At 43.1% G+C, this 144,179-nt stretch overlaps 1 protein-coding gene and 2 long non-coding RNA genes across 5 annotated transcripts; 2 read left to right on the top strand and 1 right to left on the bottom strand.

Moving 5' to 3' along the window:
* Positions 1-19,778: 19,778 nt before the first annotated feature.
* On the top strand, positions 19,779-29,326 carry LOC133368437 (uncharacterized). The gene is made up of 4 exons (XR_009758640.1): positions 19,779-19,949; positions 24,920-25,005; positions 26,464-26,565; positions 28,178-29,326. It is a non-coding gene; the product is annotated as an uncharacterized LOC133368437 (long non-coding RNA).
* A 6,167-nt stretch (positions 29,327-35,493) lies between these two features.
* Positions 35,494-59,314, bottom strand: LOC133368429 (NXPE family member 3-like). 2 transcript variants are annotated; one of them, XM_061592677.1, is made up of 6 exons: positions 59,168-59,256; positions 49,517-49,626; positions 46,578-47,308; positions 39,325-39,398; positions 39,015-39,227; positions 35,494-38,640 (listed from the first exon to the last, which is right to left on the bottom strand). In XM_061592677.1, exons 3-6 carry the CDS (start codon positions 47,306-47,308, stop codon positions 38,105-38,107), a joined length of 1,554 nt encoding a protein of 517 aa, XP_061448661.1. In that variant the 5' UTR covers positions 49,517-49,626; positions 59,168-59,256; the 3' UTR covers positions 35,494-38,104. The 2 variants fall into 2 exon arrangements, with proteins under 2 accessions (XP_061448661.1, XP_061448651.1); XM_061592667.1 differs by lacking the exon at positions 49,517-49,626 and having other exon boundaries at positions 59,168-59,314.
* Positions 59,315-59,425: 111 nt separating this feature from the next.
* Positions 59,426-139,017, top strand: LOC133368425 (uncharacterized). 2 transcript variants are annotated; one of them, XR_009758638.1, is made up of 5 exons: positions 59,426-59,929; positions 74,839-75,043; positions 108,310-108,367; positions 135,961-136,111; positions 136,200-139,017. It is a non-coding gene; the product is annotated as an uncharacterized LOC133368425 (long non-coding RNA). The 2 variants fall into 2 exon arrangements; XR_009758639.1 differs by lacking the exon at positions 108,310-108,367.
* The last annotated feature ends 5,162 nt before the right edge of the window (positions 139,018-144,179 follow it).

Raw genomic sequence — 144,179 nt, 5'->3', positions numbered from 1 at the left:
GTCATAAATCTGCCAGGTCTAGGAGGAGGGGAGCTGATAAGGGCCAGGCTTGTCCGAAGCATACTTGCCGAGTCAGGAGTCCAGAAGTGAGGTCAGTAGAGGTCCGGGATCAAGTGCCAAGGGGTCAGTCCGAAAGAGGGTGCCAGGAAACTAGGAACACACAAGCCACGCCTGACGTTGCAGTCAGCAACAAGCTGCAGCCAAGGTGTGCCTTATAAAGAGCAAGGTTGACAGCAGGTGTGAGTCCTCAGCGTTTGGGCCTTAAGGAGACAGGCCTGCCTCTCTTCTGCCTGACCTTCTGCTGTCTACGTTCTGCAGGTGAGGGGGGAGTATCCTGTTCACTGTCTGTGTCTGGCTGCAGGGACTCTGCTGTCCCTGGGGTGCTCTGCAGCTGAGGGGCAGAAGGAGCTGGATTCTCAGGAGGCTCCTCCGTGTCTCCTGCTGCTCCTGGGTCTGCTGCTGTTACTCCCGAGTCGTCCTCATCTGAGGAGTCCTCTGACGGGGCCATGACACTGCACTCCAGTAATGTCTCTTGCTTGTTTGGATAGAGGAGAGTGAGGTGTATGTGAGTGTGTGTAGAAACTAGCCTCTTGTACAAAGGCTACAATACATTTACATTTGTTTCTCTGCCACTTTTGCCTCTGGCCCTACCTGCCACTGGAATGTGGGCCCTGGAAGGTTGCCCCAAAGGAAATGTGACCCTCAGTCAAAAAAGGTTTCCACCCCTGCTATCCATGTTATGTAGAAGCAAACACCACTAAATTCGTAGGGCTTACTTCAAGTAAGTATCCCCTAGACTGTGGGATCAATAATTTTATCAGGATATTAGCATATTAGTTTCCCTTTCCCCACTATGCCAAGGGGAAAAAAATCAAAACTTACCTGCCCTCTTGTTTGACTTTTGACTACATACTTACGCAAATTGTGTTAGCCCCTTTGCAGAGACCATGATGAGCTGCATTCAACATGACTCTTTCTCTCTCAAATGATGGCCCCATCTGCTCTACCTCAGCTTATACATCTATATTTTGCCCTTTCTCTTTCTAATAGCTTTCAGGTAGTAGACACACAGCTAACGTTACACTCAGCTAACTTCAACACTGGTATTCATGCATTTCTATTGTTCAGTAATGTTTCAGAAACATGTCTATAACAGAGTTTAAAATGATTCTTTAACACTTCTTTTTTGCTCACTGAACCTATAATTAGTTGCCATTAGCTCTCAGCACCATACGATTGTATAGCTTTGGAAGCAGTTTTCCTGTCAAAGGAATGAAAGTCAAACATATGTATGACCTTGACCTTATTTAATGCATGTGCTCAGTCATTCTGAACAAGTACTGCCTCTTGTGACCAGCTGCAAAAAGGAAGAGAGTTATTCAATCACATTACCATGCCTCTTGAGTGAGGGTGCCAAAATGAGAACTGAATTTGTCCTAGTGTGTGATTTCTCCTCCCACCCCACTTCCCTGTCAAAAACATCCAGGTTTCAAAGGTTGTGTACAAACACACACATACTGTTTAAGGAGACAATTGAATCTCCCTGTAGCACAGGGATACGGTATTGGATCCAGCCTGCAGGCTGGCTCCTTATCCCATTCCCCACACTTGCAGGCCAAGTTTGACAGATGGGCAGGGTCAACCTGATCACACACCTAAACAAGATGTGCTGATAATCATGGGGGACTGGAATGCAAAAGAAGGGAACAGAGAAGAGCTAGGAATTGTGGGGAAATGAGGCTTAGGAGATAGAAATGAAGCAGGAGAAAGACTTATTGAATTATGTAAAGCCAATAATTTGTTTCTTGCAAATGCATTTTTTGAGCAACCGAAAAGACAACTGTACACGTGGACATCACCAAATGGTCAGTACAGGAACCAAATTGATTATATAACATTGACATTGTGACATTGAGATGCAAAATAATGAAGGAAAGAGGATGGGTGTCTTTTTAAGACAAGGTCTTCAACTCTGAGATTCTTTCCTGGACATTTTGTTATTTGTTATTTAGTTTAATTTTTGTAAATTGTATTGCTTTCATCGATGTATTTTATACTTGTGTTCATTTTTCTTTGTAAGCCGCCTTGAGGGCCTTTGGCCAAAAGGCGGGGTATAGATAAATTTGATGATGATGATGATAGGTAGCAGAAAATGGAGAAGTTCCATTCTTTCTGCAAAAACAAGACCAGGAGCAGACTGCGGTACAGATCATGGTCATTTTGAAAATCAGAGTAAAGCTAAAGAACAACAACAAAGCAATCATAATGCCAAAATACAATTTAAATAACATCCCAGAAGAATATAAAGATCAAATAAAGAACATATTTGAGGCTTTCAACTTAGTTGACAGAGAACCAGAAGAACTATGGAGTGAAGTCAGAGACATTATCAGGGAAGAATGCAAAAAGACAATACCTCTAGTTAAAAGGACAGAAAGACCTCAATGGATGACTGAAACAAGGAAAGCAAAAGCAAAAAGCAATAGAAACACGGTTAGAACCCTAAATGCAACAATACAGTGACTAGTACATAGAGACAAAGAAAACTATTACAATAGTTATTGTATAGAAATAGAAGAGGACAACAAAAAGGTAGAACAAGAGCTCTATTCCAAAAGATTAGAGAAATTAAAGGGAAATTTAAACCACGAGTAGGGATGTTGAATAATCAACAGGGGAACACACTGACTGACCGAGATGAAATAAAAGGAAAAACTATGGAATGCTTTAAAAGAAATGGGGGTGCCACAGCATCTGATTGTCCTCATGTGCAACCTATACTCTGGACAAGAGGCTACTGTAAGGACAGAATATGGAAAAACTGACTGGTTCCCAATAGGAAAGGGTGTGAGAGAGGAGTATATTTTATCACCCTATTTATTTAATTTATACGCAGAACATATCATACGAAAAGCGGGATTGAACCAAGATGAAGCAGGTGTGAATACTGGAGGAATATCAATAATTTAAGATATGCAGATGATACCATACTCTTAGCAAAAACCAGTAATGATTTGAAACGAATGCTGATGGAAGTTAAAGAGGAAAGCACAAAAGCAGGACTACAGCTGAACATCAAGAAGACTAAAGTTATGACAACAGAAGATTTATGTAACTTTAAAGGTGGCAACGAGGATATTGAACTTGTCAAGAACTATCAATACCTTGGCACAGTCATTAAACAAAATGGAGACAATAGTCAAGAAATCAGAAGAAGGCTAGGATTGGGGAGGGCAGCTATGAGAGAACTAGAAAAGGTCCTCAAATGCAAAGATGTATCACTGAACACTAAAGTCGGGATCATTCAGATCATGGTATTCCTAATCTCCATGTATGAATGTGAAAGATGGACAGTGAAAAAAGTGGATAAGAGAAAAATCAACTCATTCGAAATGTGGTGTTGGAAGAGAGCTTTGCCCATACCATGAATCGTGAAAAAGACAAATACTTGGGTGTTAGAACAAATTAAACCAGAACTATCACTAGAAGCTAAAATGGTGCAACTGACACATAATGAGACACATACTTTGGACACATAATGAGAAGACATGTTTCACTAGAAAAGACAATAATGCTGGGAAAAACAGAAGGGAGTAGAAAAAGAGGAAGGCCAAACAAGAGATGGATTGATTCCATAAAGGAAGCCACAGACCTGAACTTACAGGATCTGAACAGGATGGTTCATGACAGATGCTATTGGAGGTTGCTGATTCATAGGGTCTCCATATGTCGAAGTTGACTTGAAGCCACATAACAACAACAACCACAAAGTTTTACCTATATGTATTCATCTGCATTTGTGGATATGGGTGTATAATATACAATTTCTTCCAACTTACCGAAATAAAAGTGTCAAGAGACTTTAACTTTCTCTGTGAAAACAAACTGATGACTAATTTTCTCTCTTTGAATTGCCGCCCCTCATTTGTTGGCACCAATCTACTCACCTTCCTTCATGTTCTTTCTTAAAATTTTATTTTATTTTACAATCCTAAACTATACAAATCTTGTGGCAAGCAAAAATTAGACTTTGCAAATATATGAGATCATAGTGCATTTTAATAACTTTCTTTAGATGCCATTTATATTTCTAATGAATTTTGCTCCTACATACTGGTTTTTATACTACATGTTTATTTACTTACTTATTTAACTGCCCTTCAGCAAAACTTGTAGGACAGCGTATAATAAAAATAATAACATACCAGTATAAAATATAAAATCTCATATAAACCACCAACAGAAGAGAGCATCAGGTGAAAAATTCAGCATTAAATTTTAGCAAAGCAGATAAAAACACGATGCATGTTTCCTGTTAAAACTTAGGCAAAGAAAAATGTCTTCAGTTGGTGCTCAAATGACTTCAAAGTTGGCCCCCAGCAAGCCTCCCTGGAGTGGGCATTTGAAAAGCAAAACTGTCAATTTTCAAAGATTTCCCCCAAAGTATCCTACAAATTGTTTAGAGAGCTGATTTTTCTCTTAGATATCCCTAGCTTCTATGGCAGAACTATAGTTTTTCTGGGAAGAGGAAATAAGTATTAAACTACTATAATTAAGTCTGTAATTTAAGTCAAAAACCTCCTACATGTGCAAATACAGCCACACTGTGATTGTTGTGCCAGGTGTGAAGCAGAAGAATACTATACTATTCTCTTTGAAGCCATGAGTGTCACAGGTACTCAAGCCGCACCACTGCTGGAGTCATCTAGGAAAATGCAGTGCCAGCATGGAAACCCTTCCTGTACATTCAAAAGAATCCACATGATACAACATGCTACAAGTTACAGCAAACTGTGGAATCGTAATACAGATGCAGCCTAACAGGCAGCAGAGGTAACATGCAGGTCATCTTACTGATTAATGTTGGAAAATGTTTTTCCAGTAGACAGGGCTGGTGCCGGACCTCAGGACGTGTTGTGCCCCAGCCTGAGGGAGAATTAGAACAGGGAGGGGACTCAGATGAGGACAAGATTCCTTGGGAAGCTGGAGGAAGGGGAACGAGAGTGGAGGGATTGGGCAGACCTCAAATTCCCATGCCCAGCACTCCCTTGGAGGCAGCTCCTGCCCCTCCTGCGAGCCCAGCGCTGCAGCAGTTGCAAAATGACTCCCCAATTGTGCCATCCATGCCCATGCAAGAATCCCCGTCAGACACTTCAAATGCCTCCCAGCCAGTCAGCGTTCAGCTTCCAGAAGCTGTGCTGCCACCTAGCAAAGCCCCGACGTCTGATATGCTGTCTGAGACTGCCCCCCTCGCCCTGCACAAGGAGGCGCGAGAAGAGAGACTTTCAAAAGGTGAAACTCAGACGGAGCTGCTGCTGGCATGCAAAAAACTTCCCTACTTAAGCGATGGTCTTCCAAGGCACAAGTGCTGAGCCAAGTCTCCCCAAACACTGCAGAGACTGCTTAGTTAGGATAATTAGGATGTAACTATGGACTGCCTTCATGTCGATTCTGACTTACGGCGATTCTATGAGTAGGGTTTTCATGGTAAGCGGTATTCAGAGGGGGGTTACCATTGCCTTCCTCTGAGGCTGAGAGGCAGTGACTGGCCTAAGGTCACCCAGTGAGCTTTATGGCTGTGTGGGGATTCAAACCCTGCTCTCCCAGGTCATAGTCCAACACTTTAACCACTACACCACACTGGCTCTCTCTGGATGTAACTATAACCTTAATAAAAGCAGAGAAAGACATCACCTTGCCTCACTCTGCGTCCTTTGGCAGGACAGGAAGCCTTTGCTATGGTGCCACCAATGGATCCATAGCAAAGACCATTCAGCATTTTTTTCTTCTATTGCTCCTACAGCAGCAACAAGAACACCACTCTCTGCCCTCCGTGCCTATAGATTTCATAGATCTGTAAGTTGGAGCATTGCATTTTAGGTAAACAAGATGATGGGCGGCTACCACTGATGGGAGATGAACTTCACTCCCATTCAAAAGCAGCACTGCGGTTCACCCACAGTCAAGACAGCCATCTGTAGGGACCAGTGAGGAAGGCGATGACTGGTGGTGCAAGCTGGTGTAGGACCCTTCTGAGCCCCTGGGGCTTTCAGCCATTGCCTGACCTAGCCTACCGCACTGCCATGGAAGAAAAGGTGGCATCAGAAGAGGTACCAAGACACATTTGTGTCAGATTGCCTTTTATTAGGCCTGAGCACCACACCTACATTCATCTTCAAATAGGCTAAGTCAAAAACATTCAGGTACAATCTAGCTCCATTACAATCCCTTGGAGTTCTTCCTTTGATTTTGGTGGGATGTGGATTGCCTTCTTATAATTTGGCCACCTGCAAAAACACAAATCCCACTCTGGTTGAAAAATAATCTTGTTGGTTGAAAAATGATCACCGTAATTTAGCAACACAACACCTAGGGTGCTTTCACACTGCAGTTTATTCCGTTATTCTGACAGTTTCTTACCTGTTAATTTCCACATTATATTTGACCTTTCACACAACGTACAAGCTAGCTTCGCAATTCTGGTGGAATGAAGTGGAAGTTTAGCACTAATTTCAGTGACAAATGATACCACAAATAATCCGTTAGCAAGGTTGTGAATACGGAACATCACGGGAGTTTTCCACTAGTTACAGCTGCTCACGTGACAGGCATCCCAGCATGCAGTGTGGAACAGGGGAAAAATGAGCAGGAGCCAACTTAAAACAGAGGGGGGAAATTCACAGGAGCCACTTTAAACAGAGGGGGGAAATGAGGACTGGGGTCAAAGAAGAATGTAGGGAGGTGTGTTCAGTTGACCGGAGCTGCAGCTGCTGCAACCACAAGCTCTGGTATAGTCCCAGACGGGGAGAGCAAGGGTAAAAGGAGCTGCCTCTGTGAACTACCAAGGCTGCTGAAGCTGGTGCCGCTGCCTGTAGCCTCCAAAATAAAAATTAAGAATAAGGAGAGCCACCTCCGTGAGCTCCCAGCAGCCGCAATAGCAGGCGCCTCTGCCCTCCAACCCCCAGTGCCACCTCCACGAGCCTCAAAAACCAAGTTGGGGGAAATACACCAAACCCCCTAAAACGAAGGGGGGGGGGGACTCTGCTCTGTTCGTTGTAGCTCTGTGTGTGTGTGAAAGACTGTTGTGCAAAATGCCGGTATAACAGGTACTGCAGTGTGAAAGGGGTTTTAGAAATTGGGACAGAAGTGCTTCCTTTTTAATCAGCCCCATGTGTGAAAGCAGCCCTAGTTGCAACCTGAAGGAATTTCTAAAGGGCATAAACATCTTCCCTTACCCCACAATAATAGCTGTATCTGTACTATACTATCTATAGTAGCCTAATGCTACTTCTGAAGCATCACTGTAATTTAATAAAATGTGTTTTCAACAAGAAAAGTGAAGTACAAAGGGGCCATAGGAGACCCTTTTGGCTACAGTGCATCCTTTGTAATAGGTAGAATGCTATTAAATTACAAATATATACAAAAGCCCACCCAAATTCTTTGATATCAGATGGCTTTGAAGGAGGACTACCTGGCTACATTCCCTATCAATCAAGTCAGCTTTTGTTTCGTTTTTGTTTCATTCTTATGGGCTTTGGATTAAAACAAACTAGTCATATAGGTAGCATAGCTAGTATGAGTAACATGAAACTGCAAGTCTGCTTAATATTCCAGTGAAGCAGTGATAGAATCATAGAATACTAGAGTTGGAAGGGGCCTATAAGGCCATCAAGTCCAACCCCCTGCTCAATGCAGGAATCCAGCCTTGAATGAAAAGCCATAAGCCTATGTCCTAGAGTGCTATACACCTCTGACCCAATATCAGACTCATTCAGTTGGTGTGGATGTAAAACTGCAAATTGCTTGACCATGCGCCACCTCCCTGCAGTTTGGAGCACCAATTTTCCCTGCTGGATTTAGCCATAGTTAACCATTACACTGGCAGCAAAGTTAACCAGAGCTAGGGCTAAATGGCATTTCTTCTTAGGCTAGGATACAAAACCACAGATTGAAACTTACTTCAAATCTTTAATTAAACAAGAGCCCTCTTAACTGCAAAATGTTGCTGCCCGATGTAGCATTTAACCAGGGTTAAGGTCAGGAAGGAAAAATTGTGCTTCAGAAGGAAGCAGATGGAGGGATCCCAACTGCTTTACCATAGCAAGCAATTGTCAGCATAACATCTGGACCCACCCACTGCCTCTGCCAGCCTGCATTCTGTCAAGCATACAGTGTACGGGTGGGAAAATATTTGGTCATCCAGATGTTGCTGAACCACAACTCCCACCAGCCCCAGCAAGCATGGCCAATGGGAGTTGGCCCTGCTAATACAAGATTTGGAGCTTGCTATGATATAGAGCAGGGATGGGCAGAAGATAAATCAGGATCTACTGAAGATCTTTGGGTGATCTGCAGCAGATTTCTGACTCCCCAACAACAAAACAACTTATCCCATCTAATTAGGCTGCTGCTAAAAGGAAGAAAGATAAACAAGAGCCAACTTTTTTTTTTTTTGGTGAAAGGATATTAAGCTCCCTGCTGCAGGGATGAGACTGTGCTGGGACCATCAAGGGGCAAGCATTTCCACCTGCCTTGCCCCACCCCTCTGCCTGGGCCTTATCAGGAGGAGCTGCAGGCTGAGTCGTGCTGCTGCAGGGATGAGACTGTGCTGGGACCATCAAGGGGCAAGCATTTCCACCTGCCTTGCCCCACCCCTCTGCCTGGGCCTTATCAGGAGGAGCTGCAGGCTGAGTCGTGCTGCTGCAGGGATGAGACTGTGCTGGGACCATCAAGGGGCAAGCATTTCCACCTGCCTTGCCCCCCACCCCTGCTCTTAGTGACATTTGTTTGGGGACTGTCCTTTACCAGGAAGATGAATGTTTTTGGTTTGCTGTTCCTGTTTTTTTAGCTTTTCCGTTATTGTTAGTTTTTATTGTTAGTCTCTTAATGTTTTGATGTTTGCATGTTCTGCTTTGTACGTCGCTTAGAGTGGCTGACAATTCAGCCAGATAAGCGACTAATAAGTCAAATAAATAAATAAATAAATAAATGTGGTACTGAACACAATTTCCTTGGTTCAGAATATTCTCAGAGGCACCCTGTTCTTCAATTTTACCAGTATGTCTTCTGCATCTGTAGATCTCAGGATTCTTTCTTTTTTTAAGTAGATCCAACAAGACTGAACTTTGCCCACTCCTATACGAAGAAAAGCTCTGTTCTTCATGATTTGGACTTTTTTCATAGTTTAACTAGTCCACAGAACTGGGAACATACCATTTATCAAGAGACAAACTCCATCACCTTGCTGGATAATGAATGTGATGCTTTCATCCTCCTCCTTAAAAATAAAAAATAAAATCTATTGATACATTTTTAAAAGTTTATTTTTTATGTATTTCAGCACCAATTTTATTCCTCTTCTTAACCACTGACACACCATGACTGCACTGAAATTCATTACCTTGGTTTATTTTCTATCTATGCCTCTATTGTTGTTTTCAAAAGTATGTATTATACTTTATGGACAATCCCTAGAAAAAGCTGTGAAAAATGGCACAATATAAAAATTACATTGTCAAAGGGACAATATGAGCCTTTTCCCAGCATGAGAAATGAAGAATCAAAGGATGATGTGTTGTTCTGTAGGCTTTTGAATGAGCTTTTGCAGTGGATCATGCAACAGCTTCTTAGGAAATCTCTTGAGAGTCACTGAATATGCCAATTCTGTTGCTATTAAAGTTTTTTCTCATTTTTTGAATTTAATGGGGATACTGGTATCATACTGCATGTTAGAAATTGAAATACCCTATATAACTATTAAAGACAAGGGGACATGTGTTTCTGCAAAGGAAGTATTTTCAAGAAGATTGGAGTCTTGGAAGAGAAACTTATTATAAATGTTGCCTGCCTCCAGCCTGTGAGATGATTAACTCAGAGAGTTCTTGTTTTAATTAATGGCTGAAGTTCATCATCTGTAAATTGACAACCTGAGGACTATTGCTGTCAGAGGTTTCATCAGAAAAATTATGCTTCATCCACATTAAAAAGGTTCAGTCCTAGGAATAACTCTGTAAAAAATATGTGGTTGTTCAGATCTGCCTAGAATTCCAGTATGACACTCATTTGTCCATCTTGGCAAAAAAAAAAAGTTTATTGATAACAAATCAAAATGAGGCCTTGGAGGCAGAATTCAATAAGCGAACAACATGTTACCTAGGAAAAAGCCATTAAGACTCACGTTATACATTCATCCATTTGTAAGAAAGGAAATGACAGGGTGCAATGTCCCGTAACATAATGATGATGCCACATAGTATGCTGGAGGCATTTAGAGACACACATTTGACAATCACATGAGTCACTAGCCATATGAAGGAATTACACAGGCCATTCTTTCACAGATATCTGCTTAGAGTAATAGCATCCAAAATCTTAGTACTGCACAATTTCCCCCCTTTCATTTCAAAGAAAGGATAATAAAAAACCCTGGTCCCATATTCTCCAACCAAATAAAACTTGAGGTTTAATTGGTTCTGGTACTATTCTAGATTCCTTAAGAGACTCCTTTGCATGCGAGGTCTTAAAAAGATAGAGAGGCTATTTGAAAACAACCAGAAAGCTCAAAATTTGAGAAATATGGGGTGATACAGAAAAGTATAGTCTTCTGTAGAATTCTGTTGAATTTTGATCCACAAAGTCAAACTTCTGCATTTTTTAAAATAATCGTATGAATGATTTGTTGATGATTCATTTATTCAGCATGGTAAAAACAAAAGGGGATTGTGAAGAATTCCAAAAGGATCTCTCCACACTGGATGAATGGGAATTAAAATGGCAAATGCAGTTCAATGTAAGCAAGTGTAAAGTGATGCATGTTGGAGCAAACAAATCCTAACTTTCATTCACATATACACAAATAAGGTCTGAGCTCACCAAGAAAAAGGTATTGAACATTATTTAACTAATGTGTCCCATCAGCACAAGGATTACCATCAGCGCAATTGGACTCCCCCCTCCCCAGATGCTGATAGGGGAGTTGGGGGAACTCCTAGAACAGATTTAAAGGGTGCACGGGGGAGGAGCAGGAAAGTCCCATTGCCATGCACTAACGGGACCGTGACAAGAGAAAATATTGTAGTGTACAATTACAATTAATATGTAAACAGTGTCTATTACTCATTCATTCATTTTGTAGTGCTAGATAGACTAAACTTATGCACACTTTCATATCAAGCTCACCCAAACAGAAAGAAAATGGGCCTATTCTGGTGAAGACAGGAGGCAGATGGGCACGTACCAGTGAAGCATGTTAAGGTAAAGAAGTGGTCAGCGTACTTTTCAAGTAATGCCAAAGCAGCAAATGGTTTCTCAAAAAATCGTGGAAACGTTTGGCTGGCACAAAAATGTTATGCAAGCAGAACCACAAGGACTTCCCTCCCCCCAGGAATGAATTGTTTATGTTACCAAAAAACCAGATTCCTTCACCAGTACTCCTAAACTCTTTCATTGTTCTTATCTGTCACGTCCATATCTTCCTGGTCACATTTACACTGGGTTTACATTGGGGTCAGTTTAGTTAGAAAAAGGTATAAAACATGAGGGGTTTAAAGGAGTCAGCAGTTCCTCTTCTGGAGGGCTCCAACAACTGCTTTTCTTACCAGTGCTGTCCAGCATCTTCGGGACAATCTGCAGAACTTCAGAGCTAAGGATTTGGGTGATCTTTCAAATCTAGCACTGGTTACATGAGGGCAGAGCTTTGGCTTATTGGGCTAGATACAAAAGTCTCTCTCTCAGCCTTAGACGTCTAGCAACTCTCCAGGAAAGGTATACACAACTTCTGGGTTTCTTTCTTTCTGTGTGGATGAGCTTGATGTGAAAGTGTGCATAAGTTTAGTCTACCTAGCACTACAAAACGCATGAATAATAGTTAGACACTGTTTACATATTAATTGTCATTGTACACTATAATATTTTCTCTTGTTTCTTCTCTTAATAAAACCACTCTTTATTTTTCCTTTCTGTGTGTGTGCCATTGGGTTAAGGGTAGATTTATACATGCTTTCGGGGTGATGTGCGGGCAACTCCAGCAAAAGATCCTGCTGCGCTCACAATAGGAGACGTTGCACAGAGGAAACAAAGCAAGAAAAAAGCACATTCACTTTTGGCCTGTGGAATCTAGCTCTTACCATTTAGTAGGCTTTAGAAATAACTTATTTAAAAACAAAATAAGAGTAAAAAGAGAAGACCTGTGATTTACCTGGATCAAAATTATCTCCAAATATTCTTTCAGCAGGAATCTTCAAGTTCATTGTGGGAAATTGTTTCCTTAGCTGAAAGATATGAAACACATAGGTTGTTTAACTTTGGAGTATAGGTAACTTCCTGTTTATGATGCATTACCAACACAGTTGTGTTGGCGGAGGGCAGCCCAGGGGCATTCCCTGATCCAATTTCATCTTGATACCCTTTACTTACTGTAGTATAAAGTTGATCAAATTCAGCATATCGTCTGAAGACGAACCATTCATTATTGCCAGCAGAGACCAAAACTTTGTAAACCTGTAGCAATACAAAAGTAAAATTAACGAGAAATTCAGAGATTAAAATAAAGTAAGAGTTCTGGGGTTATAAACCCATGGATTTTCTCACTTATTTAACTGCTATTTAGGAGCTAAAGTAAGAGCTTGAAAGCACCTTGCATTCTCCAACACAGGGCCTCCAACACAAAAGAAATTTTCAACATGGAGATATAGAAAGCTTTGTTGTAGGAAACAAGCTCCTAGTAAATGTCACAGTGGCAACTTGTAGTCAGTAAGACGTTATTATTAAAAAGGCATAGAACTGCATGTTTCAGTACTGATGTGTCCCACTTAGTACCTTGGATCCTTAGACTGGTGAGCAGAACAAAACTCTCATGGAATGGGCCTTTCATATTCCCTGTTTCCCACTGTGCCCATGAAAACCCAATCTTGAACGGGAGGGAGTGTCATTAGAAATGGTACAAGGTACCGTGTGGAGGCTGCAGATGGGGGGGAGTCAGCAAGGACTGTGACCTTTCTTGTGCAAATTAATGTGCCTTTCTGCTTCTTCTAGATACCTTTTCATCTAACCCTGTAAAAACAAACTTTTAAAAGACTTTCTAGGCCTAACATGTTGTTGGTGTTATCTGCCTTCAAGTCGATTACGACTTATGGTGACCCTATGACTGAGTGACCTCCAAGAGCATCTGTCATGAACCACCCTGTTCAGATCTTGTAAGTTCAGGTCTGTGGCTTCCTTTATGGAATCAATTGTTTGGCCTTCCTCTTTCTCTACTCCCTTCTGTTTTTCCCAGCATTATTGTCTTTTCTAGTGAATCATGTCTTCTCATGATGTGTCCAAAGTATGATAACCTCAGTTTCATCATTTTGGCTTCTAGTGGCAGCTCTGGTTTAATTTGTTCTAACACCCAATTATTTGTCTTTTTCGCAGTCCATGGTATGCACAAAGCTCTCCTCCAACACCGCATTTCAAATGAGTTGATTTTTTTCTTATCCGCTTTTTTCACTGTCCAGCTTTCACATCCATACATTCAACATACAGGGAAGTAAAATGTTTCCAATGGTAGCTTTTAAATTAACTTTTTTATTGAAAGATAAAAGTTACAGATATAAACTATGAGCTTATATTAGTTTCATTCTGAAAAAAGCTGAAAGTGTACACTAGTCAAGGAATTGCTTAAAAAGAACATACTCCAAGAACAGAAGGCTCCCATAATAAGTGGACTGTACATAATTTAAGAGCATATTCTCTAGACAGAACAGCCACCATTTATAGTGGACAGGACTACATACTGCAAGCTGTACATTTTCCATGGACTTTTCTATTAAACACATGATTTGCAAATTTACAACAGAGACTCTAGATTCAAAGGAAACCTTAATTTCCTTACTTCGTTGCTATGCACATTTTTAAATGAAAATTCTGTTTTGGATAGCTATGTGCTCTTTGCTATTTGCAAACCAATAAAAGAATTATACAGTAGGGCCCCGCTTTTCGGCAGCGTGCTTTTCAGTGTTCCACTAATACGGGGGCTTTCAGTTAGCGTAAGGCCCCACTCATATGGCACTTGTTCCACTTTTATGGCATTTTTCGGGTGTCGAGCACCATTCTATTGAATGAGTTCTGCTTTTCAGCAGGCTTCACTTTTAGGCTGGGGTCTGGAACGTAATCCGCCGTATGAGTGGGGCCCTACTGTAGTATATACATATTCAATATTATATACAGCAAAGTGACACTAGCGGAAACATCTTACTGATAATCCATGAACATTGATTTTCACATCAATCCTGGCTGTTTTCACCCAATATAAGTATCACAAAAAACCATATTATAATACTAACCCATATTATTATTATTATTATACTAGTGGTATTAAATATCGGACAACATACAATAGATTTACTGTTTGAGTAACTCAAACTGCTGAAGATGCAGGAAGGAAAAAGAGGATTTTTAACATATATAACAGAAATGTTTTAAAACTAAGGCTCTCTGGATAAATATTGTTCGATATAAACTCACACAGCACCCTGAAGTAATCACATTGGGATGTATAACTAAAAAGATAGACAAATTAAGAACTGGAATAGTTGGTAATATGTTATGAATGGCAGATTGATTGCTGCCAAATAGAAACCCCTAACCATCCCAACTATAACAGAATGGCTTAACATGGTTTGCCACACAAAATTAAACTAGAAAGAGTGTATGGTGTATGTGCAATGATAAAAATTGTTGTTTTGTAGTGGACTGTTGTCTCATATAATCTATTTGCTTGGTACTGTCTACACAATCACAATTTAAGTTTTATACAAGTTGTCACAATGTATTTAATCAGTCACATACTTTTATATATATATATATAAAAGTATGTGAATGAGATAAAAATACGCCTAATATGTTCATTATTTGGGTTAGGAGTTGTTTTTAGTAGAAGCCAACACATAGTACTAATCAAGGTTTCCTAAATCAGGCGACAGCCCTATCTCTTAAGATATTTTTCCAACAAAATTCTTTGTTGGTAGTAATAGTCAGGAAGTGCAATTCATTAATTCTGCAGCAGGGCCATCATACTCTCACTAATTCTCAAAGTGATATGAAAAAAAAGAGAAACCTTTAAAGCCTGAACTTGCACTTTAGAATTCCAGAAACCAATTTAGAATACGCCATGTGGGCCCTATGACTGAATCTCCAAATGGATTATTAGTGAAATGGTGAATATTCCCTGTTTAAATTCCTAACCTTTTCTAGTTGAGAAATAAAAGTACAATCCCAAAAACATTCTGAAGGTCTCCTTTACTCATTTTATGCAACTCTCTTTAGACCATGTGGCTTTTGAGGATTTCTTTATACAAACAAGTATTTATTAAATAAACAAATTACCTTCTAGAAGATTAGAGAGTGTTTGCTCTGAGGAACAGATTCTGGTACATTTTCTATGGAAAAGCTTGTTTGTTTGTTTTTAAAAAGGCCAGAAACAGCCTCCTACTTTGAAACTTTTAAAGAATAGTAATTTTAAACTTTTAAAGAATAGTAATTTCTGCTAGGAGAACAGAAGCAGAGGGTACTCACAGTTGCCAGGTAAAAGAGAAAGATTTAAACTGTAACCCACTGGTCATCTCCCCTGATTGAATTACGGCCTAGGAAAAGCTATCTAAATAGGCTTAAGCCCCAGGAAGCTGCTCAAGGTCAGCATCCAATATATTTTATTTACTTTTGGCATTAAAGCCAGACTGGCATGGGAAGCTGCTCCAATGCTTATTTTCAGAATTCTCTGCTTTTACTAATTAGAATTATTAAATCTCTTTCATTTTTGAGAATGTGGTGGCGTTTAAAGTTCTTTTGCATCTAATACAATTCTACAGTCTTAAAACCTACATATGACAGGCATGCTGCAAGGGGGGGCTGCTTTAGCTGCAGCTTTCAGGCAACCCTCTATTTTATTTTTACAAAGATTTACCTAACAGGAAATTTAAAAAACCAGACCCTGTAGATATATTCTGATAATGTCTGTTACAACCTACTATACAACCTCCTAAATATAATGTGCATTATTAGGTACTGGAAACTTATGTATTTTATTTAATGTGATGTTTTCTGTTTAAAATGTAACCCACTGGCCATCTCCCCTGATTGAATTAATGCCTAGGAGAAGCTATCCATGGTGTTCCATTGGAGGAGTCAAATATTTAGAGCTTTATTTTATTTAAAGAGGGGAAAAGACACTATGTTTCCAAATAGAGCGTTTTATTTAGAAGTTTCATTGACACATGTAAAAAACGTTTTGTAACTTCTCTTCTTAATAACACTTACAATGTATCTATAGTTCTTGTTGTGCTTAGAAAATTGTTGCATATCTACTAAATCAGCCTGCCATTGGGCATCAATATCAAACACAATAGTCTTGTTTCTTTTAAAATGGATTCTGGCTAGCTTATGCGATGGTCTGAAAAGCCATGCCATAACATGTTTTCTTCTTAGTGTTTTACTCTGCTTTTATGCCTCCTGAAATAGAGGGTTCACTCCCCCAAAACTCCCCACCTCCCCAGGTATGTAATATATATTTTAGAATGTCTTCATTCACACTCTGTGTCGAACCAGGGTTCACCTGGAATGCGGTTTCAAGTTCTGGATCTTGTCCGGCAGTAAACACCACTACAGGTAAGCTTGCTGTTGAAACAGAACCTTTTTTTCTGAAAGTGCAGACTCTTCCTTTCCATGGCTAATTTTCATACCTGCTGGTGGGAACGATAAACTCCTAGGCTTTACCAACATTTTTGAGTGCATTTTCAAAGCTGCTGGAAGATAGGCAAAACCTACTAGCCCCAATGCTACTCTTGCTGCTTCCATGTTCAATCCTGAGAACATGTCTGGGCATGCAAAATGCACTCCTTCAAAACCTTGCCTTATTGGTCCGTGATTGTGTGAAATAGCTGTAGAGGGGTCACTTGTCCCTATTGGGATAATCTGGAGAGGGTCCCTTTCCGGCACCCTATTTTGACCTTAGGAAAGTAAACCTCTTCAGATTGGTCCCCTAGAGACCACATGCTCATAGAGGGGTCACATGCCCCTATAGGAGCAATCCAGGACCCCATTTTGAGTAAAAAATACACCCTTTGGTCCAGTGGGGGACCACATGCTCACGGGGGGGTCACATGGCTTCCGTTTCTGGGGTGGGACATCAGGGGTGGGGCTTCTGGATGGCAGGATATCTAGTAAGTCATTGGGGGACTGGAACTTCCGGGGTGTGATTTCCGGGGAGGGATATCCGCTGATGTCATAAATCAAACTCAAAAGGGGCGGGGCGTAGCAGCTTGACAGGAGGTGGTCTTTTCCACTACTCACTGTATTGAATACAAACCATTGGGATTCTGGTGGATAGCTTGATTAAAATGTCAACCCAGAATGCAGGTGGTGTGAAAACCATGAATTCTAAGTTAAGGATCATTAGGAAAGGGATTGAAAATAAAACTGTCAACATCATAATTACTTAGGATCATAAAAGTCTGCTGTTACCTCCACATGCCTAGTCGCCTTTTTCAAAGCTCCAAATATTGTAATCTTTCTTCTTAGGGGAGTTGCTCCAGCCTCCTGATTATTTTGGTTGCTCTTTTCTTATCCCTTTTCAACTATACAATATATTTTTCTATGTTCTGTTTCTATTCATATTTTTGAAGTATGATGACCAGAACTATACACAGTATTCCAAATGTGGTTGCAGTATAGATTTATATAAATGCATTATGCAAAAAATCTAGTAAGTTAAACACACACACAGAAAATCTATTGCTAACAACCCATTTGTGATACCTGAATGACCTCCCACCTGGGACCTCCCACTCCATTTGGAAGCAACCATATACTGGGCAATAAATGATAAGACCACATGGCCAAATCGTGTTCTCTCCTGATCTTCTGTGTAAAGCTACAGACTCCTTGGAACCACATAGATTTTGTTGAAATTAATTAATATGGCAGCTGCGGCATTAAAAATTGACTTTAAGGAGTAAACAGTTCAGTAGCCCTTAAATTAGATGTGGCTATCCTGTGGCTCTCCAGATGTTGTTTGATTGCAACTCTCATCAGCCCAGCCAGAGTGGCCAATGATCAGGGATGATGGGCCTTGTAGTCCAATAACATCTGGAAGCCATCTCTACTTTAAGTGAATTCTGGCTGCTCCACTGGGGAACAATTTCTTCTGCATCAAATTCACCTACATTCCCTCTATAAAAGGAGTGGGGAACTGGCAGTCCTCCAGATCTTGCTGGATTACAGTTCCTGTCATTCTTGACCATTAACATGGTGGCTGGAATTTGTGTTGTTGGAGTCCAACAACATTTGGAGGTCCACAGGTTCCTCACCCCACTCTATAATGTGGAATCCAGTTCTGTTAAGATGTAATATCCTTGTGCAGGGTTGGTAAAGAGAAGAGTAGGAATGACAAGGTAAAATAGGCTTTGACAGCTCCTAACAACCATGGAACCCATGTCTTCCATTTTGTCTGCCTGTTGGTAATATTTTAGGATACAATCTTCATTAAATTTGTAATTTGGTTTTATGGCTTTATGATGGGATTTTAAGGAACAGAGATAGGGAGCTTATGGGCAAGAATTAATCTTTTTAAAAATGTATTGTAAGAAACTGCAAAGCATACAATAATAGACAGATGTTGAGGCGGGGGCAGGGGTAAGAGGAAAAACCTCCTTTGCAGAAAGGTAAAGCACTGCTCTTTTGTTATAAAATATAATAATGAAATAACAAATATTTTCTTTCTATCCCTGTCTAATCCCTGTCCAATTCTTCTGTGATCTTAAAGTTCTGGCATTACAGGATTCAGTGTTTTTAGTTTTTATTGTGTGCTATGCAGTTTTTTAAATACCTTCTTTAAGTTATTGTAAAACAAAAATTACCCCCAAATATATTTTTGTAATACCACAACCAGAGCTGCCCCTAGGCACCGGGAAGTGGGGCAGTTGCCCTGGGCCCCATGCTTTGGGGGGGTCCCGCGCTTGGCAATCCAAGTGTGCTGCCGCCACCAGCACAGAGCCACCCCAGCGAGCTCCTGGCGGCTGCAACAGCAAGCCGCAGGGGGAGAGAGCCGCCTCCGCAAAGATCAAAGTCATCGCCGCAGCAGACTTCCTTCTGCTGCAGCGAAGATATGGCTCGCTGCAGCGTGCTCCTGCCGGCCAGCTGCAAGGAGAGATAGCCGTGTGAAGAACAAAGCCTCAGTTGGTGGGTGAAGACAGTGCCGGATTTAGACTTGGTGAGGCCCTAAGCTATATAAAGCTTGGAGGCCCTTTGTTAAAAAATATTACACCATATATATATTCAGTACACATAAAATTTTAAAAGCCCCCCAAAAAAATTCTGAAATTTTTTGAGGCCCCTGCGGATTGTGAGGCCCTAAGCTGTAGCTTGTTTAGCTTATGCCTAAATCCGGCACTGGGTGAAGTAATGGCTCAGAAAAGGAGGAAGTCACCGCCGCTGTCCCCCTGGGGCAAAATGAATAGGGGGGGAAACAAGAAGCAGAGGTGGTACAAACAGCCCCGCAATCCCCAAAAATAAAGCAAGACAAAAAAGAATAGGAACCGGGGGGGGGATTTAACAACTGCCCCAACCAGCTCAAAACTATCTCAAAAGAAAATTCAAAGGGGAAAAAGGAGGGGAAAACAACTGGAAGCAAAACCAAACAACCCCCCCAGTCAGAACACACGCTCTCACAGCAACAGAAGTTAAAGAGTAAACTGCAAGGAAAACAGAAAATGCAAGGTGAAGGAAGAAGGGGGGAGAACTGGACACAAAACCAAACGAACCCCCCTGTTGACACACTCGCACTCACAACTTTCACAAGTTAAACACCAAAACTTTCACAGTATGCGCTGAGATAACAGCCTCGAACAAAGGCAAGAATGAATAAGAAATGGATATGGAACAGGTTGACTAGAGGCCTATTCCCTGAAGTGAAGGTAATCATATTTGTATTTAATAGGTTGTGGGGGAGGCCCAACTATGCTTTTGCCCCGGGCCCCGCACATGCTAAGGGCGGGCCTGACCACAACAGTTGCGTTTTTAACTAGTTTTTTTCTATATTCTGAAATTAGAGTTTTAGAGATTATTATTATTATTCTGCTTTTCAATTAATGTATTTACTGGTGGGTGGGCAGGCTAGTAAGAATTTTGCTAGGCTAGTAACTGGTATATTCATTCTCTCTCTCTCTTTTTTAGTTTGAACCCCTTTTGCCTCAATCCAAATGTCAGGGCTTGTACATGGTAGAGAGTTTTTCCATGTGCAAGTTATTTGAATAATAATAATAATAAAAGTACACTCAGGAACAATTCCTTTAAAAATTCCCTGATGACTGGCCCGGTTCACTGGCCTCACACAAGGCGAGACTGGCTTTGCCCCAATCGTCCCTTCTTGAAACTTATTAATTGGACCTTGACCTTGACCTGCCACCCACCTTCCCTAAAAGGACTTGCATGCCTTATTATATGCTGCTTCCTACTACAGTTCGTCAAAAACATCTTCTGCATGCACCTAACTTCTAAGGGAGTGATATATGCTGCTTCGTTGCCTGTACACTGATCTGTAATCAAACATTTTCTAATAAAATGAGTGCATTGTCTCTTTATCCAATTCTTTTGTAAATGTGATGACTCTTTGGTCTTCTATCTATAGTACCTCTAACAGCATAGTACCTCTAGCCGCAACAGTACCTGCTGTTGGAGGTATCACCCGTTGTTGTTCGAAGTGGATGTTACATTCAAGTATAGCTAGTTCTTACTGCCTGGACCTGTTAGTTGTCAACGGAAATACCACCAGGAGACTGTAGCTCAAGGTTGAAAGTTATTAGTAACCATATTGTTGTTATTGCCGATGTTTTAAATTAAATGTCAGTCATGATCAGGTGGAGGGGATTTTTATTAAGAGTGCAGTACATAAAGAGAGGAGGTTTAAGTTTTCCCTCTTCCCCTCCCCAGCAAAAATTAACTTTAGGGGGGAAAACTCACATTGGCATCAACGCTAATTGCATTGTGATCTTGATAACATCTACCCCCTCATGCCTGGTACTAATTTAAAACACACACACACACACACCAGGATTGCTAATTACATATTTAACATCACCTGAAAGTAGGCCCTCACTCTAGAATCTAGCCAGTTTTCTCTGCCCAAATCTCAACAGTGTATTAAAACTTTTTTGCTACAAGTATTTCCAATGCATATTTTAAACCTACTTTCAAATAAAATATCTCGGTGGCTCATTCAGGGGACCAGTTGTTGTCCAATAACAGCTCCTGTGGTGTATAAGTGCTATTCTATAAAATTAGATGCTCATCTGCCCAGAAACATGGGTACTTTCTATTGAGAGTCAGTGCGGTGTAATGGTTAGACTGCTGGACTACGACCTGGGAGACTAGGATTCAAATCCCCACACAGCCATGAAGCTCACTGGGCGACCTTGGGCCAGTCATTGCCTCTCAGCCTCAGAGGAAGGCAATGGTAAAACCACCTCTGAATACCACTTACCATGAAAACCCTATTCATAGGGTCGCCATAGGTGGGGATCAACTTGAAGGCAGTCCATTTCCATTTTCAAACATGATTGCACAGAAATAAATCCCATTGAACTCAAAAAGTATGCAAACAATCAAACCCATCCTCCCTTCTCCTTCCTCCTATTCCCTCCCTCTTCCCTCTTTCCTCCCCCTTTCTTTGCCCCTCCCTCCCCATCCCCAACTCCTTCCAATCCCTCCCCTTCCTCCTCCCCATGGTCAGTTTTACCTATCTTAAGCATGATTGCATGGAAGTAAATACCATTGAACTCTATAAGCATGCAAATGATCAAACCTGCCCTCCCCTCCCCCTTCCTTTGCCCCCTCCAATACGGTCCTTCCCCCTCCCCCTCCTTCTCCCCCATGGTCAGTTTTTCCTATCCTAACCATGATTGCATAGGAGTAAATCCCATTGAACTCAATAAGCATGCAAATGATCAGACCTGCTTTTTCCTCTCCTTCCCCTCCTCTACCTTCCTCCTCCCCTCCCCTCTTCCTTCTTCCTCCTCCCCTGCCCACTCCAGCCCTCCCTCCCTCCCCCCCTGGTCAGTTTTACCTGTCCTAAGCATGACTGCAAGGGATTAAATCACACTGAATTCAATAAACATGCAAATGATCAAACCTGTCCTTCTCCCCTCCCTGTCCTGCCTGCTCCCATCCCAGTCCTCCCCTCTGTGTTTCCTCCCCTCATCCCCTGTGGTCAGTTTCCCCTATCCTAAGCATGATTGCAGGGGAGTAAATCCCACTGAACTCAATAAGCATGCAAATGATCAACCCATTCTCAGCAAACTTGGACAGGATCCCATTTCTTACCTCCCAGATTAAAAAGCAGGGAAATTCACTAATAGGCAAAAAACCTTGCGGTTTAAGAACGTACCTATAGCCCACAGATATTTCTATCAAACTTTAAAAAGCAGGGAAATTGGGCAGCTATAGTGAATGCATCAGGGGAGCAGGAGACCTGACCTCCTCTCTGAGATATTGGACTGCCCTACAAATTTGTCAGAATGCAAACACCATTTGGGTTGGTCTTTCACAGTCCAATCCGCTTGCTGTGTAGCTTGCAAGAATTTGGTAACATGGTTTTTGTCTCCACTGTTGCAAAATTATGTTCCTTCTGTAATTTACATAATTAAATACATAAGTTACAAAAGTTACATTGTTATTACATTATTCGGAAAGAGGAAATAAGGAAAGCTGGGAATAGTGGCTTGTTTCTCTAGGCTCATTGGGTTCAATAGTGTCCAGGTCAGTCTCTGAAGTTAGTCGGGCTTTCACTGACTCACCCTCCTTAAAAATGTTTAGTAAATAGTCCTTAAAGCGTTCTAGTCTGAGCAGAATATCTAATTGATGCTGAGGGGGGAGCGTAGCAAAGGAGCGAAAGACTGAAGCCTCATCTCCATTAGGGAAACCCTCAGACATACTTTGGGATGAAGAGTTAGCGTGGGAATCATCCTGAAGACTCCAATGACTTGGGGGAAAGGAGGAAATATCTAACTTTGAATGAGAAGCATTCGGAGAATTATCTAGGTGGATAGAATTATTATAGGACCTACTTTCCAGCCTCAGGCCTCCTTTAGGACGACTTTGACCGAGAGGAGAATGTAAAAGACTGGAAAAGGAAACTCTTCCCCAGTGCTATGTCTCTCTAACCCAAAGGTACTAGATCTAGTCTTTTTTAAAACAAGGTAAATCCATTCCAAAACTGGATCTCTCATAATCACTTAGTTTGATCCTGAGACCTTTTTCTGTTTACTTTCAACTTTCAAATATCTGAATTGTCTTCCCTAAGGACATCTGTAGAATTGTAACAATGAACAAACATTGACTTAACCTTTTCCTGTAACCATTGGCAATATTTCCAGTCTGTGTCTTCATTTGGATACGTGATGTAATTCAGTGGGTGAATGGCCTTCATTTTTGTTTGCTGGCATACTGTGCATTATTGCAATACCCCTAGTTTGATGCCCTCAATCACATTAGTTTATCTCATTAGAATTAGAACCACAATAGTGTTTTTAGGAAGAGTTTAGAATAAGCCTTTTCATGTCTCTGATAGCATTCTTCTTTCAGCTGTTATCTAAAATATCAGCTGAAATTTTATCTCTTTTTGTTCCTAGTTAACATTAGTGTTTCAGTGGGACACATAGTTGCCAGCATGTTCTGCAAACATCTTCCATGCCATATGCCCTTGTGATATCTTTATTTACAGATTTTTTTGAAGTTAGAAAAGTGATGGGATATGCACTAAAAAGTGCGGGTAAACGACTGACTGACAGGAAGAACCTCCATGCAAGCAAATCAGGATGAATGTTCAATGACAACCTCCACTTTGTGCAAACAAATCAAGAGCAACTCTCAATAAACAGCCCTGGAACTCACTGAAATTATAAACTTATGTCTGGTCTGGACCAATCCAGGCTGCACATGGGGCTCACATGATTGACTGATCCTCCATACCAAAAATCCGATGCACCTAGGAAACTAGAGCTGCTTCCAGACATGGGTTTATAGTCGGATTGTTGCTATTTATGCAGGCAGTTTTTTTGCAACACTCACACGACATCATAGGGATCACAGCTGTTCATGCATTCAAGTTTTTTACAGCATCTACACAAATGCCAACCCATATTCCCACCCCACTATCTGGATTTACTCTTTTTGTGCCAAATCCAATAAGTAAATAAAACCCTTCTTGCCAACAACCCGTATATAATATCTTAGTGTCCCTTCTGCCAATTAAGCCCCTGTTGGAAGCACCCCAGATATCAGAGAAGAGGATAGAGTGGCCACTTACACATCCCTCACCAAAAGAGGAAATGCATCACCAAAATAGAGGACAAAAAAGGACACCAATTTGCATATGCTAAATTATATGTCCAGAGGACAGTCCTGTATTTGAAGAAGTCCTCTGTTTGAAGGCTGTCTGGTCCAAGTCTAGTCCAAGTCCAAGATAAGAACCTTAAGAGCAGTGCCGGATTTAGGCATAAGCTAAACAAGCTACAGCTTAGGGCCTCACAATCCGCAGGGGCCTCAAAAATTTCAGAATTTTTTTGGGGGGCTTTTAAAATTTTATGTGTACTGTATAGATATATATGTATGGTGTAATTTTTTTAACAAAGGGCCTCCAAGCTTTATATAGCTTAGGGCCTCACCAAGTCTAAACCCAGCACTGCTTAAGAAGGAAGGGAATGAGTAATGAAGTTACTCATTAACTGCAGCCTGAGCAGACACACAGATCACCTGATCAGTCTTCCTCATTGTGGTGAGGTGTTTTGCATTGCTATTAAAATTATAGAGTGATATGCTGCCTTTGTGCTCACACAACAGATGTCTGCTTGTGTAACATAACTTATCCTTCCTCTTCTCTCCCTTGCAGCTCCCCTGCCCTCAAAATCTGCTCCAGAGAGTTGGGCTTGAATTTAGATGTACCAGATCTTTCTGTTCAATGTGTGCAATTGCCAAGTAAGCTGGAACATCTTATCGTTGAAACCAAGCAGCCCTGCAGCCCATCCATTTAGAAAGATGCATGTCTGCACAGCCTTAGCTGCGATCCTCTGCACAGCATACTTACCTGTAAGAGCAAGCCCCACTGAAAACAGTGGGACTTGCTGCAAAATAAAGATACACTGGAGTATACTGTTAGTCATGTGCAAACAATTAATGTCAGAAACACCTCTTCCAATGGAAGTAATTGAAATTGCATCAGGCTTCTCAGAGTTAGATGATCCTAATTGTATACTGACAGCCAGCCACTGAAATCCATTTTGTGCCAAAGCCAATGAACATCAGTAGAAAGAGAAAACACTCTGAGGAGTAGGGCACAAAGCAGGTGGTCTCAGCCGTTGCCGACCTTCAGTTTCCATTAAATTATCTGCCATCAAACTAGATGTTGTTATTTTAATTTCACATCACATTTTTCTGCTTAATTTACCTTTAGAGAGATTGTAACAATTGCAAAGATATTATTCTCTATTGACAAGCTACTTCTCAGGCACGCTGCTGTCCTTTCTTAGGAACGTGATTCAACTTTTAAAACATGTTGGGGTATTAGCTCTAGGGCTAGGCCTGTAATTAAGAATTTTATGCAGAGAGGACTTAAGAGTACACAGCGTAAGGAAGAATGGATGCAAACATACCAGAGCCTAAACTGAGGTTGCTAGATATGTTTAAAGTTCTTTAATTATAGTAAATATTAATATTTTTAAAAAAACTTTAAAAACATTTAAAATAAGTCATTAATGCCTAGTTAATTTGCACTCATTTGGTGTTAAGATTAGGATGACTTCCTAGGGCCAAACCAGATGCTAAAACATTAATCATGTGACTGGTCCTTGCATGCTTTACTAAATATCAGTTGTAGGGACCCTGATCTGACCAGGACTGCTGTGTGGAGGGAGGGAGCTTTAATCTCTTCCCCTCAGTCCTGATCAGGATTGTGGTTCCTCCAGCTGCTATTTGTCCAGGGAAGAAAGCTGCCATTGGCTTTTCTCTTGGGACAAATAGAAGTTGATGGGATGACGATCTGGATTTTCCATGTCATGAAGGAGGTAGATCACCATGTCTTGAAACCTGGAGAGACACTGCCAGTCAGTGTAGACAGTACTGAGCTAAATGGACGAACAGTCTGACTCAGTGTATGGCAGCTTCCTATGTGAACAGTTAATTTTTAAATTCTCCCACCCATTGAAATCAGTGTGTGTTGGGGGGGGGTTCTTGTGCCATGTCTGGCACTGATGTGCAGTTCCATCATTAGGAGTGAAATATATGGTATATGCTCTTCCTCATCCTGCCCTTGACTCAGTGCCATTTTAGCAATTCTGTCGGTGGATCTTCACCAGCAGAACGGCTGAACAGTGTATCTAGGGTGCTCTGCCAATGTAACTGTCATAATGGCATTGTGCTGGTGTTTCACCACTGTAGTGCAGCTTCCACTAGAGATGTTGGTTCTGATGAAAACAGAAACAGGAATGGAAATTACTGATGTTCGTTTATTCATCCAGGTCCAGAACAGACACAAATCCAGTGAGTACAGTTGGTAATAGCTGTTGTTGCTTTCAGTCTGCAAGCAATCTGTAATTGATTATGTCCCCCCACAATTTGCATTGTGTTTCCTTTGTTTTGAATTAAATAGGGTGGAATAATGTCAAATCAAATTTATTATGCGGTCAAAGACCCGAGTACATACATAAAAGCAAAGTCTAAAACGAGCAGGAATTAAGAAAATTGACAATTAGCCCTCTAATCCCTTCCTCCCCTATTATTTCAGTCGGTTCTGGAGTTTCCTTTTCCAGTCTTTTACATTCTCCTCTCGGTCAAAGTCGTCCTAAAGGAGGCCTGAGGCTGGAAAGTAGGTCCTATAATAATTCTATCCACCTAGATAATTCTCCGAATGCTTCTCATTCAAAGTTAGATATTTCCTCCTTTCCCCCAAGTCATTGGAGTCTTCAGGATGATTCCCACGCTAACTCTTCATCCCAAAGTATGTCTGAGGGTTTCCCTAATGGAGATGAGGCTTCAGTCTTTCGCTCCTTTGCTACGCTCCCCCCTCAGCATCAATTAGATATTCTGCTCAGACTAGAACGCTTTAAGGACTATTTACTAAACATTTTTAAGGAGGGTGAGTCAGTGAAAGCCCGACTAACTTCAGAGACTGACCTGGACACTATTGAACCCAATGAGCCTAGAGAAACAAGCCACTATTCCCAGCTTTCCTTATTTCCTCTTTCCGAATAATGTAATAACAATGTAACTTTTGTAACTTATGTATTTAATTATGTAAATTACAGAAGGAACATAATTTTGCAACAGTGGAGACAAATAACACCATTTTTGGTGGAAGATGAACTGCAGTAGAACAGAAACAGCGCTGCATTGTGGCAAACACAAGGCAGAACTGAAAACAATGCTTTCTTATATCCCTAGCTTCCACCATATCCTGTTGCCCCTTATCCAGCACATCTCAATTACAGGATTATCCTGCTACTTGCAAATCAGTGTAGTATGTCCATTTATGGCAGGAGTGGAGAACCTGTGGCCCTCCAGCTGTTATTGGACTACAACTGCATTAAGCCCCAGCCAGCAAGGCCAATGGTCAGAGATGGTGGGAGTTATAGTCCAGCAACATCTGGAGGGCATAGCAGCTAAGAGATGGAGCCATAAACCAGGAAGTCTCTAATTCAAATTTTGCTTGTGCTATAAACTAAGCTGGGATAGCCAATGTGGTGCTCTCCAGATGTTGCTACAACTTCCATCAGCCCCAGTCAGCATGGTCAATGGTCAGGGACAATGGGAGTCCAACATCTGGAGCACACTACATTGGCTATCCCTATACAAAGCAGTTTTAAGCAAGCCAGTATTCTCTCAGACTGAGCCTCTCATCTACTAGATGGGATAATACTGATCTACCTTCTTGTAATTACTAGTCATACATGTGAAGTGTTATGAGCATTTGGAGTGCTATATATTATTGTTAGATAGCTTGCTCATTAGTTTGATTTTTTCCCTCAGTAACAGCAGGATAAATATTTCATCAGTATTCTCCACAGAGGCTAGGAGTTTATGTCAATCATTGTGTTAGTGTTATCTTGTTTTTTGTTATTTAATCTTATTAACAATCAATTTCTCATCCCTTTAGGGCTACACAGGCATCTACCACATACATATTAAGAATATGAATGCATCTCTGTTGAAAATATGGAATAGATATAAACCAAGGTTCTATTCGAAAATACCATTATGTGTCTCAAGTCAAGAAGCGTTTTACAGAACAGAAATGGCTGGAAAAGAGAAATGGTTAACTTATCAAGAACTATTAGAAAATGTACATGGAGAATATATAATGAAAGAGAAAGAACAACTGATAAAGGAAGGATATAGTTCTCAATGGTTTGCCTATTTACAATTGTTAGAAAGATAAAATGGACAAGAAAATGTATGGGTTTGAAATAAGTAGATCTGATTTTGAAATAGGTTTGTGTACAAATGATGAAAATACAATTGCGAAAATGTATAAACTCTTGCTGAAAATGGATATGGAAGAAGAACAAGTAAAAGAGTGTATGGTAAAGTGGGCAAAAAATTTTGGTTATAACATACAAATGGATCAATGGGAAAACATGTGGAAAAAAGGCTTGAGATTTACATTATGCTATAATCTTAAAGAAAATTTCTATAAAATGATGTATCGTTGGTACATGACTCCAGAAAAGTTGTCAAAAATGTATAGTAATGTTTCTAATGTTTGTTGGAAATGTAAACAACAAGAAGGATCATGTTATCATATGTGGTGGCTGTGTAAAAAGGCAAAATCATTTTGGGCACAGATAGGTAGGATGATGCAAAAAATTCTAAAGATAAATATTCAGTCAAAACCAGAATTTTTTTTATTGGGTTTTATGGATAAACAAATAGAAAAGAAATATGGAAGAATAATATTATAGATGATTACAGCAGCAAGATTATTATATGCACAAAAGTGGAAAATGGAATCAACACCAACAACGGAAGAATGGCTATTGAAATTAATGGACTTAGTAGAGATGGATAAATTGACATGTTTACTTAGAGAAAAATCGACAGACACATTTCTTAAGGAATGGAAGCCTCTCTTAGACTTTTTGTTGAAAGATCAAAATAAAATGATGATATTGGGATTTGACGATTAACTAAGATAGCCTATGGAGAAAAGTGATCCTGTATGTATATATTAAGGGACAGGTTTGATATATATTATATACTTATAGCTGATCTGCGACAAATCAGAAGTCAACTTATTTTTTTGTATAGTTATGTTTTTGTTGTTTGTCTTTGTTTTGTTTGTCTTTTGAAAAATTTGAATAAAAATTATTAAAAAAAAAAGAATATGAATGCATCATTATTCAGGCTCTGTTACAGGAAAAGAATTAATTCATTTGGTTTGTTAAGAGCATTCAGTGTAAAATCTGGATATGTTGTTATATGTCAGCAGCTCCATGTTTCCTTAGAGAGAGTGGTGTATAAATGAAATAACAGGGGCATTCTCCTGTTGATCCTCCTTCATCTCTTAGCAGCTTTTGACAGCATCAGCTATGGTATTCCTCCTGAACTGGCTTTGTGAGTTGGGAGTCAGGTGCACAATGATATTGTGAGCTGCTCCTACTTGTTTCCAAAGAGTAGCACTGGGGGACTTCTGCTTGGCTCTGAAGCAGCTGCAGTTTCATCATTGGGCAAATTGCCACTTGGCCTTTCTCCTTGTCTATTTTCAGCTATGGCTGGTTTGCCAGCTGTGACTGTTCTAGACCATGATAGCCTTACCACAGAAATCCATGCACCGGCAACCTCCCAATTAGATTATTGTGTAATAATGCATGTACGTGGAGCAATCCTTGTAGATTGTTTAGAAACTGCACGTAGTGCAGAACACTGCCATCAGAATTCTGAGTGGCTCTGTGAGTCGGAGTCATATTAACACAGATTCTGAAGAAGCTGCACTGGTGGCTTAAACACTATTAATTCAAGGTATTAATGTTACCAATTCAAGGTATTAATGTTAACTTATAAAGCTGTAAAAAATTTGAGACCCAAATACTTGAAGCACCTCTCCCAATACCAGCCTGCCCTGCACTAAGATCTATGGGGGGGGGGCTTCTTGTTGTCCTGGCATTACAGGATTCTCACTGTGCAGTGACAAAAGGCAGGACCTTCTGTGTGGTGGCATCCTGTTTATGGAATTTCCTTCCTCTTAATGGATGGATGGTGCCTTTATTGTAAGTTTTTCAATCTTATATTGTTATTCAACTTACTGTATAAACATGTATTATTTAAAAAAAAATTAAGGGACAGTTAAAGGCAAATTTATTCACTCAGGCTTTTGAAGGGGGTTGACCTGGGGCCGTCAGCTGAAACTGGGTCAGTTGTCTGCAGTAGTGCTGTATTTTGATACGATACATTTTAAATGGTTTTTCTATACATACAATATTTTTGTACACTGTCTGTCATGCCATCACACAGCATGATGGCAGCATTCCATGGGAACGCTCCATGGGAGCAGGGGGGCAGCAGGCTTGAAGCAAGCGAGGATGGCAGACCAGAGGTCAAGCGAGGTGGGCATGAAGCAAGCAAGCAAGGTGGGGGAGTGAGGCAGCCCAGGCAAGCCATGGAGGAATAGTCAGGACAGCCTGGGGTAGCTCTTTATCAACTGTCCTGCTCTGCTGTTGCTGCCCCCCCACCCCACTGACGGCCTCAGTGGCGGAAGGCAAGGTGGAGGGAAGCAGCAGGAGAGGACAGTTGCTGAGGTGCTGCCCCAGCCACTCCCCACTGCTCTGTGTTGCTTGCCTCAGCTAGCCACCTCCCTCCTCCTCACAGGAGGTCTAAAGGGGAGAAGAGAGGAAAGTTTGGCAACCCATTTGGGGGGAGGTGACCTGCTTGGGAGTCCGTGTGTGTGTGCGCACACACTTGTATGTGTGCGCATTTGCGAGTCCTGGAAGTGGGGGGAGCCCCCCTAGTATTTTAATGTTATTGTTACAATCTGTTATGGGATCATGAACCAATGATGGATGAGCTAGACATCAAAAGAATAAATACATAAATAATATTTATTATTTCAATCTCATTTTCAGTTTAAAACAAAGCTAAGCTTAAGTGTACATCAAAATACAACATTAAAATCATGGCCATATTTAAAAAAGTCAGATAATGAAACATTGTTTGTATTCAACAAAAAGGCACTTTCAAAATGTAGCCAAATAAATCATTTCTCTCTCTCTGGGACCCTTTGCTTTGGCAGGGTTGGTGGTGGTGTATGCTGATGAGCATAATCAGTGCCTTTACATACACAAGCTTCTACTCTGCAGTGTGGACACAACCAAATTTGGCTCACCAGGGCCAGCCTCATCAATAGTGAGCAATTATTTCATGTTAAGAACTCAAACTTGCAATATCCCCTGCATTCCTGTTCTCTAGTCCAGGCTAGCAAAGTCTTGTGAGTAGGCAGGCACCAGGGTTTTCCTTTCACTGTCAAACACAGTGCTTATGGCAGGGACATATCTCAGAAGCTGATTCAGGCTGCAATCCTATACCTCCCTTACCGGGGGGGGGGTAAGTCCAACTGAACATCATGGGAGTTACTTCTGAACAGTAGTGGCTGGTGCCCACTAAACTGGTAGAGCTGCTATGGGACAGTGGCCAACGAAGTCATGGGGGAGGGCCAAGTTTTGGTTTTCTCCCCATCCTCCTCCCTTGTAAACATGCTGTGGATACTTAAGCATTCCAGTTTTGCGTATAGCACCTAACTAAACTGTAAAGTGTATTGCTTTGGTTCAGAAGCAATTCTGGTTGCTGTCACAACAGTAGCATGGATAACACTTATTGCCTAAAGATCTCCAGAGTTTCTTTTTTAAAAAAATAAAACCAATCCTGTCGCTCAGAGAAAAAGATATGACAGGTGAGGAAAAACAAGAAGCCAAAATGTTAGAAAAAGGAGTCTTCCACACCATATGGGCAGTTCTGAATACTGTAGCAGGATGTTCCACACGTTTCTCCAGTATTCCACTAGTGTGGGGACTCAGACATTCACACAAAGTTTATTTAAGTATCTTGGCTTTCATAAAAGCAGGGATTTGCTTAATCAAATTTTCTTCTGCTTTTGATTAACCACATTGGTACAGGTTCCACCTCTCCACAAAGTGAAATTGGGGCTGAAAGTGTGCAACAACTGCACACGTGCCCTAATTGGATTACCAATGCCAGAATATTTGTGTTATCAACTGCTCTCCTGCTTTCTTCTCCCTCAGCCCCAATCATGAAAGACACAGTCCTGGGTTCAGAAGTGGCACCACCACTCCTCTCACTGATTTGTCTCTATCCAGTGCCTGCAAGGGAAGAGGACCATCACCGCCCAGGGAGGGAGAGCCATCTGCCTGCTTTGCTGCTGCTGCTTGGCCAACATCTCTGCTCTCTCCTTCTTGGGCTCCTGCTCTGCACGTGGGCACCTTACAGGACCAGGCTCCAGGTACTCAGCCAGCTGTGCCTGATACTGTTCCACCTGTCCCTTCTCTGGAGGGGATATATAAGCTGGCTGGCTGAGGGGGCTTGGGAGACCCACTGCCTGCAAGGGAAGAGGACCATCACCGCCCAGGGAGGGAGAGCCATCTGCCTGCTTTGCTGCTGCTGCTGCTTGGCCAACATCTCTGCTCTCTCCTTCTTGGGCTCCTGCTCTGCACGTGGGCACCTTGCAGGACCAGGCCCCAGGTACTCAGCCAGCTGTGCCTGATACTGTTCCACCTGTCCCTTCTTTGGAGGGGATATATAAGCCGGCTGGCTGAGGGGGATTGGGAGATCCAGTGCCGGCAAGGGAAGAGGACCATCACCGCCCAGGGAGGGAGAGCCATCTGCCTGCTTTGCTGCTGCTGCTTGGCCGACATCTCTGCTCTCTCCTTCTTGGGCTCCTGCTCTGCACGTGGGCACCTTGCAGGACCAGGCTCCAGGTGGCGCTTTTCCCGGGAAGAAGAACGGTTTGAGAGCTGCGTTGGTGCGCATGGAGCACGGGACTGTGGTTGTTGTGTAGACCTGAATGGAATGAGTGGATGTTTGTATGACTGTATGTTGTGAGTGTGTGTGTATTTTTATTTTATTTTATTTTTATTTTATTTTATTATGTGCCTGGGTGGGAGGATAGGGTATTGGGAGGGGGGACCAGAGGGGGCCCCTGTTAGCGTAGTGATGGGTAATGGGAGGTATGGCATTGTGAGGAGGACATGCCGGTTGAGGGGAACTCGGCCCAGACAATTGGTGGCTGTACCGTGTTCCAGTCCTCCCCACATTCACAGGATTGCTGGTAGTTCTATCAGCCATCTCTCGGATCTCCAGTTGCTGCTTCTTAATGCCAGATCGGTAAATAATAAAGCTTCCCTCATCCATGATTTAATTGTGGATGAGGCGGCTGATCTGGCGTTTATTACTGAGACATGGGTGAGCGATCTGGGAGGCATTAATCTCTCCCAGCTGTGCCCACCTGGGTACTCGGTTCAGCATCTGGGTAGATCCGAGGGTCGGGGAAGGGGAATCGCTGTGGTCTATAGAAGTTCCATCCCTCTCATTAGGCACCCTATCCAGGTAGCTAATGGTCTGGAGTGTCTCCATATTACGTTGGGTCAGCGAGACAGACTGGGAATACTGTTGGTGTACCGTCCACCCTGCTGCCCAACAGCCTCCCTAACTGAGCTGACGGAGGTGGTCTCGGGTTTGGTGTTGCGATCCCCCAGATTTATGGTATTGGGGGATCTCAACATTCATGCCGAGACCGCTTTGTCTGGGGCGGCTCAGGACTTCATGGCCTCCATGACAGCCATGGGGCTGTCTCAATTTGTTACTGGCCCTACGCATATTTCGGGGCACACTCTAGACTTAATTTTTGCTACTGGAGCAGGGGATGGTGATCTGGGAGTGAGGGATTTTACATCTATTCCTCTGTCATGGACAGATCATCGCCTATTGAGGTGTAGGCTCACAATGTTTTCTCCCCTCTGCAAGGGTGGAGGACCAATTAAAATGGTCCGCCCCCGGAGACTAATGAATCCTGAAGGTTTTCAGAAGGCTCTGGGGAGTTTTCCGGCTGATAAAACTGACGCTCCTGTCGAAACCCTGGTCAATCTGTGGAATACGGAAATGACCCGGGCAGTTGACACGATCGCCCCGGTGCGCCCTCTCCTCTGCAGAGCTCAATTGGCTCCGTGGTTTACCCCAGAGCTAAGAGTGATGAAGCAAGAAAGGAGACGGCTTGAGTGCAAATGGAGACGAACTCCCGACGGCTGTGGTCTTGCACTTGTGAAGATCTCTACCAAGCTCTATGTGAAGGCGGTGAGGGCAGCGAAGAAGCAGTACTTTGCTGCCTCCATTCAGTCATCTTCTAACCACCCAGCGGAACTTTATAAGGTTGTTCGGGGACTTTTACACTCTGGTCCTCAGAACGCAATAATACCATCAATAGCCCGCTGTAATGAGTTTGCGAGACACTTCCAAGATAAGATCACAAACATCCGCCGGGACCTTGACTCCAATATTGTAGCAGTTGAGCCTAATGAGGTGTCCGGAGCACAGTCCTGTCCTGTTTTATTGGATGAATTTCAGTTGGTTCAGCTCGAGGACGTGGACAAGGTGCTTGGACAGGTGCGGGCGACCACTTCTGCTCTGGATCCTTGCCCCTCATGGCTAATAAAAGCTAGCAGGAACGGAACAGCCAGATGGGCCAAGGAGGTGATCAATGCCTCTTTACGAGAGGGAGTGGTACCACCCTGCCTGAAACAGGCGGTGGTGAGACCGCTCCTAAAGAAACCCTCCTTGGACCCTGAAAATCTTGACAACTATAGACCGGTAGCAAATGTTCCGTTCCTGGGCAAGGTTTTAGAGCGTGTGGTCGCTCACCAGCTCCAGGCTCTCTTGGATGAAACTGATTATCTGGACCCATGTCAATCGGGCTTTCGGCCGGGGTTTGGTACAGAAACAGCCTTGGTCGCCCTGTATGATGACCTCTGTCGGGAGAAAGACAGAGGGAGTGTAACTCTGTTGGTTCTCCTTGATCTCTCAGCGGCTTTTGATACCATCGACCATGGTATCCTTCTGGGACGTCTTGCGGACTTAGGAGTTGGAGGCACTGCTTGGCGGTGGCTGTGCTCCTACCTCAAGAATCGTCTCCAGAAGTTGGTGCTTGGGGAGCATTACTCGAGTCCCTGGATACTCCAATATGGGGTCCCACAGGGTTCAGTTCTGTCCCCCATGCTCTTTAATATCTATATGAAGCCGCTGGGCGAGGTCATTAGGAGATTTGGAGTGCGTTTCCAGCAATATGCTGATGATACGCAGCTCTACTTCTCCTTTTCATCTTCTTCAGGTGAGGCTGTTAATGTACTAAACCACTGCCTGGCCGCGATAATGGACTGGATGAGAGCTAATAAACTGAGACTCAATCCTGACAAGACTGAGATGCTGTTGGTGGGGGGGCTCTCTGCCCAGATGGTTGATGTCCGACCTGCCCTAGATGGGGTTACACTCCCCCTAAAGGAGCAGGTCCGTAGTTTGGGGGTCTTATTAGATCCGCTCCTGTCACTGGAGGCTCAAGTAGCCTCGGTGGCACGGAATGCGTTCTACCAGCTTCGGCTGGTAGCCCAACTACGACCCTATCTGGATAGGGAGAACCTTGCCACAGTTACCCATGCTCTGGTAACCTCTAGATTGGACTACTGTAATGCACTCTACGTAGGGTTACCTCTGAAGACGGTTCGGAAACTTCAGCTGGTGCAGAATGCTGCGGCCAGAGTTCTTACTGGGACAAAAAAATTTGATCATATAACACCTGTTCTGGCCCAGCTGCACTGGCTACCAATATGTTTCCGGGCCAGATTCAAAGTGTTGGTTCTTACCTATAAAGCCCTTAACGGCATTGGACCGCAATACCTGGCGGAACGCCTCTCCCGCTATGTACCTACCCGGTCGCTGAGCTCGACGTCGAAGGCCCTTCTCCGTGTCCCAATGCATAGGGAGGCACGGAGAACGATAACTGGAGCTAGGGCCTTCTCAGTGGTGGCCCCCGAACTATGGAACGCCCTCCCTGATGAGATACGCCTGGCGCCTTCTTTGTTATCTTTTCGGCGCCAGGTAAAGACCTACCTCTTCGCCCAGTCATTTTAAAATTTTTATAAAATTTTAAAATTTGAATTTAAAATTGAAAATTTTTAATTATGTTTTATTGTGTATCTACATCCACTTGTATTTTAACCTGTTTTATTATGCTGTACACCGCCCTGGGAGCTTATTGCTATAGGGCGGTCTAAAAATGTAATAAAATAAATAAAATAAATAAATAAAATAAAATACATCTGAGCATGCTCAGAATCAATGTGTGATTCTAATATAGGCTAAGACTACTACGTGGGCTGCTGTTCAAGCAGTCTAGACTCCTCCCCAATTTGCTATAGTGGCTGTGCTAGAGAGGCCTCTTAACAACAGATGGAGTACAGCACAGTAGGGCCCCGCTTTAGAGCGCTTCGCTTTACAGTGCTTCACTAATGCGGCGGTCTCAATTAGATGCAATTAGACTAAAGCCCCACTCATATGGCACTTGTTCTGCTTTAACAGCGGTTTTTGGGCGTCATGTGCCATTCTATTCAATGAGTTCCGCTTTTCAGCGGTTTTCACTTTTCAGCAGGGGTCCAGAATGTAACCCGCCGTATGAGTGGGGCCCTACTGTAGTAGAAGCCTTCTAAGAGGACTGACAAACAGGTCAACCAAGGGGAGGGACCTCTTTGCCATAGCTATAGTTTTGGATTAGGATTGGCTGAGTGGTTCAAAAAGCTGATTGGCCAGAGAACAAGAAGCTGATTGGCCAGAGAACAAGATTGACACAAATGTTTGCAGAGCTTTTGTGAGTTCAAATTGAAATATAAAATGTGCATGGAACAAGAAAGAGTGATTTGGGGGGGGGGATTTTAAAAATTGCTTGACATTCTCATTGGGAGGGCTGTGCCCCAGTAGCCCCATGGACCAGCCTCTACTGCTTCTGAGTATGCATGTACAGGATTGCACTGTCTGTGATTTTGCTGTTCTTTCACAGTTGACTGTCTGTTAAGCAGCAGCACACCTTGCCTGTCCCCATCCAGCACCCACTGCCACTTGGGCCTCTAAGAGGCTGCTCCAGCCACCAGCCTTCCCCTTGCACATGTTAATGAGCTTATGTAGCTGCAGCAGAACTGAAATAGGCCAGGGAACCAAATGGCCACTCAGCTCCTTGGCTCATTACAGCACCATCATCACCGGGTAAACCTGGTTGCAAGCGCGAGGGGGAGGTTGGCAGTTGCCCCACACCCTTGAGCTTAGACATGAATGGATTTAGCTGCTGCTGGTGGTGGTGATCCATTACAGTGCTGCTACTGCTGCCACCTCCACCGCCACTCAGTCAACCAGCTTGCAAGAGGAAGGTTGTCTAACTCCTTTGTGTAAGTAAGCTTACCTGGTGGCAGCACTGATGTAATGGGCAGGGCAGCCGAGCAGCTGTGGCTCCCCACACCATTACAGTGCTGCTGCTGCTGCATAAGCCCACTCACATGTGAGCAGAAAGGTGTGGACCTGGGCCTCATTCCCATCTACAATGATGGTGCCAACAGGGACCAATGCAGGAGCATCTCTGTCCAAGGGGGATATCACTGTCCAATCTTAGTGTATCCAGACCCTTGGCAAATCATCTCAGAGAACGATGCATCCAATTCCTCTACCTTGAGCAGCAGCCGTTTTTCTGCTGGAAGAAGCCCCAGATCATCATGCCCCATTGTCCATTGTTCCTCCCCTCGCCCCCGTGACCCCAAACAGGGATCTGCAAGCTCTTCCACAAAAAATGCACCATCTCCCCCCTCTTAAGACACAGAGAGCTATGCTGGATTTGTAGCATGGGAAAAGAGTGCCCCATGCTTGCTGGAAACTCACTGGAGAGCCTCTTCTTACTGTGGACAGTCTTCCATGTACTATGAAGTACCCAAAAGGTCCTTGAAAGCTACCCAAAAGGTTTTATTTCCTCTCTCCCCTTCTCCATCCCAGGTCACTTTCCTGGGCAGACATAGGAAAGGAAGGAGTTGACTTCATTCTGTACTATGACCTTGCCAGGATGGATGTTATCAGGTAGGTAATGACAGGACGTCATGGCCCAGGCATCAACAAACGCCACTCGCATGCCATTAAACATGGCACGAAGGATGATGTCCAGCTGCATGGAGAGCCAGTCACTGCCATAGACAGACTTGTATCCCGTGTTGGCTGTCTTGATGACAATGGTAGTGAGGGGGCTGCGGGCAAGGAGCTTTGCCACAGCCTGCCGAATGCTATGCAGCTGTTGGACATACACCTCCACAGGGAAGGTGGAGAAATGGGCCCAGATTGTGAAGGCCACCACCATGTCAGGGCCCCCACCAAGTGCATCCAGCTCATTGGCCAAGTAGTGGATATCAGCTAACTTGGTCTTCTGAGTGCGCAGTGGTAAGCCATGGGCACGCCACCTCAGCACAAGACCCTCTGCAGGTTCCACAGCCAGCAGTGGGCCTGACTGATAAGTCACATGAAGGTCCATGCGCTTGACTGCTATACACATACACACACCAGAGAGAGAGAGAGAGAGAGAGAGAGGCAGTGAGACTCAAGACTTAAGAGTCCCAAATGGCCAACATACTTCAGTTAGCCATCAAAAGTTCCCGTGTTCACTGGTCCATGATCTGCATATCCTTACATGTGTGCAGCAGTTAAGTAGCCTCTCTCACTTTTCTCCTAGCCCAACCATCCATTCATATGTTCTCCACCCAAGCCAAGCACCCTGCCTCAGCTGAGACCCCAGCCAACCACTTCCCTCCCTGTTTCCTTCTGTCTAATCTTTACAGCTCATCCATACCTGTCTTCAACATCAATTCCCGGTCACCCAACCCCCCCAATATCTTTTATACATCTAGCCATTGACTTACAAGGGATGAAAGCCAGCAGAAATTCCCACCACTGGCGTAGTGTGGAGTCTCCAATCATGTGGACTGTCTTGCCTCGCAGGCAGCTCAACGCCATGTCTGGAGTAGGGAAGGTCCGACTAGAACATCCCAAGGAAACCCACACATCCTTGTAGTAAAAGCCTGAAGGGCTTGCAAGGGCAAGGCCCGGACGGCATGGGAGAGGTGGGGAGGTGACTGTAGGAACACAGGCAAGAGATGGTCACCAATGCCTTTTCCAAGAATATGCACACACACAGAGCCAGGTGACTTCCCACCCACTGTTTCCACTCACCAGCAGCCGACTGGGGGCTAGGCAGCACCTGGATGATGGGCACACTCCCTGGGATGGCACGGTCTGTCACGGCCCTGTGTAGACAGACAGGAATGAACAAGAGGCCAACTTGAGCTGGCTCACTACTGAGGGTGTTTCTTCTTTGAAGGTCATAATTTTGGGGAAGACCAAGAAGTGCTGTGGCACCTGTGAACAATCCTGCTGTGGTTTTTCCTGCTTACTGGTCGTGCTGGTTCACTTCCTACAGGCAATTGCTCAATCTGTGTTTAATTTAATTTAATTTAATTCTAGTGGTATTGCTTTCCCCAGTGTGCTAGATTTAAGCCAAAAGGTCAGAGGATGACTTTCCTGCAGATTTCCAAAGGGCATCTGGAGATGCTCAGGCCCCTTCCCTGATGTGGTTGACTCCTGGAAGTGCACTCAGTTCTACTCCCTCTAGGAAATATATCACAGAAAGAGCTTCTCTTATGGCAGAAGGAGTGCACAAAGTGCCACATACTCACCTTTGCCATATGGGGAGAAAGATTAAACTGACAAAAGAGTGCTAATCTCTGATTACATGCTCCATTTTCTGGGCTTTCTTGTTGTTGTTTGCTTTCATTAAGCCCTGCAGGCCTTGGGGATGGGGCATTATACGAAACTGTCCTTCTGGGAGAGACCAAGTGCCATTTGCCCACAAAATGGAGCTTGGCTCACATACTAGAGCAGCGTTTCCCAACTAGTGGGCCACCAGATGTTGTTGGACCACAATCCCCATCTTTCCTGACCATTGGCAATGGTGGCTGAGGCTGATGGGAGTTGTGGTCCAACAACATCAGGTGGCCCACTAGTTGGGAAAGGCTGTACTAGAGTCAGTTGTGGAGCTTGGTTCACTTACCTGAGTCACCTTGTGCACAAAAATCTTAGGCAGGGGCATGTGCATGTGTGAGAGCATCAGATGCAGTCCTCAGAGAAGGGTTAAAGTCCTCAGTTAGTCATGAAGCTCAATAGATGATGTGGAGCAAGTAACTTACTCTTACAATAACCAACCTCATTGACTCACTGTATGGACTAAATTGGATTAACTGTTGTGTATACACCTCAAGCTCCTTGAAGGAAGGATAAGCTACCTGGGAGACCGGCAGACAGACTACCTGCCCTCCTCTTGGCCCTTCCAGCTTTGAAAGTCTTCAAGATGTCTCATCTTGCACAGCTCAGCCCCACACTGAGCGTGAATCAACTGAACAGATCAAACAAAGGGATTTACCTTCTCATGCCCCAATTATGACTTGTTGGGCCCAGGAAATTCACAGACACACTTCCTTTTTCTGCCCTAAGTTTGTTGGCAGCGCCTTGTGGTGAGCGGCCAAAGGATATAATTTTTCATGGTGTGAAATAATCTTCGCCACAGGAAATGGTGTGTGTGTGTGTGTGTTAGAAACAAAACATAATATGCCAAGAGACCCTCTCCCCATAGGGAGAATTGACCCCATTCCTACTTGTAGGGGCCCTGTGATGTTCCTATATTAATGTATATATGGTAAGTGTTGTTGTTTTAGAAGATACATGGTAAGTGGAGTGGAAGAGGGGGAGTGAATGGGCAGTAGAATGCGAGATGATTGGCTGAGTGTTTAAAATGGCTGAATGTATAAAAGGAAGAGGGAGAGTGGAATCGGGGGGGGGAGAAAAGAAAGAGTGGATTGCTTGGTGGGGTTTGAGAGAGTTGTTTGCCAGGAGAGAGTGAAGAAGGAGGGAGGTGGAGTTCGGATTAGTATTGAGTAAAACCATATGCTTATGTGCCTTAAGAAAAAATTCTGTTAATCTTGTTAGTTTTGTTATCTGTAATAAATACTTAATTTGGTTTACCAAAGGCCTGATCCTTGGCTGGGGTTTCACAGACCAGAAGGGAGGGTAAGGTAATGACCAAGGCTGAAGGGGAACTGTAACAAATGGTGGCAGCGGTGAAGAGAATAACAATACCAGTATTCAGAGTCTCTGGGAATACTAGTATTGGGACGTTACTGGTGGTTGCCTAGCAGGGGGATCTGTTGAGATCTGTGCTAGAGCGGATAGGTAAACCAGAAGAGAGTGCGGTCCGGACTGGTGGAGTCCCTGGTGGTGCCTAGAGACAGGCAGTAACCACGAGCACGTAGGAACCTGACAGAGAGAGCCAGGGAAGGACACATCACAGGTGGTGTCAGTAGCGGTGGGATACGAACAATAGAGAATCCAGATACGAATACTAGAGAATCCAGAACAGTGGTGTGGCAAACAGAAATAACAAAACAAGATTTCTTGTGAGAGTGACTGGCAAAGAGTGTGTGGCAAAGAGTGAGTGAACTCAAACACCATGGCTGAATACATAAAAATGAAAAGACAGGAGCTGGTGGAGAAGTGCATAACATTCAATTTACCTCACGAGGGTAAAGGGGTAGATGAATTGAGGGTAGCACTTATAGGATTTGCAACTGCCCAGCAAAAACAACCTGTCAGAGAAGAGACCCCAGAAGGATATTTAAGCAATCCCGCTTATATAGAGTACTTGAGAGAGAAGTTAAGATGGGAGGCTGAGGAAAAAGACAAGCAGAGGGAGTTGGAAGCTGAGAGATTGAAGATGGAAGCTGAGAGATTGAGGATGGAAGGTGCAGAGAAGGAAAAACAGAGGGAGTTGGAAATTGAGAGAATGAGATTGGGGTTTGAGGAGAGGGAGAAGCAATGAGCATTGGATGCTGAATTACAAGTAGAAAAGTTAAAATTTGATAGAGAGAAATTTCACTCTGAGGAGACAAGGAAAGACAGAGATGGAGCAAAAATAAAAATTACTCCAAAGGACTTTGCTGTCTATGAGCCTGGTCAAGATCCTCAAATTTACCTCAGCACCTTTGAAAAAGCAGCTCAGTTGTGGGGGCTACCTGAAGATAAATACATGCAGTATTTATCAAACCTGATTAAAGGGGAATTGACTGAGGTATACCAATATTTCCCCTCAGACAGGCCCGTCACCTATGCTGAATTCAAAGAAGCAGTGTTTAAAAGATTCAGACTGGGGCCTGATTATTTTAGAAAGCTTTTCAGAAACTGCCAGATACAGACAGGGAGGTCTTTTGTGGAACTGGGAGCAAAGTTGATGGATATATTTGGAAAGTGGATGAGTAGTGCCAAAGCTCAGTCAGTGGAAGAGGTGAAAAGCCTCATGATACTGGCTCAATTATACCATCAGTTACCACCAGAAATAAGGCTCCTGGTCAAAGACCGTTCTCCTACATCTGTGCAGGAGGCCGCAGAGATGGCGGATCACTTCGCCTCCAATAGAACTGGCTGGGTGGGGAAAACATCAAGAGAGTTTAAACCCAGACCATATAGTGCTGGCAGAAGGGATGTGGTACCACAGCGAGTGAGTCCTCCATTAAAATATGAAGGGCACAGGACACCCCAGAGTGGATCTGTGTACCCTAAAAGTGAGGAGAAATTATGCTACAAATGTGGTAGACCGGGGCACCTACGTTTTCAATGTGAGGTTGCCAACCCCATTAGTAATCCTGCTCAGACAAGGGCAGTGAAAACAGAGCCCAAGGCTTTAGAAACAGCGAAAAAGGTTCAGTTTTGCCAGATAAACTGGACAGAAGTAACAGACCTTGATTCAAGTCTGAGAGAGGAAGTGAGTGTACAAGGGGCAACTTATTGGGCATTGCTTGACACTGGTGCCGCTCAGACGTTACTGAGGCCAGATTTAATAAAATCTGAAGAAATATTACCTCAGGAAACAGTGACTATCCAAGGAGTGAGGGGTCAACCAGAGAGTTTGCCTGTGGCCCTAGTGAAAATGGAATGGAGAGGCCGAAAGGGCCAATATAAAGTTGGTATTAATGCCCAGCAACAAGAACCAGTAATACTGGGAAGAGATGTTATGGGGGCACAGGGGAAGATCTATGTAGTGACCAGACAGCAAATTGGCAGAGAAAAAGAAGCCATATTAAGGGGGGCTGAAACAAACAGGGTGGAATCTGTTAACCAGCCTCAGGTCGCCATAGCAACCACTAGCAGGCCTGCTGAAGAAGACAAACTGTATCAAGTGGTCTCTGGGGAAGAAGCAGATCAATTCAGGGAAGAGCTGCATAAAGATATAAGTCTGAAGCAGATAAAGGAACAAACGCTGACCCAACAGATTCGTTTCACTGACAAACTGAGGAATCAAGTTGTGTGTGAGAATGGGATTTTATATAGACTGTGGATGCCCGCTGAGAGAAAGGATGAATGTGAACCAGTGAAACAAATTATGGAAGTGGTGAAAGAGAATCTCAGTCAAGCTCAGCAGAAGCAAAGTTACTGGTATGACAGAACAGCCAGAGAACGTGTGTATGATGTGGGAGATATGGTTATGGCGTTCATACCCAGGAAACATGACAAATTACAGGCTAACTGGGAAGGACCATATACCATCAGAGAAAGGCTTGACACAGTGACGTATGTAATCACCACAGACCAATTAAACAAAAGCAAAGTGGTTCATGTAAATATGTTAAAGCCTTACCATACCAGGGATGCAAAGGTGTTGCAAGTTACCTTATTCCCTGAGGGAAGTGGGCCTGAACTTCCAGATTTGGTACAGGAAAGCAAAGACAAAGGAGGGGTAGATCAAGTGGAATGGTCAGAGGAGGTGAAGGAGGAAGTAAAAGAAGAGATTCTGAGAGTTTTGAAAACCTATAGGAATCTCTTTAGCAACAAACCTGGCCGAACCAGTATAGTTATACATTCCATTGATACTGGAGATCATGCCCCAATCAGATCTGTTCCGTGTGAATGAGAAAGTTTTGAATGAGATCAAAAAGGAGGTGGAAGAGATGCTGGAATTAGGAGTGATCAGGGAATCCATCAGTCCCTGGGCCTCAAGTATTGTCCTGGTTCCGAAAAAAGATGGAACGACAAGGTTTTGCATTGATTATCGGCTAATCAATAAAATTACGGTCCCAGATGCGTATCCTATACCTAGGGTAGACGCTATGTTAGAGTTATTGGGGGCAGCAACCATTATCTCTACACTAGATCTCTGTAAAGGATTTTGGCAAATGGAACTAGACGAGCACTCCAGAGCCAAAACTGCCTTCAGTACACCAGATGGGTTATATGAGTTTGTGACCTTACCCATGGGACTAAGGAACTCACCAAGTTCATTTCAGAGGCTAATCAATACTGTGTTGCGAGGCATGTCAGATTTTGCAGTGGCCTATATCGATGACGTGGCCATTTTTAGCAAGTCGGTGCCTGAGCATGTCCAACACCTGACAACAGTATTGGAGGCCTTAAGAAAAGCAGGCCTCACAATAAAAGCTAAGAAATGCCAGTTTGGACTAAAGGAAGTAATCTATTTAGGACATAAGGTGGGGAGTGGGAAAATCACCCCCTTATGGAGCAAGGTGGAGGCAATACAAGCGTGGCCGATCCCCTTAACCAAAAAACAAGTAAGGGCATTTCTGGGTGTGGCTGGATTTTATAGGAAGTTTGTGAGAAATTTTGGGGAAATAGCAACCCCCTTGCATGAATTAACAAAGAAGAAGTGTTCTGAGCGGGTGGTATGGACGGATGAATGTCAGAAGGCTTTTGATCTACTGAAGCAAGCCTTGTGCCAAGGACCCATATTAATAGCACCAGACTATGAGAAACCATTCATCATGGCTACAGATGCGTCGGACCTCGCGCTGGGAGTCGTCTTGCTGCAGGAGAGAGAAGGCACCAGACATCCAGTGGCGTACCTGAGTCGCAAGCTGACGCCGAGGGAGAAAAACTATTCGTCGGTCCAGAAGGAGTGCCTAGCGGTCGTGTGTGGACTGAACAAGTTGCGCCCATATGTGTGGGGACGAAGATTCACAGTGACTACGGATCATCGGGCCTTGTTATGGTTGCAGACTATGAAAAACCATAACACTATGCTGCAGAGGTGGTCCTGGGCCCTACAGGACTATCAAGTGGACTTCCAGTTCATCAAAGGAAGGACAATGTACTGGCCGATGGACTTTCCAGGCAAGTGGCTGGGACTGCAGTGACGTGACCAGACAGAGGAACAAAGAAAGACATTTTCTCCATAGAGACTTTTATTTGTTAACGCGACGTATAAATCCTGGAACAGGAATAATACTCTGCTGTTGTTTAAGGGGGGGGAAATGTGATGTTCCTATATTAATGTATATATGGTAAGTGTTGTTGTTTTAGAAGATACATGGTAAGTGGAGTGAAAGAGGGGGAGTGAATGGGCGGTAGAATGCGAGATGATTGGCTGAGTGTTTAAAATGGCTGAATGTATAAAAGGAAGAGGGAGAGTGGAATCGGGGGGGGGAGAAAAGAAAGAGTGGATTGCTTGGTGGGGTTTGAGAGAGTTGTTTGCCAGGAGAGAGTGAAGAAGGAGGGAGGTGGAGTTCGGATTAGTATTGAGTAAAACCATATGCTTATGTGCCTTAAGAAGAAATCCTGTTAATCTTGTTAGTTTTGTTATCTGTAATAAATACTTAATTTGGTTTACCAAAGGCCTGATCCTTGGCTGGGGTTTCACAGACCAGAAGGGAGGGTAAGGTAAATGACCAAGGCTGAAGGGGAACTGTAACAAATGGTGGCAGCGGTGAAGAGAATAACAATACCAGTATTCAGAGTCTCTGGGAATACTAGTATTGGGACGTTACTGGTGGTTGCCTAGCAGGGGGATCTGTTGAGATCTGTGCTAGAGTGGATAGGTAAACCATAAGAGAGTGCGGTCCGGACTGGTGGAGTCCCTGGTGGTGCCTAGAGACAGGCAGTAACCACGAGCAGGTAGGAACCTGACAGAGAGAGCCAGGGAAGAACGCATCACAGGCCCTTCCAGAAATCCTCTGGCTTACCTCTCCCAGCCTTGTCCATCTCCCAAGCATGTTGGAACTTTCACTTCAATCAATGTATTGTCTCGCTGTGTGCTTTGAATCTATTGACCATTAGGGGCAATAGATATAGTTAGTCGGATGAAGGGCCCCTGCTTGAATTCTCTCCTTGTTACTTTCCTCAAGTTTAAGCGTGCCTCTTTTTAGACTGATATTCTCAGGGCTATCATCGCATCCAGTTCCTCCTTCTTCCTCCCACAATTCTCTCTCTCCCTTCCTTTTGAATTCACCTAGTGTAGATGATTAGGCTTGCCTATCGATGTGTCTTAATAAAATGAGTTTATTTTGTTTAAGATAAACACCACTCTTTCATATTCTTTTATATCTCCAATGAATTCTGCTGCATAAAGCAACTCTCTTCATAGCACTCACCTGCTAAAGAAGTTTTTCTCATTTGGGGTGAGTACGTTTTTGTAGATCCCAGCAGAGTGGTGCACAAGGTCACTGCATGAGAGATGGTGAGGCCTAGCACAAAACCAGCTCTCATTGGTGCCAGGATCCACATACTGGCAGGTTGGACCTGAGAATGGATGCACGTTACATTCAGTCACCTCTTCTTTGCTCTGCAGGCCTGAGTCCATGAAGTAGCCGTAGAAGGCGACTGTGGAGGGGTGGGAGTTCCGGATGTGCCGAAGGAGGGCTACAGTCTCGCTGGAGTGGATGAGATGCACAGACACCTGCACCGCACCTGCCCACAAAAGCGGGAAAGCCAGCATGTAGGTGCCGTTGTTGTGGTCCTGCACTGTCCCAGCCACACTTGCCTTAAGCTCCGGAGAGTGCAGTTTGGCCCTGAAGAAGTCCCCGCCATAGTGCTTGGGCTGCCCACTGTGGTCCCAGGCCTCCAACCACACCAGCAGCGTGTTACCCACCGTGTAGCTGCTCTGAGATTGCAATAACCAGTAACGGCTCTTCTCAGGGCTGGTGGAGGATGCGAAGGCTACAGTATTGTCAGCTGGAGCTGGCCAGTCGAGCAGCGGATGCAGTGCCGACAGTTCTGGTCCCAGAGACTCCGGAAAAGGGGTCAGGCCTGGTTTGGCACCCACAGGGGATGGAGGCATGAGCTTACCTCTGGGATGGTCAACGAATAAGAAGCGGTAGGTCATCTGGGGAGGCAGAATAAGACAAAAGAAATGAGGTCAGGCTTTGGGGAGTTACAAGGTCTATGACCACATCCATAACATAAACTTAAAGCACTCTTATCCTACTTTAACAGTTATGGCTTCCCACAAAGAATCCTAGGAACTATAGTTTGTTAAGGTTCTCCTGACACAGGTGTGGGGAACCTCTGGCCAGAGCTTGGAAAAGTTACTTTTTTGAACTATAACTCCCATCAGCCCCAGCCAGCATGACCACTGGATTGGGCTGCTGGGAGTTGTAGTTCAAAAAAGTAACTTTTCCAAGCTCTGCCTCTGGCCCTCCAGATGTTGCTGAACTACAACAACCATTCCTAGCCATTGGGCATGCTTGCTGGGGCTCATGGGAGTTTTAGGTCAGCAACATCTGGAGGTCAAAGGTTCCCCACACCTATCCTTAAGATTCTCTGCACCCTTTACAAAATGACAGTTCCCAGGATTCTTTGAGGGAAGCCATGACTATTGAAGTGATGTAAGAGTGCTTTAAATGTGTGGTGTGGATGTGATCTATATGTCCCCTGACTTGACCTAGCATTTCTCGACCTGGCCTTTGCTGGAGGGTTGGTGGGGTAGTACTACAATAAATCTAGCAGGGAAAGAACCCCATTTACAAGATTTTCTGAGGGTTGTTTTGCCTCTTCTCTCTTTATACAGGTCTCATACCTGGATGGAAGATGCTAGCAGATTTTCCACAGCCTGTCAGTGCTGTATTTGCACCATTGGCTAAGTGGACGGCTTTGCATATGATAAGCTGCAGTGCCTGCTGCATGATGGACTGAGAGGGAAGGGCCTTTTGCTTTTATAGACAGATTAATATTACTTGCTTTGTATCTGATAGTGATTTATATCTACACACAGAGTGGTCCTTCGTAGGTGTGGCAGCTAAAACAACAGTGGGTAAAAGTTTTGAATGTTGCAGCAGGTTAATTGTATTCCATGTGCCCCATTTGAGGAATTACACAAGGAGGGTGTGTGAATCTTCTTCCCTCCCCAAGCAAGGCTGTATTGGGGTCAAACTAGTGAATTCAATTAATGTGCACATTTTTGTTATGTAAATATCAGCCTGAGTAGGAGGAATGGGGAGAGAAGGCAAGTTTAACTCTTTCTTTCTCTGCCCCTCTCAGAAACTGTTATTTGCATTATAGGGCATTGGTGCTGATGGAGGCTTCTTCTGAAATGCAAATAGCAACACCAGGTAGAGGGGAGTTTAGTCAGGACTTTGGCAGGGAAGGAGAGAAAGAGTGAAAACTTCACAACAACATTGGTGGATCAGGCCAATGGCCTATCTAATCCAGCATCCTGTCTCACAGTGGCCAACCAGATACCTATGGGAAGCCCACAAGCAGGACCTGAGTACAACAGCACTCTCCCCTCCTGTGGTTTCCAGCTACTGGTATTCAGAAACATATTTCCTCTGACTATGGAAGCAGAGCAAAGCCATCATGGCTAGTAGCCACTGATGGCCTTATCTCCCATGTTATTGTTATTATTATTAAATGTATTATTCAGGGCTGGTTCTAAAGGGTGGCCAGATGGGGCACTGGCCCAAGGGCCCCTGCACTCACCTTCTGCAATCCGCAGCAGTAGCCGTGGATCGCAGGGCAGGAGCTTCCACCTGCCCGCCATTCCCTCACCCCACCTACCTGTCTCCTGCCTTTTAGCATTGCCCTTAATGAAGATGGCGGCTGAGGTTTCCCTAAGGTGCTGAAGCCCCTGCCGCCATCTTGGTTGATGGCAGAGATGTGCGCATAGCACGCACGCGTGCCATCAACTAAGATGACAGCGGAGGCTTCATCCCCTTAGGGAAACCGTGGCTGCCATCTTGGTTAATGGCAATGCTACAAGACAGGCAACAGATAGGTGGGGGGCAGTGTGCGTACACGTGCGTGCGCACACACACACACACCAGGGCCAGGGGGAAGCTGATGCCCAAGAGCCTCGGCATGCCTGGGGCTGGCCCTGGTATTAGTTGTTGGATACCCGAAGGTCTCCAATTGACTTACAACAATGTTAAGAACAAAAACAAATTTATCTTACTACCAAAACAAAACAATTAAACAACAACACCCCCATGTAGCCACAGGAAGCTTTGGCAGCATAGTAATAACAGACAACATCTTCTCAATCTATCTAATGCCTGGGGAAAAGGTAAGTCTTTACCTGGTGCCAAAAACTTACCAACGAAGGTGCCAGGCAGACCTCACTGGGGAGAATATTCCACAGATGTGGAGGCACAACTGAAAAGGAGGAAGGACCTGGAGAAGGACCTCAGAAGAAGATCTAAGAGTCTGGGTAGGTTCATATAAGGAGAGGCATTATAGAAGATGTAGGGGTACTGAACCGTAAACAGCTTTATAGGTCAAAACCAGCACTTTAAATTGGGCTCGGAAGAGTACAGACAGCCAATATAACTGGAACAGAATTGGTGTTATATGCTCTGTTTGCCTTGAACCTATCAACAATTGGGCAGCCACATTCTGCACTGACTGAAACTCCCAAACCATTTTCAAAGGCAGCCCCACACAAAGCACATTGCAATAATCCAACCTTGTGGTTACCAGAGCATAGATTACTGTAGCCAGGTTATCCCTGTCCTAGGGTTGCCAGGTCGGAACCATCCAAAAACCTGAGAAAATGGGGGTGGGCCCTAGTGACGTCACGGGGTGGGCCCTAGTGACGTCACGGGGTGGGCCCTAGTGACGTCACGGGGTGGGCCCTAGTGACGTCACGGGGTGGGCCCTAGTGACATCACGGGGCGGGCCCTAGTGACATCATTAAACATGATACATTGTATCAACCACAGTTGCTTGGAGCATACCATTCAAAAAAAAATTCTCTAGAGATTAAAATAGAAATTTTACCTAAAATAGGGTGTTCCTAGGTCCATCTGAAGTGACAAGGTCATTCTTTCTCACAAGCTTAGGGTGATGCAAAATGGAAATGGACTGCCTTCAAGTTGATCCCAGATAGGGTCTTCATGGTAAGCAGTATTCAGACAGAGGTGGTTTACTATTGCCTTCCTCTGAGTCTGAGAGGCAGTGACTGGCCCAAGGTCACCCAGTGAGCTTCATGGCTGTGTGGGGATTCAAACCCTGGTCTGCCAGGTCACAGTTCAACGCCTTTAGGGAACATTTAATCTAGCTTACTTGCTTCTGGCAAGAAGGGTTTACGTGCCCTCAGGCCAGGCCATTATTGGAAGAAAGGAGCTTAGTGTTTCAGAGATGTTAGATGGGAGCACAGATGGATGCCCCTGAAGGCAGCAACTGTAAACATGCTTATTAAGGAACTAAGCCCCATAGAATTCAATAGGACTTACTTCTGAGTAGATATGGTTGCAGCCATGTTAAACAAATTAAACCAGCACTATCACTAGAAGCTAAAATGATGAAACTGAGGTTATCATACTTTGGACACATAATGAGAAGACATGATTCACTAGAAAAGATAATAATGATTGGAAAAACAGAAGGGAGTAGAAAAAGAGGAAGGCCAAACAAGAGATGGATTGATTCCATCAAGGAAGCCACAGACCTGAACTTACAAGATCTGAACAGGGTGGTTCATGACAGATGCTCTTGGAGGTCACTGATTCATAGGGTTGCCATAAGTCATAGTCGACTTGGAGGCACATAACAACAACAACAGGCTTCAATCCTAAATACATATAGTAGGTTGTATATGCCCCGCCCTATGGAAACAGTGGGACTTATGAGTAAACATTCATAGGATTGTGCTGTTAAGTATTGAAGTTACAGCTATTTTTGTTAACCTTTTAAACCTCAATCAGTCTTTTTACTTTGAGCTTTTCATTGCATAAATTATTCTAGACATTAACATTTCATAATGAAGTTTTGCTTTGCATATAGCTTACAGATTTCTGGTTAGTCATGCAATTATTCCAGAGTCTTTTAGATATTGAATAAATCTATTGCTGTGTCTTAATAAGGCAGTACATACAGAATTAATTCTGCTGCAATCAGCGAGGAGCTGGGTTGCACTCATGGTGCGACCACATTCAGTGAAATCAGTGATAATTTAGGTTGCTGTCCTATGCATATTTAGGACTGGGAATAAATATTGTTAGTGGGTTAGACTTCTGGGTAAACATACATGGAATCAAACTGTTAATTTCATAAAAAAGAAAGCAAAGCTAGTTTAAGGGCAGATGTACTGGCTGTTACAGATGCCATATTAAATACCACAGGGACTTTCAAAATTGCCCAGAAGGGCAAATTCCAGCAGACATAGTTTCTCACAACATTACAACCTTCCAGAAATTGTAAACTACTGTTAATTAAAAGGCATATAGGAAGTTGCTTTGCATTAAGCCAGGCCATTGGTCCAACTAGCTGAGTATTGTTTTGCAGGATTTCAGACTGGGGTCTTTCCCAGCCTGACTTGGAGATGCCAGGGCTTGCACCCAGAACGTTTCCTGTTCAAAGCATGTGGTATACCACTGAGCCCTTCCTTCAGGAATTTGCTTTTTTAAATCTGGCAGTGTTATAATGCAGGGTGGGGAAACCTATGGCACCCAGATGTTGGACTACAACTCCATTCATTCCTGACCATTGGCTATGCTTGCTGGGACTGACAGGAGTTAGAGCAGCCTTTCCCAACCAGTGTGCCTCCAGATGTTGTTGGACCACAACTCCCATCAGCCTCAGAAAGCATTGCCAATGGTCAGGAAAGGTGGGGATTGTGGTCCAACAACATCTGGAGGCACACTGGTTGGGAAAGGCTGAGTTAGAGTCTAACAACATCTGGAGGGCCATGGTTTCCCCAGACCTGCTGTAGTGGCTGGTGGATCTTGAACTGTAGTGTATGTGGCAACTGGATATTTGCAGGATCAGAGCCCTCTGATAATCAGTTTATTGACCCAATGGGAGTTTCCACCCATAGCTCCCATCATGTATCAGCTGACAATTTTAATCAGGTGTGTGGAACCTTTGGCCCACCAGATGTTGCTGAACTACAACTCCCATCATCCCCAGCAAGCATTGTTAATAGCTAGGTAGGGATTATGGGAGTTGTAGTTCAACAACAACTAAAGGGCCACAGGTTCCCCACAGCTGCTTTTAACTAACTAGAGTCATTTATTGATTAGCCAGAAGACAACATGATTCAGATTATGTTGCATTGTGACTGAGCTGGGACACAATGGATCATCTGTAACCATTAGAAACAACAAGCTGACATGACAGCCCTTAACATGACTATATCTTCACTAAACTAACATTACAAAGTTCCCAACAGTTTGTAAGCTGCAGTCATAAACTGTAAAATAGCTGAAACTATGTCAACATCTATGTTCAGCAGGCACTTTGAGATAAAATAATTACAGTTGAACCTTCTATATTGTGCAGTAATTTTCAAGCAGTTTCTTTATTTACAAGCTAAAGGAAACATCAGTTCAATACTATGTTGCTCTACAGGTTTGAGTAATACTATACATACACTTCATCCCTGATAATGTGCAACAACTCTTCAGCTTGTGTTTACACATCCTTAGATTTCTGGCAAGCAATCACTTTGTAACCAGCTAGCTTATTTTATGCACAAGTTTAAAAATGTGGTTTCAAGAAACGAGCAGTCAGACTCAGTTCAGAGTTATTATTTCTTCATGTTCTGTTCTGTGCCTCTTGCAGCCCAGTCCCACATACATTTACTTGGAAGTAAGTGCTGAGTTTAATAGTAATTAAGCTTGTGTGTGCACAGAATTTCAGCCTAAGGACAGAAGGGACTACATATTATTTTAGCAAATGCAGGTTCCCAAACCTGTGGTAGCCAAAATAATGTAAAGTGAAAGCAGGGGAGAACTGGCATGTTATTTTACTTTATCTGGAATATTTCTGTTTCACCCCATCCCAGGCTGGTTAACAATACAAATGTTGGAAAGGAGAGAGGAATCTTTAAACTTACCTCTCACCTGCCAATTCCCCCTCCTCATGGCTCTAGCAGCTCAGTTTACTTTCAGTTATAGAGTCCATAAAGAGTGGGAGCAATGACCCAGGGGGTATTTGTCTGCAATAGCAGAAGGTGTAGTGGGGCTGAATCTGCTCACTCCACAGCTCAGTTGCCTGCCCCCCCCTCTCTCTCTCTCGGGCCTACCAAGCCTGTTTCCCCGGCGTGACGACTCCCAAGCAGAGGCCTAGCTACCAACAAGCTGGGCCGGCCTCCTCCGATGAGGCCTTCTTGCTCCAGGGGCGGCAGCTACACTTTGCTCACTTCCTGTCTCTCTAGTAGTCCCTCCCTCAATGACAAAGGGCGGGAAGGCAGACAGTCAATCACGCATGCGTGCCTGAGGGAGACACTGAAAAGCCGGAGATCAACGGCTTCAAACAAACTATGGCCGGAGGCCGGAGACAGCCCCCTTTTGCCAGAGACTCTGGCAGAAAACCGGAGACCTGGCAACCCTACCCTGTCCAGATAGGATCATAGTGAGGCCAGTGATGGAAGGCACTCCACGCCACTGAGGCCACCTGTGCCTCAAGCAACAGTAATGGATCCAGGAGAACCCCCAAACTACAAACCCGCTCCTTCAGAGGGAATGTGACCCCATCTAAAGCAGGCCACACCACTCAGCCAGTCAGAGGAACCACCCACCAACAGCATTTCCATTTTGTCTGAATTAAGCTTCAGTTTATTAGCTCTCATCCAGTTCATTATCGCAACCAAGCACTGATTCAGCACATCTACTGCCTCACCTGCAGAACATGAAAAGGAGAAATAGAGCTGCGTGTCATCAGCATACTGATGGCAATGCCCTCTAAAGCTCCATATGAAAGGTGCGGGAAGTGAGACAGTTCAAACAGAAGCTATGGAAGAGTAATGGATGAAGAATGATTCATGTATTTGCTCAGGGCATTAGGAGGGAGTGGTACCCAAAAGAAAGAAGTCAGATCAATCATGTGTAACACGGAGATAAAAATAAAAGGGCTTGGCTGGTGGGTGTGGTTCTTAGTGAGATCTTTCAGACACTTCCTTTCCTCCCATTTTTGTGAGTTTTTAAAACCAAAACCTCAGAGGGCCCATGGCATGGTGCCATTAATTCACCAACGTGCCCCAACACACACACAAACTGTGGCTTTGCATTTTGTTTTCTAGTGTTGCCACAGCAATGACAACAGCAGCAACACCACTTTCATTCATCCTAACCAGGCAGTGTTTTAGTGGTGGACAGGTTAAAAGATTTCATAGATCTATGGGCATTACATTCTGGATAAATTAAAATGGTAGGCAGCTACTGCAGGTGGGAGCCAAGTTTGGTTCCAATTCAAAAGCAGCATTGTTGCCTGCCCACTGCTAAAATGGCCACCCAGGACCCACAGCAAAGGGGGTGGTAAGTGATGGTACAGATGGGCTGGGCCAGTGAGGACCCCCTCCAAGCCACTGGGTTCCTCATCCAGTGCCTGATCTAACTGACCAATGGCACCGGGCCTGGGTGAGAAGCTACTTAACCCTTTCTCCAGTAGTCATTTTTCAGCTCAGAATTGCCCTCAACCCTCATTTTTCACTTGCAGACTGGCCCTGCCTTTCTTCACTCTAACCCTGAATGAATCAGCATGGGGAGGGCAATTTGGAGCTGGGAAAAATGATTGGAGGGAAAAGAGTTAAGTAGCTCCACCCCAACTGTCCTTCCATTTCAATTGGAATCTTGCCCAGGCCAATTTGGGTTCAGAAAACATGGGGAGGGAAGAGTCACATAACACCTAATTTAGCCAATCTGTTGTTCAAATGCAATGAGGCAGTGTGGGAAGGATGGCTTCTAGCCACAGGGTGTCCAAAGACTATGAGGACTTAGGCTCATGTTCCTTGAAGGGTATCACAGAGGAGGAAATGTGTCCTCAGGCAGCTGCTAAATAAATTCTCCTTCATATCTACCTCTTAGGAGTCCCAGGATGAATCTCTCCACCTACCCCACCCCACCTGGTCTCTCACTTTGGAAAGCAAGAAGAGAAAAGCCACAAATAGAAGTCATGAGGAATGACCTCCTCAGAGAAGGAGCTAGCAAGAGCCAGTAGGAAGAGACAAAAGCACCCAGCTCCAGGCAGGGGCAAGGAGGCAGAAGGCAAGCAAGATCTGAAGCTATCTGGTCAGGAGGGAGAGTAGCACACGCATATGTGCATGGCACACACCAGTAAGTAAACTCTGCTTTCTAGTGTCATTATGTAATATGAGTTTGTGTGCGCGCCTGTGGGGGTTAATGAACATTTTGTCCCATGAGAGTAATAGTTTCAAGAATTTTCCCTCCCCCATTTTTATTTTAACTCCTGATTTGGGATAGCTTCACTTCTACACATCTCCCATCCACACATCTCCCCCTCCACAAGCATTCTGTAAGACTTCAGCAGGTTAGAGAGACATGGGGGGGGGGAGAAAGGGAAAAGAATGCCAAGATTCAAAATGAGACAGGAATTCTGAAGCGAGGATGTTGCCCGCAAAGGAATGGGGTGAAAAAACGTTTTCCTTCTTTGGAGGACCCTGAGAGCCCCAGCCAAAGGACTGCCAGGAAGAGGTTAGGGTGCAGATTAAGCAGCAATGCAAGTTCCCTTCTGTTGCCTAGGAGTCAAGCCTTTTGCCCAAGGAACTTGGCATTTGTAAATGTAAATGTACTGCCTTCAAGTTGATTCCTATTTATGGTGACCCTATGAATAGGGTTTTCACGAGGCTGAGAGGCAGTGACTGACCCAAGGTCACCCAGTCAGCTACATGGCTATGTGGGGATTCTAAGCCTGATCTCCCAGGTCGTAGTTCAACACCTTAACCACTACACCACACAGGCATTTACTTCCTGGTAAATGCTGCTGGGAAAGCTCAGCTGCCACTGGCTATCCAGTATAGCCACCTGCTCTGAGAATGGATCTCCCCCCCCCCATCCCAGACAGGATCCTAAGCCAGGACCAGTGGGTTTTCTACATGTTTTTGAAGTGGGAATTTTTCCTATGCAAACTAGGATAATTTGGATCTGAAAAACATGAGTTTTCATTGGAAACTTTTCTGATGCATTAGAGAGTGATCTAATTTAGCGTGCTTATTTTATTGCTATATAGTAAAGAAAGCTAAACATTTTGAATCTGCCAATGCAATTGACACCCATTCAGTTTTACTAATAAACTTATGAAACAGAAAAAAGAAAGCAGTGAAAATGTTTCTGTTTTGGAAAAGTTACAGCTCACATAACTGGCCAGGTCATTCTTCAGTGCAGTGATAATTTGCCTGCTCAAACATTATCTAAAAGAACACTTGGCTGCAATACCCAACATAAATGTGCAAAAGACAGTTCTTGGGGTGGAGAGGTTGGGCTTGTGGGGCTGGGTGGGCTTCCTGCCTTCTTCAGGCAGAACTGAGGAAGACCTCTATGAGTTATTTACAAGACATACAGGTTGTTTTTCTAAGATCCAGGGCAGTGAACAGGGATGAAGAGTCCCTCAGGCCCACCTGCTCCTGTTGAGATGTTCAAGAAGGCACCCCAGCTGTATGTCTGACCCACATCAGAAAGCATGTGGCTCAGGGGGACTTCCCAGGAGGATCGCTCCGCCTGTGCTGCCTCTGGGACGGGCTCCCGTCTTGGTGGAAACTTTTTCAGTTTTAAAAACAGTCAGAAGGGCTTTTTGACTGGGGAAAATTTCTTCCGGATAAGGAAGAAACGTAGAGATTTTCCACAGAGCTTTGTTGTGTCTGTTGGAGGCTGGAATTCTGTGAAAGAAGGTCTTCCAGAAGCTCGGACGGAGCTAGGATTTCCAACCAGCTCAACTGATTAAGTGAGCCGTTTTTTTTTCTTCAAAGAAAAACGGATTAACAGGCAAGCATTCTCCTGTCTTTTCTCATTATTTTGTTATCAATACAGCTAAAGAGATTTGTCAAAGAACCAGCAATTAAGAAACCCTGGGTGAGTCATAGCTTTCTCTTTTATTCACGGAGCTAAGGGGAAGAAAATATAAATAGTTTATCTTTATTTTTATTGCAAAAAGCTGGCATGGCATTCAGCATTATAAAGATTACAAACGGCTGAGGGGTTTCTAATTTAAAGAGAAAATTTTTTTTTGATTTATAAGACTTTTGAGTAATATATGTCTGGGACTATTTTTTCCAGTTTACTTTTTTTTTTTTGACGAATCTGCTCATTCTTCCTGCTACTAATTATTTGGATGCTGTGAATTAAAGTTGTTTTGACACTTTTGGACATACAAGAGATAAGGCAGTTCGTCTTGTCTTGAGGGTGACGTCAGCTGGCTTGAAAGATTAACTCCTTTGTAACTGGATAAAGAAATAAACTGTTCTTTGCTTGGGACATTGGAAATGGAAGGGATTGTGTTTTTTTTGGTTTTAAGAATGACAATCAAGAAGGTGGTTGAGATCATGGATGTACAAGAAGGGACTTTCTCTTTAGATATGTTTCAGAAAATAATGAATGAGATTAAGCTAACAAAACAAGAACTCAGACATAACAGACAAGTGATGATAAGTGAATTTGGCGAAATGAGACAGGAGCTGAAAGAAATTCAGGATTCTATGAGAAAGGAGAACAAAGATAAATTTGGAAAATTAAAAAAGGATGAAAGAAAAATTAAAGGGAAGGTTCAAGCCCTGGAGATTGGATTAAATATGGACTTGGAAAAAGATTTGGATTTCCTGGCTGTGATGGATCCTCGAGACAAATATTACTGTTTGGAATTCAGCGCTGTCCCTGAAGGAATTGGTGAAGAGATTGGAGATAAAGATATCATTGGTTCGAAAAAAATCATGGACTGGAAGGATTTGATGGAACTTGAAATGGAGAAAGTTAACAGAATTAATCCCTGTTTTGTGTCAATGGAAAAATCTTCAAGAGATGTGCTAATGTATCATGTAAAAAAGAGGAACAGAGATGTGGCTTTGCAACAATACTTCAGTGATACGTTCGGAATTGATGGCAAGAAAATATCTGTGATAAAGGAAATTCCTATCAGACTCTTATTATATGACTATGACAGCAAGATTATTGGGTGCGTAAAGATGGAAGATGGAAGATGGAATCAACACAGATAAAGGAAGAAGAGCGATTTGAAATTACTGGATTTAATAGACTTGAAGAGTTGGATTAATTGACATGTCTATCTAGAAAAAAATTGATGGACATATATCTCAAGGATTGGAAACTTCTCTTTGACTTTTTGTAGAAGAATAAAATGATATGATGTTAATGAGATTTGATACCAACTAAGATAACTGCTGGAGGAAGGTGATTTTATAATTTATCAAGAGACAGGTTTGTTATATATTATAGACCTATAGCTGAACTACGACAAATCGGAAGTCAATAGTTTTTTTTCCTTTTTTTCTTTTTGTTGTATTAGTTTTAATTTGTGTTTTTCTTTTTGTATTGTCTTGATTTTGAAAATTTGAATAAAAATTAATTGGGGGAAAAAAAGCATGTGGCTCAGGGAAGTCAGTGGCAAATGGCAGGCAAGGGCACTGGGTAGGGACAGGTCCCAGTATTGCAGCACACAAACTCTTGGCCCACACTGGGGGAGAACTGTGAACATCTTTTGCTCTTACACCCCCTTCACTCACACCCACATGTCTAAGTATAAATTCCATTCCCCGCACATGCACGCACACACACACTTCCTGGTGGAGGCTGGTGAGAGAGAAGCATGGGCACAGGGAAGAGAACTGTATCAGCAGCAGATGTGAAACTACTGCACAAAAATAGCCCAACCCTTCCCATCAAAACTGATTGTGAAAATTATAAAATCTCAGGTCTGATTTCTTTTTTAAAAAAGGGGAACTCTTTGGACAGTACATAAATTCACCTAGAGTGATTTATAAGTGACCGCCTGGACTCACCCCTGCTGTGAATATTAGCCCAAGATAGAGAAAAGGAGCTGGTCTGAGACCCCAAGAAGTCATCACCGTCTGTCTTGCGTTCTTTCCTCTTGCACGACTTTCCCCTTATACAGAGGTACAAAACAGGTTTTTCAAGAGCAAAGAGTATCCCTATTAGCCGCTGACAGATGGAAAAGTAAACAGTCAAACAAACCTACAAGGCAAAGTCCAGAATAGGGGAGGGAATACCAAGGCTGAAGGATAATAAATGGTGGCAGCGGGGAAGGGTAGAGTAAGACCACAAGCAGTCTGAGTAATCAAAGGGATTGGGACAGCTTAAGCACACAGTCACAGAGGTAACCTAATTGAGGGAGACTCAGGCCGAGTCTCTGGGATTACTGGTTATAGGACGTGACTGGTGGTGCTGCCTAGCAGGGGGATCTGTTGAGATCTGTGCTAGAGCGGGGAGAGAAACCATATAAAGGACAGTCCGGACTGGTGGAGTCCCTGGTGGTGCCTAGAGACAGGCAGTAACCACGAGCAGGTAGGAACCTGACAGGGAGAGCCAGGGAAGGGCATCACAGGAAGACAGTGAACCAAGTCTCATAGAGGCACAGTTACTGCTCCTCCCCTGGGCAATGAAGTGGAACTGCTGCAGTCAATCTACTTAAAGGGTTCATACAGACTTAGCATCTTATCCTTCCTACCAAAAGACTCGTGGGTGTGAATCTGTGATGCTACAAGCCTGAGACTGCATCAGATCCTGGGAGCTTCTCACTACATGTGAGTATAAACCAACCTCGGTGGCAACCCGCACCTTGGAAATATTTTTTTAAGCAGATTTCTGTCAATGGCATGCCTTAGACACCCCTTCCACAGCACAAATAAACTGTTATGTATGCCTTAATATTCTGAGCAGTGAGTTATTTCCAGGGTTGCAAGCACTTACCTGGGTTTGGTTTCCTTTGGAAGTCACAGGAGGATTACAGCATTTTGTAATATTTGCATTTTATTTACAAATATACAGGTTGAGCACAGGTGCAGGTACAGCTTTAACACTCCAACAGATGCCTCAAATCAAATCAAATCTTTATTGATACAGTCATAGACCAAAAACATTTGTAAATAAAACTATGTACGTTTATAACAAAAGGTTACAAAGATGCAGTCATGTTAAAACAATAAAACTATAGAACAACAAGGGAAACAGTTACAATAAGGTAGCGGAAGCTTCTGAAGTGATAAATGCCCTCCGTATTGATTGGGCCGTGGAAATGTATTTAGCGACTGGCAAGATAGTATCCCTATTAGCCGCTGACAAAAGATGGAAAAGTAAACAGTCAAGCGGTTTGTGGGGGTATTTATTTATGATGGGGGTTATGAATTTGGAGCGAATATCACCATATAGGGTGCACTCAAAGATGATGTGAGAAAGAGTTTCTATGGCGCTTGCACCGCAAAGGCATAATCGGTTTGCATACGGGATACGTTTAAATCTCCCTTCGAGTAAGGCAGAGGTAAAACAGTTAAATCTTGCCTTTGTGAAGGCTAGACGATATTTGGGGATCGTGAGAGTTTCCAGATAAGGGGCACTGAGCATAGGCGCAAAGCTCAGACCAAAGTGAATAGGAGAACAGGTCGAGGTGGCTGCGGTAATGGAGCGTTGGAAATCCATATCGCTGATACGAGACCGGATAGAAAGTTTAACTGTCTCTGGAGTGTGGGACATCAGATGTTCAATTGAGAGGCCAATACTTGCAAGGTAGTTTGTAAATGTTAGGGCCCATTTCGAGTTAAAAGAGTCTTCCCAGAGTAAAGGGAGATAGCCAGTGGATTTTTCATAAGACATTTTAAGCCAGAAATTTAGGGCGGCCAACCATGCTTGGGACTCAAGTGAGACTAGGCCGGATTCTAACCTAAGGACCGCCACAGGAACGCACCTGGGAACACCAAAAATTTGTCTGAGAAACAAAGAGAGAATTGCCTCCACAGAAGAGTTGAAGGCGCCAATCCATAAAGGTACCCCGTAGAGAAGTTGAGAAATAGTTTTGGATCTAAAAACCTTTAGGGCTGCCGGAATGTATTGTCCTCCTTTAGTGAAGAAGAACCTTCGAATACCACTGGCTGAGTTGCGAGCAGTAGAAATAGCCCCTCGGATATGGGGAGTCCAGGACAGAGAGGAATGAAATAGTATACCAAGGTATTTAAAATGAGAAACCTGTTCTATTTTATGGGTATTGATTGTCCATTCGTGAGCAGGAGAGTGCTTGGCAAAAGCTAAGATCTTAGTTTTGGAAAAGTTTATAGATAGTTTGTTATCATGACAGAAGCTCATAAAAGCTTTTGTTAGGCGTTTGAGTCCTACTTTAGAAACAAAAAGGAGAACAGCGTCATCTGCATACAATAACAGAGGACAATGCAGGTTCGCTAACTTAGGGGGGTGGAAGTCCGGGGATTGACAATAAAGGGACAGATCATTCATGAAAAAATTAAATAGAAGTGGGGCTAGTATGCAGCCTTGTCTGACTCCTTTTGTTGTAGTAATGGGGTTTGTGAGATGTCCTTCACGACTACATCTAACATGAAAGGATGTGTGGTGGTGCAGTCGGCTAATTAAGAAGAGGAGTCTCTTGTCAATCGTAGATTTTGCAAATTTCGCCCATAGTATCTCCCTAGGGATGGAATCAAAAGCCGATTTCAAGTCGACAAAGGCAACAAACAGGCCGTTACCCCAGCGGTTCTTGTATTTTTCAGCTAAGTGATTTAAAATCACACAGTGCTCTATCCCAGACCTACCTTTCCGCAAAGCTGCCTGCTCCCTCCCAAGGATATTTTCCTCCTCCAACCAAGATGAGAGTCTCTCTTTTAAGTAGCAGGCATATAGTTTACCAATAATGGAAAGGAGGCTAATTGGGTGGTAATTTGCTGGGTCCTCATTGTTCCCTTTTTTAAATATAGGGATAACTATGGATTCGAGCCAAGACTCAGGAAAGCATCCAGAGTTATTGATCAGAGTAAAGAAATTTGCTAAAAGAGGGGCCCACCAAGCTTGGTGCACTTTCAACATTTCAGAGAGTATATTATCAGGTCCAGGAGCTTTGCTGGATTTCAAGCTAGCAATCAAATCAATAATTTCTTTTTGGGTTACAGGTGGCCAAGTGGGAAGATTTGTTAAATTATCAATAAAGGAAACGGCATTTACAGTCTCGTTGCTTGCAGAGAAATATTTCTCCCAGAGGTATGGGGAAATGTGGCAAGGGGCCGGATTTAGTGGTCTCATAGAACCAGAGACCAGCTCCCAGAAACACTTCGAATTATTTGATCTGGAAGCTTGAATTAAGGCTTCCCAATCTTCATGCATCACCTGCCTTTTTTTGGTGACTATCATACGCTTGTAGTATTTTTTGATAATAAAATACTCAGGGGGGAGGGTGGTTAAATTTTGGTGTCGATATTGATGGTATAACCGTCTCAGCTGTTTCTTAGCATCAAGGCAGTCCTTATCAAGCCATCTGGGAAAACCAGTGGTAAGAGGAGCCCTGAAGGAAGAAGATGACGGGATAATAGAGGCTTTAAGGTTTGTAGTTAAGGAATTATACGCTATTGACGCTAAATATGGATCGGTAGCGTGCGTGATCTCCTTCTGTAAGGACAGGGCGGAGGGGGAAGTGAGAAATAAGGCCACATTAGAGGCTACTGTGGGAGTCCAAAAGGTCCTTTTATGGGTGGGTTGGATTGGATTTACCATTGGTTTATGGGTAAGGAGCAAGCGACCGCGTTCTGGTAGATAAAAGGAAAAGGTAAGAGGAAGGTGATCACTATCCTGTCTGGAGCCAACAGAAAAGTTTAAAATAAACTTGAACAGGGAATGCGAGATTAAGTCATAATCGATGACACTGCACCCGAGGCCAGAAATGTAGGTAAATTCCGCACATGAATCTATCTGATTATGACCATTCAACATTATTAGGCTGTGGCTAGCAAGGAATCGATATAAACATATCCCACCATAATTTATCTTGAGGTCCTTGGAAGTCCTAGCATAGCCTGGGAAGTATGGGGTGGTGTCCTCGCGCCCCCCCCAGAGGTTTGAAGCAAATAGCGCATCATTGTGGGGGCCAGACCTGGCGTTGAAATCACCCATAACAATGAGGAGCGCTTTGGGAAATTTAGCCTCGAGTGATGTTAAATAATTGGCAAGAACGTCCCAGTCGTGGTCAATTTGTGCCCTAGAGGCATGAGGGGGAATGTAAACATTTACTAACAGAAGAGAAATTGTACTAAAAGATAATAAGGCAGCCTGTGCAATGTTTTTACAAGGGATTAAGCTTATAGAGCGAGCTGTTACAGAAGTAGAAATGAGTATGGCTAGGCCTCCTTTGGGTCTGCCTTTGGAACTGGGTTGGGAGTAGGTCGCTGGTAAATATGAACAAGAGAAACCATCCACTATTAATTTGAGGGTACACCACGTCTCCTGTAAGAAAATTAAGTCAAATTTGTTCAGAAAAGTAATAAAGTCAGGATTTTTTTGTTTGGCATTCCACCCTGCAATGTTCCAGGAGAGAAGGTGGAATGTAAAATTAGGTGAGAGAACAGAAACCTGGCATGCACTAGTAATTGAATTCATAGGATTAGAAATTTCCTTTGATGTATAGGATTTGCAAAGTGAGTGCTGTGATGTCCTGAAATGAGGGGTTACCATTTTTTCAGGAGATTCACAAGTTAGAATCAAGTTTTTAGAATTTAATAAGGGTTGTCAAGTCAGTTTAGGAACCTCGTGTACTATCACATCACATATTGAGCTGGGTCTACAAACATTTGAGTAACAATGTGGCAGTACCTTTAAGGGAACTTTCAAAGGAGAAACTTGAATGCTGGATGGCAAGTTCAGTTCGTAGTCCTCCAAGTATCTTGAGCATGTCCTTTTTGCCCTTAGATTGTTTAACAGGTTCTGCATTTTGTTTATGACCTCGCTTTGTTCACTCTCAGTGAATGCATGGAAACTATTTAGTAGTTCCTCCTCTCCCTCACAAGCAAAGTCAAAAGAAAGATCTTGATTCTCCTTACTATTTACCCGAGAAGAAGGTGACGGTATCGGAACGAAAATGGGAGCTGGTAGTGGGGAGGAACTTACTTCATCCAAAATAATAAGATCAGAGTTTATGGAGTTAAGTGTTTCAAAGATTAATGTTTCTTGTGCTGGGGGAGTTGAAGGGGATAAATTCTTTTTCAGCATGGTTGATCCTGATGATAGTGAAGAGCAGTTCATGTTTAATGTGCTTTTAGGAGGAAGCTGTTTCAGGAATGGATCCAAGTTTCCAGAGTTTGATATATTTTTGCTGCTGTTCGAGGAAGACTTCCTCCTCTCTTGTGGAGAGATGTTATGTTATGTTATGTTAATGTTTATTTGTACCCCGCCTTTCGGCCAAAGGGCCCTCAAGGCGGCTTACAGAAAAAGTAAGCACAAATATAAAAATACATCCACAAGGCAATACATCAATAAGCAATACATTGTACAAACAATTAAATTAAATAGCAAATAACATTATATTAAGAAACAAAAATATCCAGGAAAGGCATTCTGTCTCGCCTGAACTTACACCTATTTCAAGGGGCGGTACACCAAATGAGCAAATTTGATCACATGTCTTAATGTCTAAAAGCTGTTTGGCCCTCACTTTCACAGATATGCCACCACAAGACTGAAAGACAATAATTTGTACAACACCACACAGTGAGTCTGCAGACACGGTGGTTGATCTGAATGGACAAACCCACCTTTTTTTTCCAAATTGGTGGAGAAACTGTGTAAATGAGACTCAAAATCCCAGAGATCACAGACAGGACAGCCAAACCTTGCTTTGCTTATCTTTTGATTCATAGTTCCATTGTCCCAAGACAAAAGCATGACCTCTGAGCATGTACTGAGCACCCTTCTTTTGCCATTTTGTCACCACATGTGGCCGTAACACCTCTGGGCTATTGAGTAAAAGCTTCCAGGTAGATCTGAGCCTTAGCACCTTTCCTCCCCCTCGATCAGCTTAACCGGGGGGGGGAGACACTAATTTCCATCTTAACTTTTGGTCAATTTTCGGACTCCACAGCAGTGAGGCATTCTCCCAATCATGCTGATTCTCAGCTCAAAACTTTTTACGAATAGGAGTTGTACCGTTTGTTGTTTGTTGTTGGAGTTCTCTTTGTGAGCAAGGAAATTGGATTAGCCAGGTTTGTGAAATGTCTCTGAACGGATATTCCATGATAGCTGAGAAGGGATTTGTTTTCAATTATCCGTGCTGTTGTCTCAGACGATTTAAAGGTAAGTAAAACAGACGTTTTTGTTGAGGGGTTGTAAAGAAATTCCACATACGAGATATCGTCAGGCCGTAAATCCATTACACCTAACGACTGGAGGGCATAACACACTCTTTGCTTCCTGATGTTTACTTTTTCTTTGATGTTGAGAAGAGGAAGGTTCAATTAATTTTTTTTATTCAAATTTCCAAAACCAAAACAATACAAAAAGAAAAAACACAAATCAACAACTAATACAATAAAAAAAGGAAAAAAATATAAAAATATTGACTTCCGATTTGTCGTAGTTCAGCTATAAATCTATAATATATAACAAATCTGACTCTTTATAGATTATAAAATCACCTTCCTCCAGCGGTTATCTTAATTGGTTTCAAATCTCATTAACATCATATCACTTTATTCTTCCACAAAAAGTCAAAGAGAAGTTTCCAATCCTTGAGATATATGTCCATCAATTTTTTTTCTAGATAAACATGTCAATTAATCCAACTCATCAAGTCTACTAAGTCCAGCAATTTCAGATCGCTCTTCTTCCATTATCCGTATTAGTTCCATCTTCCATCTTCCAACTTTACGCACCCAATAGTCTTGCTGTCATAGTCATATAATAAGAGTCTGATAGGAATTTCCTTTATCACAGATATTTTCTTGCCATCAATTCCGAACGTATCACTGAAGTATTGTTGCAAAGCCACATCTCTGTTCCTCTTTTTTACATGATACATTAGCACATCTCTTGAAGATTTTTCCATTGACACAAAACAGGGATTAATTCTGTTAACTTTCTCCATTTCAAGTTCCATCAAATCCTTCCAGTCCAGGAATTTTTTTGAACCGATAATATCTTTATCTCCAATCTCTTCCATTCCTTCAGGGACAGCGCTGAGTTCCAAACCGTAATATTTGTCTCCAGGATCCATCACAGCCAGGAAATCCAAATCTTTTTCCATGTCCATATTTAATCCAATCTCCATAGTTTGAACCTTGCCTTTAATTTCTCTTTCATCCTTTTTTGGTTTTCCAGATCTATCTTTATTCTCCTTTTTCATAGAATCCTGAATTTCTTTCAGCTCCTGTCTCATTTCTTCAAATTCAATTCTCAACGCTTGTCTATTATTTCTCAGTTCTTGTTTTATTGACTTAATCCCATTCATTATTTTCTGAAACATGTCTAAAGATAAAGTCCCTTCTTGTACATCCATAATCTTCTTAATTGTCATTCTTAAAGCCAAAGGAACAAAACTCCTTCAATTTTCAATGTCCCAAGCAAAGAGCGGTTTATTTCTTTATCCAGTTACAAAGGAGTTAATCTTTCAAACCAATTTACGTCACACTCTAGACAGCTCTTATCTCTTATATGCCCAGAAGTGCAAAAACAGCTTTAGTTCACAGCGTACAAATAACTAGTAGCAGAAAGAATGAGCAGATTCGTCAAAAAAAAAGTAGATCAAAATATAGTCCCAGACATATATTACACAAAAGTCTTATAAATCAAAAATCTCTTCCAATCAGAAACCCCTCATCCGTTGTAATCTTTAAAATGCTATTTTCCATGTCAGCTTTTTGCAATAACAAAAAGATAGGCTATTTTTATTTTCTTCCCCCTTAATTCCGTGAGTAAAAGAGAAGGAAAGTTTTGGCTCACCCAGGTTATCTTAATTGCTGAGTCTTTGACAAATCTCTTTAGCTGTATAGATAAGAAAGTAATAAGCATAGACAGGAGAATTCTTGCCTGTTAGACCGTTGTTCTTTAAAGAAAAAAAAACGGGTCACTTATTCAGCTGAGCTGGCTAGAAATCCTCGCTCTGTCCAAGCTGCTGGAAGACCTTCTTTCACAGACAATTCTGACGAATTCCAGTCTCCAACAATCACAACAAAGCTGTGTGGGAAATCTCACGTTTCTTCCTTATCTGGAAGAAATTATCCCCAGTCAAAAAAACCCCCTTCTGACTGGATTTAATACTGAAAAAGTTTCGTCCAAGACGGGAGCCCGTCTCAGAGCTGCACAGGCGGAGGGATCCTCCTGGGAAGTCGAGAAGAGGAAGGTTCAATAGTGCAAGTTTGTTTGAATTATATTTGAGAAGCCAATTCCCATTTGTATTATCTCATCGTGAAATCTTGCTATTGGTAGAGCCTTTTTCGCTATAGGTCCTCGGGTTGGGGTGAGTAAGCAGCTCTGGCAGATTTGAACTTTTTTTTTACTTTCTGGTAAGGCTTTGCAATAGGATCTAGGGGGTGTTCTCGCTATAGATGAAGCAGATAAATTCTTTGTTTGCGAAACTGTTTGCTGTTGAGCTTTAAGTACTTTAAAAAGTTTCTGAAAGTTCATCTTCTTACTCCTTGACGGTTTGTAATTTTTTATGTTTTTGGATTTTTTCGCTTTAGGTGCAATACGAGGTTTCTTTATGTTTGCACTCTTCAGTGTTGTTGTTTTGTGGGGGGGTAGAGTGTAGTTTAAACTCAAGTATAGTTTGGATAGTTCTTCCATAAATGATTTTAATAGGTTATTTGTTTCTTCCAAAAAGGTTTTGATGTTTTCAGTCTCTTTGGCCACGATGGCTAATTGTAACTGCACGCATTTTTGGCCAGTTAGAAGTAGTTTTTGGCCAATTTGTGCCAGTTCCGTGGTTTCCGTAACTTCAGTAGAGCAGGCAGAAGATGGCTGTGATTGAGTAAAAATGGGAGTCTGGCTGTCGATGTCTGTAGCGTGCACAATAGACAAAATGTCTGAAGGGGAATGTAAGTCACTGTCCTTGTACAGAGAGGAAGATGGCGTCTCCTTGCTTTCAGGTGCCTGCAGCAGAGGGTTGATCAGACTAGGTGTAAGCGTCTGCCCAAAAAGGGGATCTGTGGATGTTCCGTACACCAGGCTTTGTATAATTGCTGGGTCATTCGTTACCTGGAATTCCTCACTCAAGCATGGGCAGAGTTGTTCTGTTTCGATTTGGGAAGGAGTTTTCTCAGTGGATCGTGATGCATTTCTCTTTGTCTTGCCCGCTTTAGTTGGTAAAAAGAAGTTTGTAATTTTAAGCTGCTGATCCCCATTCCCAGATTCTTCCAAGACCTGGTCTGATTTATGATCATGTTCATAACATCTTTTCCTTGTTTGAACCATTTTAAAAACTATAAGGTTTTATCTAGATTTGCCTGGTTTATAGAATCACAAAGTATGTTAAGGTGAATTTTGGCTGGTATCCAATAATAAATTCCAAAGTTAGTAGGTATGCCCTACCTTTTAAACTCTAAAATGAACGGAGGTATAATTATAAATTGTCAACTCCAAGGCTAAGTAGTTTTATCTTAAGAATCCTTAGATTTTGTTATGGTAAATTATATTCCTTGAGTTAGTAGTGCGAAGCAAAGTTATGACTCACCGGCTGATAAAGTGTCTGTTTTCTTGCTGATAAAATAGTCCCATAGCCTTCAAAAATAAGTGTTGTTGATATTGTTAGGTTCCAGGGTAAAAAATTTCAAAGAATATCTCTAAAGATGAGCTCATATTCGTCTTGCCTCTATTTTGCTTCAGAGCTTGCTAACGGAGATCTGAAGCAGTTGCCGCCGATGCCTCAAAGTCTACTGCTCTCCAAGTAAAATTTTCAAGGGCACAGTCAACACCCCAAGCTGCTGCTAGGTTTTTGCAGAGTCATAACACTCTATTCTCTGACTCAGTCTGCCTCTCCTGCTGCCAGCCTATTCTGCCTTTCATACACAGACTCCTTGTTTACATCATCCTTGCTTACATCATCCTCAGATGGATGGAAGGAAAAGAGGCATCTCCTTTCAAGAAAGCCTCTGCCCATTCCACTAAAAGCAGAAGAAAACTCCAAAATCCACAGTTGGACAATACATTTATTTAGAACAACCAAAATGTGAACAAACTTTTGAATTTTCCAAAATATCAGGCTGGATATTACACAAAAATATATTACACAAAGCGGGTGGGGCGTACAAACATTAGGCTAAATGTTGTAGCCATGAGATCTGCATTTAGACTCAGTCTCAAGGTGAAAATGGCATTAGTCTGTGCTAAATAATGCAGGTTATCAGGTTCCACCTAGGATTCTGAGATATAGAAGCAATGGCTGATCCCCGTCTTTGAAAACATAAAGCTTGGCTGTTATTCAAATCTGTCTCACTGTCACACCTTAAGTGAAACATATGGCTTCCAATATAAGGAACAAAGGAGATACTTGCCAGAGTTATTAATGTAATCTCCGGCAGTTGTAGCAGAAACATTTTAGGGGGGTCCCATCCATGCTCCCCCCCAGCTACGAGTCTGTCTTAGCAGTAGCAGCTGCAACTTATAGTAACCAAGGAGAGGAGCCATTTGCTGATCCTCATGCTTCTGGTGGCCATATTTTAGCCCCCAAGTATTCCTTTTTTGCTCTTGTTCAAACTGTTGCATTGCTGTACCACCTATAGGTAGCACTGTGACTGAACTGGGGCACTCAGTTATGGCACTGTCCTTAGCAATGGAGTTGTTCATTTTGGCCTAACATCTTACAAGAATTGCTTGCCATGTTTAGCCCCAGAAAACTTCAATTTTAACAGACCCTCAGAGACAGAATAGCCAGATTAGAAGGAGAGGCTTGCTCATTTCTGCATAGCAACAAAGCTTCACAAAGAGAATGGAGGAGTGATGGTTAATTTCCTCATCTATGCTATTGAAAGAGAAGTTGCCTGTAACAAAATCAGAATTATTTATATGTTTTAAACTGCTTTGAAATTGCGTTCAGGTAAGAAAATGTTAATAGAATGTTAGTAGGTGCAAATGAGGTATGACTGACAGGTATGTGAGTGAGAACTCCGAGAGGAGTTTTGAAGGGAAAAATTGTTGGGATTTGACAGTTAGAGTTAGATAGGATTAAGGATCAAGAAGAGAACATCTAGTTAGAAGAGCTGTGGGTTTGGAGAAAGATTTCATTGGGATTAGTGGGGTAGGTTAGGTTGGTAGAATAGGGACAATAACAACTTATTCATGTACTATCACATTTAACATCTTGTTTTTAATAAAGTTTATTTGTTTGATTCAAAATCCCATGTGTTAACTTGGTCAAGAGTGCTACCATACTAAGGTCCTATATTCTGTCCTATATCTATACCAATTTTTCAGACATATTGCACCAGTGGTCACCTTTTGGGAAAAAGGTGGTGGGGCTGAAGCATGGTTCAGAAGGCATATCTGATCCAGGTTGAGACGGACTTCCTGGGGATTTCCTGATCCAGGCATTTGGGAATCAGGAGGTGGTCATCCCAGAAACAGAGGAATGTCAACTGCCCATATGCTCAAATGCTTCACCTTTATTGAGGAGAACTGCAGGAGCGGTTCTTAAAGGGTGCTGGTCAGATTTGATGAGCATTTTATATTATATATTATAATACATTATATATTATAACCATAATATTGTTAATGAGAGAGCTTGTTTCTTGCAGAAAGGTCAAAGCCCTGGGGAGTCCATGGACTCCTTTGTGAGAGGCCTGTATGAGACAACCAACTGTAGTCTGGAAGACAAAAAGGAAGAGCATATCAAAGACAGTACTGATAGCTGGACAATTTTTTTTAAGAGACAGAAAATCCAGGAAAACATAACCTTTCACGCTGGAAAGCATTCTGAAAATATTAAAATGATTAAAAATCAAAACAGAAACTACCAGGAAGCAACCTAGAAGAGGTATTTAATAAACAGGATCTTAATTGAAGAAATAGCTCATTCATAAGGAGGAATTCTTGGAAACTCTAAAAGCAGCTGGAAGTAAACCTCAGACAAATATCAGTTTTTCTCAGTTTAGATGCACAAGATGCGGGAGACACCACAGCCAAAGGGGCAGGCTGCCCAGCCAAAGCAGCCAAGGCCACAAGTGTAAAAACTTAGGACACGTTGCAACAGTCTGCCATACAAAGATAGTAAGAGAAGTAACCAATGGCAGTCCAGATCAATTTTGTCTGCGATCTATTGCTTGTGATGATACAGAGCAAGAGTCATCATGTAAGGTGGAATCAAACACTGGTGCCCAGTCCATTGACTTTAAAATGGATTCAGATGCTGATGTGATGGTAATATCAGAAGGAACGTAATTTTGCTAAGATTCACCTCCTATACTGACATCTGCAGCCTGGGATTTGGAGTGGGAGAAGGAATTGCTCTCAAGCCAAACTCACATGTATATAACCAGCCAGAAGCACTTGCCCAAGAGAAGCCTACTTTGCCAGTACCCCCCTGGCCCAACAATGTCATGACAGCTCAGAAGCCCAAGTGGAATCTCAATATCCCCCACTCTGTTGGAGTCAATAACTAACTGCTAAAGCAGGCTATACCCCTTTAAATGAAGAGGCTCCTCTTACTAAAGGCATAGCTATCAACTGCCATAGCATGGCTTCTATTTAAGGATGGGTGTTGCTGAAGCAACACCTGAGCTTTACTCTTATGGAGTTTTCCAGTTTGAGCCCTGCGTGGAGCTGTCCAGGGTACTGTTGAAACTGTGCCTCTGTATTGATGATACCATTGCTCAAAACAAACCACACAGTGTTAAACAGCACTGAAAAATCTCATGATTTGTATCGAGATATTCTTTGCAGAAAAGGTAAAAGTTTACAAGGGTAGAAGGTTCCATTTTAATACGTATGCAAGTATATGCAGTTAGAGGATCCAACGTTGATAGCCTCAGGTGTAGTGTAGTACCAAGATGGACCTTGTAAGAAACTTTGAGTGTGTTGAGGGGTTATTTGGAGATCTTAGTCTCCTAAACAGAGACTCTGTTGATATTATTTTGAAGGCATGTATGACATGCCAGAATGTTACTAACAGGATAAAAAGTGTACATTTGCACGCTTTGGAATTCCTGAGTAGCTCGTGACAGAAAATGCTTCTCTGTTTACAATTGCAGTCTTTAAGCAGTTCCAGATAGAATAGGATTTGAAAAACAATACCTCCAGCCCACATTACCAACAAGGGAATGGTGAGGCAGAACATGTGGTGCAGACAACCAAGAGAATCTTAGAACAGGAAGACTGTTATCTTACACACATGTGTTACAGGTCCACACCTCAGTGCAACAGTTTAAGACAACTTATCAGGTCTTGGAAGAGAATATAATTCCAAAATGGCTTATAAGGAAAATTGCAGAATGAGACAAAAAGAATAAAGACTCTTCTATATAATTTTACAGTTAAAGCTATTATGTTAAGAGAGTTAAAACTGGGTGAACCAGTTATGTTTAAACTGACAGTAAAAAAAGATACAAGACTCCGGCCATTGTGAAGCAGAACTTGTCACCTAAATCCTATGATATTGAGACCAACTAAGGTGAATTAATTAGAAATTCCAGTCATCTACAGTTAATACCAAAGTTTAAACAAATACAAGGTGAAATTCCCTGTGTGCCTCCAGAACCAGCATCAGATCTACCCACTGAAATCCAGCCAGAGAGAGAGACTAAGAGACAGCTGAATGGCAAAGTTTTGCTTCCACTGGTCAGGTTTTCAGGGAACCTGTACATTTTGAAAACTATTATTAATCAGACGTGCTAGATTTCTAAAGTAGGATGTATATAGAAAGGGCTGAAAGGGCTAAAAGTTGCTGGAGAGAGCCAGTGTGGGATAGTGGTTAGAGTGCTGGACTATGACCTGAGAGACCAGGGTTCAAATTCCCACACAGCCATGAAGCTCACTGGGTGACCTTGGGCCAGTCACTGCCTCTCAGCCTCAGAGGAAGGCAATGGTAAACCCCCTCTGAATACCGCTTACCACAAAAACCCTATTGATAGGGTCACCATAAGTCAGAAATGACTTGAAGGCAGTACATTTACGTTTAAAAGTTGCTGGAGAGAGAAATGTAATGGGGAGTTAAAACGGTTATGTTACTATTCCATCTGTAGGTGGCACTCTGACTGAACTGAGATAGTCAGCTATGCTGCAGTTCTAGACTGTTCTTAGCAATAAAATTGTTCTGTTAGGCATCCATTTTGGCCTGGTCTCTTCGCTATAATTACCTGACACTTCCAGAATCTTCTCAAAAATTTCTTCCAGATTGATTTTTCAGAAACCTCAAAATTCCTTCCAGATTGATTCTTCAGAAATCTCATGCTCCATTGACTTGTATGCAGACTGGTTGCACTTTGAAATGTTCAAAAGCTACAGAAAAAAAAGTGTTTGCATGAAGTAGGCCACAGTTAGAAGAGGGGCTCCCAACTTTATGCTAACTAGTCTTTTTCCCAGCCATGTCAGCCACAGAGACAAGTGACACAAGAACATCAGGGATACACTTCAGCCTTCCCACTTGTTAATAATTGTTATGCATACTGAGTTCTGGATGCTAAAGTAATTATGTAGTTAAAATTAACTGTAAATCTAATCTGTTTATTCTTCCAAGTTGTCAAATTAACCAGATCTTGTCATGTTTTAAAAATTCATATATGATTAGATTAATTTTCTAGCTTCTTCAGTCACAATTTGCTTTATAATATAGTCAATCAGACTGATATGCTAACATCTAAGATTCACCCCTGATCTCATAGTATGTTTTCATGTGTATGCATGCACACACACAAGCACACACACACACACACACACACGCGCGCGCACACACACACACACACACACACACACACACACACGCGCACACACACACACACACACACACACACACACACATAAATCATTGACCCAGTTCAGGCAACATGTTAAACCAAACCACAAGCAAGTGGACTTCCAGAGAGATCACTGATGCTTTGCTCCTCCTCTGGTCCTGCTTCTACTGCACTACTGGGAACTAAACCATGGATTGGCTTAGCATGTCATCTGAACCTGGGCTCATGGTTTGTCTCCTCCAGACACACCATGAGTGGTGATTAGAACAAACCTTGGCCACAGATTGTGATCTGTCTGGAGCGAGACAAGCCATGAGCCCAGGTTTGGATGACATACTAAGCAGAGCTTGGAAAAGTTACTTTTTTGAACTAGAACTCCCATCAGTCCCACCCAGCATGGCCACTGGATTGGGCTGATGGGAGTTGTAGTTCAAAAAAGTAACTTTTCCAAGCTCTGATACTAAGTTAGGGAGAGGGGGACCACCTTTGTATGTTGATAGGTGTCAGTCACCTGACATCATGTGATTTGGCAGGTGGGCAGTTCCACTCACCTATCAAAATTGGCCTGTGGGGGTGGGGGAGTTAAGAATCTGGCTCACCATCTGGATCTAATTTACCAGCCCTGCACTAAGTCAACATTTTCCTTCTGACCTGTTTACAACCCCTCCCCCCACAAAACCGTGTATATGTATATCTATCTATCTTATCTATCTGCACATGCATCTACTACAATGAACTTTAATCATGAAAGCTAGTTTTTCATGCTGTATTTTGTTTTGCTGGTTTTGCAGGGAGTATTATTCTTTATGGAGCACCTTCTCCCCTACTTTTTGTGATAGTTTATAAAGTCGCCAGAAGGACTGTATCTATAAGAGACCAACTCCACAGTCACGGAAGATGTGCGTGCTACATCATCATCCCACCCAGTGAAGGGGAAGAGCAGTGGAATCAACCTTCAATCCAAAAAGGAAAAGACTAGGAAGCAGGCATGACCAGGTAATTCCAAGTCAGAGGTCAAGGAGGGAAGACAAGTAATTAGGACTATGACTAAAACATAGGGCAGCTGGGCTCCAAGCTAAGGTAAACATAAGTGTGGGTAAGTAATATCATCAGTACCAAAAAAAGAATGGTGCAGTACAGTCTTCATCTCAATAGGAAAATAGTTGGAAATGTAACCTAGAATTGAGATTCCCCTTCAAATATTGAATGCAATTTTTAAAAAACCCATAATTGGACATATAGGCACTAATGCTTTGAATTTTGCCAGGTTTATGCTTCTAAAGAGTGACTTGCTAATGGACTGCCTTCAAGTTGATCCTGACTTATGGCTAGGGTTTTCATGGTAAGCAGTATTCAGAGGGGGTTCACCATTGCCTCCCTCTGAGGCTAGTCCTCCCCAACTGGCTAGGGCCTGCTCAGCTTGCCACAACTGCCAGCTGGGGGGCAAGTGGGCTCCTTGGGACTATGCAGCTTGCCCACGGCTGCACAGGTTGCACGGCATGTAACTCCTGAGCCACTCACTATGGGGCTGACCCCTGACACCCAGGAGACACGAGCGGGGATTTGAACTCACAGACTCTGGACTCCCAGCCAGGCTCTCCTCCGCACTGTGCTAAACCACCCTCTTAATCTCTGGAGAAAAATCTCCAGTGTCTGAAGAGATTCAGAATGTTTCCCATCCCAACTTATGCTCTCCTAAAATACATGTACATTCTTCATTCCTTATGAATCTCATACATTGCTCTAATAGAACTGTCCCAAACATATATCCTATAATGATAGTTTAATATCTATTGAGAGTTATAGCAGTAAGCCACAGAAAAGTCCTATGCTGTTAAGATAATCAAAAACTGTCCGAGAACATGAAGTATGAGTAGCATTTTTTTCATCTCTGATTTCTTGTTTTCTTATCCTTATCTGTATGGAATGGAATAGAAAAAGTAATGCATTATTGCTGTCTCAAATGCATCTCTGTTATGTTCTGTATGGACTTCTGCTGTGGATGCTCTTTGAAGACACTGATTATCTTACAATCAGGCTGGCACTGAAGTCTATGGAGCTATAAAGCATGAACATTTTTAGATAAAAAAGTTCAGGCACTGTACTAGCTGTGTACTTTCTTTGATGTGATGGAGAATGGGAGCTCCATGATCTCCACCTCTGAAAAGAAATGGTCTTCTGATTTTATTTATTTACCAATGCCAAGTTTCTGTGAATTTCATTGTTGTGTATAGTGTTCCAGGACTTTTTGTGTATTGCTACTGAACAAAACTATAACTGCTTAAAGACTTTGCTTGCAGTTAAATGTTGTGGATAAGCCAAGTTGCTTGCTAAAAGATTCATAATTACACAATATGTTTACTCTGTATAGAGTTACAGACCTTTATAAGGGCCTGGAGTCAGTGAGGGATTGGATGAGCAGGAGTAAGCTTAGGCTGAATCCTGACAAAATGGAGGTTTTCCTGGTGGGTGACAAGATAAACTGGGGATCACTGATCTGGTGCTCAACGGGGTAAAATTGCCCCTGAGAGACCAGGTCCAGAGTTTGGGGGTCATTCTTGACTCCCAGTTATTGATGGAGGCGCAGGTAGCGGCTGTTAGTCGGGTGGCGCTTTACCAACTTCACCTCATCTGAAGGATACGCCCTTACCTCCCAAGCCATCTGCTCCCTTCAGTAGTACACGCGCTGGTTCTGTCTCGGTTGAATTACTGTAATGCTTTATATGTCGGTCTTCCTTGAAAAATGGTCCGTAAGCTTCAGTTAGTGCAGAATGCGGCAGCCCGCCTGATTAAAGGCAGCTGCCGGCAGGATCATATCACCCCAGTCCTCAAGGAACTGCACTGGTTACTGGTGGTTGCCTGGGCCAAATTCAAAGTCCTGGCCTTAACCTTTAAGGCCCTTTTTGAAGCCAGCCCACTCTACCAAAAGGATTGCCTCCATTTTCATCAGGGGGATCCTCTTCGAACGGTTCACTTCTTACTCCCCCATTAAGAGCAGCGAGACTGGTGAGGACCAGGTCCAGAGCCTTTTCAGTAGTGGCTCCCTCACTATGGAACTCGCTGCTAACCGACCTTCGCCAGGCCCCATCCTTGCTCTGTTTCCATCCGGCCTTGAAGACTTGGCTTTTTATCCAGGCGTGGGAGGGCGGTTAGGTTGGCAGTGTGCAGCTTTGGGGGTGTTTTAACCTTTAATTTTTAATGCTCTCTGTTTATGTTTTTATATGAACTGTATTTGTGTTTTGCTGTATGTCGCCCAGAGTGGCAGACTAACCTCTGCCAGATGGGCGTCTAATCAAATCTAATAAATAAATTACAGAACTATTATAATGTCATTTGCTTGCCTGAACAGAGGTGTGTATGTGTGTATAGAATCATCTGACTTTTATGTGGCTGAAAATGTAGCCTACCATACAAAGGTGAGAGTAATTGCTTTGACACTTTGACCTGTCATGCCACCCACCACTGGAATGCAGCTCCCATACAATTGTCCAAAAGGAAATGTGGCCCTCAAACTGAAAGAGGTTCCCCACCTGTAATCTTTTTCAACATGCTATTACATATACTCTCACCATTCAGATCAATTGTGGAACAGCTGCAGCACTAGAGGGACTGAAGAAGACACGCCCTGCAAGTGAGTTTCTGAGCATCTGGGTGCTTGCTGCTTGCTCCTCTGGGTTGTTGTCTTTTGAGACAGCTGATGTCCCTGGTAAGTGCTGCAAGGACTGGGACCCCCTGCCTGACCCTGGCTCCAGAGACAGGCTGCAATTAACCTTGCAACCTCTTGCATCAACTCCTGTCTGGGTCAGGAGGCATAAAAGCCTGGCTTCCCTTGGTCGGAGGGTCTGCCGCCGGCGGGGTCACCACCGAAGGGGCAACACCAAAGGGAGTTGCCCCTTGGGGAGTCCCTTAGGGAGGGCGAGCACGTTACCCTCTTCTATTTCTTTTTTTCCTAACCAATCTGGGGGAGGTTGGTAGTGGGGAGGGCATATGGCTCATGTGTAGTTCCTGCGCAGGGTGAGAGCCTGTGCAGTGAACTGGATTATAGGAGGAAGTTGCCAGATGCCTTCAGACTATGAGTCTGTAACTGGCAGAAGGCTGGCCCTCCCTGGGTGTGAGACAGTGAGGGAGTATATATGCCTTGTGTGATAAATATTGAGTGGGTCTGACTGTTTCCAATTCCCGCAGACGCCTACTGGGATAATTGGCTCAGAGACGTTTTGTTGGTGGGCTCTTGTTGGGTCCATATCAGGTGTTTAGGAGGAGTCTTAGTAAGGAGGGACATGGGTGATGCCACCCCAATTTCAGTGATCATGGGTAGAGGGAAGTATAGCCATGGAGGGTGGCAAATTACCACAGAAGACGAGGGCAATGCTATCTACGTCTTGTTCCTCCCTCCCACTCCTCTCATGGATGGGTTCCTTGTTGTGCATCTGCTGTGCCCACTGGCCTGTGTGTGTTGTTGTTTAATGCCAGATCCGTACACAATAAGACCATACTCATCCATGATTTGATCGTGGATGAAGGTGCTGATTTGGTGTGTATTGCCGAGACCTGGCTGGGTGAGCTGGGAGGAGTTGATCTGACCCAGCTTTGCCCACCTGGATACTCAGTTCAACACCAGCACAGGCTGCAGGGATGAGGGAGAGGAGTAGTCTACAGAACTTCCATCTCTGCTACCAGGAAACTACTCTGTCTTCGAGCTGGCTGTGAGGGCCTGCACCTGGTGTCAGGCCAAGGAGACAGAAAACTAGAATTGCTGCTAATGTACCGTCCACCCTGCTGCCCGGCAGCTTCTCTGACTGAGCTGGCAGAAGCCATCTAGGCTGTGGTATTGGAGGAGCCCAGAACGATAGTGCTGGTTGATTTTAATGTCCATGCTGAGGCTGCCTCTAGTGTTCCCGCTCAGGACTTCATGGCCTCCATGACAACCAATGGGCTGTCTCAAGTTGTCACTGGCCCAACGCATCAGGCAGGGCACACCCTCGACTTGGTTTTTGCTCCAGATGGAGGAAGGGGTGGTCTGGAGATGGGGGTGGTGGATGTCACCCCATCCTTGTCACTAGAGGATCAAGTAGCCTCGGTGGCATGGAATGCGTTCTACCATCTTCGGTTGGTAGACCAGCTACATCCCTATCTGAGCAGGGAGGACCTTACATCAGTGGTACATGCTCTGGTAACCTCGCGACTGGACTACTGCAATGCGCTCTACGTAGGGCTGCCTTTGAAGACAGTTCGGAAGCTACAGCTAGTGCAAAATGCGGCTGCCAGACTGATAACAAGAACTAAGCGGTCCGAACACATAACACCTGTTCTGGCCCGCTTGCACTGGCTTCCAATTTGCTTCCGGGCTAAATTCAAAGTGCTGGTTTTGACCTATAAAGCCTTATACGGCGCGGGACCACAATACCTGCTGGAACGCCTCTCCCAATATGAACCTGCCCGTACGCTGCGCTCTTCATCGTAGGCCCTCCTCCGAGCTCCGTCCCACAGGGAGGCTCGGAGGGTGGTTACAAGAACTAGGGCCTTTTCGGTGGTGGCCCCCGAACTGTGGAACAGTCTCCCCGATGAGGTATGCCTAGCGCCGATGCTGCTGTCTTTTCGGCGCCAGGTTAAAACCTTCCTCTTTTCCAGGGCTTTTAATCTAACTTAATTCTGTTTTAAACTGTATTGTAATTGTTTTAGATCTCCCATTCTCTGTATTTTGTGGTTCGTTTTATTGGATTTTATTGTATTTTGTATTGATCTGTTGTTCACCGCCCAGAGAGCTATGCTAGTCGGGCGGTATATAAATTTAATAAATAAATAAAATAAATAAATTGTCATGATCAGACCACCTCCTGGTGAAGTTTAGACTTGTAGCTCTGATCCTTCCCTGCAGGGGTGGTGGACAGATTAAGATGGTCCACCCCAGGAGACTAATGGAATCCACAGGATTCCTGAATGCCCTGGGGGAGTTCCCAGTAGATACAGCAGGTGACCCTGTTGATGTTGGCGTGTGTGCGTTGTTGCGTGAAACAGCATACATTACGTTGGAGTTAAGTTGAGCAAGAAACTTCTTCAGAGCATTAGAGCATGTTAAGAGTCTTTATTAAGACATTATGGCTTAAGGCTTTAAGATCCCCCCCTCAGGAGAGAAGTTCTCAGTTCAAAGACATTACACAGAAAACAAGCCTCACAGTTCAGAGGCAAAACCCAGAAGACCAGCCTCACAGTTCAGAGGCAATATTCAGAAGACACAACTTACAGACTCTGTTAGAACTTTCCCAGTTGCTATCTCACGTTACCATGACAACCGCTGGCCTTGAATGTCTGCTCACTCTCAGGCCAAGAGATAAGTTACTTCTCTAAACTTGCAGGCTTTATGGAAAACAACTAGAGACAGTAATGCCCATGGGTCACAGCCCAACAGTTGAAGCCCTTGTCCTGCTGTGGAACAGTGAGGGGCATCGGGCTCTTGACACGGTGGCCTTGAGTGTCCTCTCTGGCATTGTGGAGCCTGGTTTGCACCTTGGTACATCAGTGAGCTAAGGGCAATGAAACAGGCTGGATGACGGCTAGAGCGCAAGTGGTGAAAGATGTGCTGTGAGGCTGATCGTGCCACTGAGGGTGGCGAAGAAGGCCCACTTCTCTGCCTCCATTGCATCCTCAAGTAGCTGTCCAGTGGAGCTTTTCCATATTGTCAGGGGTCTGTTGACATCAGCTCCAGGAAATGGAGTCTTAGATCCTTTGGAGGCCCACTGTGAATTGTTTGCAAGGCACTTTGAGGGTAAAGTTGCTTGCCTCCGTAGCAGTCTTGATGCCCCATCCACATCTACTGTAGTCCCCAATGAGGTGTCCAGTGCAATGTCTGCTGCAGCTTCTTGGAAACGGTTTCAGTTGATGTGGCCTGATGACGTAGACAAGGTGCTTGTGATGATGTGGCCAGCAATGTGTCCTCTAGACCCTTGCCCTTCTTGGCTTATTAAAGCTTGCCGAGGGGGTTTGACTGAGTGGATCCAGAGTGTGGTCAAGCATCATTACAGGAAGGCGTGGTTCCAGCCACCCTGAAAGAGGCGGTGATCCGACTGGTCCTGAAAAAGCCCACCCTGGACCCATTGGTCTGCGACAAAACCGACCGGTCGCAAATACCTCCTTTTTAGGGAAGGTGATTGAGAGGGTTGTGGCGCAGCAATTGCAAGTACTATTGGATGAAACAGATTATCTTGATCCATCCCAGTCTGGGTTCAGGCCTGGTTATGGGACTGAATCGGCCTTGGTCACCCTGATGGATGATCTTTATCGGGAGAAGGACAGGGGGAGTGCAACCCTGTTACTCTTACTTGAACTCTCAGCAGCTTTTGATACCATTGACCATGGTATCCTGCTGGGCTGACTTGGTGAGATGGGTATTGGAGGCACTGTTTTACAGTGGTTCTGATCCTATCTCAAGGGTCGCTCTCAGAGAATAGCATTGGGTGACTGTCTTTCGCCCCCCTGGCAGTTGCGCTGTGGGGTGCCACAGGGTACCATATTGTCCCCCATGCTGTTTAATGTCTATATGAAGCCCTTGGGAGCAGTCATCAGGAGATTTGGGGTGAGGTGTCAACAGTACACTGATGATACCCAGCTCTATTGCTCTGCAACATCTGAATCGGGAGAGGCCATGCAAGCCCTGGATCGCTGCCTGGTGGGCTGGATGAGGGCCAATAAACTGACTCTGAATCCTAGCAAGACAGAGGCGCTGTGGGTTGGTGGCTCCTGAGTTCAGATAATTGGTCAGTTGCCTGCTTTGGATGGGGTCGTACTCCCTCTGAAACAGCAGGTCCATAGTCTGGGGGTGCTCCTATATCCATCTTTGTTGCTAGAGGCACAGGTGACCTCAGTGGCTAGGATTGCCTTTTACCAGCTTCGGCTGGTAAGACAGCTGCATCCATTTCTGGACCGGGATAGCCTGACCACTGTTGTCCACGCACTGGTAACCTCCAGGCTGGATTACTGTAATGTGCTCTCTGTGGGGCTGCCCTTGAGACTGGTCTGGAAGCTGCAGCTGGTGCAAAATGCGGCGGCAAGACTTCTCACTGGAGCAGGGTATTGCCAACATGTCACCCTGCAGCTGAAAGAATTGCACTGCCTGCCCATTTGCTACCAGGCCAAGTTCAAGGTTCTAGTTTTTGTGTACAAAGCCCTATACAGCTTGGGACCAGGATACCTGAAAGACCGTCTTATCCCTTATATACCCAGTCAATTACTGCATTCTGCAGGTGAGGGCCTCCTGCAGATACCATTTTATCAGGAGGTCCATTCTACACAACATAGGAAATGGACCTTTAGTGTGGCGGTACCTACCCTGTGGAATTCCCTACCCTTAAATATTAGACAGGTGCCATCTCTGTTATCTTTTGGGCACCTACTGAAGACCTTCCTCTTTCAACAAGACTTTTAAGTTGAGACCTTATCCCAGTCTGCTTCTGTGTCTGAATTGCTTTTTAATATGCTTTTAAACCAAATGTTTTTAACCTTTTTTAAAAAAAAAAAGTCTTCAAAGCTTTTTTTAAAAAAATGTTTTAAAACTTGTTTTGTTTTAATGTATTTTAATGTTTGTTTTTATTATGTTTTAAAGTGTTTTTAGTGCTTTTGTTTGCCGCCCTGGGCTCCTGCTGGGAGGAAGGGTAAGATATAAATCAAATCAATCAATCAATAATCTAGATCACTGTTCTTCAACCTTTGGGTCCCCAGATGTTGTTGGACTACAACTCCCATCAACCCCAACCAGCTTAGCCAATGTCCAAGGATGCTGGGAGTTGTAGTCCAACAACACCTGGGGGCCAAGGTTAAAGAACAGTGATCTATATCACAAGGTGCCACAACCAATGAGTTACACTACAGATGGTGCTTGTCCTGCAAACAAGCAATCTAAGCCACAGAATGCAGAGTAATAGCCGCTGTTTTGGTTCCAGCTAAGAGAGCATACAGGCTAAGTTAGACAGAGATGATCAGAAAAGACGTTGCTAGAAGAGCAATTTCGTGGCAGGAGATAAACACAGATGAAGGGACTTAAAATAAGATAAACATCTTTGATGAATCCCCAAAGAGAAGACTATTCTAATGTATCTGTATAGAAGGCACTGGGTTTAGCTGTGCTGGCTATGGCTGATGGGAGTTCTGGTCCAAAACATCTAGAGGGCACCATGTTGCCAAAGGCCGGCCTAAAGAGACATTGATATTGAGAGCCATAACAGAGCAGCAGAAGGAAGTATGTTCTGGAGTGAAGCTGATCACCAGGCTCACAGCTGTATCTGACTCCAATAAAGGTTACTGTTTGTTACTCCCTACTCCAAGTGCTGCTGAGTTTGTGAGAGGACTAGGATCTGCAACCTTGAGTTACCCTCTGGTAGCCCTGAGGTGACAAGCACATTCCTAGTGGCTCTCTCACAGTTTGATAGGAACTCCATCCCATTGGAAACTCAGTAACTCAACTCTTCCACCTGCTGGAAGTGTTGCAACTGTTTTAGGTTGGCTTCAGAGACTCAGAGAGCCAGTGTGGCGTAGTGGTTAGAGTGTTGGGAGACCAGGGTTCAAATCCCCACACAGCCATGAAACTCACTGGGTGACCTTGTGCCAGTCACTGCCTCTCAGCCTCAGAGGGAGGCAATGGTAAACCACCTCCGAATACAGCTTACCATGAAAAACCCTATTCATAGGGTCGCCATAAGTCGGGATCGACTTGAAGGCAGTCCATTTCTATTTTTGGAGACTCAAGATTATGTAAGCACAGGGTTGTGAGGTTTTAATTATATTTTCATGTGAACATTATTCTGTTTTGCTGAAGAGTTAGGAGTTGTTTTGCTTCTATGGCCCACTGCAAGACTTTAGGAATGGACTAGGGTAGCCACTAGGCTATAAATCTAAAGATAGATAAAGTATTTTATTTAAGATGGACATTTGGCATAAGATAAAACCCATGCAGTACAAAACACTTCTGTTAACGCTAGACTCACTGGACAGTATAAGGAACCTTTTGTAATGGTGGGCAATATGCTGCATGGGCATAAAGTGAGCGTCGGGAGGACATCAGTGGAAATCAAAGACTCTTCGGAAATAAGTAACCATTTCTTCTGCTCATGCTAGTGGCTCTTTGGATCCAAACCACTGTTGTTGTTTTTTCAGATATCATACAAGTAAGAATTTAAGAAACTGATGATTTCATGGTTTTAAGTTCAGTATTTCAGGACTCTTGTGTTTAGCTATTTCATGATTAAGAAAAAAAACACCCTTTATTAAACTAAGAAACAGCTTGTGGGGGAAAATGGATTTCACAGGAAACTAGGGATGTCTAGAAAACAAATATAATTTTAAACAAAAGTGAAGGACTTTGACCTCAGTCTTAATGTTATTTACTTGAAAGCAAGTCCCAGTGATTTCAGTGAAAGTTACTTGCAGTAAATGTCCTTAGAACTGTATCTGCCACTTTATAGGCCCAAAATAAATAATAAAATAATAGATGTCTGGATCCTAAAGAAATCATAAGATTGTGTATTTTTTATTTACACTGCTTATTTTTATTTACATTTTTTATCACTGCCACTGTCTCCAGAAGCACAAAAATTAATCTTCTTACCCTTTTATTTAAAAGCCTGAAAATTTGTTAAATTTTGGAATTCACTTAAGTCTTAACTTTATCTAAGGTGAGGGGGAGGTATGCCCCCTACCCCCTTCTCTGGTCATTTCCTATTCAGAACATGCCAGAATAGTCCTATATCAAGAAATTCCCATGAAACACATTGCCAGACTGTTATGGACAGTCGACACACTTTTGTCAAGTAAAAAACTCTGGCCGGGTGTTACCTCAGGGTAACCCACACTGATAGCCCTATACACTGAAATTTGAAAGGAAACCTATAATATGTTTCCAAACTGGACATATTTGCAACCTGAACACCAAATACTGCTGACCTCAAATGACCTGGAGGAACACTTAAGAACACGTAAGGCAATTATCTGGCAACCCCACAATATGAAACACAGCTGAACAAAGGGACTCTGTTATCTTGTTAGGTATGCCAAGGTTTTTTAAACTGTTGGTTTAGAAATTGCTCCCAAACACTGTGCTGTAATTCTAGCACTGCTCCTAGTACTTAACCTATTGCACATCATATCCCAATCCTTTAAATCTCTTTCCTTGTGCAAAACACATTCATTTCAATTAGCTTTGCACCACAGGGAATCTTTGAGGAATGTGCTATTAGAGCTCCCCCCCATCCAAACACACACACATAAAATTATGACCATTATAGTTCATGCACCAAAGCATGCAATGTGCCAAGGTAAATTGAATTGTATGCCATCAGAATTTGGCATCTGAGATCAAATAAATTATGCAGAGCAACATATATATTATTTATTTATTTATATCCTGCCCTTCCTCACAGTAGGAGCCCAGGGCTTATCTGCTTATTTTTCATAAACATGCCTGTCTTGTAAGCTTTATTCTGAATGCAGCATTAGGCTTTGGAACTCTTTTATTTGGTCTGGATTGATTTAATGGCAGGGGGAGATCAGCAAGAGATAACAGAGGAACTAGGCAGGGGACATAATTGAGGGCTTCAAAAGATTTGGCAGCCTAGTAATATGGACTATACACTTCCAAATGTGTACAAAACCATGATAACTAGAAACTTTTTTGCTTGTTTGTTAAAAGTTTAAATGGTCAGGAGTCCAAAGGTTGTATTCAACTAAGTCCTACTCAGAATAGCCCCATTAAAATGAATCAGCCTAAATTAATCTTATCTATTAATTTCAATGATCTACTCTGCTTAGAACGAGCATTAAACACCACTGCAAATTCTGTAGCAGAAATTAAGCTCTGCATGGAGATTAACATGTAAAGAATCACTGTTCTCATTGCACTCAGTCTTGAATGGTATCATTCTAATGTTCAAGATTTTTACTGGAAAAGCCATATTTTTCTTTTAATTTGTGTCTGCTGATCAGTAGCACTGTGTTGTAAAAAACTGTGAATTTTAACAGGCAGCACGAATGAAGTAAATTTCAGTTGGGCTATGAGTAAGTTTTTCTGTCAGAAAAGTTTTTGCCCGCAATGTTTAAGGCTTTCCAGACCATCCTCTTCTAAATGCAAACTACTAGAAATCCTTGGGGATATACCTTTTGTAATCTCTCTTTCTGAGATTAAGAAAGAAACTTTGTGTTGCTTTCAAAGGCATTTTTGTCAGGTTTTGTGGAGGCTTTTGCAAAACAGAGGCCTCTAATGATTAAATAAACATGTTGACTAAATAAAGACAAATGGTTTCAAGGTTTTGAGGACAAAAAGACACTTTGATAGTTCATGCTGTTAGGACTATTTGATTGGTTTGGCAGGAACTGGAGGCTGAAAAGTGTTAGTGTAAACTGTAAAGCAAATAATAATAATAATAATAATAATAATAAAATTTAATTTTTGTGTCGCCTATCTGGCCGAAGCCACTCTAGGCGACGTACACATTAAAATTCAATAAAACACACTATGATTACAAAACAAAATACAATGCAGTCAACAATGATGCAGGCATAAATTATGTAGGGCAATCAATAAACAATTTCCACAAAAACAATAAACAATCACAGAAAAAATTAGCCCACCCCGGAGATCCCAAAGGCCTGTCCAAAGAGCCAAGTTTTTAAGGCTCGGCGGAATGTATTCAGGGAAGGGGCATGGCGAAGATCAAACGGGAGGGAGTTCCAGAGAGTAGGGGCCGCCACTGAAAATGCCCTCTCTCTAGTCCCCACCAACCTAGCTGTTTTCGTTGGTGGGACTGAGAGAAGGCCCTGTGTGGCTGATCTAGTTGGGCGGCTTAATTTGTGGTGCTGGAGGTGCTCCTTCAGGTAAACTGGACCGAAACCGTATAGGGATTTAAAGGTTAACACCAATACCTTGAATTGGGCCCGGAAAACAATTGGAAGCCAGTGTAGTTGAAATAACACTGGCGTGATGTGATCGCGGCGGCAGCTGTTTGTAAGCAACCGAGCCGCCGCATTCTGCACCAATTGTAATTTCCGGACCGTTTTCAAGGGTAACCCCACGTAGAGTGCATTGCAGTAGTCTAATCGCGAGGTGACCAGGGCATGTACTACCAGTGGGAGCTGATGAATAGGGAGGTAGGGTTGCAGCCTCCGTATGAGGTGTAGTTGATACCAAGCTGCCCGGCTCACTGCTGAAATCTGCGCCTCCATGGACAGCTTGGAATCAAGAACAACCCCAAGGCTGCGGACCTGATCTTTCAGGGGTAAGCTCACCCCATTAAGCCTCAGGTCAACAACACCCAACCTTCCCCTGTCACCCACAAGCAGCACCTCGGTCTTATCAGGATTGAGCTTTAGCCTGTTCCTTCCCATCCACCCACTCATGGATTCCAGGCACTTGGACAAGGTCTCCACAGCCAACTCTGGTGAGGATTTAAAGGAGAGGTAGAGCTGCGTGTCATCAGCATATTGGTGACACCGCAGCCCAAACCTCCTGATGATAGCTCCCAGCGGTTTTATATAGATGTTAACTAGCATAGGAGAGAGGATAGAGCCCTGTGGCACTCCACAAGTGAGGGGCCAAGGGTCTGAAACCTCATCTCCCAATGCTACCTGTTGGTGCCTGTCAGAGAGAAATGAACGGAACCACTGTAAAACAGTGCCTCCTATTCCCAATCCTTCCAGGCGATCCAACAGGATTTCGTGGTCAACGGTATCAAAAGCCGCTGCGAGATCTAGGAGGACAAGAAAGGTGAATTCTCCCCTGTCTAATGCCCTCCTCATATCATCCACCAGAGTGACCAAGGCTGTTTCAGTACTATGTCCAGTCCTGAAACCCGATTGGTATGGATCCAAGTAATCCACTTCATCCAAGTGTGCTGACAACTGGCTAGCCACCACTCGCTCAATGATCTTGCCCAAAAATGGCAAATTCGAAATGGGGCGAAAGTTGTTCAAGACTTGGGGATCCAAGGAGGGTTTTTTCAAAATAGGTTTTATAATTGCCTCCTTGAGGGCCGGTGGCAGTACACCCTCTTTCAAGGATGCATTTACCACCGCCCTGATCCCTTCGCCCAATTTCTCCTTACAATTCATAAGGAACCATGATGGGCAAGGATCAGTCAGACAGGTGGTAGGCTTCACCGTTGAAAGTACCTTGTCCACATCCTCAGAAGGAAGAGGCCGAAACCGATCCCATTGAACCGGATTGCAACTGGTCAACTCAGGATCCTCCACTGCATCCACAGCGTACGGAATCGAGTTCTTCAGGTGTTCGATTTTATCAGCAAAGTGCCTTGCCAATTTGTCACAGGAAGCCTTTGAATGTTCCAAGGGTTCCTGAGCAACTGGACCGACCAGGCTTCGGACCACTTGGAACAGCTTCCTGGGACAGCACTCTGCAGATGCAATAGAGGCAGCAAAGAAATCCTTCTTTGTTGCCTTTATTGCCACCTGGTAGGCAGCTATTGCTGCTCTTACCTGTGTCCGAACATCTTCAGAGCGGGATTTCCGCCACTGGCATTCTAGTCGTCTCACCTCCTGTCTCAGACTTCGCAACTGGGGTGTGTACCACGGTGCGGTCTGAGTTCTATTCAGGGGGAGAGGACATTTCGGAGCCACCCGGTCTAATACCCTGGTGATTTCCTCATTCCACTCCCTCACCAGGGCTTCGACCGGGCGACCTTCAGCAGGTTCCAATTCCCCCAGCGCAGTCAGGAATCCATCCGGATCCATCAGGCGCCTTGGGCAGACCATTCTAATAGGTCCTTTACCCCTGCAGAGGGTGTGTGGCAACGAGAGATCAAAGTTCACCAGATAGTGATCTGACCATGACACGGGGGTGAAAGAAATAGCCCCCAACTTCAGAACACTCCCCGCCATTCCCAAGACAAATACAAGGTCAAGAGCATGACCGGCTAAATATTCAAAGTGCAAAGCAGATTAAATGGGGATGCCAGCAGTATTGCTGCCAATTCGTTCTGCCAGTTTACACTTAGCCTTTTCCTTCTTCATAAGTATCTGAGACCCTTTTCAACCCTAACCTATCAGAATGACTCAGTGTCATGCAAAGCGATAGTGCCCCCTTCTCCTCTAAGGCACAAGGAAATACCAAATCTTGGTCTGCTTGGAGATAGCTCTCGAAATAGAAAGGCAGACAGTCAGACGGACTGCCTTTAAGTCGATCCCGACTTATGGTGACCCTATGAATAGGGTTTTCATGGTAAGCAGTAGAGGTAGTTTACCTCTGAGTCTAAGAGGCAGTGACTGGCCCAAGGTCACCCAGTGAGCTTCATGGCTGTGTGGGGATTGGAACCCTAGTCTCCCAGGTCGTAGTCCAGCAGTCTAACCATTACACCACACTGACTCTCAATAGAAAGGCACTCCTCACTTTTCAGTGGCATTTTACATTGACATGCAACAGAGATACTAGGTTGCCTGTCTGGACAGATGACTGTAGCTGCCAAAGAAAGTCTTCTTTCTGAGACATATGCTGGCATAATCTGCTCAGTGGAGGAAGAGAGGAGCTAACTATTTGAGACATGATAGTTGTATTTACGCAACCTAGCCAGGCTTCATTGTCCTATCCTTAGAGTACTCTTTGTTCAAAAAAAGAGAGGCTGCTTTGTGTCGTGTCTACACACAATACATGCATGCATGTAAAAATATACATAAATGAGACTTATTATGCAGCTCTCTTGCCATCACTTTCCCTTACCAATTATATAGAAAGATGGGAAATTGAATCGGTCCCTGAGCTCTGTATTGTCCAGAGCAATAAGAAATTGAATATGCACCACGATATCAGAGTAATTAAGAAATAGAAAGAGCTGCAGCCCTATAAGCATTGTCTGTAGCATGGATAGTGAATATGTGAAACTATTACTAGGCTTTTCTAACAGCCGAGCTTTGAGAACATTAATAGAAAAGAAGCAGAGATGAATGTTTTAAGAACAGGTATTGTTGGTATTGGAAAAGTATAGTGGGGAAGGAACTGACTGAATCTGTTTTGATCCAGCTGGTACAAGTATAAAGGAGTAACAGAAGGAGAAGCCAAGAAAGAGCCAAATATCAATGAATGCTGAGAAAGGGTTAATCAAAAGTGTGAATTAAAGAAAAGGGTTGTTGTTGTTGTTATGTGCCTTCAGATCGATCATGACTTATGGCGACCCTATGAATCAGAGACCTCCAATAGCATCTGTTGTGAACCACCCTGTTCAGATCTTATCAGTTCAGGTACGGGGCTTCTTTTATGGAATCAATCCATCTCTTGTTTGGTCTTCTTCTTTTTCCCACCATTATTGTTTTTTTCTAGTGAATCATGTCTTTTTATTATGTGTCCAAAGTATGATAACCTCAGTTTCATCATTTTAGCTTCTAGTGATAGTTCTGGTTTAATTTGTTCTAACACCCAAGTATTTGTCTTTTTTGCAGTCCGTGGTATGCACAAAGCTCTCCTCCTAACACCACATTTCGAATGAGTTGATTTTTCTCTTATCCACTTTTTTCACTGTCCAATTTTCACATCCATACATAGAGATTGGTAATACCATAGTCTGAATGATCCTGACTTTAGTGTTCAGTGATACCTCTTTGCATTTGAGGACCTTTCCTAGTTCTGTCACAGCTGCCCTCCCCAGTCCTAGTCTTCTTCTGATTTCTTGACTATTGTCTCCATTTTGGTTAATGACTGTGCCAAGGTATTGATAATCCTTGACAAGTTCAATGTCCTCATTGTAAAATTTACAGTTACATAAATCGTTCAGCTGTAGTCCTGCTTTTGTGCTTTCCTCTTGAACTTTCATCAGCATTCATTCCAAATCTTTACTGGTTTCTGCTAGTAGTATGGTATTGTCTGCATATCTTAAATTATTGATATTTCTCCCTCCAATTTTCACACCTCCTTCATCTTGGTCCATTCCCGCTTTCCGTACAATATGTTCTGAGTATAGATTAAACAAATAGAGTGATAAAATACACATTTGTCTCACATCCTTTCCGACTGGGAATCAATAGGTTTCTTCATATTCTGTCCTTACAGTAGCCTCTTGTGCAGAGTATAGGTTGCGCATGATGACAATCAGATGCTGTGGCACCCCCATTTCTTTTAAAGCATTCCATAGTTTTTCATGATCTACACAATCAAAGGCTTTGCTGTAATGTATAAAGCACGGGGTGATTTTCTTCTGTAATTCCTTGGTCCGTTCCATTATCCAGCCTATGTTTATGATATGATCTCTGGTGCCTCTTCCTTTTCTGAATCCAGCTTGGACATCTGGCATTTCTTGCTCCATATATGGTAAGAGCCTTTGTTGTAGAATCTTGAGCATTACTTTACTTGCATGGGATATTAAGGCAATAGTTCGATAATTACTGCATTCCCTGGGATCCCCTTTCTTTGGAATTGGGATGTATATGGAACGCTTCCAGTCTGTGGGCCACTGTTTTCTTTTCCATATTTGTCAACAAATTTTTGTCAAAATTTGGACACATTCAGTCTCAGTAGCTTGTAGCAACTCTATTGATATGCTATTTGTTCCTGGTGATTTGTTTCTTCCAAGTATTTTAAGAGCAGTGTTCACCTCACATTCTAAAATTTCTGGTTCTTCATCATACGCTTCCTCTGTGAATGAATCTGTCATACTTGCATCTCTTTTATAGAGTTCTTCGGTGTATTGCTTCCATCGTTCTTTTATTTCATCTCGGTCAGTCAGTACATTCCCCTGTTGATTATTCAACATCCCTACCCTTGGTTTAAATTTCCCTTTAATTTCTCTAATCAAGGTAATACTTATACTGTCTTTTACAGCACAAAAGACTATCTTGCTAGTATTATTTATTAATAAGAAAAATTATATCCAGCTTCTCACCTCCAAAGGAGTTGCTCAAAGTAGCAAACAAAATGGAAACACAAATATAAAATAATGGTAATCCTGAAAATAATTACTTAGTACAGTGGTTCCCACCCTTTGTGAGCACAGGACCCCCTTTATAAGCTGAATTTTTTTGGTGACCCCTCCCCAGGGAGGCAGGCTGGCTGCCAGGAAGGAAGGGGGAAAACAGCCTTTCTTTGCAGGCTTGCTTCTTTTTGCTTCACAAAAAGTCCTCTCCTCTCATTCTAAGTAAGGGCGTTACCAGTAGCGGCAGTGCAAGGAGACAGGAATCAGTGATAGTAATCCCCTCTTCTTCCTGGTAGCTCCACCCTCAGCCTCCTTTGGCATCTGCCATGTATTTTATAGGCAGATGCCTGCCCCTAGTGCGCCTGAAAGACGCTCTGGCGCTTCAGCAAAAGGCCTCCCCTCTCGTTTGGAGCAAGGGGGAGGTGTCATCTGCAGTGGCAGTGGAAAGCAGACAGTATAGAAGAAGGGGGGTGTAATTTGAGGAGCAGCTAAGATGGCCGCGTGATAGTGAGTACAGAAAAATCGGAGCTCAAAAACTATAGCTCTGTAGCTCTAAAAACCAAAATATCCTACTAATATTCTACTAAAGAAGTGATAATATAACAAGAGTCTATCTACTAGTTCCAGACTTTTTGGTTTTGGCAACTTTATTTAACAGCTTTGCTCATTATTTTGCTCTGTTGATTTATCACCACATGAAAGCTGAATGAGACAGAAGATAAAACGTCTCGGCATTTTATTATCGGGAGCTTTTGTCACTATGGATAATAAAACTAATAAAAATAGCACATAAAAGCAATTGAATTAACAATCTAGCATTCTATTAATATTTTTAATTTTAAAACTTTTTCTAATGTGCTGACTATATACCTGTCAGGCCCAGGATGAGACTCAGGAACCAGACCAGAGGTTGTAAGTAATTCGTGTTTTATTAGGGTAATGTCCAAGCAAAGACTGCGTCTTCTCATGAAGCAATACAGGGATACAGGTCCTGCGGCATTGGAAGAAAGTTGACAGAGCAAGGGGCTGCTTCCCGCCTGTTCTTTAAGAAGGGGCCAAACGGGCGTGCAACCTTTCGCTCCTCCTTAACTGCTCCTCAGGTACTGCCCACCTTCCCCCCTTCTCTCCTGTCTTTTCAGCTGTCTGCGTGTGCATGGTGAGGGGGGAAGCATCGCCCCCTCCTCATCTGAAGTTTCTGATTCCAGTATTGGGGATAGGGGAGGGGCTGATGGTAAACTGCCTTGCCGCTTTTCTGCTGTGGGCAGCCCTCCCTCTTCTCCCTCTTGCTCTGAGCTTCGAAGAAGGGGAGGCGTGAGAATATCCAGGGAGGATTCTGAAACTTCAAAGCTCTCAGGCTCCCCGTTGCTAGGCGACCCTATCGCTGGCATTTCCTCTGTTTCGTCTTCACTCCAAAGGGGGAAAGTTCCTCCCCCTCCCCTCTGCCATCCATAGGAATCCTCTTCTCCCAACTCCCTGGGACCCCAGCTCTGCCTCTCGACACCATCCCCCCTCCCAAGCTGTGCCCCCTCCCCCTGTCTGGCTTGGGATGGTGGGGAAAACGTTGATGGAAAAGTTTTACCAAATCTGGAGCATGCACATCAGCTGCATCTTCCCATGATCTGTCAGCCACCCCATAGCCTTTCCAGTGAATTAAGTACTGCAGCTTGTGGCGTCTGATCCTGGAATCTAAGATTTCCCCAACTTCAAACTCAAGCTGCTCATTTACCAGGAGTGGAGCTCCGGGAGGCTCCTCTGGCCGCAACTCACTGGGAGGGGCGGCTTTCGTTAAGAGGGATCGATGAAACACAGGATGTATTTTAAACGTGTCGGGTAGCTTCAGTCGGTACGCCATGGGATTAATTTGAGTTTCTATTTCGAAAGGACCCACCCTCTTGTCTTGTAATTTTCTACATTTGCCCAGCATCTGGAGGAAGCGGGTGAACATCCATACCTGGTCTCCCGGTTGAAGGGGGGGGCCCTCCTTCCTGTGCAGGTCAGCAACTCGCTTGTACTCCGTTTTGGCTTCGTTTAACTGCTGTTTCAGTGTCTGTTGTGCCGCTTGCAATTCTTTAAGGAAGTTCTCAGCTGCCGGTACCAGCATTCCTTCTGAGCTGCTTGGAAAGACTTTAGGATGAAATCCATAATTAGCGAAGAACGGGGTTTGTTGAGTGCTGGAGTGCAGAGAATTGTTGTAGGCGAACTCTGCAAAATGCAAATATGATACCCAGTCAGTCTGTTGATAGGACACATAACTTCGTAAATATCTTTCCAAAACGGCGTTCAAGCGTTCCGTCTGCCCATCTGCCTGGGGGTGATGGGCGGAGGAGAGTTTTAGTTCCGTCTGCAACTGTTTCCACATTGCTCTCCAAAATTTGGCTGTGAACTGAGTTCCTCAGTCTGAGACTACGCTGTTTGGCAATCCATGCAGCCGGTAGACTTCTTTGATGAATAACTTGGCCGTTTCTTTAGCTTCTAAGGCCCCTGCACAAGGAAGAAAATGCGCCATTTTGGTAAGTAGATCTACCACTACTAAGATGGCTGTCATTCCTTGGGACTTGGGTAGATCAGTTATAAAATCCATGGAGAGGTCCTTCCAGGGTTCGTGTGGGACAGGTAACGGTTGTAACAGTCCTGCTGGTTTTCCTGTTTGTGTTTTTGTCCGCAGACAGACAGAGCAGGACTTTACATAGCTCTCAATATCCTGACGCATTTTAGGCCACCAGAAGTCCTTGGCCACGTTCTGAATGGTCTTATAAATCCCAAAGTGTCCCGCTGTGATGGAATCATGGCACTGGCGTAGGATTCTGAGTCTTAATTCCCCTTCTGGCATATATCTGGCCGTTTTAAACCATAACAGTCCATTTCTCCAGTGAAAGGTTACTTCTGAGTCTTGATCTTGTTCCGTCTCCTGCCGATATTTTAGCATGGCTGCATCTTCTTGTTGTGCTTTTTTGAGTTCCTCTTCCCATGAAGGCTGGCATGATCCCAACATTAATTTCTCTGGCGGGATCACGTACTGAGGCTGGTCCTCGGATTCACTTTCTTTGTATTGTGGCTGTCTGGATAAGGCATCCGCTCTCTGGTTTTTGGCTTGGGCATGGTATGTGATCTTGAAGTTAAACCTAGTGAAGAACTGGGACCATCTTATCTGTCTCTGATTCAGCTTTCTGGCTGTTAGGAGGCTTTCAAGATTCTTGTGGTCAGAGCGCACTTCAATCTGTCTCCAGTTTTCAAAAGAATCCTTGATGGCCAGCAGTTCTTTCTCCCATACCGTGTAGTTCTTCTCTGCAGGCTTTAACTTCCGAGAGAAGTACACGCAGGGGTGCAACTCCTTCCCTTCTTGGTCTAATTGCAGAAGGACCCCCCCTGATGGCAAAATCCGAAGCGTCTGCTTCCACGACGAAAGGGCGGTTCGGATCAGCAAAGCGCAGAATGGGCTCGGTAGCAAACCTTCTCTTCAGCTCCTCAAAGGCCTCGGTGGCATTCTCTGTCCATTGAAACTTCTTCCCCCTTAAACAGTCAGTCAGAGGAGCTGTTAATTTGGAAAACCCTGGAATGAACTTTCTGTAATAATTGGCAAACTCTAAAAACCGTTGTACGTCCTTTTTGGTGACAGGTTGGCCCCAGTCCAATATACAGCTTACTTTCCCTGGGTCCATCTCCACTCCTTCCGCTGAGATTCGATACCCAAGGAAGTCTAGAGACTTGAGGTCAAATCCACATTTCTCTAACTTAGCATACAGGTGATTTTCTCTCAGTCTCTTCAACAACATTTTCACATGCTGGTCATGGTCTTCCTGGTTCTTTGAGAACACCAGGATATCATGTAAGTAACAGATTACATTCGTGTCCAACAAGTCTCTAAACACGTCATTCATGAACTTTTGAAACACGCCTGGGCTCCCACAAAGCCCGAACGGCATGACCAGGTATTCATACTGTCCATAAGTGGTCAAGAATCCTGTTTTCCATTCATCTCCCTCCTTCATTCTGATCAGATTGTATGCTCCTCTCAAATCCAGCTTCGTGAAGATTTTTGCGGAGCGCAGTCGATCCAGCTACTCTGAGATCAGGGGCAGCGGGTAGCTGTTAGGGATGGTGATCTGGTTCAATGCGCGATAGTCGTTACAAGGTCTGAGTTCCCCCCCTTCTTTTTCACAAACAATAGTGGCGCTCCAGCAGGGGACTGTGAGGGGCGTATGAATCCTCGCCTCAGGTTTTTATCCAGGAATTCCTTCAGGGCCTCCCTCTCAATCTCTGTGAGAGAGTAGATTCTCCCCGATGGGATGCTGGCTCCTGGCACGAGATCAATCACACAGTCGTAAGGGCGGTGGGGGGGTAAAGTCTCTGCCTCTTTTTCATCAAACACATCTTTGAATTCTTCGTACTTCGGCGGCAGGGTCACTTGTTCGATCTCTTGCACTGCCCCCGCTAAGGTGTTCTTGATTCCTTCAGGTTGACAGTTCTCCTGGCAATACTGTGAGGTGAACCACACCACCGCCTCCTTCCAACTTATTTTGGGTTCATGCTTTGCTAGCCAGGGCATTCCCAGAATCACCTCAAAGTTCGAGAGATCTGACACGTATAGCAAAATGAACTCTTCATGCCCAGGGATTTGAAGTTTCACTTCCTCCGTGGCTTGTGTCACCCCTCCTGACTTCAGGGGTCTCCCATCGATGGTCTCCACATCTAGGGGAGCATCCAGTTTCCACCGGGAAATTCCATGACGCTTGACTAGCTTTGCATCAATAAAATTTGTGGAGGCTCCACTGTCAATTAAGGCAGTGGAATTAAACACCACCCCTCTGGAAGTTGTAATCCGAATAGGCAAGACCAACACCCCTTTTGAGGGAGGTTGGATCATTGGGGGGCCTTTGTACAACGCTGCCCCCAGTCCACCGGCCTGCACGTGGACTGGGTGTTCTAGTTTCCCGATGGCTCGGCTTTCCCCCCTTTCAGTCCACAGTCTCTGGTGACATGGCCCGGCTTTGAACAATAAAAGCATAAACGTTCCCAGCGTCATCTTTCTTTTTCTTCTTCTGACTGTCTTGGTCTAGCCCCTCCCTGTCCCTCAGTTGCATTACCTGCCATCCCTGCAGTGGGAAGGGTCTTGCTGCGGGATGCCGAGGCTGAGTATCTCGGGACCTCCTGCTTCCTTTCCAGGCACCTTCCTTCCATCCGGTGATCTATCTGTAAGCATAGCCGGATGAGCCCTGGTAGGTCAGCGAGGGGGGAGGTCCTGGCCAGCTCATCCAGGATTTCAGCATTTAGTCCACTCCAGTACATAAACATCAGGGCGGCGTCATTGTAACCCGTTTCCTGGGACAGAATTTTAAAAGCGTTGGTGTACTCGGAAACCGTCCCTTTAGCTTGCTTCAGAGCGCCTAGCTGCCGTGCTACTGTTTCAGCTCTTTGCGGGTCTTGAAACATCTCGGTCATCTCCTGTATAAATCCTCTGTACTTTCTTAAGACAGTATCCTTTCTCACGAGATACGGAGTCACCCATTTTGCAGCTTCTCCCTCCAGGAGGCTAATCACGAAGGCTACTTTAGCCCCATCTTCTGGAAATTCCGTGTGCCTGACATCCAGATATAACTCACATTGAGCCACGAAGGTTGCCAACTGATCACTTTGTCCCGCGTATTTTGGGGGCAGTCCAATGGGAATCTTTACCGCGGCAGCTGGAGGGGCTGCTCGCATCTGGTCTATTGTGGCCTTCAAGGTTTGGTTATCCGTCTTCAGCGCCTTGACTGCTGCTAGCAGGTCTTGAACATCCATCTGCAAATCAGCTACCTTAGTCCTCAAGAGTTTCACTTCTTCCATCTCAGAAGTGGGGTTCGTCCCCCCCGCTGCTCCCTTTGACATCTTGTCCCAGTCAAGTGAAGAGAGCGTTGAGGGTGATTTAGGTGGCTCTGTCAAGCTGTCAGGCCCAGGATGAGACTCGGGAACCAGACCAGAGGTTGTAAGTAATTCGTGTTTTATTAGGGTAATGTCCAAGCAAAGACTGCATCTTCTCATGAAGCAATACAGGGATACAGGTCCTGCGGCATTGGAAGAAAGTTGACAGAGCAAGGGGCTGCTTCCTGCCTGTTCTTTAAGAAGGGGCCAAATGGGCGTGCAACCTTTCGCTCCTCCTTAACTGCTCCTCAGGTACTGCCCACCTTCCCCCCTTCTCTCCTGTCTTTTCAGCTGTCTGCGTGTGCGTGGTGAGGGGGGAAGCATTGCCCCCTCATCATCTGAAGTTTCTGATTCCAGTATGGGGGATAGGGGAGGGGCTGATGGTAAACTGCCTCGCCGCTTTTCTGCTGTGGGCAGCCCTCCCTCTTCTCCCTCTTGCTCTGAGCTTCAAAGAAGGGGAGGCATGAGAATATCCAGGGAGGATTCTGAAACTTCAAAGCTCTCAGGCTCCCCGTTGCTAGGTGACCCTATCGCTGGCATTTCCTCTGTTTCGTCTTCACTCCAAAGGGGGGAAGTTCCTCCCCCTCCCCTCTGCCATCCATAGGAATCCTCTTCTCCCAACTCCCCGGGACCCCAGCTCTGCCTCTCGACAATACCCGGCTGAGAAATTATGGTTCTAACTAGACAAAAATGTAAAGAACTAGGCATTGTCCTGAATGAAGAGGATATACATGAAACCTTAAAAGAAAAACAAACCAAAATTACTTTCTATTACCAGCCAAAGGTGAATGTAATACCGACAAATGATAATATAGACTTGAAAGAAAATCTGTCTTTTGAAAATCTACTAACTGAATGGGATATAAATAAAATACCATCATGGCCACCAAACAATGAAGAAAAGAACAACCTTCTAAATATAGCCCAAGAATTAGAAGAAGCAGATAATGTCAGAACTGACTATGATTTATTACCATCTATAAATCAATTTAATACTTCATTACCTGATGAAGAAGTCTCAATGCCACCGCTAGAATCCTCATCTTTTTATGAGGACTTTAAAATCAATTCCCAATCCTTTATTTCGCTTGTGGATAAAGATAAAGAACTTGAAAAAATCAAAGTACAAACAATACCAACAAATGATGATTGGTGTCAAATGGTGTCTCAATCACTTACGCAAATTGCTAAATTTGTGGAAGAAGATAATTCACTTTTAACAACATTAACAGAACTTATAGTAAAACGTGTAATACAAACTGAATCAGACACCAAAGTTCTAAACGTAGCCACGCAGAATCTCCAGTCAGATCAAAAAATAGACCATCATCCTTTAAAAAAAAGAAAAGAAATAAACTCTAAACCTCCAGTGCAACCTGCAAAAAAATCAAAAAATATTAAATCTATCAGGAGACATCGCAAATGTAATATGAAATTTGAAAAACTCTTTAAGTTACTGGATGCAGAAAAAGCTCCGTTAGAGAAAAAGAAGAAGAAAAGAAAGCGAAAGAAGAAGGTGAAGAAAAAGAACACTGAATTAAAGACCACAGTGCCATCTAGTGAAGAAAAATTGCAACTAACCTCAGAACAACAGACATTATCATGCCCAGAAAATAATCAGGCGAATTTCTATTTTAATTTCCATGACCAAGTGTCTAATGAACAATTAACAATGAGTCTAGGTAATGTATTACCTTTCCATTCAAATCAAAATAATAAAGATTGGAATTTAATTTTAAAAGAAAACCAGTTGGCTTTAATAAATTTCCCAAAACCAAAGGGATATTTAACACAAAAAGAAAGAAAGAGGCACTTGATTAATATTGTTAACAAAGTATCTCCAGGGCTGGTGCAGATAAAAGACATCATAGACATTAAATATCTATTCTACAATTATACTAGTGCCAGAGCTATTGTTACATTTATATCAAAAGAAAAAACAACTCTTTTCCACCGTAAAAGAGAACTATTGTTAACCCAAAATATTTATACTGATAGAGTTTTTGACAATCTAGCTCCACCTAAAAGGCTCATAACTCGTCCTTTTAACCTTGATAGTCCTCCAATTCCACATGATCTGGATGCAGGTGAGGTAGATATACTCAATCAACCCATTGCAGAAATAATAACTAAGGAGATTACTAACTTTCTACCTGAAGAAATATCTTTACTCCAGACTTTTACAACTTTATCTTTTGAAGCAAGGAAATAAATTAGGTCTAATCTTGAAAATCTGCTAAATACATTAAAAGAAATGGAGGGTGAGCATGAAAAAGTTAACATCAATGTACCTGTAACAACGGAAAAAGTAACCCATGCAGCATCAAAACTATCTAGGATCAACCAAGAAAGTAAAATGGAGATACAATACCAACAAATTCCATTAGTGGTATTGGAAAGAGAGAGACATTTGTCAAATTTAAGTACTAACTGACGTCATAATACTTCAGAATTTCCCTACCCTTAAGATAATATCGTGGAACATTGCTGGCTGGACTAACAAAGATAAAGATCCATCATTTATGAATTTCTTGGAGCAATTTGATATTTTGCTACTGCAAGAAACATGGACAACAACAATGATGAATTTTGATGGGTATTCGGCCTATCAATTAAAAGCTACATCTAGTTTAAGGGGGGACCGTCCAAAAGGAGGTTTATGTATATTTGTATCGACAAGAATCAATGCTTCTATTATTAATTGTGAACCCCTGTTGGGTCTAGCTAATGCAGTTCTTATAAAAATATCGCACCAGCTGATACTATTACTTAATGTTTACTTGCCACCAAGTAAAGAGATAAAATTGAGTGCTACTGAAACTGCTCAACTTGAAAGCTATATAACAAAATTAACATTACGTTATCCAGCAGCTTTATTAGTAATAGCTGGCGACTTTAATGCTAGATTAGGTCCATCTGACGAAGCTTTATTTAGCAAGTATAAAATGATAGTCCCCCCAATGGATGGCTTGACCTCTATACCTACTAGACATGCAAAAGATACTAGATCTAATCATGCAGGTATTTCTTTAATGCAAATGATTTTTCAATTAAATTTAATTCTTTTAAATGGTCGTATAAGTGGTGACCGGGAAGGTGAATTTACATACTTATCATCTAGAGGTGCATCCACAATAGATCTTTGTATAGTCTCCCAAGAACTTTACCATTCAATAGAGAGTTTTACAATAATAGATAGACCAGAAAGCGATCATTCACCTGTCAATATAATTCTGAAATGCAAAGAGGCCCAAATATATACTGACTTGCAATCATTTTCGATCATTGATTGTGAAATTTGACCAAGCAGACTTAAGTGGATTCCGAAATTAGAAAAAGAGATTTCAGATAGATTGAATCACGAAGATAATCTAGCCCAAAAAGACCTTATACTTAATAACTGTCAAATTGATCCCTACAATCAAGTCCAACAGATACTAAGGAATGTGCAGCAGATCTTTCAGCCAAATATAAAAGATAACTTAAAGAATCATAGGTTAAATTCCAAACCATGGTTTGATCATGAATGTGTGGAGAAAAAAAACATCTAATTGTTACTTTTAAAGCATATAAGGCCACTAGATCACAAGAACTGTTGAATATATACTGTGAAACCAGGAACCAATATAAACAACTTATAAATAAGAAAAAGACACTAGGGTTAAAAGAAATCTGGCATAATTTAAATAAAGCTGCCAATCTAAAAAATTCTTCTTTATTTTGGAAATTAATAACAAATAATTGGCCAAAAACTTTTACAAACCTAGAATGTTATATCCCCTCAAATACTTGGGAATCTTATTTTAAGAATTTATATAAGGATGATTTAGATCTTCAAATTTCACAAAAAGTCATTAATAAGAATATACCTGAATGGCAACCCGTTACTGTGAATGAAATCTTAGACCTATTATCTAAATTAAAAGCAAATAAAGCTCCTGGGTCTGATAATATTCCCGCCGAAGTTTTTAAAAATAATGCAAAATGGTGGGCCCCAGTACTGGCAACACTTTTCTCCTATATAGATCATACTATGCATATACCTGAAGACTGGGGTATGGCAATAATTGTCCCAATTTATAAAAAAGGTGACACGTCTGATCCAGCTAACTTCAGACCGATAAGTTTATTAAGTGTAATTAGTAAATTGTATGCTGCACACTTATATAATAAACTAATAAATTGGGCTGAAAATGAACATATTTTGGCTCAAGAGCAAGCAGGCTTTAGGGCGTTTCGTTCAACTTTAGATCACGCCCTGGTCTTACAACATCTTGCTGAGAAATACACCAAAAGAACAAAGGGTTCTCTTTATGCTGCTTTTATCGATCTTAAAACAGCTTTTGATTCGATATCAAGAGCCAAACTATGGGAAAAATTAGAAAGCACCAATATTGATTTACGTTTATTATCATTGATAAGAGGCCTCTGTGAAAATACCTACCTTCGAGTTAAGTGTAACAATAAAGGCCATTTAACAAATCCTATACGTACTCATAAAGGTGTAAAACAAGGATGCGTATTGGCCCCACTTTTGTTTAACATTTATATAAATACAATAGTTAATTCTTTAGCAGCAATTTCTTCTCCTCCCCCAATATTAGTGGAATCACCTAGATTCATATTATTATATGCAGACAATCTAGTCTTAATATCCCAAACTCCTATAGGTCTAAAACGACTACTATCTACTTTAGCGAATTTTTGTGATAAGGAACATCTTATAATCAACTATGATAAAACAAAACTCATGACCTTTATGAAAAATAACAGACCGCCGATCCATCTCTGGCGGTTAAATGGTCGACTAATAGAACAAGTATCGGCATTTAAGTATTTAGGTATAACATTACAATCATCCAGATCTTGGAAATTACACACAAAAATGATTATCCTAAATGCGATGAGAACATCGAAAACTTTGCTGTCTTTTTTCTATAACAAAGGGGGTCAAATAATACCTGCTGCTATTAAAGTATTTGTGGCAAAAGTAATTCCACAGTTGACATACGGTATGCAAGCTAATACCTGTCAAAATTTTGCATCACTTGAGGCAGTCCAAAATTCCTTTTTAAGGTCAATTTTGTCAGTTTCCCGTTGCATTCCAAATTTCATTATAAGACTGGAATTAGGATTACCTTCAGTAGAATCCCGTATTTGGAATTATAGAATTATATTTTGGCTGAAACTTTTATTTAATCCGATAGGTCTGGCACCTCACACATTAAGAGATAATTTTCAATCTACTTGGAAGCAAATGATATTAAATAAAATATCGTCATTAGGTTTTTCTATCCAAATAATTTTAAATTGGGGTTATGAGAAGGCCAAAACAATTATTATACAACGGATCAAAGATATTGATTACCAACAGCATTTGATGTTGATAAGGAAATATAGATATAATAAAAAACCTTTGTCTCTGATGCCTTATTTATCAAACCTGACGTTACCCAAATGGCGTAGAGCCTTCACTCTAGCAAGATTTAATATCTTACCATCTGCATTGCTAGAGGGCAAATATAAAAAAATCCCTTTAATTGATAGGAAATGCCCATGCGGCATTGACAAAATAGAAACAGTTACACATGTTCTGCTACACTGTCCGTTTTATTGTACCCTTAGAACTAAATTAATTAATCCTATTTTGGATTTAATACCTGGAAAAAGTGACAGTTACTATGTAGATTTTCTATTATCTGATCGTTCTTTTAAAATTACTGAAAAAATTGCCAAATTTTGTGCCTCAGCTATCCAGTGTAGGAAAAATTTGATACCTTGAATGTGATAATATTTTAACTTGTATTGATCTGTTTTAAAATAGTTGTTTTTAACTATTTTTATGTTGGAATGTTTGGTCAGTGACCGCAATAAACGTATTCTGATTCTGACAGTATAGAAGGAGTGAAGACTTTTTTAAAAAATTAATAAATAATTCATTTCTTTACTGTTCATGGCCCCTTCTGGATTACTTCACGGCCCCCCTGGGGGGCCCGGCCCCCAGGTTGGGAACCACTGACTTAGTAAGTTTAATTGCTTTTGAAGAAGACTTTCTATTCAAAACACATTAGACTTCAATGGGTTTTTAAAATCACTTTTTCAGTAAATTGTGTCTTAGCACCTATTGTTCTCCATCTCTTGCTTTTCCCACTCACTGATATCATGTTGTTGCATCCTGACTCTGATGGTCCATCTACATGTGACTCAATATTACTACCATGTCAGATTTTTCCTACCTTATTAGATTTTCCATGGTAGGGAATAAAGTGGTTTAAAATGCTTTAACTGAGGGGGGAAACCTTGGGAGGACTGCAAATCTATATAAAAATTGAATGAATGGGACAAGATGGTTCCACAGTTAAAGGTAGTTCTGGAAGCACCCTGAAATGGAGGGGTCCATGTTGATACAGACAGAGCTTGGAAAAGTTACTTTTTTAAACTATAATTCCCATCAGCCCCAGCCAGCATGGCCACTGGATTGGGCTGATGGTAGTTGTAGTTCAAAAAAGTAACTTTTCCAAGCTCTGGATATAGATCAGCAGGAATCTGCTTCAAGACCTCCATGTTCTCTAGCCAGCTTAAGGCCTAGTGTGAGGGAGAGTACTCCACAAGGTACCTGGAGAAAGAGTGAATGACCACCTCAGAGACCAAGTGCCCAGCTTGACTCCTCAAGTGAGCAAACAAGAACTAACTCTCATCACTTCAACAACTCACTTTCCACTATATTAGCCTTCCCCGCCTGGTGTCCTCCAGGTGTGATGTGTGGTGGGAATGATGAAAGTTGTAGTCCAAAACATCAGGAGGGCATCTGGCGGAGAAATGCTACACTATAATGCTCCCATATGAACAGAGGGATCTGCAGTTGCCAGCTGTGACTGAAAAAGATGGCCTGGACTTCTCCTGTGCCTTTAACAGCAGCATGATTAGAGAAATCAGCAGGTGAATGTTTTTCAAGCCATATAGATAAGCATCATAACCAACTAAAGTCTGCAAATCATTGCTGTTTTGAGGCACAGGAACCAGTAAGAGCTCCTTTCAACTTTGGCTACTATTAAAGCATTGTCAGCTGTCTTTTGGAACTCTTCCTATAGCTTACCCAGAACTTGGTGACTCCTGCTCAAGGCAGCCCCCTTTAGGCCTTTTTAGTACCGTTCAGGCTTAGAGCTGGCTGGTATACAACAGCTGGTTCTGTTCTCCACTTTGTTCTGGTTGTACAGAAAGTCCTGTACAACCAAAAAAGGGGAGCATCAATTTACAACAGTCCTGTAAGTCTAAGGCAGTCTCTAGGGCTGATCTCCCATATTTTGCTATTATATAAGTTGAGAACTATCCCACTCTGTGTCTGTGTTAGAATTGCTTTTAATGTATCTTTTAATATGTTTTTAACCCCCCCTTTTTTTTAAAAAAAGATGTTTTAAAAGTTTTTTAAAAAATGTTTTTAACGTTTTCATGTATTTTAAGGTATTTTTATGATGTTTTAAAGTGTTTTTAGTGTTTGTTTGCCGCTCTGGGCTCCTGCTGGAAGGAAGGGCAGGGTACAAATAAAATAATAAATAAATAAATATATTGTATCTTTAGGGAATCAGCTTCTGGTATAATTTTGCTCTAGTTGCCTTACATTCTTGCAATTATTTGGTGTTGTGGACAAGACTTTGCACAATTTAATCAAATTTGATATGAATGTAAATATATATGGATACTTTGGGCCAATATTGCAAAAAATAGTTCAAACAATGACCACTTAAACATTAAAATTAGATTCTTGGATTTTTTAATGGAAAAGATAAAATAGTCCTAAGGGAAATGATGGAAAATCATTTTGGTGGCAGCTCATATATTAGTTGCAAAATAGTGGGAAAAGAAGAAAATGCCATCAATCAAGGAACAGGAAATAGCTGCTTGCCACAGGATACTCAGGCATAAGATCATTTAAAAGGTTGTGGGTAGACACAGTAAACACACAAAGAAATGCATTAGAACCCTGGCATAAGTTTATAAAACAATAGAATGACAAATCTGAACATAATGTTCCAGCAGCAATATTAGAGGAAACTTAATTTGAATTAATAGTAGTAAAAAGATATTATATCATATAAAATCTAGAAACTCTTAAGGCTATGAAACATAAGTTTCTGCATCACAGTCTGGCTTTTGTGTTAACCTTTAGAAATGTAAAAAGTATCTATGACATACCATTTTAGTTTCGTTAAATTATGCCTATATTGTACATTGACATTCGGGTTAATTCTTGGAGTGTTAATAAATATTGGTGTAATTGATAATGCTTTGTTTTGATTTACAGTTCTTTGGGTGTTGCTGCCTCATGCTAAGTTCTCCACCAGAAAATGGAAATATGTATCAGTAGCCTCATGTTATTGTTGTGAAGACTAATAAGAGAAGGAAATACAGTATCTGTCAAGAAGCTCAAATATATACCCCCACAGTGAGTGGCTCAGGGATTACGTGCCCTGCTACCTGTGCAGCCTTGGGCAAACTGCATGGTCCCAAGGAGCCCAGTTGCTCCCCAGCTGGCAGTTGTGGACCAGGAAGGGGCTGGCTTGTGCAGCTGTGGCAAGCTGAGCAGGCCTTAGCCAGCTGGGGAGGACTAGCCTCAGAAGGAGGCAATGGTAAACCCCCTCTGAATACCACTTACCATGAAATCCCTATTTATAGGGTCGCCATAAGTCAGGATCGACTTGAAAGCAGTCCATCTCCATGTTTATATATATATAAAAATACTGTAGATGAATATATTACACCAATGTATCCGATGATTATTATTTTTATTTACTTATTTTTAAATTAAATTTATATCCCACCCTTTCTCCTAGGAGCTTAGAAGAAGCAACAAAATACCAAAAACGTATTTAAAACAAAACTTCCTCCCCCCCAAAATCTTAAAAACAAAGCATCTTTAAAAGTCTTTAAAACCATCTTAAAAACAATTACAGTACAGATGCAGATTAGTATAAGGTATCTCCTTAAAAGGCTTGTTGAAAGAGGAAGATGATGATGATAATAGGGCTAACTGCTGAGCATATAGGGTTGCCATATTCTAGTTTCACAAATCTAGGCAGGCTAATCTGGCAGTTATGCAAATTATTTGCTAATTATGCAAATTAAGCATATTAATAGTTGCGTTGTCCAGTTGAGAGCCTGGCTGGGAGTCCAGAGCCTGTGAGTTCAAATCCCCACTCATGTCTCCTGGGTGTCAAGGGCCAGCTAAAGATCACCCCCACAGTGAGTGGCTCAGGGTTACGTGCCCTGCCACCTGTGGAGCCGTGGGCAAGCTGCATAGTCCCAAGGAGCTCACTTGCCCCCCAGCTGGCAGTTGCGGACAGGAAGGGGCTGGCTTGTGCAGTTGTGGCAAGCTAAGCGGGCCCTAGCCAGCTGGGGAGGACTAGCCTCAGAGGGAGGCAATGGTAAACTTCCTCTGAATACCACTTACCATGAAAACCCTATTCACAGGGTCCTGTAAGTCAGGATCGACTTGAAGGCAGTCCATTTCCATTTTTACCTGGGAGTAAGCACCAATTAACAGGGTGAGGGCAGGGCCAAAAAATGCAAAAGCTAATACCTCAGCTTTTTCTACAGAGAGGCTTGCTTTTATATTTGTATTTGTTTGGGGAGAGAGCATGTAGTAGATTCAAACCCCTTTATTCCATACTCCATGATAGCAGGCAGACTCTCCCATTGCATTCACCCCTTAAGACACAGAGGCAATTGAGACAGGGTTGGAGGCCGGGCCTGGCAACCAAGAGGTCTTCTGTATCTTTAAAAGTTATGCACGGGGAAGGGAGAATTCCACCTTGTGGTTTTTCCCATTATAGTGTTGCAAGAACACCTGCACTTGGCTGACTTAATCTTCTCCTAAAGATACAGGATCAGTCGGCCCTGAGCCTGGCAATCCTAAACTGAGATGAAGGCTGCTTCTCCTTGCTGACTCAACCAGAAAACCTATGGAGAACAGGCAGAGCTGCATGTGTTGATCAACTGAGCATGTGCAGTTTTCTAAACTGCTAGATTCTGCATATGCAGCAGACAGGCTAAAATTCTTGATTTTTCCAGGACAGCTGTGGTGTGTCTCATTGGCTAAGAACAATGGAAGGCAAGACTAGGTTGAGTTCTCACAAAATGGGCAGAAAACTGCCTCCACATTTTATCTTGTATCTCTGGATCAGCAAGACTTGTGTGTTTTTTTTTAATGAAAGCTGGGAATCCAGGCCACCTAATGGGTTAAGCGGGCACTGGGTAGCATGGCTAGAATCCTGGTAAAACCTGGCTAACCAGGCAATATGGCAACCCTATGAGCCTAGGAAATATACAAATGGATTAGCTAATGTTAACCATGAATCATCTAAAATGATGTGATGAGGGACTATTAAATCATACAGTAGCTGTGGATGAAACCACAACAAACATTATTTTCAAGGGACAGTCAATCACATGGTTGGATTCTGTTACTTTTAGGTACCAGAAAAAAGTTGCATACAGTGAAACCTGAGAAGAACAGTCTGTTATCTTCCTGGTGAGTAATGATGGTTTACTATGGGAGAAGCAGGTTCCCACCTGCATGCCTGTCCTGGCATCAGCACCTGCCATTCTTGGCAACTGTCAGGCACTCCCCACCACACAGGTTCTCACACCTGCTGTTGACAGCAGCTGGCAGCCATTTTAATTTCTCCTAGTGCCCTTGACACAGTATTGCACCTTGACAGTGTGGGAAGTTTTTTAAGGATTGCCATCCTCTACCAGATAAGCCTGCAGCCAAGGATTCACCAAAGGGCACTTTGTCGAGGGGGGTCCCCTAAGCCTCAAAACAGCCTTGCTTCCTAGTCCCTTCTCTTATATGTAAAGGAAGGATAAGAAACCTAAAAATGGGATTGGAGATTCTGGCTTCTCATGGCCAAAAGAACACTAGAGAGCTCTTCTACGACTGCAGGTCTCCTGATGTTTCTGTTTTTAGGTGAAAGCAGCCGCTGTGTGTGCTCCAATTTTGACTGGAATAGTAGTGGTAGGGAGTGGCATACTGTTACGCGACAAAACAAATAATTAGAGAGGGGGGTGATTTAGATCATGGAAACACTGGGGGAGGTTTTTGCTGCTGCAATCAAAGTCAGAGCTCCTTGTGTCTGCTTTTAACTAAAAATATGACCGTCCCTAGAGATCTAATCATGGATTTCCCTTGTTTTGTGTAGTTTGACGCTGTTTCCCAATGCTTCCTTTTTGTCTTCTAAGAATTTACTCAGATTCTTTCAGATTCAGACATAGCAACTGCTGTATATGTAACCCTAATGCTAAATTGCTGTACTGCACTATTATGATTATTTATTTATACAGCAGTAGCAATGTACATTGCACTTTACACAGTGACAGTAAGTAGCAAAGACAGGTCCCTGCCCCAAGGGACTTCAAAGATACATTTTGATGGGGAGGGGGAGATGTAAGGGAAAGACAGGGAAAACAAAGTAAAAGAGGAAAAATGGGAGAGGCAGGGCCTGAAACAGAGCAAAAGTAACTGGTAGAGATGGTACCTAAGGATCCAGGCTAAAGGCTTCACTGAAAGAAAGAAAGAAAGAAAGAAAGAAAGAAAGAAAGAAAGAAAGAAAGAAAGCTGGTTCTACACAGATGCTCTAGGAGGGAGTTTCCGGTGTATGAGATAGTGAGGGGAAATGGGTGGAGCGGTCGAAGAGAGCAGATGCTGCTCATGACTGTTCAGAAAGGGCAGGCATGATCTTCCTAATGAGGTGAACCTTGTGTTCCACAGTCTATCATGCATGTAGTGCAAAGCTCTGATATAGCATTACATGCAGAACTGGCCTATGTTGCCTGTTATCACAACATAAATAAGACCCTGAAATGCCTTAGCACAGTGGTCACGTTCGAAAATACTGAGCCACAATAAGTACACCACCAGCATTAAAGATGCAGGAAAAGTGATTATAATGCAATCCAGTGACATCTGGAATCTTTTGATTCACATTTTCCTCTATTTGTTTGATGTGCAAATAGTTAATATTAGGTGTTGCTGAATCATCCGTATTCTGTCAGGAATGCAAGGCTGCTTAATGTGGGTGGTTCTTTGTGCTGTCAGGCAAAAGGTGTGAAGATTTTCTGTGCATCCACACAAAGACCGACAATCTGGGGATCTGTAAGGATTTTGGCAGTGTTTATTCCTAGGTTTATATTCTCCTCCACATTTTGTGCCTGGAACATCTTAACTCGGTGGGGGTGGGGGGTACTAAATTGCAATTGGTCAGAATGGCAGAATACAGCCCAAAGACAATTTTGTTCTCATAAAATGTGGAGCTTCCAGAGCTTGGAAAAGTTACTTTTTTGAACTACAACTCCCATCAGCCACAGCCAGCATGGCCACTAGATTGGCTGATGGGAGTTGTAGTTCAAAAAAGTAACTTTTCCAAGCTCAGATTGCCTTCTTTTTGTAATTTATTTCTAGAACATTTGCAAATCCCTTCTCATGTAGCAACCCGCAAATAACTGAAAGCTTACGTCAGTAATGCAGCATAATACAGTAATTCTTACAAATTGTCTGTCTGTCAGGATTTCTTTGGTATTTCCAACAATTCTTAACCTAATATTTCAGACTGTATCCAGATGGTAAATTACCACACTACAGTTTGTATATTTTTAGTTTTTATCAAGTGGTGAAGTTCAGGCTGCATGTGAGAATGCTGGAAGAATGTTAAACATCCACACACACAGCTGGAAGTGGTATCATCCAGTAAAAGCTTTATCACTTTGTTGGATGTCTCTTAACTGACCCTGACAAATCAGAAGTGCAGGAACTAGTTTCACCAGCCCCAAAGTACAAGGTTGCTTGAGATTTCATGCAGAAATCCTGCAGCAATTCCTTGTTTGGACTGTGACTAGTGCTGGCATACAGGGGTGTCACTACTGGGGTGCGGAGGGTGCGGCCCGCACCCCAGTGTCACCATGAGGGGGGTGACACCCAGAGCCGCCCCACCCCGCGCCATTGCCCGGCAAGGCTGCTCCAACTCCTCCTCGGAGGTAGGCGGGCGGGTGAGACCAGGAGCAGCGTCGAAGGGGTGAGGGAGGCGCGCCGGCGTTCCCAGGCCTTCTCCGGCTGGGTGCCCCTCCGGTGCGCGCCCTCCCAGGGGCATGGACGGGGTGGCTGGCCTCGAGTGTGCACGCAGGCACGCACACACGCAAACCCAGCCACCTCGTCCATGCCCCTGGGAGGGCGCACACCGGAGGTCCGCACCCCCCCGCACTCCTGCTAGTGACGCCGCTGCTGGCATCAGATTTTGGAGGGCCTTCGGGCAAGATGCCTTCAGTGGGATCCCCCCCCTCCGAATACAGGCTCCTTGCCTCTATTCCTACTGTCCATTTGTCAACCCTCATACTTTAAGAACATAGGAAGCTGCCTTCAACTGAGTCGGACCATCGGTCAATCTAGCTCAATATTGTCTACACTGACTGGCAGTGGCTCTCCAGAGTTAAAGATGGGATCTTTCCAGCCCTGCCTGAAGGTGCCAGGGACTGGACCTGGGGCCTTCTGGATGCAAAGCAAATTGTCTACTACTAGTGAGCTACAGTCCTTTGTTCTTTGGCACAATCAGCACAGTTGCCCAGAAGAGAAGAAGGCAAGGCATACTGCTCTGTGTTCTCCTTCTTGGCACTGCTCCCTTGCTCAGAGGAGAAAGCTGAACAGGAAGCAACAAGAAGACTGAAGAGCAGCAGGGCCAAGCAGCTCCAGGGGTTGGCAAAGGGACCCCGCTGGGCTGCAGGCTTGAACAGGTGCCCAACACTACCTAGCACTGACTGTGCCCGCTGCACAAGCCCTCCTAATCCCACAGTTGAAGATGGTGATCAGCACAGCATTCATGTGGTTTGTAGATTTAATATGCTGAAACAATTTAATATGCTGAAACAATGCTTTGTCACCAAATTACACCCCAGTCCTATATCTGGTTTTCATATCTCCATATCTTGATAGCTATCATATTTTGATAGCTTTTTAAAAAAGTAACATTTTTAAACATGTTTTGTTTTAATGTGTTTTAAAGTTTGTTTTTATGATGTTTTAATGTTTTTAGTGTTTTTGTTTGCCGCCCTGGGCTCCTGCTGGGAGGAAGGGCGGGATATAAATCTAAATCTAATCATCATCATCATCATCATCATCATCTCCTCTACAGTGGTGGTGAGGTGTAGAATGAGTGGTGAGTGTTCAATCCACTGCAAAGGGATCCACTTACTATGGTTTGAAATACCACTGCTTAAACCTCTTCTGGGACTCTGATGACACTCCAGTGTCATGGCCCCCTGGATGCCACCAGATTAGTGCTTTGATGTCCCCATTTTACCTGCTCTGTTGGAGTCTGACCAGCCTGAGACCTAGCTGCCAAAGAGTTTAGGGAGACAAGGAAATTTACAGTCTGAATTCCAGGTTTTATACACATCTCCTGTGAAATTAAACATCCTCATCCATAGCATTACACTGGGCTTTCATTTGTAGCTGTACCTACAAAGGGCAGATCACTCTAGGTTCAGGTTGCCAGCTCAGAAGCATTCCAAACCCTGAGATTTCAAGGGTGTGCCCTAGTGATGTCACGGGGACATGCCCTAATGATGACATAGGGGACAGGCCCTAGTGATGTCATTAAGCATCAACCACAGTTGCTTGGAGCCTACCACTTAAACAAAAAAAAATCTGATTGGGATAGAAATCTTAGCTAAATGAGGGTGGTTCTAGATCCAGCTGAACTGATGGGATTATTCCTTCTCACATACTTAGGGAGCCTGCATAGGGAACATTTAATCTAGTCTACTTACTTCTGGCAAGAAGGGTTTAAGTGCCTTCAAGCCAGGCCAGTCACCAGAAGGCCATTGTAGGAAGAAAGCCTACTGTTGTGGAGATATTAGAAGGAAGCACTCAGGAGTAAAGATGGATGCCCCTGAAGGCTGCAGTTCTAAACACACTTACTAATGGACTATGCCCCATAGAACTCCACAGGACTTACTTCTGAGTAGATATGGTTAGGATTGTGCTGTTGGTAAGGCTTGACTAGGGATCTTCTGCAACTATATCCATATCAAAGTAGGGTTGGCAACCCCTGCCTGGAATGCCCTGCCTGCCTTTTAACATGGCTGCTCCAAACTTCTTTACACACTTGACCCTTCACTGCAGAGAGAGGTTTGAGAAATGAGTAAGAGTTAAGAAGATTCTCTACTCTTTCCTGTCTACTGTGTGGGCTGCTATAATCTCACTTTGAGAGCCAACCCAATTCCAGTGAGTAATACTTAATGCTGTTTTGTTTTAATGTATTTTAAGATCTGTTTTTATGGTGTTTTAAAGTGTTTTAGTGCTTTGTTTGCCGCCCTGGGCTCCTGCTGGGCGTAAGGGCAGGATACAAATTAATTAATTAATTAAATAAATAATCAATAATACTTGACAGAGAGAAAACACACGTGGTTTGGTCTACCTTCACAGGCAGTAGATTGGGAACAACAGCAATTGAAGCCACACTTCCCAGTATGTGAATTCTCTTTTGCCACTATTGGGCAAGAAACAAACTGTCATTAAACCAACAAGATGCATCATCAGTGGGTTTTAAGGGGGTTAAGCTGACCACATGGAACCACTGCTGTTGCTTCTGTGGATGTAAGGGAGTAAGGATAGAGGTAAGTGAAATTCAAATAGAAATAGAAAATGAAGACAGTAATGATTTTCTGAATGCAATACCATACCAACCACAACAAGATTCCTATGAGTAAGACAGAAGACTCACAACCAGTCAGGGTTCCTAACCAAAACTAAAAAAAAACCTGGCAACCAAGGTAATAGAAATCCCCATGCAGCACAACCTGACCCGGGAGCTGCAGTTAGTGCAGAATGCTGTGGCATATACTGAGTCTGGCCATTTGGTTCCATCTAGCTCAGCAGTTATGACATGGACTCACTCCGGATGGTGGATCTTTGCTCGCCGCCCTCGTCCCCCGCCTGCCTGCCTGCCCACTCACTTACTCCCTCACTCGCCCTACTGCTCCCACCGCTGCTCTTTTGCTGCCCTGCCTGCCCCCCGCTTGCCCTACTGCCCCTGCTCACCCTACTGCCCCCCTGCCTGCTCACCCTGCTGCCTCGTTGCCCTGATGCCCCTGCCTGCTCACCCACCCCTGCTCACCCTGCCGCCCCCGTTCACCCTGCCACCCCCACTCACCCTGCTGCCCCACCTGCTCTCCAGCCCCCCCACTCTCCCTGCCACCCCTGCTCTCTCACCTGCCAGCCGCTTGCCCTGCCCCCTGTCTGCTCACCAGCCCCCCACTCTCTCACCTGCCCCCCGCTCACCCTGCTGCCCCTGCTCACCCTGCCGCCCCCCCACCTGCTCGCCCGCACAATTTCACTTGCCTTTTCAGTCACTCAGATTTGTATTGTTTGTAGCCAACAGCCGTTACAATATAAAACACAAAAAGAACAATCCAAGAGTAAGTTAAAACATACCAATTTTCAGAAATGCAAATGATCAAAACTTCAAAAATGGTCAGGTTTCTCTCCCTTCTCCCTCCCTCATCTGTCAGATTTTAGTTGGGTTTGCCAATTGCAAGGGCTTTGTATGGAGCTCATTGTCTTATGAGGGAAATTAGGAGCTTATTGTTTCTCAGGAGGTGAGAAGGTAGTCTGGGCAATGGCTGGAAGGTATGTAGCTAACAGAGGGTTGGTTCTTTCTGGTCAGCAGCAAAGCAGGAGCAAAATGAGCTGCTGTGATTTCCTTTCACTTATAGTAGTAGGATAGTTGAGTGAAGTTACTTGGCACTTTTCTCCCAGCTTAGGAAATTGGAGACATAGGTCCTGCTAATAAGTGATATTGTTGTTGCATGACATCAGCCCCAGTGTTCCTTATCTGTAAAATGGTAGTATTAGTTGGCTGGTTGGTTGCCCATGGTCCAACACTTGTATAGCTCCTGGTTTTTCAAGAAAAAAGGATGAGTTTTCCCAGATAGCAGAAGAGGAATAATTGGGTCGCTTTTTTCTTTTTCTTTCCCAAAAGAAAGAAAAAGAAACCTATTCATTCCCTTCCCACTGCCTTTTGTAACCTGAGGGGAGGTGTGAGCAACTATGGCAGTAGGAGGAGGGAGACGTGGTGCAGAGCTCCCCCCAGAGCATCTTGCCCAGAGCCCCCTCAAATCTGGAGCACCACTGCTTTGATCAGCAGTTGTAAACTCACTTAAAATTGAAATGCTTTCAGTGATTGTGAAAGAAGATTGTACCAACATTATGAACTAGAGGGAAATTGTCATGTAACTGATGAGTTAAAAAAGGTCTTCATGAGTGCTCATAAATACCATGAATCTTATGAAAAGTAACCATATATATTGGATAACCTGGATCTGTACGTAAGTTCCCAGGTGTGATCCTCTGTTACAGCTGGTTTTGGTGAAGCTGGATAGTTGTGAGGCTGGGAAAAAATAACCTAGGAGGATTATACCTGGCTGTAACCCAGAAGGTACATTTTCTCTCTTAAAATATTGCTAAATCACAAATCCAGAACAATTGTAATCCTCTTTAAGGGCAGTAGAGTGAGTAGTAATTTATTTCTGTCATTCTCTTGTCCTTTGTTCAGGATTAATGATGTACATGATCTTTATAGTTGGGTATGTTTCCTGCAAATTGATATTATTTATTTATTTATTTTATTATACTTGTATACCGCCCCATAGCCGAAGTTCTCTGGGCGGTTTACAGTAACTGATTTCTCTTATAGGGAAGAGCCCACTTTTTGTTTCTTGACAATGGACCTTTCAGTTTCTTACCTTGTTAACTCCTTTTAACCAGTAATGTTTTTACAGCTCTTCAATAATGATATACATTGTTGTTGTTGTTATGCGTCTTCAAGTCAATTTCGACTTACGGCGACCCTATGAATCAGCGACTTCCAAAACATCTGTCATGAACCACCCTGTTCAGATCTTGTACGTTCAGGTCTGTGGCTTCCTTTGTGGAATCAATCCATCTCTTGTTTGGCCTTCCTCTTTTTCTACTCCCTTCTGTTTTCCCCAGCATTATTGTGTTTTCTAGTGAATCATGTCTTCTCATGATGTGTCCTAAGTATGATAACCTCAGTTTCATCATTTTAGCTTCTAGTGATAGTTTTGGTTTAATTTGTTCTAACACCCAATTATTTGTCTTTTTCGCAGTACATGGTATGCATAACGCTCTTTTCCAACACCACATTTCAAAGGAGTTGATTTTTCTCTTATCTGCTTTTTTCACTGTCCAACTTTCACATCCATACACAGAGATTGGAAATACCATGGTCTGAATGATGCTGACTTTAGTGTTCAATGATACATCTTTGCATTTGAGGACCTTTTCTAGTTCTCTCATAGCTGCCCTCCACAATCCTAGCCTTCTTCTGATTTCTTGACTATTGTCTTCATTTTGGTTAATGACTGTGCCAAGGTATTGATCTTGACAAGTTCAATGTCCTCATTGTCAACTGTAAAGTTATATAAATCTTCTGTTGTCATTATTTTAGTCTTTTTGAGGTTCAGCAGTAGTCCTGCTTTTGAGCTTTCCTCTTTAAGTTTCATTATCATCATGGTCTGTGGGTGGGTAGGAGGTGACAAGGGAGGAGGTGGAGAGTGAGACAGGGTGGAGTGGAGAAAACAATTGTTTAAAAAAACTGAGTGGAGGGAAAAAGGAGCCGGAGGGCAAGAACATGGATAAAGGAGGGGAAGGAGACAGCAGCAGAATGGAGATAAAGAACTGTGGAGGTGAAAGATGACAACTTACCCGTTCACTTCATTCAGTATCCAAGGCCCTCCTCTGGGTTCCATCTCATCAGGATGCCCGGAGGACTGTTATTAGATCTAGGGCCTTTTCTGTGGTGGCCCCCGAACTGTGGAACAGCCTACCTGAGGAGATACGCCTGGCACCTACGGTACTTTCTTTTAGGCGCCAGGTTAAGACCTGGCTATACTCCCAGGCATTTTAATATTTTAATGTTCAATGTTTTATATTCAATGTTTAACTTGCTGTTATTTGTTATTGATTTTTTGTAATATTGTATTTTAAGCTTGTTTTGTTCACCGCCCAGGGAGCTACTCGCTATGGGAGGTTTATAAATGGAAATAAATAAATAAATAAATAAATAAACATGTGTGTGCTTGCACTTGGCACACAAAGTGGCCTCCACCACCCTCTCTGACTACTGTGCTGCATTTGCAGTATTTTAACTTTTTTGTATCTTAGAAGAAAATGTTTGCTTGGGTGAGTGTCCCTTTCTTGGTGGCAGGGCAGGCGAGATTATACTTGCTGGCTGAGGGGCGGGAGGGTTGCACTTGGTTTAACATGCAAAGATCTGAGTAGTGGCCTCTGCCTCTCTCCCCACCTCCCTTACCAGCGGGGAGACCACCATTGCTATCATGGATAAAAAGAATTATTCTACTACCCAGAGCTTGGAAGATTACTTTTAAAAAGTAATAATAATAATAATAATAAATTTAATTTATGTGTCGCCTATCTGACCAATGGCCACTCTAGGCGACTTACATGTGGAAAATTAAAACACAATACAATAAATACAAAATACAAAATAGAACAGTGCAACAGCAAAAGCAATAATAATGCAGGGCATGAGGTATTTAATCATAGCAGTTAGCCCTCCCCGGAAATCCCGAAGGCCTGTTGAAAGAGCCAGGTCTTTAAGGCTTTGCGGAAGACATTTAGGGAAGAGGCGTGCCATAGATCTTGTGGGAGGGAGTTCCAGAAGGTGGGGGCCGCCACTGAGAAAGCCCTCTCTCTAGTTCCCGCCAATCTAGCTGTTTTTGTTGGCAGGATTGAGAGAAGGCCCTGTGTGGCTGATCGTGTCGGGCGGCATAATTGGTGGCGTTGAAGGTGCTCCTTTAGATAAACTGGGCCGAAACCGTATAGGGATTTAAAGGTTAATACCAACACCTTGAATTGGGCCCGGAAAACAACAGGAAGCCAGTGTAGATCGAACAACACAGGTGTGATGTGATCCCGGCGGCGACTATTCGTAAGTAGTCGAGCCGCCGCATTTTGTATAAGTTGTAGTTATTACAGTTGTAGTTATTATTAAATTACAGTTACAATTACTTGGCCCAAAAAGTAGTAATTACCGTTACAATTACAATTGCTCTGAAAGTAACTGATTACTTTACTTTTTCTCAAAAGTAATCACTACAATTACATTTCAGTTACTTTTTAAAAAAACTCCTACAAGGTGCTGGCCTTGGCTGCTGCACATCTAAGAAGCCTAAAACAATATTAAAAATAAACACACACACACAGGGGGTAGTAGAATAAAAAAAATTATCCATAAGATTAACATAATGGCATAACAGAATCTCACATCCCCTCAAGCAATGAAGGTACCCCAACTCTTGAAATCAAATTTTACACTTGAAATGCTTTTATAATATGTTTCTGTTATGTCTCAAAAGAACAAGATGCTCAAAGAGCATGTCAGACAAGGAATGTCTTTTTACAGTCATTACGTTGCCACCAGTACTGAACAGGCGTTCTACTGCGGTGCTTGAAGGCATGCCTGTGTTGTGCTGCAAAAAACACCGCAGCACACGTGGAAAGCCATGGAGTGATGACACTTCCCTGCTGGGAGACCTCAGGTACCTCACCAGTTCCTCCTCAGTAGTGTCCACTGCTGACTTCTTGCCCTGGGGCAGAAAGTTAAAGAAATCATCTTCTAAGTCATCTCCTTCCTGGTCTTTATCTGAAGACTGATCACTGTCCTCATTAAGTACACCCATCTTTATTTCAGCTTTCAACAAGGCTTCCATTGTGTATCTAAGAAAGAGAGAGGATATGTTAACACATATATGTTAGGAAACCATCATCTGCTCTTCATTTCCTGATGCTTGTCATGTCCCCTGGTTCAGGGTCCAGCCTGAGCCTGTGGATGATGACTTGGAAGGTAGGAAGGTGACCAAGTCACCACACTCATGGGGCAGCACAGCAGACCCTTAAGGATTACCTGCAGCAACCCAAGGTTGTGATGAGGAGCCCCAGGAAGAAAAGGACCAGCCCCTGCCTACCACCTTAAGCCCTCTGATGCCTCCCTTGAGACAACATTTCCCTTGGAGTAATCCACCCAAAGGGCTTCCCTAATGTTCTTACTTGTTGGTATGGGTGGCGGCCTGACACGATTCCAGCCAATCTAGTTTGAAGCGAGGGTGTAGGCAGGCTGCCAGAAGAAGCCTCTTGTCCTCCCAGATAGCTGCAAACCACTTTCTTATGGCTTCGCGCACACCTCTCAGCAGCTGAAAACAGTATGTGTACCTCTCAGGTTTGTTTTCCAGTCCTTCTAACTTGCGGTCCAGATTGCAGAGCGTTGGTAGCAAATACCCCATGAACATGCCGTTCTCCCGTTGCAGGATATCTAGGGACTGGGCTAGTGGCTCCATAATCTCTGTGTATTCCTGTACCACTTCAATCTCAGCAGCTGTGATCCTGGACAAGGAGCAGCGGTCCATTATGGCATGCATTTTTAGTGGCACAGTTGACAGGAGCTCATGTAGTTGCTTCAACGCATCAAAGGTGGAATTCCACCTGGTCTTATTCGGTACCTTCAGATACACACCACATTGCGCACGGATATACTCAGCAATCTGGGCTGACTGGTTCTGCTTGGACCACAACTTGCTGCACTTTCCCATCAAGGAACGAAACTGTTTCTTGAAAGGACCAAGAAGACTACTTTTGGAGGAGTCAGAAAGCATGGCCTCTATGTCTTGTGTTGCCACAAGGTTGAGGGTGTGGCTAGCACATCTCTGGTGTGGTGGTAAAACAAAATCCTCTCCTGAGTCTGCAGCTTCTTCCTCTGCCTCAGGTCCTGTGTCCAGGATCTCACAGATAGGCACAAACTCCACCTCAGCCTCCTCCTCCTCCTGGTTATCACCATCATCGTCACTGGTGGCTGCAGCTTCCACTGGTTCTTTGGCCATGAAAACTCTGAACGCTTTCACAAAGTTGGAGCCATTGTCTGTAGTAGTGCACATAACTTTGTTGTGGATCCTGTACTGCACATGTACATCATGCAGTGCTTTTGAAAGGACATTGTATGTATGGTGCCCCTTCAGACGCTTACAAGCCAAGGCCCCAACCTCACGTTTCAGGGTAGTTGGGTTGATCCAGTGGGCTGTTACCCCAAAGTAACTCTTCTTGCCATTGGTCCAACAATCTGCAGTGGTTGCTACATATGCCACAGCACCCATTCGATTTGCAAGAGTTTCTCTCATGTGGCATGCTCTCTCCTCAATTCTGTCTCTCAGAGTCTTGGCACATATGATGGTGAGATCTTTGGGGGGTCCAATGCGAACCAGATTAATGAATGATGGTTTGTCCACAGTTTGAAGTGGTAATGTCTCCTCTACAATGAAATCAATGATTTTCCTGTCGAGATTGCTCTGGGTGACAGGCTCCCTGCCAGATCCCCACCTCTCAAGGGTTGTCTGCTGCTGCTTCAGCATTTTGGGAGGAGGGGTGTCATGCATTGGTTCAGGAAGGCCACGTCTCCTTGCCTTTATTGCTTCTTCAATTGCTCTCAGCTTCTCAGGGTGTGCCCTCTGAGGAAGAAGAACAAAGCATGAATCCAAGAAAAAATGGAAGAGGAACTTCACAATTTAAACATAAATAGACAATGGACTCTCTTTGAGGACCAGCATGACAAAGGCTTACCTCAAAATGTTTCTTCACATTGGATGAGGAGGAAACAGCTGATCTCAGATTTTTGATCCTTGGAAGGCAGTAATTGCATTGTACAACAACATTTTCCCCACTCTGGCTCACAAATGTACAAGCTTTCTCAAAGCCAAACCATGGTACTTGCTGTTCTGCAGATGTGGCTGTGGGCAACTGGCACTGCTTCATGCCCTCCTCCTCCTCATGCACAGGGCCTCCTTTCTGACCCTCACTTTCTAGTTTTGCCTCCTCAGGATCAACAAGCTGTGACTCAAGTGGCCGCACTAACTGACTGCTGCTCTCAGCAGCAAAACCTGCAACAGGCGTCTTTGTAATAAAGAAGAGATAATGCTCCTATATGGGTGAACTTCAGCTGTGATGTGCCCCCATCTCTTCCCCATGCTGCAAGATCCCCCAGTCAGAGTGGAAGTAAGCAGGTCGATAGCACAATTAAAAGAGATCCTATTTGCATCATTTTTGCTCACTGAATAACCCTGCCTGGGCCAGTCTAACCTACTATCTCACAGGGTTGTTGTGAGAACAAAATGAGACTAGGGTTCAAATCCCCACATAGCCATGAAGCTCACTGGGTGACCTTGGGCCAGTCACTGCCTCTCAGCCTCATGAAAACCCTATTCATAGGGTCACCATAAGTTAGAATCAACTTGAAGGTGTGTGTCAGGGTTATTTTGGATTACCAGAGATGAGATGCAGACAAGAGGTTTGCTTACAAAGAGTTAAAATTTATTGAGTAACTTACAGCATTCAGCCAAGTATTTCCAATAAAAGTGGATCAGTCCCACTGCTCTGCAGTAGCGGACGTCAGAGACTAAACACCCATACTAGGCACAGGTCATGGTTATATAGCATAAATCTTGGCACATATCATTGCATACACATGAAGTTACATATATGATTAATGAGAGTATACACTTTGAAGTAACATATAATGACATCTGTTGCATATAATTGGCTGTTCTGACCTTTTCACAGAACATCTTCAAAGCAGACTAATTGCTAGAAAACTACAATATCTTTTCAGGTGCACCTTGGCATCCTCCCTTGGCAAACTACATAGCTACCCTTTTTATCTTCATCTTCACTAACAAGCATAGTTTATCATTGACCGTTACTTGACTTGTGCACTAATAAGCCACAGCTGCACTATCTGCCCATTGACCGTCCTTTCGACCCATCCATTGAATCTATGCCTATCAGGGCTCTCTGAAGTTTAACAAGGTACTTTCCAACATCATACTAAGCAAGCCAACTATGAACTGCCTACTGATAAACAATATACTTGAACCTATGCCTAATTGAGCTCCTTTGATATTCCTTTAACTAACAAGGTACATTCCCAGCATCATACTGGGCAAGTCTTCATATCCTCATTAGAACACCTAGATACTGCAGGTGGCTATGAGATGATCTGGCATACTCAAGGATGCTTGGGCCTGGAAAGGGAATACAAGCTTCCAGGCAAATCAAACCTTTGACTTAAAACTATTTTTGTTATGCTGAGGCCTGGAAAGGAAACAGGCCTTCAAGCTAGCTAACAAATACATACTGAATATATTGATTAACTCAAGGCTATAATAGCTTGCTTAAAATCATTTGCTGGCACAGGGTATACAAGGCGGTACATATATTTTTTATTTTGAAGATGATGATTATGATAATAAATATGCAGCATTTCAAATTAATTCTGTATGAGAAGCATTCCATGCCAAGCTTGGAAAACCAAGGATGAGGTATCAAATGTAGACAAAAATACTTTTCACAAAATGCCATTTATCTTTTATATCTATATCTATAATTAGCAATACAGCTGAATGATGTATGTAAAGTATTTTTTCTTTCCCTTTTCTTTTTTGTTAATATTTTAGTACTACTGCTAAAGTTCTTATGAAAGAATAAAGCATTCATTAGCCAAATTCAAATGACAATGGGGTTTACAGGAGTTGTCTCTCTCTGGGACTGGGAATCTCTCTCTTTCTCACAGAACATGAGTTTGAGAGCTGGGGGACTGAGAGGAGGAGCTGCAAGGACCCTACTTCTCACCTCATCTCTGCCAAGAACAAAAAAATCAGCCTTAAGCCATTTATTATACGCCTAATGATTTATTATTATTATTATTATTACTGAGACAGTTTTTGTCCCACATACAATTCAGTCTTGTGATTAAACAGGACAAAAATACAAATAAAAAGAAAGATGGAGTTCAAATAAATATACAATAAAAAGCTAGCCAGCATTTTAAAAGGCAGGAGTGCTCTGTCTGGATAAATACAGCACACATGTATGCATGGGAACAAGGGGGAGAGTTCAAAAAGGGGGGGAAGGAGGAGAAGTAGGCCAGAGCTTGGAAAAGTTACTTTTTTGAACTACAGCTCCCATCAGCCTAATCCAGTGGCCATGTTGCCTAGGGCTGATGGGAGTTGTAGTTCAAAAAAGTAACTTTTCCAAGCTCTGAGTAGGCCGAAATTTCTACTCTGCTCTGAGTAGGCAGAAGGTGCCATGGGGGGGGGCTGCGTGCACGCGTGCACACACACACACACACACACACACACAAATCATCATCACTCACCTCCACAGCTCTTCGCCATTCTGCTGCTGCCTTCTCCTCCATTGTCCTTGCCCTGGCTTTTTCCTCCGGTGTCCATTTTGTCCTCTCAGGCCCTGCCTGTTCACCTCTTCCCTCGTGCATCCTAACACAGATCACGAGGGTAGGGAGAGTCTGCGCAGAGGTCCAATCAGTGTGAGGCACATGTCTTGTGTTAACCAATCACAGCCAGGAGCTGACTTCCCCTTGTTCCCGCCCCCAAGTAACGTGCAACCTAACATGGAAACTTTAAATTTGCAGCTGAAAAGTAGGGAAATTATTAGCCGTTCCGTTACTTGCCAAATGTAATGGAATTACCCACTCGTTATTTAAAATTGTAACGAATTACAAGTAACACATTAAAAATAACGAGTTACTTCCAAGCTCTGCTACTACCCCTGTATGTGTTTGTTTATTTTTAATGTTGTTTTAGGCTACTTAGATGTGCAGCAGCCAGGGCCAGCACCTTGTAGGTGTTTTTTTTTAAGTAACTGAAATGTAACTGTAGTGATTACTTTTGAGAAAAAGTAATCCATTACTTTCAGAACAATTGTAATTGTAACGGTAATTACTACTTTTGGGGCCATGTAACTATAACTGTAATTTATTACTTTTTAAAAGTAATCTTCCAAGCTCTGGAAATATTTATGTAAGCATGAATTTAAAAGATGTTTACTATTTACACAACCTGTAAAGATATTTATAGTGCAATCCTATGCATGTTTACTCAGAAGCAAATCCCACCCAATCCAAAATTCAGAATCATGCCAGTTTAAGCTGTTTTGCAACGGTTTTATACTTGTTTTATTGGATTTGAAATGGCTTTATTTTTTGTTGTGAACTGTCTTGGTTGTTGGAAGTATTCCATACACACACACACTGGAGATGTAAAAATACCCCCCCATATAATAGTTTATTGTCAAAACCTGTTGGCCATTGCAGCACATTTTTTTAAAGGAGAATTTCCTGCCAAATAAAAGCAGTGAACCTAAGTAAGCCCTGTCTAACTTTTTAAAAAAAGGATCAGAGTGGGAGAGAAAGATTTAGAACACAATTCTTTTCTATGTTCACTCAAATGTCCCACTGATTTTCAGCACAAACCTAATCATGCCTACTCAAAAGTAAGTCCTACTGATTCAATGGCGTTAACTCCCAAGTATGTGGAATTAGCATTGCAGCTTTACTCCCAGAAAAGCTTCATATTGGGAAGGTTTTCAAAACAGGTTATGAATAAGACAAATAAACTGCCCTCTTCAATAGCCCAGTAAAATTTAAACACTGCAGCATGAAAACTTTTTAAAACGTATATTCAAAAATTATTTGAAAGATAAAATATATAATAAGCCATTTTTGCAAGTAATTAAAAAAATCCTGCATGTACACTTTTATTATAATTATAACTAAAATTGTTTACTGTGTATGCCCACCAAGATCCTGCTGTGGCCTTCTGTTGTAGTGTAATTCTGTGCATGTTTACTCAGAACCAAGTCCCAAACCTGAACAGAGAAAGTACTCTTTATGCTACTGAAAGATATATATTTATTGAATTCCTGATGTGAGACATGCAGGAAAAGGAAACTGTGGGTTTAGGTATTGCTTGGGGGTCAACAAATATTGTCAATTACAACCATGACTTCACTTATTGGCTAAAAACCTGAAAGGGCAGGGATTAGAGCAGCTGATATTAACAGAAGTTGTGGGCGGTTGACATTTTGGTTTATATATTTTGAACCAGACCATCTAGAAACTGAATGTGTGTTGCTTTTTTAAAAATGAAAGCAAAGAGTCCAGAGATTAAGGTGACACCCAGAGAGGACCCAAAAAAACTGGAGTATCTGGGTGACAACCGGACACCTGGCAACCCTATTCTAGGTGCTGATTCAGTAAAGATTTAGATGTGCAAATTTTTAATCCTGCAGGAACATAATAGCAATGTCATTGTCAACATTGCTTTCTCTTGGGAAGTGTTTGTTTCTTCAACTCAGCAAACAGGAGTTCTCCTTATTTCCTTGGGGATTTTGTTGGTGTTTCATCAGCAAAATGTAAGGTGAGATTGTTATAATGGAAAGTTTCTTCAGGACCCAATTAGGTGCAGTGAGCCATTTATGTTTGCTGGATTCTCGCATATATTGGTCGTTATGTGGTTGATTCTAACACCATTATAGGCTGCTGCATGGAATTATTAGCATTGCTACAATCCACACAATGAAGAGCTGACCTGTTTAGTGAGCTCATATGCAGAGTTTATTATGTGGAGCTGCTCCTATGTAAGAGCAGTCTCACAATGCAGTTGCCACTTGGCCATTTGAAAAACTGCTGAGTTATATAGGGTAGTATTAAATGAAAATTTAATTTGTTCTGCTGTGGATGGGGTTGCACTCCCCTTGAAGGAGCAGGTCCACAGTTTGAGAGTTGTCCTGGATCCTGCCCTGCTGCTTGAATATCAGGTGGCTGCGGTAGCCAGGAGTGCTTTTGGCCAATTCAAATTGGTCTACCAGCTGTGTCCATTCCTGGAGGCAGTTGACTTGGTCACAGTGACACATGCATTGGCGACATCGAGGCTTGATTACTGTAATGCACTCTATGTGGGGCTGCCTTTGAAAACGGTTCAGAAATTGCAGTTGGTGCAAAATGCAGCAGCCAGAATGTTAACTGGAGCATGGCGCAGGGAGCATATCACCCCTGTGCTTTATCGACTCCACTGGCTCCCAGTTTGTTTCTGGGCCCATTTCTAAGTGCTGGTTCTGACCTTTAAAGCCCTAAATGGCCTTGGACCAATATACCTGAGGGACCGCTTATGCCCATATGTACCTGCCCGGGATTTAAGATTTAAGATCATCTGCCTCTGGTCTCCTCTGCATGCCTGGAATAAAAGATGTTAGACTGACAGGCATGCGGGAGAGAGCTTTTTCAGCTGTGGCCCCCAAGCTTTGGTATACCCTACCCCAAGAAGTCCACTCTGCTCCCTCCCTGTTGGTTTTCTGGACACTTCTGAAAATGATCTTGTTCCAGAGAGCCTTTGGGAGGGACTGAAGGTAGAGCTTGATGTGATGTTCCTGTATTAATGTATATATGGTAAGTGCTGTTTGTATAGGAGATACATGGTAAGTGGAATGAAAGAGGAGGGGGAGTGAATGGGCAGTAGAATGCTGGATGATTGGCTGAGTGTTTAGAATGGCTGAGAGTATAAATGGAAGGATGACAGTTAAATCTGGGTGGACGTGAGAGGGTTGTTTTGGTGGGTTTGGAGAGGAGATTGTATGGAGAGTTGGTGGATGTGAGGAGAGTGTGGCGTTCGGATTAATACTGAAACAAGTATCATAGCAATAGAAGAAACCATATGCTTATGTGCCTTTATAAAGTAATCTTGTTATCTTTGTTATTTAATAAATACTGTATTTGGTTTACCAAAGGCCTGATCCTTGGCTGGGCTTTCACAGACCAGAAGGGAGGGTAAGGTAAATACCGAGGCTGAAGAGTGACAAATGGTGGCAGTGGGGAAGGGAAGAATAACACCACAAGTATTCAGAGAAAACCAGGATTATCTGCATTGATACAAAGGGATTGGGACAGTTTAAGCACGCAGTCACAGAGGTAACCTGATAGAGAGACTCAGGCAGAGTCTCTGGGAATACGGGTTATAGGATGTAACTGGTGGTGCTGCCTAGCAGGGGGATCTGGTGAGGTCTATGCTAGAGCGGGGAGAGAAACCATAAACAAGGACAGTCCAGACTGGTGGAGTCCCTGGTGGTGCCTAGTGACAGGAAGTAACCACGAGCAGGTAGGAACCTGACAGGGAGAGCCAGGGAAGGGCATCACAGGTGGTGGTAGCGGTGGTACGAATACTAGAGAATCCCTAACAGTGGTGTGGCAAACAGAAATAACAAAACAAGATTTCTTGTGAGAGTGACTGGCAAAGAGTGTGTGGCAAAGAGTGAGTGAACTCAAACACCATGGCTGAATATATAAAAATGAAAAGAGAGGAGCTGGTGGAGAAGTGCATAACATTCAATTTACCTCACGAGGGTAAAGGGGTAGATGAATTGAGGGTAGCACTTATAGGATTTGCAACTGCCCAGCAAAAACAACCTGTCAGGGAAGAGACCCCAGAAGGATACTCAAGCAATCCCGCTTATATAGAGTATTTGAGAGAAAAGTTAAGATGGGAGCATGAGTTGGAAACTGAGAGATTGAGGATTGAGGCGGATGAGAAAGAAAAGCAGAGGGAGTTGGAATTTGAGAGAATGAGAGTGGATGCTGAATTACAGGTAGAAAAGTTAAAATTTGAAAGAGAGAAATTTCATTCTGATGAAACAAGAAAGGACAGAAATGAAACAAAAATAAAAGTTACACCGAAAGATTTTGCAGTGTTTGAGCCTGGACAAGATCCACAAATTTACCTCAGCACTTTTTAAAAAGGCAGCTCAATTGTGGGGGCTACCAGAGGATAAATATATGCAATATTTATCAAACCTGATCAAAGGGGAATTGGCAGAGGTATAACAATATTTCCCCTCAGACAAGCCCGTCACCTATGCAACTTGGCAGAGAAACAGAAGCCATGTTAAAAGGGGCTGAAGGAAACAGGGTGGAATCTGTTTGCAAGCCTCAGGTCACCATAGCAACCCTTGGCAGGCCTGCTGAAGGAGACAAACTGCATCAAATGGTCTCTGGGGAAGAGACAGAACATTTCAGAGAAGAACTGAATAAGGATACCAGTTTGAATCAAATAAAGGAGCAAGCCCTGACCCAACAGATTCCTTTCACTGACAAACTGAGGAATCAAGTTGTGTGTGAGAATGGGATTTTATATAGACTGTGGATGCCTGCTGAGAGAAAGGATTACTAATGTGAACCAGTGAAGCAATTGGTAGTACCTAGCAAATACAGAACCAGATTGCTAGAGGTAGCCCACAATGTCCCATGTGCAGGACATCTGGGAATAAAAAAGACCAAGAGGAGATTGGCTGCACACTATTATTGGCCAAACATCTCCAAAGATGTAAAACAACATTGTCTATCTTGTGGTATATGCCAAAAGATGGGAACAAGTGGAGTAAAGACTAAGGCACCATTAAAGCCCCTTCCTATAATTGGACAACCCTTTTATAGAGTGGGAATAGATTTGGTGGGCCCTTTTTCCAAACCCACAAGGCATGGCAAGAAATATCTAGTGGTGGTGGTGGATTTTGCCACCAGGTACCCAGACGCAGAAGCACTAAGATCTGTAGAAGCCCCTGTAGTGGCAGAGGCTTTATTAAAAATCTTTATGAGGCTGGGTTTCCCTCATGAAGTGCTGACGGATCAAGGCAGTGTATTCATGGGAGAAGTGATGCAATGTATGTGGAAATGTTGTGGTCTAAAACATCTAAAGACCACTACTTACCATCCCGCCACTAATGGGCTAACTGAGAGATTCAATGGAGTTTTGAAGGGCATGATCAGAAGCTATGTTCAAGATCACCCACAAGACTGGGATGAACGTTTGGGATGCTTCTTATTTGCGTATCGAGAAGTCCCTCAAGAGTCAACAGGCTTCTCATCCTTTGAACTGATGTTCACTAGAAAAGTGAGGGGACCTTTGGAACTGTTAAAAAATTCATGGGAAGGAACCCTGGGAGAGTACAAAACATCTGTAGTAGATTTTGTATTGGAATTCCGCAATAAATTAACATCAATGATGGAAGTAGTGAAAGAGAATTTGAGTCAAGCACAGGAGAAGCAAAGTTACTGGTATGACAGAACAGCCAGGGAACGTGTGTATGATGTGGGAGATATGGTTATGGCATTCATACCCAGGAAACATGACAAATTACAGGCTAACTGGGAAGGACCATATACCATCAGAGAAAGGCTTGACACAGTGACGTATGTAATCACCACAGACCAATTAAACAAAAGCAAAGTGGTTCATGTAAATATGTTGAAGCCTTACCATACCAGGGATGCAAAGGTGTTGCAAGTTACCTTATTCCCTGAGGGAAGTGGGCCTGAACTTCCAGATTTGGTACAGGAAAGCAAAGACAAAGGAGGGGTAGATCAATTGGAATGGTCAGAGGAGGTGAAGGAGGAAGTAAAAGAAGAGATTCTGAGAGTTTTGAAAAACTATGGGAATCTCTTTAGCAATAAACCTGGCCGAACCAGTATAGCCAGACATTCCATTGATACTGGAGATCATGCCCCAATCAGATCTATGCCGTACCGTGTGAATGGGAAAGTTTTGAGTGAGATCAAAAAGGAGGTCGAAGATATGCTGGAACTAGGAGTGATCAGGGAATCTATCAGTCCCTGGGCCTCAAGTATTGTCCTGGTTCCGAAAAAAGATGGAACGACAAGGTTTTGCATTGATTATCGGCTAATCAATAAAATTATGGTCCCAGATGCGTATCCTATGCCTAGGGTAGACGCAATGTTAGAGTTATTGGGGGCAGCAACCATTATTTCTACGTTAGACCTCTGTAAAGGATTTTGGCAAATGGAACTAAATGAGCAATCCAGAGCCAAAACTGCCTTCAGTACACCAGATGGGTTATATGAGTTTGTGACCTTACCCATGGGACTAAGGAACTCACCAAGTTCGTTTCAGAGGCTAATCAATACTGTGTTGCGAGGCATGTCAGATTTTGCAGTGGCCTATATCAATGACGTGGCCATTTTTAGCAAGTCGGTGCCTGAGCATGTCCAACACCTGACAACAGTATTAGAGGCATTAAGAAAGGCAGGCCTCACAATAAAAGCGAAGAAATGCCAGTTTGGGTTGAAGGAGGTGGTCTATTTAAGACATAAGGTGGGGAGTGGGAAAATCACCCCCTTATGGAGCAAGGCGGAGGCAATACAAGCGTGGCCTATCCCCTTAACCAAAAAACAAGTTAGGGCATTTCTGGGTGTGGCTGGTTTTTATAGGAAGTTTGTGAAACATTTTGGGGAAATAGCAACCCCCTTGCATGAATTGACAAAGAAAAAGTGTTCTGAGCGTGTGGTATGGACGGATGAATGTCAGAAGGCTTTTGATCTGCTGAAGCAAGCCTTGTGCCAAGGACCCATATTAATAGCACCAGACTATGAGAAACCATTCATCGTGGCTACAGATGCGTCAGACCTCGCGCTGGGAGTCGTCTTGCTGCAGGAGAGAGAAGGCACCAGACGTCCAGTGGCATATCTGAGTCGTAAGCTGACGCCGAGGGAGAAAAACTATTCATCGGTCCAAAAGGAGTGCCTAGCGGTCGAGTGGGGACTGAATAAGTTGCGCCCATACGTGTGGGGACGAAGATTCACGGTAACAACGGATCATCGGGCCTTGTTATGGTTACAGACTATGAAAAACCATAATACTATGCTGCAGAGGTGGTCCTGGGCCCTACAAGACTATCAAGTGGACTTCCAGTTCATCAAAGGCAAGGACAATGTATTGGCCGATGGACTGTCAAGGCAGGTGGCTGGGACTGCAGTGACGTGACCAGACGGAGGAACAAAGAAAGACATTTTCCCCAGAGAGACTTTTTTTTTTTGTTAACGCGGTGTATGAATCCTGGAACAGGAATAATACTCTGCCGTTATTTTAAGGGGGGGGGGAATGTGATGTTCCTGTATAAGTGTATATATGGTAAGTGCTGTTTGTATAGGAGATACATGGTAAGTGGAATGAAAGAGGAGGGGGGAGTGAATGGGCAGTAGAATGCTGGATGATTGGCTGAGTGTTTAGAATGGCTGAGAGTATAAATTGAAGGATGACAGTTAAATCTGGGTGGATGTGAGAGGGTTGTTTTGGTGGGTTTGGAGAGGAGATTGTATGGAGAGTTGGTGGATGTGAGGAGAGTGTGGCGTTCGGATTAATACTAAGACAAGTATCATAGCAATAGAAGAAACCTTATGCTTATGTGCCTTTATAAAGTAATCTTGTTATCTTTGTTATTTAATAAATACTGTATTTGGTTTACCAAAGGCCTGATCCTTGGCTGGGCTTTCACAGACCAGAAGGGAGGGTAAGGTAAATACCGAGGCTGAAGAGTGACAAATGGTGGCAGTGGGGAAGGGAAGAATAACACCACAAGTATTCAGAGCAAACCAGGATTATCTGCATTGATACAAAGGGATTGGGACAGCTTAAGCACGCAGTCACAGAGGTAACCTGATAGAGAGACTCAGGCAGAGTCTCTGGGAATACGCGTTATAGGACGTGACTGGTGGTGCTGCCTAGCAGGGGGATCTGGTGAGGTCTATGCTAGAGCGGGGAGAGAAACCATAAAAAAAGGACAGTCCGGACTGGTGGAGTCCCTGGTGGTGCCTAGTGACAGGCAGTAACCACGAGCAGGTAGGAACCTGACAGGGAGAGCCAGGGAAGAGCGTCACACCTGACACTGATTTTATGCCTTCTATGTTAAATTTTACCTTTGTAGTCCGTTTTAGTACATATATTGTATTTTAGGTATTTTAATTGTATTTTATGTATTTTAATTTATTTTAATGTTTTTGTGATTTTACTGTTTACAATTTTATTATGTACGTGTTTGGTTTTATTTTTGTAAGCCGCCCTGAGTGCTCTTTTATAGGGTAGAAGAGCGGGATAGAAATATTTTAAAATAAAAAAAATAAATAATATGAATTGACTGAATTGAAAGCATCTCTCTCTCTCTTTACTTTAAAGCTTATAAAACAAGCCTTTTAAAACCAAATCAGGGATGGGGAACATGTGGCCCTCCAGATGTTGATGGACTATAACTCTCATCCTCCCTGACCATTGGTCCTGCCAACTGGGGTTGATCAGAATTGGAATCCCATGACATTTGGAACGCCAGAGGTTTCCCATCCCTGATGTTGTGCCCAGCTATATGGGGCTAAGACAGCCTTTCCCAACCAGTGTGCCTCCAGATGTTGTTGGACCACAACTCCCATCAGCCTCAGCCAGCATTGCCAATGGTCAGGAAGATGGGAGTTGTGGTCCAACAACATCTGGAGGCACAGTGGTTGGGAAAGGCTGGGCTAAGAGACAGCTATTCAAATTAAATGAAAGCAACTGCAAATTCTCAGCACATACTTTTCAGTTTGCTGCATAATACATCTGGTGTAGAAATGTTTAATGTGGTTTGCTGGTGCGGTTTTCTGATTTTGTGCAAATCTGAGGGATCAAAGGGAAAACAAATACAAGACTAGGCTCCATTCAAGGGTGCACTGGAGATAGGAGCACTGTTGGAAAAGAAATGAAAGTATGAAGGAAATAGTGAGTGTGGAAAGAGGAGTAACAGAAAGTGACAATTGAACTACCTACTCCAAAACACTGAAACAAATTGTCTGCTCCCGTGTGGATAAGCCCAAAGAATAACATTTCCACTTTCTCTGGTTGCTTGGCAACTGAGCATACTGCAATGGGTTCCTTTAAAAAAAATAGAATGCAAATTTCTGTGTTTTCCCTGGTAGGATACAGCTGAAATACAAATCTTTGTCTAAGCAGTGTTATGCTTTTGCGCACAAGTTAGGAGAAAAAGAAAATAAAGGCACTGTTTGCAGCAACACAAAAAAGGCCAGCAGAACAGAGGAGAGCAGCTGGAAGTTGCTTGTTAGCCTACAGGAAATAAAACAAAAGAAGGGAGGAGAAAATAGTGGGCTGTGGAGAGGGGAATGATTGACACACCCATCTGAAAGCATTGGAGCAAAGCGTCTGCAAGCACTAGAGAAAGGGAGTGAAGACTTTTTTCTTCCTTTTTTGTGTCATCAGCAGATTGGTTTAGTATGGATCTACAGGGGAAAACTGTGTGATAGCTTCTGTTTGCTGGTAACGTCATGTGAAGCATGAAAATTAAAAGGAGATGTGAATAGCACCAAACACAGAATAAACCACTGTGTAGAGGAGCCCTTTCTGCCCTTGATACAAGATTGGTATAGCAAACAGCAATGGCTGACCCCTATTGGGACTGATGGGTGGGTGGATGAAGTTGGTGAAGCCAGAGCTAATAACAGGATGTAGAGCCAACTAATTCTAGTTTTGCCCCTGACCTCAGATCTCTGGAGTTCTACAAAGGCAATGCTGAGATGGAGGAGGAGGAGGAAGTTGACAGCCAAGTTCAGCCCCTGGACTGGTTATAAGTAAGAAGGCAGGCAGGTGCAGGCTAGTTGAGGGCAGACTAAGACTGGTGGGGCAGTGCCCTGCTAGCCCCAATAGATCAGCCTCCACTGATACCAAAAGAAGTATTTATCTGCCATATCTTTTTCCCCTTGTCTCCTCCTCCTCCTCCTCTTGAGTTTATACGGTGTCTATAAATGATTTGATTTGGTAAGAACTCTCTGATAACAATGCATTCTCAAGATCATGAGTGATAGATTTAAGTGCATCATGACATAGCTTTCCAAGTCCAGAGCTCCTCAAATAACTCTTACTTTCACCATTTGTGCAATGCTCACTACTTTGAATGGATCTACATTAAAAGGGATGAGCATTTCATAGATGGCGGAAGCTACTGAGTTACTCTAATTAAGACAGAACACTGTTCAAAAATGGTTGATTTCTCACCTGTTGCATGGGGTAACGTCAACACATGGCCTATTACACTCCTTGTGATATGGTACACTGTATCTTAGAATTTTGCTTAATAGAACCAGATAGATAGGCTTTTAAAGCACCACAGTGAATGAGGAGGCAAAAATGTCAAAAACTAATGTTCATACTCCAGTATTAACCTTTGCCTCAAGCAAGTCTGCGATTCTAACCCCACTTACTTCAGAGTAAGCCCCATTAAATTCAACAGGACTTATTTCTGAGTAGACATGGTAAGGACTGTGCTGGAAGCTTCCTTTTAACGATTAATTGGTAATATAGGATTTATCAAGTGCAGTTCCAAGTGTTTCACATAGTTCAATGCTTTCCCCTTCTCTTATTCTCAGACACATCTAAATCTCCATGCCAGCTGCCCAAGGATATTTTTACTGACATTAAATAGGGCAGCCCTGGGGAAGAGAGAGAGAGAGAGAGAGAGAGAGAGAGAGAGGAACAAAAGAAGAAGAAGCTGGTGGCAGATTGGCCAGGTTGTTGCTCCCAGGCTTTACCTTCCTGGGTTCCCCATCACCACCTTAGCATTCATTTCTCCCTGTTCACCCCTTTACTGATCCTATTGTTTCATGATTCTGCATTTCACCAAGCAGTAGACTATTTGGGAGGTACCAGAACACTGTAGTGACAGTCAGTTGCATTCTGACTGGTGGCAGTTGTTATGTATATTTACAAGCAAACTGATACGTTGAGAATGAACCACAGACAAAGTCCCAGCAGCATCAGTTCCCCCCACCAGCATACGATTTGAGTAAGGAGCTGTTGATGAGGAGGGGTGATGCTGTGCACCTAGCCTTCTGGCAGCGGAGTCACTGCCAGGTAAGGTAGCGGGGATGTTGGTGCCATGTGGGTGCACCAGCAGGGCCAATTTGGTGCTCCTGCTGATATACCCACACAGCACCAATCTCCCCACTGTCTTGCCCCTTTTCCTCAATAAGCCATAGTGAGCCCGCTGCCAGGAAGCCAGTTGCAGGGAGCTACTCCTCAGTCACTAGCGACACCTGATATGTGTTTCTGTTATAGTTTGTTTAAGAACACACCGTCAGCACAGCCCTGCTGGATCAGGCCAAGGGACTATTCAGTTCACCATCCTGTTCTCACAGTGGCCATCCAGATGCCTATGGAAAGCTCTCCCCACTCATGATTCATAGCAACTGAACTGCCGTTCAGAGGCATACTGCCTTATCCTACATGAAGTTGTCTAATCCTCTTTTAAAGTTGGTGGTGCTTGCTGCTGCTTCTGGGAGTGAATTCCATACTTTATCTTTGCATTGTGTGAAGAAGGACTTTCTTTCATCTGTCCTGAATCTTCCAGTATTTCGCTTCTTTGAATGGCCAGAGTAGATATGGCCTTAGATTAAAGCATTTTCAGAGACAGAGAGGACTAGTTAAATGAGCAGTTAGGAGAATCAAATCCCTTTAGGAAGCTTGGAGGTTATATTAAAAACATTATTGATATAATTTAAAAGGATTATTAAAGATAGAATTCCCAAGCATATGGAAGAACAAGTCTGACTGAAGCAGAACCAGCATGGCTTCTGCAAAGGTAAGCCTTGTCTCACCAACCTATTAGAGTTATTTGAGAGTGTCAACAAGCATATAGCCAGAAGTAAACTACTTGGTATTAAATATTTAGACTTTCCCAAAGCTTTTGGCAAATTAGTATTATTAATTAGACTTGTTAGTCGCTTGTTACACAGAGGTCTCTAAGCGACTTTCAATATATTAATATATATATATACCTCACCAAATGTGTTCACACAGCTGTAAAGCCTGGTGACCCCTAGATTACCCCACTGCTTGATCCACATAGGTCAGGGTTCTAAATCACACAGGGAGCCTAGATGGATAGAAAAGGGGTCCCACTTCAGAAGTTGCTCTTTTACACATGGGGCCCCCAGGAGGCAACCTCAAAGGCAGGCACAAAAGCAAAAGTGTGGCCCTGCAGACCTTTAGTACCCATGTTGCCCCTTGGTGCGAATAATGAATGAAGAGGGATGCTGTGGTACCTAGATGAAAGCAAATGAATTCATACCATATTTCTAACAGGTTTTGGGGGGGGAAGTTGCAGTGAAGCTTTTCCTCTCCATCTCTGCATTAGATGTTTAAGATTCTTGACCTAAAATTATACAAGGAAAGGCTCTACATGGCTCTTTGGACTCTCGTCAGTCCTAAGAAAGTATTGCAGAAATCCATAATGGAAGTTCTTGTCCATTCAGAAATGGATGGCAATGTTAATTTTATTCTGTGACAGAATGTCTCTTGTCTTTTCATTTGCAGTTAACTGATTGGACTGGCAATATCTGACCTGTGTGTAGGCAACATGTGTTAGAGGGAAGAATATTCATTTTCTGTCAGCCACGCAAACTCACTTCAAAATCTGAAAGTCAAGCAGCGTTATCTTAGGCTTAGACATCAAGATCACTTGCAGGTGAGTGCCATATCACATTTGAAATGTACACAACAATCCTATTTATAATACATGAGCCAGAATAAAATCCAACTTTTTCCTCCCATAGCTGTTAGGTCAGCAGACTATGTCAAAGAAGGATTCAAACTCGAGTCACTAATAAGATGCGACGACATACATTGGCCATATGAAGGAAGTGCAGTTTCGGGTTTACAATATTCCAAGGAAAAAGGGGGGAAACAGCAGAAGAAGCCAATGTGGCTTCACAAAAAGCTTTAGAGATGACCTGAAAACAAAAAAGGACACATACAGGAAGTGGAAAGAAGGCCAGGCCACAAAGGAAGAGTACACGCAGGTATCACAGAATTGCAGAGATGGCGTCAGGAAGGCTAAAGCTAAGAATTAGCTGAGATTAGCGAGAGATGCTAAAAGCAACAAAAAAGCTTTCTTCAGGTACGTCCATAGTAAAAGACAGAGAAAGGAAATGGTGGCACAGCTACTCAATGAGGATGGCAAAATGATAACAGATGACAAAGAAAAAGCAGAAGTGCTCAATTCCTACTTTGGCTCAGTCTTCTCCCAAAAAAGGGTCTATGACACTCCTGGAAAACGTGAAGTAGAAGGGGCAGGATTGGAGCTTGAGATTGATAGGCAAATGGTCAAGGAATACCTAATCACTTTGAACGAGTTCAAATTGGCAGGGCCCGATATACTGCATCCTAGAGTATTGAAGGAACTGGCTGAAGAACTCTCAGAACCACTGTCTATCATCTTTACAAAATCATGGAGGACTGGTGAAGTGCTGGATGACTGAAGGAGAGCTAATGTTGTCCCTATCTTCAAAAAGGGCAAAAAGGAGGAACCGGGGAACTACAGACCAGTCAACCTTACATCAATCCCTGGAAAAACTCTGGAGCAGATTATAAAGCAGTCAGTCTGTAAGCACCTCGAAAACAATGCAGTGATTACTAGGAGCCAACACAGATTTATGAAGAACAAATCCTGCCAAACTAATCTTAGCTCATTTTTTTATTGGGTAACCTCCCTGGTAGACTGTGGGAATGCTGTGGACATACTATATCTCGACTTCAGCAAAGCTTTTGACCAAGTGCCCCATGATATTCTGATTAGCAATCTAGCTAAATGTGGACTGGATGGAACAACTCCAGAATCGTACTCAAAGAGTGCTTATCAATGGTTCCTTCTCAAACTGGGTGGAAGTAACGAGTGGGGTACCACAGGGCTCGGTCTGGGTCCCAGTGTTCTTCAACATTTTTATTAATGACTTGGATGAGGAGGTACAGAGCATGCTTATCAAATTTGCAGATGATACAAAATTGGAGGGCAAAGCTAATACCATGGAAGACAGAAACAAAATTCAAAGGCACCTTGATAGGCTGGAGCATTGGGTTGAAAACAACAGAATGAAATTCAACAGGGATAAATGCAAAGTTCTACACTTAAGAAAAAGAAACCAAATGCACAGTTATAAGATGGGGGATACTTGGCTCAGCCATACAACATGTGAGAAGGATCTTGGAATTGTTGTCGATCACAAGCTGAATATGAGCCAACAGTGCAATGTGGCTCCAAAAAAGGCAAATGCTATTTTAGGCTGCATTAACAGAAGTATAGATTCCAAATCGTGTGAAGTACTACTTCCCCTCTATTCATCACTGGTTAGGCCTCATCTTGAATACTGCATCCAGTTCTGGTCTCCGTACTTCAAGAAGGATGCAAACAAACTGGAACAGGTTCAGAGGAGAGCAACAAGGATGATCATGGGACTGGAAAGAAAGCCCTATGAGGAGAGACTGAAAGAACTGGGCATGTTTAGCCTGGAGAAGAGAAGACTGAGGGGAGTTATGATAGCATGAAAGGTTGTCATACAGAGGAGGGCCAGGATCTCTTCTCGATCGTCCCAGAGTGCAGGACATGGAATAATGGGCTCAAGTTGCAGGAAGCCAGATTTCGACTGGACATCTGGAAAAACTTCCTGACTGTATGGAAGTTCCTAACTGACAATGGAACCAATGACCTAGAGAGGTAGTGGGCTCTCCAACACTGGAGGCATTCAAGAAGCAGCTGGACAGCCATCTGTCGGGAATGCTTTGATTTGGATTCCTGCATTGAGCAGGGGGTTGGACTTGATGGCCTTATAGGCTCCTTCCAACTCTACTATTCTATGATTCTATTCCCTTCATGGTACTCTTTTCTACCTGGATATTGTGACTGTCACTTCACCTAAGCAGAAGATTGTTTCTAGGGCTCTGTGAATACTTTACAACAGCAGCTGTTAGAACCAGAAGCAGATGTGAATTACCTAGTCTACTTACTTACTTACTTACTTACTTACTTACTTAAAATATACCACAATTTCATAGAAAATATCAAAGCAGTGTAAAACATATATACAATAACAAAAATCGTAGATCATGGGCTAACGTATAGTCTGACACTGGCCATTGGAAGAAATGACTGGCATGCACAAGCAAGGAAAGGTTTCCCCTGTATGCAAACGTTCTAGCAACATGTAGGTAAAGAGAATATAGACTGGGCCTAGAGAATAACCCTACCTTCAGCTGCCCAGCTTGCAAGGATTTTGGTAATTCAGATAAAGCAGCAGTGGAGAATGTGATGTTCCTATATTAATGTATATATGGTAAGTGTTGTTGTTTTAGAAGAAACATGGTAAGTGGAGTGAAAGAGGAGGGGGAGTGAATGGGCAGTAGAATGCGAGATGATTGGCTGAGTGTTTAAAATGGCTGAATGTATAAAAGGAAGAGGGAGAGTGGAATCTGGGGGGGAAAGAGAAAGAGTGGATTGCTTGGTGGGGTTTGAGAGAGTTGTTTGCCAGGAGAGAGTGAAGAAGGAGGGAGGTGGAGTTCGGATTAGTATTGAGTAAAACCATATGCTTATGTGCCTTAAGAAGAAATCTTGTTAATCTTGTTAGCTTTGTTATCTTTAATAAATACTTAATTTGGTTTACCAAAGGCCTGATCCTTGGCTGGGGTTTCACAGACCAGAAGGGAGGGTAAGGTAATGACCAAGGCTGAAGGGGAACTGTAACAAATGGTGGCAGCGGTGAAGAGAATAACAATACCAGTATTCAGAGTCTCTGGGAATACTAGTATTGGGATGTTACTGGTGGTTGCCTAGCAGGGAGATCTGTTGAGATCTGTGCTAGAGCGGATAGGTAAACCAGAAGAGAGTGCGGTCCGGACTGGTGGAGTCCCTAGTGGTGCCTAGAGACAGGGAGTAACCACGCGCAGGTAGGAACCTGACAGGGAGAGCCAGGGAGGACGCATCACATGTGGTGGCAGAGGTGGGATACGAACAACAGAGAATCCAGATATGAATACTAGAGAATCCAGAACAGTGGTATGGCAAACAGAAATAACAAAACAAGATTTCTTGTGAGAGTGACTGGCAAAGAGTGTGTGGCAAAGAGTGAGTGAACTCAAACACCATGGCTGAATACATAAAAATGAAAAGAGAGGAGCTGGTGGAGAAGTGCATAACATTCAATTTACCTCACGAGGGTAAAGGGGTAGATGAATTGAGGGTAGCACTTATAGGATTTGCTACTGCCCAGCAAAAACAACCTGTCAGGGAAGAGACCCCAGAAGGATATTTAAGCAATCCCGCTTATATAGAGTACTTGAGAGAGAAGTTAAGATGGGAGGCTGAGGAAAAAGACAAGCAGAGGGAGTTGGAAGCTGAGAGATTGAAGATGGAAGCTGAGAGATTGAAGATGGAAGCTGAGAGATTGAGGATGGAAGGTGCAGAGAAGGAAAAACAGAGGGAGTTGGAAATTGAGAGAACGAGATTGGGGTTTGAGGAGAGGGAGAAGCAACAAGCATTGGATGCTGAATTACAAGTAGAAAAGTTAAAATTTGATAGAGAGAAATTTCACTCTGAGGAGACAAGGAAAGACAGAGATGGAGCAAAAATAAAAATTACTCCAAAGGACTTTGCTGTCTATGAGCCTGGTCAAGATCCTCAAATTTACCTCAGCACCTTTGAAAAAGCAGCTCAGTTGTGGGGGCTACCTGAAGATAAATACATGCAGTATTTATCAAACCTGATTAAAGGGGAATTGGCTGAGGTATACCAATATTTCCCCTCAGACAGGCCTGTCACCTATGCTGAATTCAAAGAAGCAGTGTTTAAAAGATTCAGACTGGGGCCTGATTATTTTAGAAAGCTTTTCAGAAACTGCCAGATACAGACAGGGAGGTTTTTTGTGGAACTGGGAGCAAAGTTGATGGATATATTTGGAAAGTGGATGAGTAGTGCCAAAGCTCAGTCAGTAGAACAGGTGAAAAGCCTCATGATACTGGATCAATTATACCATCAGTTACCACCAGAAATAAGGCTCCTGGTCAAAGACCGTTCCCCTACATCTGTGCAGGAGGCCGCAGAGATGGCGGATCACTTCGCCTCCAATAGAACTGGCTGGGTGGGGAAAACATCAAGAGAGTTTAAACCCAGACCATATAGTGCTGGCAGAAGGGATGTGGTACCACAGCGAGTGAGTCCTCCATTAAAATATGAAGGGCACAGGACACCCCAGAGTGGATCTGTGTACCCTAAAAGTGAGGAGAAATTATGCTACAAATGTGGTAGACCGGGGCACCTACGTTTTCAATGTGAGGTTGCCAACCCCATTAGTAATCCTGCTCAGACAAGGGCAGTGAAAACAGAGCCCAAGGCTTTAGAAACAGCGAAAAAGGTTCAGTTTTGCCAGATAAACTGGACAGAAGTAACAGACCTTGATTCAAGTCTGAGAGAGGAAGTGAGTGTACAAGGGGCAACTTATTGGGCATTGCTTGACACTGGTGCCGCTCAGACGTTACTGAGGCCAGATTTAATAAAATCTGAAGAAATATTACCTCAGGAAACAGTGACTATCCAAGGAGTGAGGGGTCAACCAGAGAGTTTGCCTGTGGCCCTAGTGAAAATGTAATGGAGAGGCCGAAAGGGCCAATATAAAGTTGGTATTAATGCCCAGCAACTAGAACCAGTAATACTGGGAAGAGATGTTATGGGGGCACAGGGGAAAATATATGTAGTGACCAGACAGCAAATTGGCAGAGAAAAAGAAGCCATATTAAGGGGGGCTGAAACAAACAGGGTGGAATCTGTTAACCAGCCTCAGGTCGCCATAGCAACCACTAGCAGGCCTGCTGAAGAAGACAAACTGTATCAAGTGGTCTCTGGGGAAGAAGCAGATCAATTCAGGGAAGAGCTGCATAAAGATATAAGTTTGAAGCAGATAAAGGAACAAGCCCTGACCCAACAGATTCCTTTGACTGACAAACTGAGGAATCAAGTTGTGTGTGGGAATGGGATTTTATATAGACTGTGGATGCCTGCTGAGAGAAAGGATGAATGTGAACCAGTGAAGCAATTGATAGTACCAGATTGCTAGAGGTAGCCCACAATGTCCCATGTGCAGGACATCTGGGAATAAAAAAGACCAAGAGGAGATTGGCTGCACACTATTATTGGCCAAACATCTCCAAAGATGTAAAACAACATTGTCTATCTTGTGGTATATGCCAAAAGGTGGGAACAAGTGGAGTAAAGACTAAGGCACCATTAAAGCCCCTTCCTATAATTGGACAACCCTTTTATAGAGTGGGAATAGATTTGGTGGGCCCTTTTTCCAAACCCACAAGGCATGGCAAGAAATATCTAGTGGTGGTGGTGGATTTTGCCACCAGGTACCCAGACGCAGAAGCACTGAGATCTGTAGAAGCCCCTGTAGTGGCAGAGGCTTTATTAAAAATCTTTATGAGGCTGGGTTTCCCTCATGAAGGGCTGACAGATCAAGGCAGTGTATTCATGGGAGAAGTGATGCAATGTATGTGGAAATGTGGTCTAAAACATCTAAAGACCACTACTTACCATCCCGCCACTAATGGGCTAACTGAGAGATTCAATGGAGTTTTGAAGGGCATGATCAGAAGCTATGTTCAAGATCACCCACAAGACTGGGATGAACATTTGGGATGCTTCTTATTTGCATACAGAGAAGTCCCTCAGGAGTCAACAGGCTTCTCACCCTTTGAACTCATGTTCACTAGAAAAGTGAGGATACCTTTGGAACTGCTAAAAAATTCATGGGAAGGAACTCTGGGAGAGTACAAAACTTCTGTAGTAGATTTTGTATTGGAATTCCGCAATAAATTAACATCAATGATGGAAGTAGTGAAAGAGAATTTGAGTCATGCACAGCAGAAGCAAAGTTACTGGTATGACAGAACAGCCAGGGAACGTGTGTATGATGTGGGAGATTTGGTTATGGCGTTCATACCCAGGAAACATGACAAATTACAGGCTAACTGGGAAGGACCATATACCATCAGAGAAAGGCTTGACACAGTGACGTATGTAATCACCACAGAACAATTAAACAAAAGCAAAGTGGTTCATGTAAATATGTTGAAGCCTTACCATACCAGGGATGCACAGGTGTTGCAAGTTACCTTATTCCCTGAGGGAAGTGGGCCTGAGCTTCCAGATTTGGTACAGGAAAGCAAAGACGAAGGAGGGGTAGATCAAGTGGAATGGTCAGAGGAGGTGAAGGAGGAAGTAAAAGAAGAGATTCTGAGAGTTTTGAAAACCTATAGGAATCTCTTTAGTAATAAACCTGGCCGAACCAGTATAGTTATACATTCCATTGATACTGGAGATCATGCCCCAATCAGATCTGTTCCGTACCGTGTGAATGGGAAAGTTTTGAATGAGATCAAAAAGGAGGTGGAAGATATGCTGGAATTAGGAGTGATCAGGGAATCCATCAGTCCCTGGGCCTCAAGTATTGTCCTGGTTCCAAAAAAAGATGGAACGACAAGGTTTTGCATTGATTATCGGCTAATCAATAAAATTACGGTCCCAGATGCGTATCCTATGCCTAGGGTAGACGCAATGTTAGTTATTGGGGGCAGCAACCATTATCTCTACACTAGATCTCTGTAAAGGATTTTGGCAAATGGAACTAGACGAGCACTCCAGAGCCAAAACTGCCTTCAGTACACCAGATGGGTTATATGAGTTTGTGACCTTACCCATGGGACTAAGGAACTCACCAAGTTCATTTCAGAGGCTAATCAATACTGTGTTGCAAGGCATGTCAGATTTTGCAGTGGCCTATATCGATGACGTGGCCATTTTTAGCAAGTCGGTGCCTGAGCATGTCCAACACCTGACAACAGTATTGGAGGCCTTAAGAAAAGCAGGCCTCACAATAAAAGCTAAGAAATGCCAGTTTGGACTAAAGGAAGTAATCTATTTAGGACATAAGGTGGGGAGTGGGAAAATCACCCCCTTATGGAGCAAGGTGGAGGCAATACAAGCGTGGCCGATCCCCTTAACCAAAAAACAAGTAAGGGTATTTCTGGGTGTGGCTGGATTTTATAGGAAGTTTGTGAGAAGTTTTGGGGAAATAGCAACCCCCTTGCATGAATTGACAAAGAAGAAGTGTTCTGAGCGGGTGGTATGGACGGATGAATGTCAGAAGGCTTTTGATCTGCTGAAGCAAGCCTTGTGCCAAGGACCCATATTAATAGCACCAGACTATGAGCAACCATTCATCGTGGCTACAGATGCGTCAGACCTCGCGCTGGGAGTCGTCTTGCTGCAGGAGAGAGAAGGCACCAGACATCCAGTGGCGTACCTGAGTCGCAAGCTGACGCCGAGGGAGAAAAACTATTCGTCGGTCCAGAAGGAGTGCCTAGTGGTCGTGTGGGGACTGAACAAGTTGCGCCCATACGTGTGGGGATGAAGATTCACAGTGACTACGGATCATCGGGCCTTGTTATGGTTGCAGACTATGAAAAACCATAGCACTATGCTGCAGAGGTGGTCCTGGGCCCTAAAGGACTATCAAGTGGATTTCCAGTTCATAAAAGGCAAGGACAATGTACTGGCCGATGGACTTTCCAGGCAAGTGGCTGGGACTGCAGTGACGTGACCAGATGAAGGAACAAAAAAGACATTTTCCCCATAGAGACTTTTATTTGTTAACGCAACGTATAAATCCTGGAACAGGAATAATACTCTGCCGTTGTTTTAAGGGGGG

The sequence above is a fragment of the Rhineura floridana genome, chromosome 1 (assembly GCF_030035675.1).
Source record: "Rhineura floridana isolate rRhiFlo1 chromosome 1, rRhiFlo1.hap2, whole genome shotgun sequence".
NCBI lineage: Eukaryota > Metazoa > Chordata > Lepidosauria > Squamata > Rhineuridae > Rhineura > Rhineura floridana.
The sequence above is the reverse complement of the archived record's forward strand: the minus strand, read 5'-3'. Positions and strand labels throughout refer to the sequence as shown.

Excerpts from the sequence above, each read along its gene's own strand:
- LOC133368429 (XM_061592667.1), bottom strand. The coding sequence starts at position 59,230 with ATGACTTCTTGGGGTCTCAGACCAGCTCCTTTTCTCTATCTTGGGCTA. Across the intron at positions 39,399-46,577 it reads GAGAAAAACTTCTTTAGCAG|GGCCGTGACAGACCGTGCCA; the intron begins GTGAGTGCTATG and ends CTGTCTACACAG. Across the intron at positions 38,641-39,014 it reads TCTGCTGGCTTTCATCCCTT|CAGTCAAGCGCATGGACCTT; the intron begins GTAAGTCAATGG and ends GTATGTGTATAG.